The sequence below is a fragment of the Melospiza georgiana genome, chromosome 27, assembly GCF_028018845.1.
Source record: "Melospiza georgiana isolate bMelGeo1 chromosome 27, bMelGeo1.pri, whole genome shotgun sequence".
In the NCBI taxonomy this organism is placed as follows: domain Eukaryota; kingdom Metazoa; phylum Chordata; class Aves; order Passeriformes; family Passerellidae; genus Melospiza; species Melospiza georgiana.
In genome coordinates this window covers 5,953,026-6,067,262 of record NC_080456.1, presented here as the reverse complement: position 1 = coordinate 6,067,262, position 114,237 = coordinate 5,953,026, and the positions used below count along the sequence as shown (strand labels likewise).

The window sequence follows — 114,237 nt, the reverse complement described above, 5'->3', positions numbered from 1 at the left end:
TAAGCTCATTAAGGGGCTTGGCCTGTGCCTGCCCGGGGAGGCACAGCTCAGTGCTGCTGCTGGAGCTGCTGGAGTGCTGCTGGCAGAGCCCCCCAGCCCTGGCCATGCTGGGCACCCTGATGACAGCGCTGTTCTTCGTGGTGAGGGTGGTCAGGCAGGTGAGTCCTCCCAGAGGGAGCTGCAGTGCTGTGCTCACCTGCCTGGGGTGGGCAGAGGGGGCAGCAGCTGCTGCCTGCCCTGCTGGGAATGGCTGCTGTGCTCCTGAAGCACCAAGGCTGGCACTGCTGTGCTCTAAAGCACCAACGCTGGCACTGCTGTGCTCCTGAAGCACCAATGCCGGCACTGCTGTGCTCCTGAAGCACCAAGGCTGGCACTGCTGTGCTCCTGAAGCACCAATGCCGGCACTGCTGTGCTCCTGAAGCACCAATGCTGGCACTGCTGTGCTCCTGAAGCACCAAGGCTGGCACTGCTGTGCTCTAAAGCACCAATGCTGGCACCGCTGTGCTCCTAAAGCACCAAGGCTGGCACTGCTGTGCTCCTGAAGCACCAAGGCTGGCACTGCTGTGCTCCTGAAGCACCAATGCTGGCACTGCTGTGCTCCTAAAGCACCAAGGCTGGCACTGCTGTGCTCCTGAAGCACCAAGGCTGGCACTGCTGTGCTCCTGAAGCACCAAGGCTGGCACTGCTGTGCTCCTAAAGCACCAAGGCTGGCACTGCTGTGCTCCTGAAGCACCTGGGCAGGAGGGTGGGAGCGCTGTCTGTGGGGTCAGTGTGGGTGGGGAGGGCTCGGATCTCTGGCGCTGAGCAGCTCTTTCTGTTCCTCTCCTGTGCTCTTTTCCCTGCTGGAAAACCTTCCCCGCGTGCAGCTGGGGACCAACCTGTTCCGTGAGGAGCCCCTGCCCTACCTGGTGTACCAGCCCCTGCCCTGGCAGATCCAGTGCGTGTCCCAGAGCCGCCGCACCAGCCGGGACAGCGAGGTGAGGGAGGCTGGCACAGGGAGGGGAGGGAGGATGGCACTGCCAGGACAGCCAGGGGAGGCTGCTGGCACTGCCAGGACAGCCAGGTGAGGTAAGGGGTGCTGGCACTGCTGGGACAATGAGGTGAAGGATGCTGGCACTGCCACTACAGCTGGCTCGGGGTGGCAGTGCTGCTGCAGGGGCAGCTGTGAACTTGGCAGCCTGCAGGTTTAGGTAAGGGGGAAGTGTAATGCCAAGAGGGCAAGGTAAACTGGAAAATGTTGGAGAGGTATTTGCAGACAAATTCAAGCTTATTTTATAAATGGAAATATCCCCTGGATGACCTGGCAGCCCAGGAGCTGCAGGCTCATGTTGTAGGGGCTGTCTCCTTACTGGTTTGAAATGCAGATCCAGTGAGGACAGCCTGTGCCAACATCCATCTGTGGGCTGCAGCATCTCACAGCTCTGGGTTTGGATGCAGAGCTGTTTCCTGCCTCTCCTTGGAGGTCATTTCATAAATGCAGATGAATTAATCAGTGCTCTTTAAGGGAACAGCAGTGAGCATGTTGCACTTTCCTAAAGGGAATGGAGAGTGCAAGGGTTCCTGGCTGGCCTGAAAGGGACTGCCCTCACTGCCTCTGCCTGGGGTAGAGCTAACCTTGCTTTTATTTCTCTACCTTCCTAGAGAGGCAGGAACTCCCGGCACAACAGCATCTACTCGCTTTCTGGAGAGAAAGGTGAGTGTGGCACAGGTGGCAGGCCGGGAAGAACCCCAATAAACACAAGGAACAGGTGGAACTCGTGGCTGGGACTGTGGGTGCAGCAGAAGAGCAGGCATTGCTGTACCTGCATCCTTCTTGGCCTCTTTCTCCTTCCCCAGATCAGTCTGTGACACTGTTAAGGGGTATCTGATGATGAGATATTTGTTAGTGTGTGCAGCATCAGCCAGTGAAAGTGCCAGTGCTGCAGGGCTGAATTTAAAACCCCAATGTGTCTGTGCAGAGCCCAGCTCCCCTGGAAACCTGCCCCATGACTCACCTGGGGCCGTGCTGTCCCACAAAACAGCCCCTTTCTCCTGCTTCTGGGAAAACCACCTGGCATTCCCCCTCCTCTCTTTGGGCCTGTCTCGAGGCCCTGCAGTGCTCAGCAAAGAGGATTTGAGCCTTTCTATTCTCAGTGCTGAGCGGATCACGGGCCGGGGGTGCCACCCTCCCCACGGCCAGGAGCTCTGCCCAGCCTGGCCGGGCTGGGGCTCACTGCAAACAGGGGCAGCTCTGGGGGTACCAGGGCCGAGGGCACGTCTGGGGGTGCTAAGGGCAGGTGACCCCCTCGGGCAGGTGTGGGGGTGCCAGGGGCAGATGAGCCCCTCGGGCCGGTGAGCTCCTGGCACAGCTGCATGGCCAGGGCTCGCCCTGCCAGTCCTCAGCCTCTGCCCCTGGGCATGGCTCACAGCTGGCTCTCGTTGAGCAGGGCAGGGAGGAGCCACTCCCTCCTTTACCCATCCTTTTACTCTGCAGTTTCTCTGAGGCGGGGAAGGGAGCTGGGCTCAGGTGGCAGCGTGAGTTTATTCAGCAGCATCTGGCCCCGGGATTGCTGATGGCTGCTCGGGGGGTGCTCAGCAGTGACACAGTGGCTTAGAGGAGCACCGCTGAGTGCCTTTGATGCAGTTCCTGTTGAATTTCACAATACTTCCCTAATGCCACATTAGGCAGGAGTGGGGAGGGCTCCCATTTGTCAGCGTGAGAGCTTTATTGCTGCACGGGGCCGGGCTGGCTCCTAATCTTATTTGTGTGTGCGAAAGTAAGTGAGCATCCTACGTGCTGATTAAACGTGGGGAAGCTGCTGCCTTGGGGACCTGGGCTGGGTAAATAGAGGGCTTAGCCCTGCTAGGGAGGCTGGCCTTTGCTCTGCCTCCTGCTCCCTCCTCCTCCTGCCCTGGGATGTCCCTGTGAGCTGACAGAGCTGTGGTTTCGTGCTGCGAGCCCTGCAGCAAGGACAGCTGTCCTGTCTGGGGAATGGGGAGGCCGCTGACCCCGTGGGGGTGATGCCAGAGCCTGTGCAGGGCTGCTGGCACTGTCTGTGCTCACTGTGATGCTCTGTTTGCCCCCCAGGCGACGCGAGCCCCGATGGCAGCAAGGAGAGCAAGGTCACTGACCCATCTGAGAGGGCAGCCATCACCATCCAGACCCACTTCAGGAGGTACCAGCAGCAGAAGCAGGAGAAGAAGTAGCCACAGCAGCCCCCTGCGGCCTGCCCCGTCCCTCCTGTTTGTGCGTTCTGTGTCCCAGAGGCGTTTGGGGCCGTGGTGACTGTGAGCCTGCCCCCGTACGTAGCTCCTGGTGCAGGTGTAGGTTCCCTGCCCTTTGCTGGTGCTCACAGGGAGTTCTCGGTCCTGCTCAGTCCTTCCCCAGACGGCATCCCTTGGTGGGCCAGGGCGCCCAGGTGACAGCACACCCGGCAGCCTTGGCCAGCCCTCGGGTGCTGCTGTGAGCCCCAGCAGCTGTGGGGTGGGAGGGGGTCTGCTGTGCAGGCTGGCCCCTGCCCAGCTGGGGCTTGTTTCCCCCCAAGGACCCTCCCCCGTGCCTCCACCTCCTCCACTCTGCCTCTGGAGCTGGGTGGAATGGTTGCCTTTGTCCCCTGCTCTGTGGGGCCAGCGGAGGGGTCAGCAGGGTGTGTGGGGCCAGCCTGGGCTGGGGCATTGCCAGGGGAACGTGCTGCAGGCCAGGAGGGGAGCAGGAGGTGAGCTGGGAGCTGCTTTCACCTTTCCTTGGGGTGCCCTGGTTCCAGAGCAGGGACTCTGTGTCCTGAGGGTGACCCCCCTTTCCTTCCCCTGACAGCCCCCTGGCCATGCTGGGGTTGGGTTTGGAGCCCACCCAGCCCCTGGCCTGTCCCTCTGGGGCATTCCTGAGCTTGGCGCTTCTCTGCTGATGGAGGGCAGAGCTGAGGGGGCTGTTCTCCTTCCCATCCTGCTGTGGTGAAGGGCAGGGGGCTCCCTGGGAGCAGGGGGACTGCTGGAAACTCGTGCTATGTCAAACTGTGCAGGGCCAGGGCTTGTTCCTGCTGGGGAAGGGAAGGGGGGGATCCTTGCTGAGATGTAGGAGGAAATCTGTACCAGCCAATTCCAATAAAGTTCTCTTAATCTCTGTTAATCTGTTCCTCTTTTTATTTTGATAATCTGCTTACTCTCACGGCTGAACACGCTTGCCTTTTCTTGCCTCTTCTATTTTTAATTCTATTTTCCCCTTCTATTTCTATTCTAAGCCTGGGGTTGGTATTTTGGAGGTGCTGCCTGGCTGTGACCCCGGTTTAAGGGCTGGGCACTTGGTTTTCTTTAGAACCTGTGTTGTGTAATGGTTTATAGATGTTATGTGCTCTGATGCCTCCCCACCAGCCTGGCTGGGGAGGGTGGTGCCCCTCTCCACATGGGATCTTCCTTGACAGAGGTTGGCTCCGAGTGGTACCTGAATAATGGCCAAAAATTATAAACAGTGGGCGTAAGAAATTGTCTCAGCAGCTTGTTTCTCAAGCCCCAGAGGGGAACAGCTGCCAGGCTCTGGCCAAGGCACCTCCTGCTCTGCAGGATTCCAGGAGTTACCTTGGTTGGGAAGAGCCAGATGGCAAAGGAGGATTGCTGGCCAGCGTGCCAGCAGGCTGGGAAGGGCACTGCAGAGCTGCAGTAACATCACTGTATTTGCATGTCATTTTAATTTGGGTACTCCAATTAAAAAAGAAAAAAAAAATCAAGGAGAGAGAGAGGTTGAAAAAAATGACCTCTGCAGTGCTTGATTATAGCTGATGAATTAAACCCTGTCAAGAGCAAAAAAAAAAAAAAAAGAGAATTGTACAAATCTGTGTGTAGATACTCCAACTGCTTTGGGCTAAAATAGGAAATGGATCTGTTTGTAAGGAAAGAGCTGGACCCAGCTGGCAGCCTGCATGGATGGGAAAGTAATGGAAACTTGAGCTTATAAATTAGAGGAAAAAAGAAATGAAAGTGCAGTTAGTTAACTACACCTCAGACAGCACCAGAAGCTCCTCAGAAAGGGGAAGTTCTGCTTTGGGTAGCTGAGGAGTTAATAATGGCCTGAGCTGTTTTTTGCCTTTGGAGCAGGTGAGGAGGGCTGGCAGCCCTGGGGTTTCAAGTGCTCTTGTTTTCACAACCTTGTATGAAAGGGGGGAAGTAGCATCAGCATTTCTTTGGTCTGATTTTGGTGTGGCTGGTGGTGAAAACTAAAGGGAAAATAATAACAAATCACGGGGTGAGGCGGTGCTGGGTGGTTCTCTGTGCTGCCCTGTGTCCTGGGGCACCTGTGCTGACCTGAGCAGGAGGTTTTACCAGGATTCATGGAGGCAGAGACACCCGGGGCAGGGCTCTGTGCTGGATCCACCACGATGCGTTCCAGTGTGACCAAGGACAGCGAGGCTCCTTCTCCTGCTCCCAGCTGGGGCTGGGACACGTCCCAGGGAGCAAGAGCCTGCCTGGAGCAGCTGCTGTGCCTCGCTGGATGCTGGAGTCACCCTGCACTTACCAGGTGAGCTGCCAGAGCTGTGCTGTGGCTCCCGAGGGTCTGGGCAGCCGTTCACCCCTCTGGAGCTGGGCCAGGATTCCTGTTTGGCACTGCGCTTTGTCCTGGGCTGGAGCTGGACTTGGTGCTGCTCTCTCAGTGCTGTGGCACACTCCTTCTCCATGGAACTGTTCCCAGGACCCTGCTCCAGTTCCTGACCCTTCTGCTGCCCCACAGCTCTGCAGGTGGCTAATTGCCTTATTTTTCATTAATATTCAACCCCTTCTCTTAGTATTTCTGTACTTTGGCTGTCCTGAGCTGTCCCTCTCCATCCTCCTGCCCCAGCCCTGCTCTGCCTGATTCCCTGCTCACTTCACAAACGCCCCACATATAAACATAACCTTTATTGCACACAGCGCTGGGTTTTTTTTCATAGAAAAAGGTATTAACACATAAGCATTTGCAAATTGAAGCAACTCCTGCTGTTTTCAGAACAGTAAAATAGCATGCAATGTCTCGGAGACGTTCCTTTTTTAAAACCACCGACAAGATCAGGGAGAGAAAAAAAAAAAAAAGTCGCTGAGTCTTTCCTTGTGCCCCTTTCAAAATGATGTGAAATATATATATATGTTTACATATATATTATATTTTTAAATCTGTAACATCAAATTCTTTGTGCCCTGGTTTCTTTTTCTGTTCGGAGAAGAAGAAAATAGCTTCATTTATACAAAAGAGTCCGTTATGTACAAGTTTGTTAATTAAATATAAACGGCGCGGGGAAACGAGCAGCATCCGGCGTCGGCCCTACACCAGCGTGTAGGACTTGGAGTAGGCTCCGGCGCCCTGTTTTTGAGACCTGCCTACCCCCGACGTGCTCATCTCCAGCAGCGAGTCCCTGGAGCCCCCCACTTTGGAGTGCGTGGGCACCCGCGCCTCGGCGGCGGCACTGGCGGGCACGGGGGGCTCGGCGGGCACGGGGGGAGCCGGGGCCGTGCCAGCGGCGGGCGCGGGGCCGGCCGGGCCGGGCATGGGGAGAGTCCTCTGAGGTAAGGTGGTTGCGGCGGAGGCCGGGGGAGGCAGCCCCAGGGGCTTGGCGCCGGGCTCCAGCGTCATGTGCCGGGCCTGCGCGTGGTACGCCCGCGCCAGGTTGCGGATGGAGGCTTCCCGCGGCGGCACCACCGGGCACGGCTCGTGCGCGTCGGGCTTGCGGAAGAAGGCCTCCGACTTGACGTACAGCGGGAGGTTGCAGTAGTCACCTGCCGAGGGAAGAGCGGGCAGGTAAGGCTCTGGAGACACCCTATTGCCTCCCACCCTCTGGACGTGTTGGCATTGGGCTATGGAGAAGCTGTTCTGTGGAGAATGAGCTGGGCTACGGAGAACACATTGGGCTACGGAGAACATGTTGGGTTATGGAGAATGAGTTGGGCTATGGAGAAAGAGTTGAGCTATGGAGAAGCTGTTCTAGGGAGAACCTGTGCTACAGAGTATGTGTTGGGCTACAGAGAACACGTTGGGCTATGGAGAACCTGTTCTACGGAGAATGCGTTGGGCTACAAAGAATGTGTTCTATTGAAAACATGTTCTGCTGCAGAGAACCGGTTGGGCTATCGAGAACCTGTGCTATTGAAAATATGGAGAAGCTGTTCTATTGAAAATATGTTGTGCTACAGAGAACATGTTGGGCTATGGAGAACCTGTGCTACAGAGAAGGTGTTGTTCTATCGAGAATGTGTTATTCTATGGAGAACGTGCTGTGCTACACAGAACAGGTCCTGCTGTAGAGGGAGAACGTGTTGTGCCGCAGAGAACGCGCAGTGCTATAAAGAATGTGTCACGTAATCATCCCAAAATTGTCCCACTCCATGCACTGCAATGCCTGGGATGTGTCAAGCTCTAGTGCTCAATGCTGTACACAGTGTCCTGTAATGTATCATGATGTAATAGTGCTAATTATAATGCTGAATGTACAGTGATAGATGTTATCATGTGAGTGATGCTGAAAGTACAGTGTGACAGTATTATAATAATAACAACAACGTGATGCTGAAGTTCTGACACAGGACAGGCACAGATCCCATTCTGTAAAGGACAGAAATGCTCCTTACGCTCCGTGTCCCACCTGCACCAGCACCCAGCAGAGGGATGTGGTGTGTCCTACACCCAGCTTTACTCTGCCAAGGTGAGTGGCTGTGCTGCCACAAACCACAGCTGCTGCTGTGCTGTGTTATGGCATCATCTATAGTTAGTGCCCTAATTTAGGGGTTTTATGTCTATGTATGGATAACTTGTGTTGTTATATTGGCTGTTATCGGTGTTAGAGGGTTTTATTTCTGTTCTATTACTGCTCCCTTTGTATTCTACAGCATCACCTCCGGCTGTAGGGCCTTAATTTAAGGATTTATATGTCCATAGATGTAAAGGTCTGTTATTAGTTTGCCTTTTATATTTGCAATATATAACACCTCTAGGCATAGAGCATTACTCCTTTAATTGTATATATTGTGCAGTGTGTGCTGTAAGGGCACGTTCCTCTCTTCACAGGATGTGGAGAGAATGTATTGCAGGATCTGTGGTGTTAATATAGGATACAGCACATATAGATATGGGATTATATGTATTAGTACCTTAATTTTAGGAGTTATGGTTATATATATATACAAATTTTGGTCTATATATACAAATTTTATATTTAAAAGATAAACATTATTTATATAAAAATAAATATTATATATAATAAAATAAATATTATAAATGAAATATAAAGTTATATTATATATTATTTATATGAAAGCATACATAAATCTCTATATAAATACATATAAATTTCTATAATAAAATAGAAAAGCTTTACTATATAGATATGTACATTAATCTATATATAAATATATAAAAATTACATATAAGTATACATAAACCTATATATAAAAGTATAATTTTTTAAAATTTTATATAAATGTATGTATTTGGAAATAAATATATAAAAATATATAGTTAAATATATATAAATTATATATTTTTATATAAATTAAGCCCTGCATTATTATATTGTCTCTTGCAGGTGTTATATTGGTTTTACTATAGCACTATTGCCTTAAAACTTGTATGCTTTATTATAGGTTCTGTAAATTCCTTTTTTTTAAGGTTACAACAGTGTTACACCTAATATACTCTGTGCTACAAAACTATGCCATAAAAATATGTGGTCTAATTTGAGGAGAAAGATGATCCCATTATATTGTGTATTATATAATCAGTAAATAAATTAACTATCAATTCCTACCTATGTATTTTTTATATATCTTCCAGGTGTTGTTCTGTTTTGAGGTAATAAAACTCATGGGGGTGGGAGATTGTCAGGGTTCTAGCACTAAGGGTAGGGGAGAAATACTGAGGAATACAAAGGAATGCTGATGAACACTTAAACAAGGGGAAAAATACTGATACACACTGAAAAATACTTAAAACAAGGCAGGGAAATACTGAGAACACCAAAAAATGGGGAATGTACTGAGGGTCTGGGGCAGTGCTGAAAAATGAGAGGGGAATAACAAGGAATACTGAGGGATATTAGTAAATTGTAATGAATATTAAGGAAGGGGAAGGAAGAGTAAAGAATAGCCAGGGATACTGAAAAACGGGATGGAACACCAAAGAATGGAAAAGAACACTAAAAAAACAAAAAAATAATGAAAAATATCAATGAACGAGGACAGAACATTAGGGATGCCAACAAACAGGAAGGAATTCTCAAGAATGGGAAGGAATAGTAAAGAATAGCCAGGTATACTAAAAATGAGAAGGAATAATTAAAAAAAAAATATGGGGAAATATCGAGGGATGTGGAAAAAACAGTAAGGAATGCTATGAAATAGGAAGGAATACTGAAAAATGGGAAGGAACAGAAATACAGGGGAAAATGTACTAAGGCATGGGAAGGAATACTAAAGAATGGAGAGAAATATCAAGGAATTGGGCAAAAAAATACCAGAGAATGGGTGGAATACCAAGGAATGGATGGAATGCCAACAAAAGGGTGAAATACCAAGGAATGGGGACCAATATCAAGCAGCAGAGAAAGACCATTACAGCACAGGGAGAAACACCAAGAATGCAGAGGAGTACAGGACTGGGAAGGCTCCCCAAGGATTTTGGGAAGCTCTGGGGCGCTGAGGAAGGGCAGGAACCCCCAGAGATCCCACAGGAACCTACTCTTGCTGGCGCGGTGCGGGATGGGCACGGCCACGCCCTTGCCCCGCTCGCTGTCCTGGGGCTTGGGCGGGGAGGCGGTGAAGCGGCAGATGCCGGGCTCGGACGGCGTGCTCATGGAGGTCATGCTGTCGGCGTTGTCCGTGGTGCCCGTGGTCATCTGGTCCGAGGAGCTGTCGGAGATGAAGCACTCGGTGATCTCGAACTTGGCGTGCTGCAGCTGCTCCTCCAGCTTGGCGTGCTCGTAGGCGCGCGCCAGCTCCTCGTAGGTGGACGAGGCGCTCTCCGTGGACACCATGCTGTTCCGCCCCTTGTCTGTGGGGAGAGGATGTGTCACCCACCTGTGGCCTCTCCCTGGCACGGGAATGGCTTTGTCCAGGTCATGGGAATGCCCAGGCTGTCCCTGCTGGGGTACACCTGGCCACCTTCAAGGGCAGGTTGGACGGGATATAGAGCAACCCGGTCTAGTGGAAGGGTGGACCAAGATGAGCAATAATGTCCCTTCCAAGCCTTCCAAGCTTTCCAACTTTGGTTTTTAATGGTTCTATCCATTCCCATAGCTGGGCATCACGCTGTAGAACCAAGTCATGGCTCCACAACCCCACTGATAAGTTCTGCAGTCACCCTGAGCTCACAGTTTGGGCTCTCTGTGCGCCCCAAAGCAGCAGATTGCTGCCAGGGAGGCAGTGGCCCTGCATACCTGTGTCCTGCGAGAGGCTGGCGCTGTAGCTGTCACTCTCAGTGACTGTGATGCCATGCTGGGAGCCCACTGTCCTCCAGTCCGAGGTGAGGGTCCGTGCAGGGGTGGACGCCTGGCACTTGGTGAGTGTCCACTGGCTGGAGTAGCGGTTACGGGTGCTGTGCGCAGACTTCACACTCTTCCTCGACACGGGGTCTGTGGCACAAGGGTGACAGAGTCACGGTGAGTCCCTTACACCCAGCATGCTGTCCCCTCTCCCTGGAGCACAGCTTATCCCTTCTACCACCCCAGCAGCTGCCTTTGGGCACAGCCACTGCTGGGGGACATTACCCCACACCTGCCCCATGTGTACAGCCCCAGCACAGCCAGCCCGGCCCCACACACTCACTGGTGCCGGGGCGGATGTCGGACATGTCGATGAGGGGCCCCGTGTTCTGGATCAGGGCTGGGTGATGCAGAGAGACGCCCGTGCAGAAGCTCTGGGGGTTCACTGCCTGGCTGAACTCCGTGTCAGTCACCGGGATCGTGGCTTTGTCATCCCCTGTGTGAGGCAAATGGAGCTCAGATCTCCCTGGCCAGGCACTGTAGGCACCTGCTGGCCCGCAGTCCATCCACGGGAGCCCAGCACTCTGGGGAACAGGGGATGGCAGCTCTGCCTGTGCTTACCCAGCTGCTTGATGCCCTCCTTGTCCTCGATGAGGAGCTGCACGCGCGGGATGTCGATGTGCAGGCGGGGGCCCTGCGGGGGCCCCTTCACCGGCGTGTCAAAGCTGCGGTTATTCTTGCTGTGAGGTGAGAGGGGACGCAGGCCTGCCCATTACCGGACAGAGCCCCGGCGGCTCCGGCCTGCCACGGGCTGGGGATTGCCACCAGCCAGCCCACCCGGGGCTCAGCCCTGCCCTGGCAAGCTCCAGTGTGGGTGTGAGACCCTCGGGCAGGCAGGAGCAGCCAGCAGCACTGGGCTGCTGTGCCACAGAGTCACTGCCACAACCCTCACAGCTGTGAGCGTGAGAAGGTCTGAAACTGAGTGAGGGCTGTACCCGGGCTTAAAAGCAGCCACGACCAGCCCCAGCACCACCTATTCCCTGCCTGCCCACCCAGTCCCAGCCACAGGCAGGTATGAGACTCACCTGATCAGCATTTCTGCCAAACTCTTCGCATCTGTGCAGGAGACACAAAAATCAAGAAGTTTTATTGTAAGGGAGCAGTTTAGGGCACAATGAGGAACACAATCTGGGGTCCCGTGTGCTGTGCCTCTGAACCCCATCTCACCTCGAAGCCTCTTCAGCCGCTTCTCCTTCCTCTTCTTGCGGATGATGAAGAGCAGGGCCACTCCCAGCGTGGCCAGGATCACGGGGCAGGCGATGGTGAAGAGCTTCTTCACGTCATCCCCTTCCCCTTGGGCAGACTTGATCGGGGGGATGGTGCCTAGGGCACAGCAGGGGCGGGTGGGCACTCAGCATGCCAGGTGCCCTCTCTCTGGTGTCATCAATCCCCCAGCCCGTGTCCCCACTCACTGCCGTCGTAGTCCAGCGTGGCGAACTGCGCGGTCTCGTTGCCGCAGCCGGCGCTGTTGCAGGCCTTCATGCGCAGCTCGTACCAGGTGGCCTCGCGCAGCTCGGTGAGGAACACCTCGCTGGAGCTGTTGGTGCGAAGGCTCTGCCACACCCAGTTGCCCTTGGGCCGGTACTCCAGCACGATGGCAGTGATGGGGCAGCCCCCGCTGCTCCAGCCCTGCAGGTTCAGCCTGGCGTGCGTGGAGTTGATGTGCGTGAAGAGGTGCTGGTCCTTGCTGAAGGAGGGCTCTGTGGGAAGCCACAAAATCAGAGGGGTTTTGGGAAAGCTGCAAAAGGCAGGCCTCAGAGACAGCAGAACTGTGATTAGAGCTGAGCAGCAGCCATGAGATTGGTCAGCAGAAAAACTGTTCAAAAAGTAGAAAAGCGAGGGCAAATAGAACAATGGTCTGTGTATTAAGGCTTGTCTAGAATAACTCCCTAAGATACAGAAAAGTTTATCTAGTGAGATATTAGGGAGTTCTAAGCTTAATAATGGAGCTGTGTGCATGGTGTTTTAAGGCTCATAAGCAGGTATTGTATTTGAAATAAGCAAGCATTGTTTAACCAAAGGGGTTAACTTATAGGGGTTGGATAGAACTACTGTCAATGTGCTTTTGCTTTGTGTGATTGGTCAAAAAACTCATAAAGTGAGTTGTAACATTGAGTTCTTGGTCTGCTGCCTGAGATGTGAGCTGCTGGCATCTTCCCATTGCCATAACCATGTAATGAGACTGATGCTGAAAAATAAAACAGCTCAAGGCCTGTTCCACAGCAGCCCGTCCTGTTTGTGATTTGTAAATAGCCTCGAGCTGGCGATAGGCTCTGCGGGACAGGAGCTGTCAGGAGGGTGGGGAGGGGACCCAGGGACACCAGGGCAGGGACACCGGGGGCCAGGCTCACCTCTGCCGTGGGTCTTGGCCTCGATGATCTCGCTGATGCGGCCGGCGCCCACGCTGTTCTTGGCCGCCAGCTTCACCTTGTACCACGTGCCACACTTGAGGCTCTCCAGCTTGAAGGAGCGCTCCGAGGAGCTGATGAACACGTCCTTCCACTCCTCGCTGTTGTCCACCGAGTACTGGAGCACGAAGCCTGTGGGAGCAAGGAGGGGATCACCTGTGGGCACGTGGGTGAGGGGAAGGGGTTATGGCTGGCACAAAGCTCGTGCCCACATCCAGCACAGCTTTGCAGTGCCAGGGCACCCATCACACTCCAATTCCTGCACTACTCTGCGCTCATGAGCCGTGGTGGAACCTGTCTGCTGTGCCCATCACACAGAGCCAGGCAGGAGTGTGGGCACACCCAGAATCTCCCGAGAGCTCTGCCAGCGCCCCTGGTCACACCTCGCCTGCCCCCAGCACGCCCAGGATGGCCCCACTGCTCATTTCCACACGCTGTGATCGACTGGTGCCAGGCTATAAAGGGAAAGCCGGAATTGAGCATCTCCCTCGGGAGGCTGCAGGGAAGTTGCCTCTGTCATTGCAGACCGCCTCCTCTCCCGTGATGAGGAGTGTTAGGAAGCACACCGTGTCCTGGATGAGCAAACCTGCTCCACTGCCATCAACAAGGCACCTGGAGGTGGCTGGTCTGGGATTCCTGGGAGAGCAGGGGACACAGGGACAGCCCCAAGGGCATTGGGGCATCTTGGGACAGCACATCCCTGCTGCCCAGCTGTGCTGACCAAACTTTCCTGCTGCACTGATAGATTTGGCTATTTCTGCAGGATATTCGGCCAATTCTTAATTAAAAATAGCAGGGAAGAGCAGGCTTCCTGCCTTGCTGTGTGCATAATGAGCTGCACAAGGCAGGGCTGGCAGGATGACCCTGGCGCCAACACCACCCAGTTACCACCGTGGCAATGCCAGAGGGTTCAGGTGAAGGAGCTCTGTGAACACCCAGCTCCAGCTCGGGCAGAGCAGTGGGGACACTGCTCACACCTTCCCACCACCAAGGATTCCCTGTGGATGGTGACACCAGGAGCTTCCCAAAGCCATGGGCATGTGATTGCCAGCAGTGTCAACACCAGCCCTGGCACCCCCACACCACCCACCCTGGTGCCTGCCACTGCTTATTTATTTATTTTGTACATGCGGTGTGTTTTTAATATTTCTAATCCAATTATAACCAAATTTATCAACAGAGTCCGCTGGAGTGAAAGGCTGCTGGCTGGGGAGATTTGCTTGTAATTACTTTCATGCTTTTAATTAATTGTAAGCGAGGTCTCCTTCCTCGCTCCCCGCTCCCCCCTCCGCACGCAGCTGTTTCAACCTATAATTCATGAGATGAATCAGAGCAGAAAGGAGACTTGGGAAAGCTGGGATGCTCCTGGAGCCCTCCCAGAGCCCCCAGCCTGTCAGGGATGTGGGACAGCTCCTGCTCTGGTGGGTTCAGAGTGGCACCAATGCCAGGAGACACGGAGCAGCTCTGGGGCTGGCCCTGGCCACCACCACCTTAGCACCCAGTGATGTGGATTCTTCAGCTGCATCAGTCCCTGCAGCTAGTCCAAAACACCTGACAAACCCCTCATCAGGGCTGGCAGCCCCTGCTCAGAGCTCAGAGGGATCAGCCTTGCTGTGGAGCGTTTCTGAGGCATTTTGGAGAGGTGCAGATACAAAAACATGGCACAGTGTGCCTGCAAACATGTTCCACGAGAATGGAACCAGTCGTGGCTCTGGGATGAGCTGCTGGCAGCAGCCCCATCACCCACAGCAGCCCTACCTCGGATGGAGCTGCCCCCATTGTCCCCAGGGATCCAGGCCAGCGTGATGGACGATGCCGAGGTCTTGGAGACGGTCAGGCGGGGCTGGTCTGGGGGCACTAGGGAGGAGGGAAAGCCATGAGCACCTCCCACCTGCAGAGTGCCCCACACTGTGCCCCCAGAAATGCCAAGGAGACCTTGCACTCATGCCTGGGCCAGCAGGAGCCCCTGGCACAGGACAGAGCCCGGGCACAGGGCAGTGGGCATGGAGCGTGTCCGTGCGGGGCAGCACGGACGCGGAGCCCTCACCTTGCACCAGCAGGTTGATGATGATGGTGTCGAAGCCCCAGGTGTTGGTGGCAGTGCAGGTGTAGTATCCAGAGTCCTCGGCCTTCACCGAGCGCAGCACCAGCGTCCCGTTGGCCTGGATCAGGCGGTGCCCGTCCACCGTCACCGGGATGGCAGAGTCCTCGCTGCCAGGGGGACAGGGGGCACATCAGAGTGTGTGGCACGGCCAGGGCTGGCACCAGCCCCCAGCACGGCTGGCAGCTCCCTCCATACCTGTCCTTGGTCCACTTGATGGCGGGGACGGGCTCCCCGACGGAGTTGCAGGGCAGCCTCACATCCTTCATCCACGGCGTGGTGACGGTGCCTCCGAAGGAGATGATCTTGGCAGGGGCTTGGGGGCAAGCAGGAGGTCAGCCTGGGGGGCTGGCCCCCGAGGTGTACAGACCCCCTGAGGTGTACAGACCCCCCTAGGTTTACAGATCCTCCGAGGTGTAAAGAGACCCGGGACCCCATCGCTGCCCCTCCTCTGCCCTGGGGTCACCCAGCCATCCCCATGCAGACCCTAGGGCAGGGCACAGCAGCAGGGGTGCCCCCCAGGCTGGCAGCCCCCCAGGCTGTACCTTTGCCCGCAGGCTCGATGGTGACCTTCTCGCTGATGTTGCCGCGGCCGGCGGAGGTGACGGCGGCCACCCAGAGCAGGTACTGCTGGCCCCGGTTCAGGTGGGCGATGCGGTAGAAGAGCTGGTCCGGGCTGGTCTCGTACTCGCTGGGAGCCTGTGCAGGGGGGACACGGGAGCAGGGGAAGCTTCTGTGAGACCCTCAGCCCATGGCCTCGGCACAGACCCCGCAGCCCCTCGCGGGTTTATCAGGTTTATCCCAGACCCCGCAGCCCCTCGCGGGTTTGTCACAGACCCCGCAGCCCCTCGCGGGTTTATCCTGAGCAGCAGCAGCTCGGCTCCGCTCACACCCCTCAATGCCGGGGAGAGCCGGCTGGTGTCGTGATTCCTCCAGGGAGCCGGGCTGCAGCCCAGGAGCAGATGGCTGAGCATCCCTGCTCCCGGGAAAGGATTCTGCCCTGGCACCACCGAGCTGCAGCAGTGCCAGCCTGGAGCCAACCCCAACTGGGATGGCCCAAACCCATGAGAGGCAAAGGGGTCCCCAAAACCCATGTGGGGTCACTGCATCGCCTGCTCCAGCCCTGTGGTGGCCCTGCAGACGGGGCTGGCTGTGTGCAAGCACCGGGGACAGTCCCCATCATAGCAGGGACAAAGTCACCCTGCCCCAAGAATGCCACGAGGGCAAGGACTGCCACCCAGCTGTGCCACCATGCCAGCAGCAGGCAGGAATGGGCTCCACGACCCCTTGGCACAGGATGGGTCCATCAAAACGTGACCTGGCAGGTACCTGTGTGCTCACTGTCGGCACACGTGTGCCCTTGCAGGGACATGGATGTGATGTACCCCAAAGCAGACACACCTATATGAATATTGTATAGTATACATAATTTTTTTTTACCCAAATGACAGTTTTGACAAGATGCCAAGAAAACAATATCGGATCCCAGCGGTTTTACCAGTTGCTTTGATGAAAAGATTATGTTGCCCTGGAAACCAGAGGCTCAGATAGTGAAATGAGTTTGAGAAGGAGCTTTTGATAAGCACTAGTCTGCAGACCTCCCATCAACCTCTCCCTCACCAAGGAGGGATGGGGCCAGGTTGGATTTCTATTTCATTTTTGGTCAGCTGCTGGCATGTTTCCCCCTCTGGAGCTGGCACTGAGCGGGGCAGATGCCAGAGAATGGGAACAGAGAGACAATGGGACCAATCCCTGCTGCACAGTGCCCACGGATGCCCTTGGACAATTCCGCAGTGCACCCCAAGAGGTCTTTGCTGCGGCTGCTGCCTGGCATCGGCTCTCCCTGCCGCTCCTGCTTGGCCAGCCCAGCATTCCCTGGCACACTGTGGCCATTCCCAGCCCCGCTCCCATCCCGTACCGGCTGCCCCGAGCCAGGGCTGGAGCAGAAGATGGTGTACTTCCGAATGATGCCGTTGGGCTTGGCCGGCGGCAGCCACGACACCACCACGCTGCTGGCAGAGGACGGCACAGCCTTGATCCCAGCCGGGGGACCTGGAACTGAGGAGGGAGAGCGTGGCAGAGCCAGTGCCGGGAGGTCTCCAAGGTCTCTGCCCAGCTGGGAGACGTGGCAGCAGCCTGCTGTGGGGCTGGCATCCCTGCCACAGCCAGGGAAGCGGCTGCGATGGTGGTGTCACACACAGGCAGGGACAGGTCTGCCTGCACGACGCCTCCCCACGGGTGGCTCTGCTCCCCGTGTGAGCCAGAGGCAGGAGGGTTAATTGCAGCCCAAGCTCTGCTTTAGAAATCATGATTGGCTTTTAATGGCCATCTCCTTAATCTGTCAGCCGTACCCTGCCCAGCTGCGCCTCCCTCCCAGCATCTGGCACTTCCTAGGACACGGGCCCAGGGATGCTCTGCTAGAGAGCTAATGGCATTAAAGTAGGGCAGGCGGGGTGTAAATATTTAAATATCAGCACTTAAGGAAAAGGAAGGAAAGGGAAAGGGAAATGCCCTGCCCATGGCTGTACACCAGGGGTTTCCCCTGTACCCCAGCAGCCTCTCCAGCCCCTGGGCCCGAGCGGGCGGCAGAGGCACTTACTGTCCTCCTTGGTCTGGATGTAGAGCACGCTGCTGCGGACACCATCACCTGCCTGGGTGTAGGCCAGCACCTGCACGCTGTAGTTGGTGAATTTCTCCATGCCCCGCAGCTCCACTCGCTCCCGCGTGGTCGTGATGTTCTGCATCTCGCCCCACTCTGCAGGAGAAGGGTCTGTCAGCCCCTGAGCCCCCCAGGTCCCCTGTGCCACCCCCTCCCCAGGTGTGCTCACCTCCGTCCATGTAGAGGGACCAGAAGATGACCCGGTAGCCCTTGAGCACCCCGTTGAGGGTGCTGCGCGGGGGCTCCGACCAGGAGATCACCGCCACGTCCGACGTGATGGAGATGGCCCGCACGTTCTCGGGGGGCTGGCTGGGAACTGGGGACGGATGAGGAGGACAATCAGCAGGAGGATGGAGATGCCAGGCTGAAGGAGCTGGGTCCCACACAGCCACCCTGCCTGCACCCACACAGAACCTGCTGGGCTGCTGGAAGCCCTCAGCCAGTCCTGCCCAGCAGGGCTCTGCCTCCAACATCCAGTTTTTCCTTCTAGGCCAGTGAGGTGCGTGTGAACCCTGTGCTGGTGGTGACAGGGAGGATGCTTCCAGCGAGGGGAGAGTGGGAGAGCTGGCTGGATGCGAGGTAATTAGATCCCATTGCCCCGCAAGAGGTAACTCTAATTTTTATGAGCATTTAAATGATAATACATCACCGTAACGATCCTCTTTGAAAATGATTATTGTTTCATATTACTTAGGTGCAAAAATATAAGCACCATGTAATTAGGGACGGAGTATAATAAACTAATACAGATAGTCCGTTTGAACAAAATGAAGGTAATATAATTATGGAAAAGACACTATTGCTAAAACAGGGGCCCTTGAATACCCCGGGAGGAGTGCTAATGCAGCCAGGAAACGATCGCGGTTTGACAGGCTAACGAGAGCCTTAATTAAGTATGAAAAACTGCTGAGCAAACGCACTGCAAAACTTTTTCCTCATTGTTTTTAAAACGACCGAGGCCATCAGTGACTGTGTCCCAGATGGAAACCTGCCTGGCACTTCAGCAGCGCCAAAATCCACCTTGCACCCTTTAGCTGCGCCACAAACTTAGCGCCACGGTGTCCTGACAGTGCTGTGCTCCTGATCCCTTCCAGGGAGCTGTGAGGGCACACAGCCACCAGCCCAGACCTGCGTGATGGGATGGGCATCACTGAGGGTGCCCTGGGTGGGACATGGACCTGGTTTGGTCCCTGGGCCATCCTTACCATCCTCCAGCGTGGTGGCGTTGATCTCGCTGGACGAGGGCCCCGTGCCCGCGCGGTTGAACGCCTGCACCACCACCCCGTACTGCGCAAACTTCTTGAGGTTGTCCAGCGTGTAGACCTCGCTGTCGCCCGTGGCCTTCATCTCCACGATGCTGTACTGCCCGTTGCTGCCCGGGCTGTTCTCCCGGTAGCCGATCTGGTAGCCACGGATCACCCCGTTCTGCAGCTCCTTCTTCGGGGCCTGGGGGACGGTGAGGGCAGGATGGAGTGGTGTCACAGGGCTGGGAGGCTCACGGGGCTCCGTGCCCCAACCACCCCTCCCCAGGGGCTTTTCTCAAAGCTTTCAAGTTGTTTTTCCTCCCCATTTTTCACTGAGTGGCAAAATAGTGATAAAAAAGGTCCAGAGGGTCCTCAGAGCCACCAGAGAGGAAAGTGCTGCCTGGACAGCACCAGTCCCCAGCTGGAGCAGCAGAAATCCCAATTCTGGCAGCCTGAGAGGCCAGATTGAGATCAATCTTAACAATATTTCTCTGAAGCATTAACAAATCAATAGGGTTGATTGCGAATTTATGTTACAATGCCAGGGCGATCCATCTTGCTGAAATACTCCTAAAACGAAGTGACTTATCTTTCAAGTGAATCTTACTTTTCATTAATCTGTTTTTCAGTGCTTAAGGGGAGGTGGGGGGAGAAGTTGGAACCCTAAATTTATTGACTTAGCAGTTCATTCCCAAGTCCTAACTTTATAATCAATTTTATTTTTCATTAGGCAGCTTTGGAAAATAAATCTGATTCTAAGTTTTATTGATCTCTGCTCAAACACTTTGCAACCCGGCACCTGAGTTTTTACATATTTATCCTCTCTGCCCCATGGTCCCCCACGGACACCCTATGAGATAATGAGCTTGTTGTAAAACATGATTGATAAGAGCCCTGAGCAATAAAGTGAGCTGCTTGCCCAGCCTGCAAGTTTTCTTTTTTCTTGGAGAATTCTTCCTGATTCCTGTGACACTGGTGACATGCTGGGTCTCAGGACAAGCTGGGGCAGCATTTGGCCAAGCCCCCATAGCCAAAAAAAAGCCCAGACAGCATCCCAACCTCACTCACCTTCCAGGTGACCTGGATGCTCTGGGAGGTGATGGGCTGCAAGGTGACATCCATTGGAGGACCATCAGGAGCTGAGAGGGATGAACACAAACCAGCACATTGAGAAGGTTCAGGAGCTCCTCACCAGGAAATCCCCTGGCTGTACCTAAGCCAGCTTCCCCTCTTCCCCCTGCCCACCATCCCCAGCAGCCACGCCAGGAGCCCAGGGAGGCACCTGCTTCCTCGGTGCTGATGGTGAGCTCCTTGCTGGGCTCGCTGCGCCCGATCTTGTTGAAGGAGTACATGCGGATGCTGTACACCGAGGCGGGGTGCAGGTCCACGATGTTCGCCTGGTTGATGGTCGGGGAGATGTTGCGTGTAGACTGCTTAAAGTCCCAGGAATCTGGAAGAGTGAGGCAGAAGGGTCAGAGCCTGAATGCCATGCAGGGCCTGCAGTGCTGAGGGGGCCATGATCAAGCAGGTGAGGTCTCCAGGCACCTCCAGCTCTGGTACCCCTGGAGAGGTGCTGCTTCTCTCTCTCGCTGTTGTGCGCTGGGGTTCAACTTTTTGCAAATATTGTCTCTTTTAATATTCCCTTTCAAATGCTCCCATCCAACAGAAATTACCATATTTCATTAATGCCGCTCTCTCCTTTCTTCATCAAAGGAACCGGGATGCAGAATATTCCCTTGGAGGCACCACCGGGGCAGTCCCACACCTGCCTGTGCAGGCCAGCCCCCAGCCCCACTGTGCCACGGGGAGGGGACATCACTGTCACCTACCTGACTTGTTCTTGTACTCGATATCAAAGCCAGTGATGATGCTGTTGCCGTCGAACCGCTGCGTCCACCGCAAATTCATACTGCGGGCTTTCACCTCGCGGATCTCCAGCTCCGGCGGGTCAGGGGGCTCTTGGGGACACGCAGGCAGGTTAGGGACACAGGCAGAGGGGGCCCCCAGGAGCAGGGGGACCCTCTCAGCAAGGCTTTGCACCACAGGGCTCAGGCAGGGGGGATGGAGTACCTTGGACAGTGAGCTGGATCAGGCCTCTGTCCTCGCCGTAGGAGTTGATGGCGTGGCAGGAGAAGAAGACGGAGTCCCCACGGTCGGCTGGTTTCAGCTGCCAGCATTCCAGGGAGAGGAGCCAATTCAGACCGAGCCGCCCCAGCACCATGCCCTGCCATCCCTGCCTGCTCCCACCACAGTGCCACTCCCTGGAGCTGCACTCCTAACTCCCCTCTGGGCTCAGCTTTGCTACTCAGGGAGCTCAGTGCAGTGCCCAGCTCTGTGGCACTCCTGGGGACCACCACACCCTCCCTGCTCCTCCCCTTCTCCTCTCCCACACCCAGCGAGACCCCTGGGAGCCCAGGCAGGTGCAGGACGCCCGGCCCTCACCTTGAGGGTGGAGATGACCTCGTCGCCGTTGTCCTTGGTGGTGATGGCGTAGCGCATGTTGCGGTCGGGGTCGATGACGGTGTCCCCCTTCTCCCAGCGGATGATGATGGGCCGCTCGCCCCGCGCCGTGCAGTTCAGCTCCTTGGTCTGGCCCTTGATGGCAATGGTGGTGTTGGGGTGGGAGGTGATCATGGCCGGGACTGTGGGGAGGCAAAGCGTCACCCGCGTGCCCTGGGGACGGGCAGGTGCCACCTGTGGCTGCCGGGCCCCGCAGAGCCCACCGAGCCGCCGAGGATGGTGGCGCTCACCGAGCGGCCGCGCAGCCCCGAGCGGAACCGTCGCGCTGCATTATACAGCTCAGGATCATAAAATAATGAAGCAGATAAATTTTATAATGCATAGCATTACACCGGGGTAGACAATAAAACGTGAAAGACAAATAACCAAGTGCACACTATAATGAAGAGAAAGCCTCCAGTCTGAGACGTGCGGGTATGAATTATTGACTAAGGTTTTACACTCCCGAGGATGAGAGGAAGAATGTTTTCCATCACGGATTTGCATAATTCACTCGTATAAACCTGGGCAGAATACAGAGTGTGATTTCCCATCAGCAAGGCCGCCTTTGCATTGCAGATGCCAGAGATGAGGTTTTTTTCCATAGCCACCCCAATATACAAATGGGGCTGGTGGGGACACCCTGTGCTGTGGTCACCACCTGGCAGGGGTGCAGAACCCAGAGGTGCTTGAGCAGTGGGCGCAGCCCAGATGGGGATGGCTGATCTGGGCTGTGAGGGTGCTGTACTGATCCCTGGCCTGGCTCTTCCCTGCTCCAAGAGCTCTTTGTGCCACCCCAGTGCCAGGCAGTGGGCTGGCTGTGCAGGCAGCACACAGGAGGAACGGGCTGGGGGACCGAGGGCAGGCTGGGTAAGCAGAAAAAAATGTAATGCATAAACAAACAGCAGTGCTGAGTCCTGCAGTAATGTATGATAATGACAATCCGCAAAGGCAACACACACTGTTCTAATGGGACACAAGAGGCTCTAATGAGCTACGACTCCTCGGCTTTCTGTGGCAATGTAATTCAATTAACAGCAAAGGAAACCTTTCCTCCTGAGCTGCTGGAGTTTGTGGGGTGCAGGACAGTGCAGTGCCCAGCTTGGTGCCCGTGTGACAATCCTGTCCCAAGGGGAGCACGGCACTCTGAGCTGGCAGGGGATGGCAAAGAGCAGGGATGTTGTGGCAGAATAGCCTGGGCCACCAAGGGGCACAAGAAGCAGCCCAAGACTTCTCCAAACTGTGCCCTGTCCCATCCCCAGTGCTCTGACACCTCTGCCTGCCTCAGCCCCGGGTCAGGGACACAGCAGGGCAGAGGCAGGCCTGGGAAGGGTCAGGGTTAGGGTTAGAGTTAGGTTTAGGGTTAGGGTGAGGGTTAGGACTGTCCCAGCCCAGCCTCCCATGTCCCATGGGGTGAGGACAGAGCACAGGGACAACCAGGGGCTCTTGCACTTTCCCCAGGGCAGGGCTGACTGCCCAGCACAGCACAAGGGCACACACAGCTGCAGGAGGGGCTCAGCACCCTGTCCTGGCATGCCTTGCCAGGCTCCTGCCCACTGTCCCCTTCTCCTGCCATGGAAAGCCATCGAGGGGCCACCCTGCTATTTGTCACACAGGGACACAGCGATGTGGTCCCTGCACCCAGCCCTCCTCCAGCCCAGTGCTGCAGCAGAGGGTGGGAGGCTGTGGGGCCAAAGGGGCAGGAGAGCCCCTCAGGGCTGCAGCAGCCTTGGCTGCACCGGCCCCTTGCCAGCAGAGAGCAGAGGCCCCGGGAGAGGAGCTCTGTTTCAGGCTCTGCTTCGCTGAAATGCACTTATTGATGTTTGATTAAAAGCAGCTCCTTGGATGTAAACATATCAACTTCTCTCAATTGCCAGGGTCCCACGGGAGCTGCACGTAGTCCAGAGCAGGAAAAGATCACAACAAACCCCCAGAAAACCCCAAGCAGCTGTGAGGATAGCGCAGATTGGGCACTGGTGCCTAACACCTGCCCTGCAGCAGCTCTGCAGCTTGCAGAGGGACCACATTGCTTGGGACCGGCTGCAGGGACACCCGTGGGTGGCTGGGGGCTGCTCCTGACCAGTCTGTGATCCCTTCCTGGGTGCAGGGCATCAATAATGTGGCATCAGACACAGCTCACTCTGGGCAGACAGGCTTCCTTCGAGGAGAGCTCACCTCCAATGCCTCCTGTGCCCACCAGGGCACACCCTCCAATTCAGCCTCTCTTGGTGCCCATGGCCTTGTTAACAAGGCCACAACGAGAGCTGGTGCCCCTCTCTGGGCAGAGACAAGCCTGGGAACAAAGGGAGCCAACAGCCAGAGCACGCTGCCATCCCACACCCGGCTGGGGCACGAGCCGCTTGGCAGAGCGCTGGTGACAACTGAATGAGAACAGTGACAAGGGTGACAAGGGCTGTGCCTGCCTCCCTCGCCCCCCTCTTTCTTGTTTGGAGCTGGCTCTGTGATGTTAATTTGATTGCACCCGTCTCAGCTTCCTTTCTACACTGATTAGCTGAGTTTCACCTGAAGCATGAGATTAATTCAAATTGCATGGAAGCAATCAGTTATGCTCGCGCTGTGTGGCAGCGTACTTCCAAAGAGGGCTGTGCCACGACCATGGACAGAGGCCCCTCTATCTGCCCCCTGGCTGGACCCCTGGCACCGAGGTGCTGGCACGGAGCGGGCAGAGGAGCCCCCTCGCCAGTGCCCAGGGTGCTGCTGCCCTGGCACAGCAGGCAGGACCCCCAGGAGTGTGACTGTGCCCATCCCACACGCTGCTGACACCCGGGCAGGTGTGCAGCCATGTGCTAAATGGCATTTACCACACACTGCTGGGCTCCTCACCTGCGCCCAGCCCAGCCTGCTGTGCCCCCGGGCACACGCTCAGATACTCCAGCGCTCCTCACCTTCCACTCCTCACCTTCTGGGCGCTGGTGAGTTCCCTCCCGAAGCAGGGAAGGAAGGACAGGCTGTCACGCTGTGGGAGCACAGAGGCCCTGGCACCCAGGGACAGGAAAGCCTCAACCCCATGGGTGACATTCCCAAGCAAATCTGGTGGCTTTTCACAGCCACCACCCCCTGACAAAAGCATCACCCAGCTGCTGCTGGCTCTGCCCAGCCCAGCGAACTCAAGCACACTCAGGCACACACCCAGTGTGTCAGCTGGCTGTCCCAGCTCACCCTGGCCGTGGTGTCAGGGCAGGGGACGTGTGACACCAGCTGGCTGTGGCACTGCCCTCTCCCCTGCTGACCGCCAGCGCGCTTTGTTTGGGCTCTGATTAACTCTCATTTAACTCAGTCCGCAGTGGCCTGACTTTCAGGGAAAGCCAGTGCTGATCTCCCTTTAATTGGGCTGACATTTCGCTAAACAAACAAAAACCCCAAAATGAAACAAAACAAAGAGCCCATCTAACGCTTAATTGGCTGTGGTGCTTGGTGTACCTATTCATCCAAACCTTTTCAAAGGCAGCGAGGGCTCCGAGGGCTCCGGGAGATGCAAAAGCACTCGCATAATAAGGTTATGTGCTATTCAAGTCAGCAAGCAACCTGTCCTGGGATGCAATTACAGGAGCTAGCAGGGACACGGCACCAGCCCGGGCTCCCAGGCTTGGCATGCTCGCTCGGGATTAATCGCCTCGACTTTGTACCTGCACTCATTGAAGTGCCTTGTTTGAAGTGGCTGGGTTTGATTCATCAGTGGCAGGGATAAATTAAACAGCTGACAGCCAGGGGAGCGGGAACCTGGGAAGGCAGAGGCTGCGTGGGGAGGGGAGAAGCCCCTGAGAGAAACAGCTGCTGGTGTCAGGGAAGGAAGCAGCAGGCTGGGGAGGGAGGCCAGGGCTTGGTGGTGCCCAGAGAGGGCTGCACGTCCCCTCTGCCCACAGCACCCTGGATGGGCAAGCAGGGGATGGTGGCTCTTATGGCTTCACCAGCAGCCTCCATCCCCTCTGGCACAGCGTGCTCGCTGCCTCGTTCCCAGCATGGTCAAGGCAAAGTTTAGTCCTCCTGAGCCCAATCCTGACCCCAGGAGTGAGGGTGATTGCTCTAGACTCCCTGCTCTGGACTCCCTCCACCACCTCCTTTTGGAGGTTTGAATGCTCCCAGCAGCAACGAGCCCAATGACTAACAGGGAGCTGGCAATTACACATTCTGCTGATAGCAACGGGAGAGCAATCCAATAACACACACAGTTCAAACACGGTGTCTAACAACACTTCCCAGCCCATCCCTGTCAAAGCAGCCCAGCTATTTCCTTTCCTCCTGGATGATGTAGATTGATTGCCTGGTTTTATTAAAGACAAAGTGTGTTTAATAGCAAAAGGGAAGCGGGTCCCTGGAGGGGAGGGATCGATGCCCTCCCGTGCCCTGCATTGATCGTGGGGATGCGTGGGGCCGGGGCTGGAGCACGGTGGCTGTGGTTGGAGCCCTCAGAACAGAGAGGGAGGCAGTGCCAGACCAGGCTCTGCTGGTGGCCCCGTGTCCCACAGCCACCCTCACTGTGCCCATCTCTGTTCCCCAGGTCACTGCTGTGACCTGAGCAGGTCCCTGCGCCCTGAGGATGCCCCGTGGCACAGCCCTGGGTACCTACTCTTGACGGTGAGGAACATGGACTTGCTGATGTCGGTGCCCACGCCGTTGCTGGCCTGGCAGAGGTAGTAGCCGATGTCCTCCTCCAGCACGTGGCGGATGAGCAGGGAGCTGTTGGGCAGGATCTGGATGCGGCCCGTCAGGGGGATGGGGTGGTACTGCTGGGGGTTGCCGCTTCCTAGGAGGGGACGCAGAGGCACAGAGCTCAGCTGAGGCAGAGCAGCACTCACGGGGCTCGGAGCTGGGGTGGCCGTGCCCGAGGGACTCTCCCCAGCGTGCACTGACATCCCCACATGTTGCCATGACCCATCCCTACCTTTAGCGTGCTTCCACATGACTTTGGGAGGGGGGTACCCATCAACGGAGCAGTTCAGCACCCCAGCTTTCCCATAGATGCCATCTTGGTTGTTGGGCTGGACCACAAAGCGAGGAGGCACTGCGGAGTTTGGGAGGAAGGACGGTCACTGCAGGAAAATCCCCATCAGATCCCTACAGCTCCCCACTGCCTGTGAGCGTGGGGATGCCATCGATTCCCAGCTCAGCCTTGCTCCTCACCCTCCCAAACTCCCCCTGCTGCTGCTGTGCTGCCCTCCCTCTCCCAGCAGCACCAGGTGGGACGTGGGGATGTGGGGTGTGGGCTCACCCCGCACGATGAGCTGCCGCTCCCGGCTGACGGTGGCAGCGTCGTTGCTGGCGATGCAGGTGTAGTTCCCGTTGTGCTTGAGGGACACGCTGGAGATCTGCAGGGAGCTCATGAACTCCTTGCTCTCGATGGTGACCCCGGAGCCAGAGAGGATGACGTGCCCGTCCTTCCTCCAGGTGATGTGGATGGGCATGTCCCCCGAGGACACCACGCAGGGGATGTAGAGGAGCTGTCCGATGGAGGCTGGCGGGAACTCGAAGGGCTGGATCAGAGGAGGGACTGTCGAGGGGAGAGGAGGGGGATGCTGGAGAGCCCATCCCAGGAAAGCCTTCCTTGAGTGGGGATGGGCTGCAGAGGGGCTTGGGGAAGATGCTGTCCCGGGAGGAGAAGCAGCCCAGAAACCCAGACAGGCTTTGATTCCACCAGAACAAGGCCAGGGGACAGCAGGAGGTGCCATCCAGCAGAGAACAGCAGGGAGATTTCTCCCACCTGGCAGAGCCACCCTGCTGAGAGTGGGATGGAGAAATGCTGACCCTGCAGTGGGGAAAGCCCCGGCCACCCCCAGCACGTGGCCCCCGAAATTCCACCTCAGCATTTATCCACTCCCAGAAAAGCCTTCATTAGATGGATGCTTTTCTTAAAGGTGCTGGATTCAGAACCAGCCATTATCTTTCTGATAACTTAATTAGGCAACTGCAGCAGCATCTCTGGCAATGTGGGAGGGGGAAGAAAGAGGAGAGAGGGAGACAATTAGCTTAACAAGGCTCAGCACCTGGTAGATGAGATCCTCGTTCTGCAGTCTCCATAATTAAATTAGCAGCCTGCCAATTGTCCCTTCAGCAGCAGGGAGCAGGGAGCAGGGGCAGTTCCCTGGACCCCCACGCACTTCCCTGGGCTCCCACCTCCACCCTGAGCCCATCCTGTCACTCAGGCATCACTGCTGCCTGGTCCAGAGCACGGCAGGAGTGTCACTGTGCTGTCACTGTGCCCCAGGTGGGAGCCACTGCCACGGGCAGGCAGGTACAGGCAGGGCTGGCCTGTCCCTCTGCCTGTGACAGCAACGTGGCTCGAGCTGCCACAGTCATGGAGCCAGCGCTGCCTGTTTTCCATAATTAATGAATAATTAATTGGGAATGCACTGCAGTCTAGTGCAGAGTGGGGATGGGCTTGTGGACCACGCCTCCCCCCCTCCAGCCGCTCTCCCTTCTCCAGCTTTCCCCAAACAGAGCTCACAACTCCCCTTTCCTTCCCAGATCGCTTCCCACCGTGATTCTCCTTTCTCCAGAGCCTCCAGGCTCTCATCTGCCCGCAGCCTGGAGCACCCTGCTCACGGTGCCACCGCAGAGCCCATCCCAGCAGCTCCAATGCAGAGGTGACCCTGTGAGCAGAGGCTGCCTTCCCATGGGGTGAAGCATCACCCCACAGTGCCCTGGCACTGCGTCAGCCCCGTGCTCCCCAAAACTCTGCATCCGCCTGAGCAGGGCTGTGTGAGAGCCCCAGGACAGCACCAACACACAGGGGATTAATTAAAACCTTCAAAGATGTCTGCAGGAAGAAGGAGCTGTCAGGGCACCTTGGAGGAGGCTGGATTTTGGATTGTGCTGCTGGGGAAGTGCAGGGAAGAGGCCCCAGCAGCATCCCTGACCAGCAAAGCCCCGGGGAGCAGAGCAGGGAGGTTTGAAACTGGGAGCCTGGGATCCCTGGCCAAGCAGCAGCTACACCTGGGCAGGAGCTTCCCTCAGCACGGGATGGGGATGAGGCCTCATGAACAGGGCTGCACGTCCCCGTTCCTGGGGGGAACAGTGCCAGAGGGAACTGTAAAGCTTTTACTGTGAGATTGGAAGGAGCTGCATAGCTCACCGGTGCCATTTCACGTGCTGACCAGGCACTTGGGGCTGTTAAAGCTTTATGGTGCTCCACGCCAGCCCACGCTCCTTGTGCTACACAGTTATGTTTACTCACTCCCTGACTCCCTGCTAGGGCCTTTGCTATTCTTTTCCACAGGCCTTTTATCCAGGGGCAGAGGAAACGAGGAACTCGGCCAGTGGGAATGGGTGTAAATCTCCAGCAGGGGAATGAAGACATCTGGCCCGTGCTGCACCATCCTGCTCACCTTCCTCAGCCCGTCACCAGCCACTAATCAAGGCAGTAAATCCACTCTGGGAAGGGCTCAGCAGCATTCCTTCCCAGGATACACAAATCCTGAGCTGAACTTCAGCATCCTGCACCCTCTGAGGGCACCTCCTAGCGAATGCCATAATTTAAGGGCTCACAAACACCCCGAGATGATGTCCCCACATCAGCCCTGCCTGTCTCAAGACAAGACCAACATCTCTGGCCTCTTTCCAAGCTCTGGGGCTCCACATGGATGGGGATTTATTGGAGGTGAGAAAAGCAGGGCTGGCCAAGCCCTGCAGACCCCAGGGGCAAGAAGACCTCCCTGCACCCCCTCAGACAGGTTACCCACAGCCTCCTCTCCCCTTTGGGAGCCTGGGAGAAGAGCATTAGCTAATCAAGTGGTAGCATCTCTAATCAGCTTGATGCTCTCTCTCGCTAACCTGATTCCTAATAAGAAAATGGTGGCTGGGAGGGGAGGGGAGGGAGGGGGATCAGAGTAAATCCAGTGCACGAATCCCCCGCTGGGTGAGAGGCAGGATGACAATTGGCCGGCTCTGTCCCCAGCGCCGCCGTGTTTGTCTGAATGATTTACTGCCAACACCGAGCTGGCGACGGGCGGAGCCGACCCCACAACTCCCGAGGAGGGGAGATCCGGGAGCTCCCAGCGCAATCTCAGCCAGTCACTGGGAGGGAATGCATCCGGCTCAATTCATTAGGACTGATAGCTCCCTCAATGGGGCTGAATAATTGATGGCCTGGAGAAGCTTTTAAGATGTTCTGTGCGCTCGGAAAACCGAGTGTATTATTTTTTTAAAAGCTAGCACACACAGAAAAACATCGGTGAAGGTGATCCAAGCAAAGGTTAGATGTTTTAATACGTTATGTTTACACCATAAATCCTTGCTCCATCACTTGTAAGGGGAAATGGATACGGCGTGGCTCGGGGCAGCTGCTGGCAGCTGGCAGGACCAGGTAGCCAAGCCAGCTCCCGAGGACTGAGCTGCCACACCTGGTGACCACAGAGCACAGCCACCACCTGGCCATGCAGGTGCTCCTCTGCCTCCATCCCACTGCGGAGAACCCAAAAACAACCTGGATGAGCCGCTCAGGGGAAGCATCCCCAGCCTCTGTCTCACCTTTGACGGTGACGTGGACGCTCTGGCTGATGGAGAGCTGGGGCTGGATCAGCACGCTGCACAGGTACTCTCCCTCATCCATGCCTTTCTGCACATCCATCAGCTTCAGCGTGCCGTTCTCAAAGACCACTTGGCGGTGGTTATCGGGCAGCAGCAGAGAGTCCTTGTACCACTTGATGGAGTAATAGGGGTACCCGATGACCCTGCAGTTGATGAAAGTGTCCCTACCCGCGACCGCTGTTATGTTCTTCATGGCGCGGATGCTCGGGGGACCTACATATGGGGCAGGAAGGGAGAGGCAGGCTAGGTTAATTCCGAAGGGCCATTTGCTTGCATGCACATCTGCTGCTATTCCAGAGCCAGCTCCACAGGCACAGCAGGTGACCAGGGCACCCTGGTTTGGGTGAGGAGGCGGCATGGGCTCCTCTCAGCTCCTGTGGGGACAGCCACTTTCGCCTGCAGCCTCCGGGTACGGCTGCTCTCCCTCACCTGCCAACAGGGCTGTGCTCTGGGACACAGCCACACTTCAAACAGCAATCCTGCCCCAGTGCTGGGGGAGCTGAGCCCACACACACCACTGCTGCCCACTGGTGTCTGTTCTCTGCTCTGGGCACTGTGCCTGCCCAGGGTGCCTCCACCTGGCTCCTCTGAGCACCAGAGATATGGGAGGGATGGGGAGAGCTCCCCCACCATCATAGCCTCTCTCTGCCTCTCCCGGGAGGAAGCTGCCTGCATTGTGCCAAACATCCTTGGCAAGAGCTGCTATGGGAACCTGACTTCCACTGGCAAAAACGCTTCACCTCCTTGAACCCCACCTTTCTGTGCCCCCCACTGCCAACCTGCGTGTCACTGAAAAGCCAGACAGCCACCAGTCTCTGTCTGGCTTTGGAGCTGCCTGAGGACTGGAGAATGCTGCAGGTGAGCCTTTAAACGAGAGGTTTCATGCATCAATAATTACATTGTTCTCCCAGTCGCTGCATAAAACAGCGAAGTAATCTAAAGATTAACCCTGTCTTGACTCCTCATCCTGAGGGTGTAGCAAGATAACAGCTTAACAGGCACTCAGGATCAGCTGATGGACAGTGTTTTTCATTCTAGGACACATTAAGAGAAGGAGCAGAAAGAAAGGAATTAGCATCTGGCTCTGTAATTGTGTCTTGGGCCTGTTTGAGGGAGATGCTCTGTGCCACTGAAAAAGAAACCCGAATCTTATCTAGTGACAGCCCATCAAGAGCTGAGAAAGGGGAAAAAGAGAGACAAGGGAACATCCTCATTGAAAACGCTGCTCTGGCTTCTCCTGGCTGAGGGATGAACTTCCTCCAAATTCAGCAGTAAACGGCAGCAAAATTCCGACTCTCCTGGGATCCCAGCCAAAAAGCCACTAGATCCATTTCAAACCTGAGACACAGACAAACACAGCCCTTCAACCCTCATTCTCAGCAGACAAATAAACGCTCCCTTATCTTGTCTCGCTCCCACCTGTAAGCCTGGGAGCTTTAATTGGGGATTATTAATGGGCAGGGGCTTACAGCATACCCCGTGCCTGAGAGCGCTCCCCAGAACACACCGAGCGGCGCGCTGCAGCCATAATAACACGGTGATTAACGCGGCCATGGCTTTTAGCAGACAAAGAAAATACAGACATGACAAATCAAAGCTCATTTTCCACGATTTCACGTGCTGCCTCATCATCGTTTGTCATAGAGATCCTGGTGCCACCAGGCGTGGTGGCTGCCAAGGAATGGGGCTCGGGTAGGGAACGGGGGCAGCTGGCAGAGCACAGGGGACCTGGGACACTTCTGGGCCTGCCACCTTCTTCTCCATGGTGGGGCCCCTCAAGGGGTGCCTGCCCACCCTGTGCAGACCCCAGGGCAGGGCTTGGCAGAGTGAGAGTGGGCCCCAGTGTGGACAGTGCTGCCCTTTGACTCTGCAAAGCCAAGCTCCAGCTCTCCAAGCCTCTGGAATTGCTTTCCACTGGGTTAAACTCCCTGCTGGAAGCATCGGAGAAGCTCAACCCTGCAGGTGTGCGAGGAGCGTGGCAGGGCTCAGGGGGTGAGGCTATGGCAGCCAGGGGAAGAAGAGGGAGAGGCGAGGAGGAGCGATCAGCCGGGGAACAGAAGAACAAAAAACAAAAAAGCCCAGTAAAAGTCCTATTCTGATATTTAAAAGTAGACAGGCACCTCTTACGTTTATTCGCGCTTGGTATTCGGCGCTGCCCACCGAGTTCCGCGCGGTGCACCGGTACACGCCGCCGTCCTTGATCTGCGGGCTGCTGACGTTCATGTGGCTGACGGTGGTGCCATCGGACATGGTGTACTGGTTGGAGCGGTGCCCGCTGTCCCGCGGGATGGGCTCGTCGTCCAGCGCCCAGGTGACGGTGGGTGGCGGGGCCCCCTTGGCGGCACACATCAGGGAGAACTGCTCCCCGGGGTTGACCACCTTCTCGCTGAAGGAGGAGACGATGCGGGGGGTCCCATCTGGGGGGCACCCAGCGGGACGGGGGTCAGGGAGCGGCAGCCACAGGCAGCAGCAGTCACCCGCCAGCAGGATGGCACTGAGCTCCCACCCCAGGGTCAGCCGGGACAGGAGCCCCGCTGGGGACACACGCGTGGCTGTGCTGGGGTCCCCGTGGCAGGGACGTGCAGACGGGCGAGGGGACACTGATGCCGCCTCCCTCAGCAGAGCCCATCCCTTATCCAAACGCTCGGTGGGCTGGATCAGGGAGGCCGCCTGGTGAATGAGGTGTCATGGGGCTGAGGGTGGCAACTCAACCTTATTTTGGTCCTTCCCCAAGCTGTGCCCCTGCAGACAGCACACAGGGCCCAGCAACAGGCTGGCAGCAGCCTCAGGACCCCCACCCCAGTGGGACTCCCTGCCCCCCAGCCATGCACAAAGCATCCCCTCAGAGAGGGGCAGAGGAAGGAGCCCCCAGGCTGGGAAGGCAGCTCACCCTCCAGCGTGATGATGGAGAAGTCCTGTGCCGTCTGGGACTTGCGGGTGGCGAAGCACTGGTAGGCGCCTGAGTGGCTCTTCTGGGCGGCCGTGATGAGCAGGGTCTCGTTGCTGATGCCCCGGATGGAGATGTAGTCATCCACCGCCACCAGGTCCGTGTTGCGGTACCAGCGGATGACGTACTCGGGGGAGCCGCTGAGGGCACAAGAGAGGATGACGGTGCTGCCGATGCCCGTTTTGAGCTTCTTTGGTGTGAGGGTCACACGCAGAGGGTCTGTGAGAGAGGGGAGAGGCGTTGGCAGTGCTGTGGGAGGCTCTCATCCCCGCTGAGCGCTCTCTGCTCCTCCTGCCCCAGCAGCGCCAGCCCGGCTGTGCTGTAAATGTCACCGCACAATGAGGCGGGTGGCCCTGCCACTGTCCCTGCTGCTGGCAGCCCCTGCTTTCATCATCAGCCCCAGGCCCTCGGCAGGGGTACTCTGGGGAGGTGGCAGGATGGCTGGAAGAAGATGTGGCACAGTGCTGGGCTGGGGACACACCAGGCTGGCTCCCAGCAGGCTGGCAGTGCCCGGCTGGCACCGTGCTCCAGGTAAGGCAGGCGCAGTGCCTCTGGTACTGCCAGGATCCCGGTGACAGGAGGAACCCCCAGGAAAACAGCACGTGATAAATACTTGGCCTGCCCAGATGGTATTTACTGTTTGGCTAGAGCTTATTTTATGTAAATCGACATAAATTTTATGTAAATCAACAAAGCAAAGCACAGAAGCACCCAACACGTCGGACATGTGCAAGACAGTGGCTTCCAGCGAGCCAAACGCTGTGCCAAAACACAAGGCTGTTGTTTATACAGCTGTATAAACCTCTAAAGCTGAATACTGATAAAGGCTTTGCGTGCCAGAAGGCAGCGGCACCGAGCCCCCCCGCACCGCTCCTCCCGCCGGCTCTCACCTATGACCGTGAGGGTGCCCGTGACCTCTGCGGAGCCGAAGGTGTTGGTCACCTCGCAGATGTAGGTGCCGCTGTCCTCCACGCGCAGGTCGCTGATGGTCAGCCCCGTGATGCGCTTGCTCCAGCGGCTGTCGGCGGGGAGCGGCCGCCCGTCCTTGATCCACCGCACGGCCGGGTTGGGGTAGCCCGAGGCGATGCAGGGCAGCTCCACCAGCCGGCCCGCCTTCACCTCCCTGGACTGGAAGCTGTCTAGCATGGTGGGGATGGACTCCGCCGGGTCTGGGGTGCGAGAGGAACTGGGCTCAGCCGGGGAAGAGGAGGAAGGGACGTGTCTCAGAGATGCTGTGAACCCCCTGGCATGGTGACACCGTGCCCAGTCAGCACCATCCACGAGAGACTGGCTCTCCCCACTCCCCTGAGCTGCTGGCTCTGCCACAGAGGAGTGCAGGATGCACCTTGCTGAGCACGGGGTGCCCCGTCCCACCCGGCCCGCACAGCCCTTGGCAGGACAACGCACACAGGCAGGTGGAAAACCAATTCCTAAATAGCTGATGGGAGGAATAAACTCAGCATCGGAGGAATTACTCAAGGTGACACCTAATTGGTGCAAAATACACAAATTTTGTGGCACATTTCAAAATTTACAAGCAAAAGGGCCCATCAGGCAGCTGGGAAAGGAGAAAATTAATCACTAAGTCTCAGGCGTGAAATTAAATTCCAGGGGAAAGAAACCTCTTTCATTACTCCCAAGCAGAAGTAAAACGCCGTGACGTGTAAATAATGACAGCGACCGGGAGGGGACCGGGCCAGATCGGAGAGCTCGGATGGGGATGATCCACACGGGACACCCAGGCACCGCCGGGATGTGTGGCAAGGCGGGCACGGCTGGAACCCCAAGAAGCAAGACCCGGCAAGCCCCGCATCTCTTCGGTGCCCTCCGGGGGCTTAATTCGAGGAGCCGGTGCGGGAGCACCCGGGGAAGGGAACAGCATATGGCAGGGAGCGGGCGCGCCGCGCCGAGCGGCTGCGAGCGGGCGAACTCCCTCCCTCCTTCCCTCCCTCCTCCCTGCCGAGCGGAGTAATTTGGGCAGCGAGCGGAGCCGGGAGCGCCCCGAGACACCCGGCACTCCGGACTGCACTGCCTCCGCCGCAGTATCGCTTGCATGTTCGTCACATCGCGTCAGGCTGCTCACATCGCGGGCTGTCACATCGCATCGCCGCCCGCCCCGTCGCCTCCCGCTCGGGGTGACGCGCGGCACCGCCGCCGCCGTGCCCGGCCAACCGGGGGGCTGCGGGCTGGGGGGCACGGCCCGGGCACTGCCAGCCCCCCGCGGCACCGCCCGCCCCGCTCCGGGATGTCCCCTGGCTGCGGGGACCCGGGTGGCGGTGCCAGCGCTCCCTGTGCGGGGCGGCAAAGAGGGGAGCGGGCAGGGCAGGGCAGGGCAGGGCTGGGCACCCTCCCGGGCACAGAGTCCGCCCCCCGCCCACCCCGGCAGCCGCACGGGCTCACCTGAGACGGAGAGGCGGGCGCCGTTGCTCTGCCGCGTCTCGCCGCTGTACTTGTGCTTGGTGATACACCTGTAGGTGGACAAGGCATCTTCCTTCTGCACGTCCGATATGTACAAACCTCCATAAGAAGTAATAAAAAACCTATTTTCTGGAGACACAAAGGGAGGAGAAGAGTGAGCGAGCCTGCCCCGGCCCCAGGCTGAGCGCCCGGGTCAGGCAGAGCCCCTGCACTCCGAGCTGTGGCAGGGGAAGAGGGACCCTGCTCCACCTCCCTGCACCCCCAGCACATCGGGGCGCAGCTGTGGCTGAAGTTTCAGGCGGGGTGGTGAAGTTGGGTGAGCCACAGGAACCTCGTGTGTGCAACGGCAGCCCCGGCGTTTGTGGGCACCGCCTCCATCCATCCATCCATCACTCCCCCAGCCAAGTACACACACCTGCCCGGGGGTGAGCATACACACCTGCCTGGGTGTAAAGCACGCACACCTGTACAGGTGTAAGCACACACCCACCCACCCGGGTGTAAGCACACACCCCTGCCCGGGTGTGAGCACACACACACCTGCCCGGTGTAAGCACACACACACCTGCCCGGGTGTGAGCACACACACCTGCCCGGGTGTAAAGCACACACACCTGTACAGGTGTAAGCACACACCCCTGCCTGTGTGTAACCACACACCTGTACAGGTGTAAGCACACACCCCTGCCCGTGTGTAACCACACACACACCTGTACACACAGGTGTAAGCACACACCCCTGCTCAGGTGTAAAGGCGGCTCTGGGTGTCTCTACACACACCTGGACCCGCGGGGCTCGGTGCGGGCGGGCCGCGGCTGCAGAGGGGAGCGGGGCGGGTGGCACAGCTCCGGCACACGCTGCTCCTGCTCCTGCTCCGCCGCGCCACGCGCTCCATGGCAACGCCGCAATTAAAAGTGAATCCGTCCCGCTGAGTTAATAATTAGCTTAACTTACTTAGAATCATGTGAAAACAAATAAGGGCTTGAGCTGATGTTGGAGCCCCGGAGGAGGGTGGCGGGAGAGCAGCCCCCTCAGGCCAGCTGGTTTTGGAGGCTGGCACAGGGGGAAGGAGTCTTTGGCTGGCTCCTGACCCCTGTAATTCATCATGAATTATAACAGTAATTAACACCAATGGAAAGGCCTGTGTAGTGGCTGCATGGAGAGCAGGATAAGCTGGGGCTCTGGAGAGGCTCCCTGCCCACCTGGAAAGCACTCGGCCCTGCCCCTCCGTGCCAAGCAAGGCTTGCACCCCCAGCTCTGTGGGGCTCTGGGGTTTATTCCAGCGCCAGTCTCAGCTGGGATGGGATGCTCCATCTGCTCGGCTGCACCGTGCTGCCAGCCAAACCACCCCCGACCAAACCCCACGGCTGCAGAAGGTAATTTAGTGCAGCTGAATGCTCAGAGTGAAAACCTTTAAACCCAGCCTGTAAATCAGCAACATCTGCAAATGGCTCCCTCAAGCCCTGCACAACGCCTGCTAAGCCAGGATCTAGCTGATGAGGCCAAACAACTGTTTCTACTTCCAGCACCTTTAGGAAGCACCGGGATATTCTCAATTCAGGCAAGAAGAAAGCTCCATGGTCAAACTCAGGAGTGCAGAGTAAGCACGAGTGAGAGAGGACGAGAGGCAGATGCTCCCAGAGCACTCTGGCTCCCACAGCCTGGGCAGGACCCCAGGCCCAATTCCCTGCAAATTGTGCAGGCGACAGAGCAGCAGAAAGCAGAGATCCTCGCCCAGGGAACCAGGGAGGGTCCCTGGCACCAGCCAAGGCAATGGCAGTGCCAGGCTGTGCTGGCATCACCCATTCCAGCCGTGGCTCAGCCAGATGTGCGTGCTTGACTCCAACTGCTCCATACAGGGCGGTGGAGGACTCCAAACAGCAAATAAACAGCAAACAATTAATCATAACACCAGTCGGCTGTGGCTAACAGGGGCACAGGCACCGCCAGGCTGGCACCCTGTGCTGGTGCTCCCCGGGAGCAGCAGGAACACGAGCAGCAGCCCCAGGAGCTGCCATCCCCACACCTCCGGCAGCGCTCCTGTGACTCCATCGCTGCCGGGTTTAGGGTTTGGGGCTCCCCAGCCCAAACCTCAGCCCAAAGCTCCATGCCACCATGGCGTGCCGGCCCCAGCACGGCAGCACATGCCCCGCAGCTGGCACCGGCCCTGCGGGATTTGGGCATTCGGGCTCCACCGGCAGCGGGAGCCGCCCCGGGCTCTGCGCGACCCCCGCCGAAGGGCCGGGGGAGTGGTCCCACGGCACCGCAATAAGATGCAAATCAAACATTAATTTTTCATCTCCCATCAAACCAGTAAGCGGAGAACATCGGCTGCACTGGAGTTTGAGGCGGGGGGAGCCGGTTTCCATGGGAACGGGGCCGTATTTTGCCAGGCGCTGGCAGCCCCGGCCCACACCCTCACACGCGGCCGTGCCCGGGGATCCACAGCCCCGCGCCGGGAACAAAGCCTCGTGCCCGGGATCGGGCTCTGCGCGGGCTCCGGCCTCAACAGCCTCCCCGGGGACAGAACAGGCGGAAACCCCGCGGGTGTAGCATCCACATCTCCTCCGTGGAGTGACAGGAGGCATCTGCCTCTCGCACGGTGTGGTGACACTGTTCCATCACGTGTGAGATCCACCCAAGCTGACAGCACAGCTTCCTTTCCTTTTTTTTTTCCTTTTTCCTGGGAGGGGACAAGCGGCTCTGTCGAGGAACGCTCTGCTGGCTCAGGGGAGATGCTCGGGGGGCTGTAACTGACGTGACAGCTCCAACAGACCTCACCCAAGTGACTTACTGCTGAGTTTGCCAGGCAGATTAACGTCGCAGGGCTCCAAACAGAATCAGATCTCTCTGCCTGCCAGGAGGTGGAAAGGCTTTACAGGAAGCAGAGGATTAAGCACGTCCGTGGCCAGGCTGATGTGCCTCTAATAACTCTTCCAGCTAGACTTGAGCTGCTACCTTTGGAGGCTCTTGGATCAAACCAAGAGCCCAGCACGAGCTAAATTCCACCTGAATTCCCAGGACCTGGCCCCGCACCTGGGGAAAGCATTAGGGTGAGAGGGGGGCTCTCACTGAGTGCACACACACCTCTCCCACATCCAGCTGCCCTGAAACCCCAGCATCGCTCCCAAGGGGCTCCCAATTCCAAGAGAAAGATTACAGCCGGTGCAGGTTACCAGCTCCTGCTCTATCCAATATAGATTCATCAAAACAACGGGGTCAGGGCTGCAGGAGGGAGCACGTTTATAGTTCATAAGACTAATGAGATAACTTTCCCCTGGTACTGCTGCAGAATCAATAGGTGCCAGCGTTTATGAATTAGCCATACTCGGAGCGTGAGCATCCCAAGGCATCCCAAACAAATCCAATAAGTGTTTGCCGCTATTTGTGGCCGCGTTTAAAGTGACAAACGCCTCCCGGGGGGAAGGCACGGAGGGGGAAGCCCCAAAGAGCAAAGCCTGTAATTTTCCACCGCTGCCACAGCGGCACTTTTCTGCTGTGGCTGCTGCTCCAGGATGCCATTTGCCCGGCATGGAGCTCGCCTGGGGACAAGGAGCATCCGCAGAAAACCCAGCCAGGATGGGAACTCCTGCCTGCCCCATGATAACCATCTCCTCCTGGGGACAGCCTCAGCCTGGGGACAAGGAGCATCCACACAAAACCCAGCCAGGATGGGAAATCCTGCCCGACTATAATCATCACCTACCTCCGGGGACAGCCACAGTCCTGGGACACCGTGCCCAGCGGGGCAGGGGGCACAGGGCACAGGAGGGGGCTGGCATCGGTGCCCACGCTCCAGAGCTGCCTTTTATCTCAGCAGGCTGAGGCCAGCTGGTGCCACAGCAAACGCTGAGAGCAGAGGGGGCCTGGGCCGGGCACTGAGATTAAAGCTCCCTGCGTCCCTCCCTGGTGGAGATGTTAAAGAGGAGCCGCGAGCCGAGCCCGATGCAAATTTCATAGGACCTGCAGGAATCTGACAGATTTATTTACGTGTTTGCCTGCCGTGGGGATCCCAGGGGAGCTGCGGGGCCGTCGCTGCTCGCAGCCCTTCCAAAGGCAGCAGGGCTGTGAGCTCAGCCAAGGGTTCGCACCTGGAGGAGTCACGGGCATTTGTAACGCGAGCGGTGCCAGCTGTGCCCGCAGCTCGGGCTCCTCCTCATCCTCCCCAGGAGCACTGCCCCTTTTCCCTTTTCCTTTTCCCTTTTCCCTTTTCCCCTTTCCCTTTTCCCGGTGGTTTCTGCGGGAGTCCGGGCAGAGGGAACGGCAGAGGAGGGCTGGAAATCGGGCACTCGTGACGGGCTCTCCACCTCCGCTCCCTAATCTCCTTAATAAGCACGGCTCCATCTCCTCCCGCCACAGGATTAACACCCATCTCTCATTCTCCTCCCGCAACAAGATTTTATTTCTAATTACGCTGTAATAAAACTGGGCGCGCTCCCAGGGCTCCTTCCAAATGACTTGTCGGCACTCGGCGAGATTGAATCCTGCTCGGGCCGTTTCCGGCACCTCTGCCGGCTGTTCATTAGGCATGCATGAGGGACAGGGCTTAAGAACAGAATTACATTTAAATGGCTTTTCTGAGAGGGAGACGTGAAACAAGAGAGAGAAGAAAAAGCAGGAAAGGTTTACAAGGAGGGTGTCATTGTCACCTCAGTGTCACACTGCTGTCCAGCAGCTCTTTGTGCCAGGTTCCCTCTCCTGGGGCTCCGGGGTCTGACAAACCAAAAAATCCAAAAGGGAACACTGGAGGGGATTTCTGAGCATCACATTTTTGCAACAGGATGGAAACCAGAGGCATGTGTCACCGACCGCTGTCACCCTGCCCTGGGGGTGCCCAGGACACTGCACAGGGACTGCTGGGCTAGCGGAGAGGTTTTCCAGCAAAACCGGGGATTTTCTTCTCAGGGCTTAGGAAAACACGCACCAGAACAAATCATGGGCACAATCAGGAGCTGGCAGTGCCCATCCTGCATCCGGGGGTGAGCAGCCAGCACGTGGCTGCAGGGGAGCACCGGGAGCACCCTCCGTGTTTCCCTGATGTTTTCCGCACCGTGTTTCCCCGGTGTTTTCCATCCTCACTGCACTCACTGGCAGTGGGCAGCCTCTGCTGCCTCCCAGATCCAGTCTCGCGAGTCGGCAAAATTGGGCAAACAGATGTTATGGAAGATCTCTCTCTATTAGCTGCCTCGGAAGTGAGGTATCCTGCAGGGCTGGCAGGAGTTATTAAATCAAGAGTCATTATTTACCCAAGGGCCAGTCTTGCAAGTCATGTTCCTAGAAGTAAATCCGGAATTATGCTGCCCACGGGGATGGATTCGCACGGGTGTGAGGGAGAGCACAGTTTGCCTCTCCGGGTTTTAATCCACCTCTGAGTCACCGGAGCGCTTGGCAGCCGAACCCAGCAGTGTTTGGGGACACTTGGGTTTGTTCGCGTAAGCGACTTTGGGAGGGGCACGCTTTCACCGAACCAGAGCACGGAGGAGGAGGAGGAAGAGGAGGAGGAGGAGGAATCCCCTGGTGGGGGCCACGGGGCTTGCCCATGGAGCAGCCCCAGTCACCGGGCACGCTGGCAGTGCCAAAGGAGGAGGAATTAATCTCCCGAGGTGGTCCGGAGCCGCCTGATACCAGCAGAAAATTACAGAACAGGATGAAGAGCATTACAAAATGAATAGGAGGGGACTAGAGATTTCCATGGCTAATCCTGTTAACGAGACAATTTCTTATCAAACTCATTATGTGGTGGAAAGCGGCGGGGAGGGAGGGGCTGGGCAGGGAGCTGGGGAGGGGGAGGCGATGCCAGGCAAACGGCAAAAGGCATTCCCGGAGCATCCAAAAGGCATTCCCGGAGCATCCAAAAGGCATTCCCGGAGCATCGGGACGCCGGCAGGGGAGCAGGGCAGCTCCGAGCCCGGCTCACCACGCCGCACGCCAGCCGGGGTTGTATTTCTATTTCCGAGCGGAGCTGAGCATTACTAGAGCGACATTTAGCACAAAACAGTGCCGTCTGCTCCGGCTCCATCAGCAGCGCTGAGCTGCAGCGGGCTGGGATTACGGCAGGCATAAAAACGTATAAAATCCACCAAGAGAGCACTCATTTCAAAACGGGATTTTTGGAGCGCCGGGTTTTACTTTTTCCTTTTTTTTTTTTTTTTTCTTTTAACCTCCTGTTACGACGGGTCTCGTTTTCCTGGAGGAAGGCAAAGGAAACACCGCGGTCCACAGGCTGGAGCTGTGTGTGCCCAGCTCAGGGGGGTGCCCCGCCGCCCCTCCGTGCTCATCCCGCACCCCGCATCCCGCATCCCGCATCCCAAGCACAGCTGAGCAGCCTGGCGTGGAAAACCGCGGCTGTGGCTGAGTGATTCCCAAAAATCCTCGCCAGCCCCTCCACCCCCTGCCCCCGAAAATCACGGGGGGGCTTCGCCGCTACTTTGTGCACAGCGTTTAATTTTCTTTTTTTTTTATTTTCTTTTTTTTTTTTTTTTTTTCATTTGCTATTTAAAAAACCGCGGAACTAGTCAGATTTCATGCTAATGAGGAGAAAATCTGGATCGAGGACTGTGCAAAAATTTGCATCTCAAAGAGGAAAACAGGAAGTCGCTAAGAAAGGAAATTCCACGCAGAGGTAGCGGGTATGGCCATAATTAGGCTAATGCTGCCTGTGTTCTGTCAGCTCGTTTCCATCAGCCCCGGGCGGGCAGGGGACAGCCAGACCTCCGTGCCACCACGCCGTGCTCCCTGCCACGGCTGCCAGCCCGAGAGGGATGCTGAGGGATGCTGGGCACCGGGCTGGCACTGCGGGACAGAGGATGGCACAGGAGGGAGGATGGCACGGGATGGATGATGGCACAGGAGGGAGGAGGGAGGATGGCATGGGATGGATGGCATGGGATGGATGACACAGGATGGAGGATGATATGGGATAGAGGATGGCATGGGATGGAGGATGGCATGGGATGGAGGATGGCATGGGATGGAGGATGGCAGGGGATAGAGGAGAATGGTGTGGGATAGAGGATGGGATGGAGGATGGAGGATGGCACGGGATGGAGAATGGCACGGAATAGAGGATGGCATGGGATGGAGCATGGCATGGGATGGAGGATGGCACAGGAGGGAGGACGGCACGGGATGGAGGATGGAACAGGAAATGTGGTGGCCACACTGCCCTGGGCAGGATGGCTCACAAAGAATCTGGAGATTCTCCAACAGCACCCTCAACACCACGGCACTGCCCACAGCCAAAGGGAGAAACCTCCATGGCCCCAGCCCCAGGTGCCCAGCCCAAGGCAGGTGAACCCACCCTTCCCTGCCCATCCAATGCAGGGTGAACCCAGCCCCTCGTGCCCAGCCCAGGGCAGGTTAACCCAGCCCCTCGTGCCCAGCCCAAGGCAGGTGTGCCCAGTCCCAGGTGCCCAGCCCAAGGCAGGTGAACCCAGCCCCTCGTGCCCAGCCCAAGGCAGGTGTGCCCATCCCAAGGCAGGTGTGCCCAGCCCACGGCAGGTGAACCCAGCCCAATGCAGGGTGAACCCAAGGTAGGTTAACCCAGCCCCACCATCTGCCTCAGCACACAATGAGCCATCATTGTCCCCCATCTCGAGAGGGGCTGATTTGCAGTTTTGCATCAATTTTCCTCTGATTTTTTAATTGGGTTTTGCTGCCGCTGCAGACATTACTGTGCAAACAATTCCGAATGGCTCGAACCAAGATATTTGCTCATAAAAATCCATCACCGGCGCCGAGAATGACAGAAATGGAAAATGCCTAATGAAAACAAAGGGGAAAACAACAGGTACCCTGGTCCTTCGCCATCCATCACCAACCTCGGATTATTGATGGGAGGGGGAAAAAATTCTCCCATCTGCAATCAAATCTTGAGAAATCTTGAAAAGCCAAACACCACATAGGAGGAAATTCTTTGCCCCCACTTCAGTCTGCAGGAGTTTCGCCATAATTATAATAAGAGTGAGGCTGCTGGATAACACGAGAATTATTTTCCCCACTTACATTGTCAAATGATCATTTTGCCCTGCAGTGAAATCTCAATAATTATAATGCCGAACCGTGAAAGAACAAAGAAATAAAAAAAGCAGTGTTTTCTTCCAGGGAGCGGGGGGAGGGGGGAGCCGCCATTGCAGAACTCGGAGTGCATCCTTCCTCTAATTATCCTCTCCAGGGCTGTGCATCCCTCACCCTTTCCCCGCGGCCTGAGCCCCCCGTGACTCCCTCAGCTGCAGGGGGTGCTGTGGATGGGAGCAGCCCAGTGTGGCAGAGCTTTCCCCAGTGAGGAGTGAAGGGCGAGCGTGGTTTGGGCTCCCCCAGCCCCAATCCCAGCCCCTGGAGCTCCCCACAGTGCTGCCCGCGGGGTGTGCGGGGTGCCATGGCCGAGGCTCAGCATCCCTTCACACCCATCCCAACACCGACGGCCCCTGGGCAGGGGAGAAGCAAGGAGAGAGGAGAGAAAGGGGACAGCAAGCAGAGGGGGGCGTGGGGGGGTAAAGGAGGCGAACAAGGAAAACAAGACGACAGAACGCTTGCTCCACAGCCCTCGGCTAAATTACAAACCAGTTTACTGAGGTGGAAAGCTGCAGTGAGCTGAGGAGGAATATGTGGAAACCATCTGCAGATTTAAAAATAATCTATTTTACGATCACCCTCGAACATATTCTTTTGCAGAAACCAAATAGGATTTGTTGTTGTTGTTTTGTGCAAACTGTTAGGGAAAAATTACTAGAAACATGCAGGGGGTTTTGCCTTCTTGAGTACTGAGAGGCTAAATATGCCCTTCCTTATGTTTAGAATAGTAACAGTCATCTTAAAATTAACTTGGTCTGCATCAGAGCTTAAAACAGTTGCAATTCAGAGCCTGCAAAAGCAGGACAAACCTGCGCTGGGATATCTCGCGCTTGGAGCTGACAGATGTCTTCCTACATACAGTAAATATAGGTCGTCTTTTCCTACCCAGAGAACTGTAGATCTTAATTAACCAGGCCACTAGCAGCATATGTAATGATTTTTTCAGCTTGCTAAGTAAACCCTCCCGTGATGAGAGGGAAGGGAAATGAGAGGCACGTGAGAGGGACCCCCTCTCTGTGTGCCGCGGTCAGCGCAGCCCTGGCGCTGTTATTGCACGCTATCAAATCTGGCTAACGAGGTGGGAAGGGTGTGCAGTGCCACATCTCCCTCCCTGTGTGCATGCCAACCGTGCCCAGCCAGCCCTGAGCCTGAGCCTGAGCCTGAGCCTGAGCCTGATCCTGAGCCTGAGCCTGAGCCTGAGCCTGAGCCTGAGCCTGAGCCTGATCCTGAGCTTGAGCCTGAGCCTGAGCCTGAGCCTGAGCCTGAGCCTGAGTCTGATCCTGAGCCCTGAGCCTGATCCTGAGCCTGAGCCCTGATCCTGAGCCCTGAGCCTGAGCCTGAGCCCTGAGCCTGATCCTGATCCTGAGCCTGAGCCTGAGCCCTGAGCCTGAGCCTGATCCTGATCCTGAGCCTGAGCCCTGAGCCTGAGCCTGAGCCTGAGCCTGAGCCTGATCCTGATCCTGATCCTGAGCCTGAGCCTGAGCCTGAGCCTGATCCTGATCCTGAGCCTGAGCCTGAGCCTGAGCCTGAGCCTGAGCCTGATCCTGATCCTGATCCTGAGCCTGATCCTGATCCTGATCCTGAGCCTGAGCCCGATCCTGATCCTGAGCCTGAGCCCTGAGCCTGAGCCTGAGCCTGATCCTGAGCCTGATCCTGATCCTGATCCTGATCCTGATCCTGAGCCTGATCCTGAGCCTGGCCACATCCCAGCCCTGGCCCAGAGGAAGACAAGAGCTGGGTGAAGTTTTACCAGACCCTGCCTGAACAAGGGCACCCAGTGAGCCCCCTGCCCTACCAGCAGCTCTCACATGCAGGCTGCTCTGAAGTGGTTTTTAAAACCACTGGACTGGGAGGAAGGGAGAGCAGAGCCCACATCCTCACACACTGTGTGCTCCTACAGCCAGAATTGTCCCTGGCAGGGCAAGAACAGCACACAGAGCTCTGTAAAGGGCAGGACTGGTGCAGGATCCCCATAAAAAATCTATCCAGAGACTGCGGGAAGAAGTCAAGGTCAGAAACTCTGTGCAACGTGGATAACTGCAAGAGAGCTGCACATCTCTGCCCTGCACTGGCTCTGAAAGGATCCTGCTGAAGCAAGACCTTGTTTTGCTCTGATGAGAGAACCCAAAAGCCTCCCAAAAGCAGCTGTGGCACCTGGAACTCAGGGCTGAGGTGGGACGATGCCGTTCACTGCCGTGGCCCCACGTGTCCAGGCATGGTGCCTCCCATCCCATCCCACCCCATCCCATCCCATCCCATCCCATCCCATCCCATCCCATCCCATCCCATCCCATCCCATCCCATCCCATCCCATCCCATCCCATCCCATCCCATCCCATCCCATCCCACCCCCTCCTCCCCTCCCTGCCGCTCGCTGGGGAAAAAAATTCAGTGAGCGCGACTCGAACAAAGAGTGGAACTCCCTCCCTGCTCATTAGTGCCGCAAAAGCAACAGAAAAAGAATCCCCAGGACATAACCTCCTCTCCAGCTCTGAAGTCTGAGCGGCTTGGAGAGGGTGGTTGGGTTTGTTCTCTGCCTCTCACCTCGCTGGAGTCGGCCTGCACGCTTTGATTGTGGAGGCTCGGAGAGGAGCCCACGCCAAGGAGGGGACCCCAGACCCACTGACCCCCATTGCTGGCTCTGCACAGCCACAGACTGCCCCAGCTCAGCTGCCTTGGAGGCTGGAGGCAGCTTGGCACAGCTCACAGTGACCCTGCCCAGCCCGTGGGACACTCTGATCCTTCCTCCCCATCTGCCACCCTCCAAAGGGGGTGACTCCAGAGGAAAACCACTTCTGCTTGCGTTCCCTGCAGCCAGGAGCGCTCACGGGGCTGGTGGCAGGAGAGGAGGGAGGTGTGGGGTGAGACAGGGGCATCACTGCCCTCACTTCCCACCAGTGACCAGCAAACATGAACTGAAACGTGTGTGTGAGCCACAGCATCCCTTTGGAGAGGGCCAGAAGGGAGCCAGGTCTCTGCAGCCACACAAGCCACCAGCGTGCCACCACCAGCCCTTCTCCATTCCCTGCCATTATCCGGAGCTGGAAATGTTCAGGAGAGCTGGGGAGCTGCTCACATCCCCAGGGGGAAACGACGCCGGTGCTCCAGCAGAGCCAGGGCACAAATCCCCTGCAGAGCATCTGCCAGGGCGGGGGCTGCAGCCGGGAGCAGGGCAGCCCCCTCTGCACCACGCGTGATCCCCTGCAGCTTATCAATAATTATTAAGACGAGGCAAATGCATGCTGACCTAGTTAGATGCTCCAGAAGAAAAGCAGCCCCGGTGGCTTTGTTCAGCAACCTGGCAGTCCTGATGGAGGCAGGCCTGGCACAGACCCTTCCCATCAAAATAACTCTCTCCTGGCACTGGGGAGCCTCGTGTGAGCACTGGGCATTGTGAGGAACAGTTTAGGCTCCAAAGCCAGCAGGGAATCACTCTGAGAGTTCACAACGTGACCTCAAAATCATTCTGGGCCAGAAGAATCAGTCAGGGGCTGTGGGATGCAGTACAATCTCCTGGACCCGGCTCTGAGCAGCTCCTTGGACACCACAGGCACAGGGAGGAGAGATGCCATCCTCCTGACCCTGACGCACATCCCTGAGCTCGGCTGGGGCCGCTCCAGCCCTGCCATCAGGTGTGATTTCCTGGCAACGAGCAGCGAGGGGCTGGGGCAGCTCACCAGGACAGCAGCGGCCCCTGCGTGACTCCAAGCCTTGAATGAGGTGAGATCCTGTCACACCGTGCTGTCACCCGCCTCCAGGAGTGCGGGGGACACAGGGGCTGCCCTAGCTCTCAGCACTGCTCCTGGTCTGTTCAGGTTTGGTGGGGACGACACCGAGCAGAACACGAGGGCTTGGCACCCTTGGGTATTGTCACCAGGCTGGAGGGGGGATATCTCTTTGTCAGCATGGTGGCACACACAGCACACACCCCTTATGCTGTAGTTCTCTCAGTTTGGGGTGATCAGGGAGAGCAGGGACCCCACAACTGTCCTGTGACTCATAAGGGTGACCTGCATCTCACTCCTGTCTCAGTTAATGTGAGACTCGAGCTCGCTGTGTGCTGCTCCTGCCTCCTCTGCCTCCCTGCAGGGCCATTCAGGATGAATTCCCCTCATCTCGTGCAAGCTCTGAAGGCTCCGGGGGTGCCCCAGAGCTGCCAGGTCAGAGCATGGCTCAGGGCAAGGGACGTGGGGACAGTGGGGACAGAGGGGACACTGCCACCGCCAGCCTGGGGACACCTCCTCAGCGCCTGGCCTCCTGCCCAGGGCTCCCTCCTGCTCCGCACGCTCCAGTGGTGCCTTTCCAGCACTGGCTGTGCCAGGACAGCCTGAGGCATCACTGCCAGCTCCTGCAGGAACAGCTGGGCTCAGCGACGGGCAGCCCAGCCCAGGGAGCCACCACGGCTGGGTCCCCTCGGAGGGCAGGCGCAGCAGGGAGCAGGGGACACGGAGGTGCCAAGGGACAGGGTGGCACGGGCTGGGCACACAGCATCCAGGCTCACGTGTCAGCAGCAAAGGTGACAGAGCCCCTGGGCACAGCCCCAGCCTCACATGTCAGCTCCAAAGGTGACAGACCAGTTCCAAAGGTGACAGAGCCCCTGGGCACAGCCCCACATGTACATCTCCAAAGGTGACAGACCCCATGGGCACAGCCCCAGTCTCCCATGCCCAGTTCCAAAGGTGACAGAGCCCATGGGCACAGCCCCACATGTACATCTCCAAAGGTGACAGACCAGTTCCAAAGGTGACAGACCCCATGGGCACAGCCCCAGTCTCCCATGCCCAGTTCCAAAGGTGACAGAGCCCCTGGGCACAGCCCCACATGTCCATCTCCAAAGGTGACAGACCCACCCCATGGGCACAGCCCCAGTCTCCCATGCCCAGTTCCAAAGGTGACAGAGCCCCTGGGCACAGCCCCACATGTCCATCTCCAAAGGTGACAGACCCACCCCCCCACCGGCAGCCTGGGAACGCTCAGCGCTTCTCCCCAGCCCGGGTCCCTCTGCCGCTGCAGCCCTGCAGCCGGATCCCGCCTCCGAGCGCCTCTCCAGAGTGACGGGATGTATAAATTATTCCTCCCGTTCAGCTGCTGTTGGAGCCGGGCTGGCCCCGCTCCGCTCCGAGCAGCTGCTGCCGCCTCACACGGCGCGGGGCGATTTTGGGAGCCAGGAGGGGCCCCTGCAGCAGCGTCCAGCACGGGCACACAAAGGAACTCCTCAGCAGCAGCGTCAGCAAGGCAGCCCGGCCTGGAGCAGCTTTCCCTGCAAAAGCCGAGCTGTCCCAGGGAGGGTGACACGGGGACAGCGGCACAGGCCAGGGATGTCCTCGCTGACAGACACGGGTGGGTGCACAGGCTGGAGCAGCAGGGCCAGCACCCAGCCAGCTCACACATGTTTTATTCATGGAAACACCGCAAAGTTCACGCGCCTTCGCTAATTACTCAACCTGCTCCTCTGTCAGGTGAATAATGAGGGGAAAAATAATCAGCAATTTGTTCAAAACCACGTGGAGAAATTCCGAGTGCGCCGTGGCAGGGCTGTGCTCTGCGTGCTGAAACCGGGGCTGGTGTGATGCTGTAAAAAATCCTGGGGCACTCGCCAAAGGGACCCCAAGGTAGGCAGTGCATCCCCAATCCCATCCTGTCCCACACTGCCAGGGGCATCTCCAGGTGCTCCAGGGCTGCCACAGCTGCAGCTCAGAGGGAAAATGTCTTTAAAAAGCTCTGAACAGCTTCTGCCTTCTCAAAGTGCTTGGAAGCCCAGCCAGGCCTTGCTCTCTGCAGTGCTGCTAATTACCAGATTTCCAGAAGGCAGGAATAATTAAAGCACCTTCCCTTTCCCTGGAGAGCGAGAGCAGGAGCCTTGGTGCATGGCACAGGGAAGAGAAACCATCCCCAAACTGCTCTGGTTTCCCAGGAGCCGAGCCTGGCAGAGGCCAAGGCAGCCAGGGGCCTCCCGTGGGGATGCTCCCGTCAGCACCCCCAGAAATGGGGATGGAGCCAGGGCAAAGCAGCCAGCAGCAGGGCTGGATGGGGAATCTCAGCCTCTGAGCTGAAGGAGCACGGAGGAGCCAGCACATCTGCTCCCAAGGAGCCACTTCAGCCAGGGGACTCCTGCCTCGGCACAGCAATTATTTTAAAATAAAGCAATCCTCTGAAAAGGCGTGATTGAGCATTAGCCCTGGGAGTTCCCACTTGGCCACCCAGAAATGCCAGTGTGCTGTGCCGCCCTGCTGGTTTGGTGGGTGCAGAGACAGGGCCACCAAGAGGGAGCTCTGAGGCCACTGAGAGGGCTCCTTTGGCCAGCACTGCCTTCAGACACTGCTCTGCAACCGCAGCAAAGTTGCAGCCAGGCATCAGCATCTCCACAGCAGCAAGCAGGAGCCTAATCACAGAGAGGTGAGGGGAGGGAGGGGACAAAAAGCAGCAATAAATCACTTCCCCGCTGCTACCCGAGGAGATATAATTAAGTTTATGCTTAGAGTGGCATTGCTGACAGTAGTCCTGGAATGAGATAAACACATGGCATGAGGTTAAGCTGTGTGCTGAGTGGCAGGTGACACGTGTGCTCAGGAACGTCCTTGATGAGGGAGTCCCCAGACACGGGAGAGCAGCGGGAAATGCCTGCAGAGCTGCACCCGGCAAGGCTCAGGGCAGCAGCACACCCAGACCGGGCTCTGCAGCCCCTGCTCCAGCCTCACCCCCCTGCCCAGGGTGTGCCCCCTATCCTGGTGCCCACCGCCACCCAAGGGCGCCCAGCTCGCCAGCCTGAGTCCTGCTTGCGCTTAAGCACGGGCTTAACTTTAAGCACATGAAATGTCCACTTATCTGCAAAGGATTATTGCTGGGCTCAGCTGCACACACCAGGGGCTCAGCAGGCTGGGGTGCTCAGTGCCACCTCCTGGGACAAAGGGCAGAGACAAACCCTGCAGAGGGGCTGGGAAATGACAGGAGGTGCCCAGCCAGATCACAGGGACGGAGGTTGGACCCTGAGCTGGTGCAGAGCTCCTCACAAAGGCCAAGGACACTGTGGGCACTGCAGAGCATCTCCTCAAACACACCTGCACGCTTTCAAACACTCTCCTTGATTCTCTTAGGGGAAATTCCACAAGCCTGTATTAATTTCCACTTCCAGAAAAGAGCTTGGTGTGGGTTTTCTGGTAGCATGCAGTAATTGAAGACAATCCCCAAACAGGAGCAAGTTTTCCTAATCTAGCCTTACAATCTATTTCAAACCTTCTTCTTTTAAAGCACCATTTAAAGTAGAACCCTCATTCTGCCCATCCCAGAGGTTTGGTGAGCACATTTCTGCAGAGAATGATGCTGCTCCCTGGTTTCATTTCCTGATGTCCTCTAAATTGAGACAAAGCTCAGGCCTGGCCATGCACAAAGCCTGGCTTTAGCAGCTCTGTCCAAGGAGCAGGGAAGGACACCCCAAATGCAGCTGAGCATCGTTGGGGTGACATCCAAGCAAGAGGCTCTTGCTGCCCTCCAGACAGTGGCAGAACCATCAGCATCCCACCTCCAGCCCCTGATCCCAGCCTGGCCAGGAGGAGCCTCCCAAAGCCAGCGCACGGCCCCGCTCAGCTGAGAGCCTCCAGCTGCCATCTGGACGGATCACAGGATTTTTTTCCATGCAAATATGAAAGAGGGGGTGGGGGAAGGCTGAGGAGAAACGAGGCTGCAAAATGAATTCAGCATCAATTATTCTAAAATATGCGTGTTAATATGGGAAGGGCTCCATGGCTGCATCCATCTCCACTTCTGTTCGTTCTGAGCAGCAAAATGTGACCCGGGAAGATGACAGCATCTCGCCTCTCACTTACACAAACACGAGCCGGGCAAGGGGGGATATTAAAACGGGAGACAATGCTGCATATTAAAATGCCACAGATGGAGCTTTCTGCAGCCTTTGCAGTCTGCCTCGGAGATTATTGCTGGGCCATATTGTATTAAAAAATGGGGGGTGGGTGTGTTATTTATTTAATTTTTAAACAAATTCCATCTCCTACTCACGCCGGATGGATAAAGTGAGCTCTTGAGCTCCAGCCAGCTTTGCCAGCAAACCCACATGAAAAATGCATTTTCATTAATACAAACTGTTTGCAGTAGGTAAATTAATTCAGGAAATGGTTTTCATACATGGCAAATTATACGTTCAGTGAAAACACTGGATGACACTCCACAGCCCTAATAAAGGCCCCGTGTTTCCTGTAATGAGGCGGGATTGCCAGGTAAGGGCGGCGAGCTGGAACAATTAAACAAACAAATAAGTCAACAGGAGAGTGGAAGCTGATGGGGCTGGGAGGTTTCAGGCTGCTGCAGCCATCCCAGGATCCAGGTGGAGTTCCCCAGAGAGGAGGAGGAGGAGGAGGAGGAGAGGAAGGAGCAGACTTGGTGCCTTTCCATCACCCGTGTGAGGGCTGAGGGTGCCAACAGGGAAGGGGCTGTGGTTCTGAGGACACAGGGGTGGTGAGCACAGCAGAGCTGGCCAGGGAAGGCCCTTCCAATGCTCCACCACCTCCCAGCCAGGGAACAAGCCCAGAGATGAAGCTCTCCCCTCTCGAGCTCCTCCTCTGCTCTCAGCCCTTTAATGTCTCCTTTAGCAGTCCCGTTCTGGGCGCTGTTGGTGGTGAGGGAAATGATCTATAATGGATGGGGTGACGCTGTGCCACGGCCCAGCCCCAGCCAGGGGACATCTGTTCTGCACGTAGCCTGCTCAGGTGCTGTCATGCTGCATTTACTGCAGCGTGTCACAGCCCAGTGCTGTGCTAACGTGGGGCCAGGGTGCCAGGGCCCGTAGAGATCGCACTCGAGGTGTTCTCCATCCTGGTTTCAGGTGTGTTTCCACAAATTTCCTTCAGCAGCACCAGAGCTGCTGGGCACTTGTGACAACAGCACTGTGCCCAGCCTCACTGTGTCCTTCCTGCCTCTTGGACAAGTTCCTGCTCTGCCAGCTGCCTTTGCCTCCAAATTCTGACTCTCAAAAGCCTGGGCCAGGCAGGAGGCAGGCGCAGCACCTTGGAAGTGGAGGAGATCAGAGTGATTTGAAGAGCAGAACAAACCTCCATCCCTGCATCTGTCACGGGGAACCGAACGCCACGGAAGGAGGGGGCAGCATTTCATAACAGCCTGCCACGTTAGAAAACAAAGAGTGATAAAGAATTTTTTAGTCACCTCTTAATTACATATTCCGGGTGCATTAAGAAAGGAGAAATGTATCTCAGGTCACTGCCTGTCACTGCGACAAAGGCCCGTGATGAGTTCTGTATTCAAAATATTTGCACTAATTATCAGCAGAGCTCCCCTTTGAAAGCGCTGGGAGGGAAGGCTGGTGTTCCACCCGAGGGAATCAGCTCAGCCTGCGCTGCCTCGCTGCACTACACATAAATATACTCGTGCACGGGTATATTTTTACCAACGTGCCCGGCTATGTATCCATGGAGAAAAACCTATAAATGCCTAATGCTCGTCTTGTGGGGCTGGGGAGCGGCAGCAGCACGAGGGGGGCTCTGCTCCTCTCTCCTGCAGATGCTGCCTGAGCCACCGTGGGCTCTGCTGGGTTTCCAAAGGTGGGAGCAGAGACTTTCACCCCCAGGCTACGGTTCCAGCCACGGCTTGGTCAAATGGAAAACAGCTCTGCCAATGCAAATGCCCAGGGAAGGAGAGGAACGCGCTGAATGCAAATGGGACTGACCTTTAATTAGTGCATCAGGAGGCACAAGATGGGGAAAAGCCAGAACTTCCCTAGGCACCTTCCCTTTCTCGAGCACAGCAGGAATCACTGCGTCCCCGCAGCAGGGACTCTGATTTTCCAGGCAGGAGCTCCCACAGAACATCCTCCCCCTCTCTGCCTGCTCCAGTGTCCCAGCAGGGCCAAGAGGAGGGTGAGGGATGGACAAACAGAGGCCCAGGCTCCCACCAGGGGTGTCTGCAGGAACCTGGGGTTGCCTCTTCTCCCGGGCAGCTTCTGACAGGACGGGAGGACACAGCCTCAGACTGCACCGGGGAGGTTCAGGGTGGACATCAGGAAGAATGAAAGGGTTGTTAAACATTGGGAGAGGGTGCCCAGGGAGGTTTGAGTCTCCATCCCCAGAGGTGTCCAAGGAATGACAGGATGTGGCACTCAGTGCTCTGGGTGACAAGCTGGGGATTAGGTTGGACTCAATCTCAGAGGTCTTTTCCATACAAAATGATACTGTGATTCTGTGCTCCTGTTTAAGTGAGGCCAGAGAGGGGCCACAGGCCCCCAGCAGGTGCTGCTTGCCTCCACGTGGCCCCTGTCACCAGCAGGACACAGCACAGCTCCTGCCTGTGGATATTGTCCCCGTTTGACACAAACTGACCCACAGCAAATACCAAGTGGAGCAACCCTCGACAGCCCTGGAGCTGCCTGGGCCAGCAGCATCCTCACCCCACCTCTGGGTGACATCCTGGTGTCACTCTCACAGAATTCCACGTTATTTCCCTGTTTGTTGCCACCCAATAACCCAGGAGCCCTCCCTGAACCCTCTCTCTGACCCAGCCCTGTGCTGTGGAGCAGCTCCTTCTCCTCAGCCAGCATTTAATCTGAGTGGACAGCAGCAAAACCATGTAGATATAAATGGGGCAAGGAGAAAATAGCACGCTTCAGGTTCCTCGGGGAAGCATATGGGACCAGGAGACTTATTAATAAATTCTTCTTTGTTCTGTATTGTCTGTGATAAATAGCCGCACTCAGCATCAATAACCACAAACATCCTTGGCAGAGAGAGACATGCAGGAGCCCATCATGGAGCTGAGGGCAGAGAATGGATTCGATTTCAGAGCTGAAGGCAAATTTCACAGCCCTAAACAGAATTATCAGAGGGGGCTGCTGTGGCCACGCATGCAATAAATGTAAGGTTATGGCTACTGAAGCAGCAGAACGTTACCCAGGAGTTGTAATGCCTTAAGTGAGAGGGTAAGAAAGAATAGCCCCGTTCAGGAGGGTGCCTTTGGAAAAATAACATTTATGTTTCTGAATCAGAAGTGTTTTTATTAAGGGAACACAACACTTCTGGAATGTTATTGCCCTAGAGATTACTCAAACTCCCACCCCTTTGCTGGCATCCAAAAGTAAATTTCCACGAGATTTTAAACACTACTGAGACCTCAATAATTTGGGAGTAGGAGGGAAAAGAGAGCAGTAGCAAGAGACATTCCTAATGGTGAAGACATGAAAAACGCAGCTTTATTTTTTGATGATTGCATTAGATTTTTTTTTTTTTTTTTATCACAGAGATGAAAAATGAGCAGCTACCACCTCCTAATTCACTGCCTGGGGACTGGATTCCTCTCCGCTGCCATTTGAGGAGAGGCACTGGAAGCAGCACTGAACAGGAAATGAGTTATACTGGGGAAGAGCCTGTTCCATTGTGGAAAAATGGGGGGAAAATAGGGGAAAAATAGTAACCTGGTGTAAAGGGCTTGCACTGAGGGCAGCAGAGGGCCCAGCACTGAGCTTAGAATGTAGAATCATAGAGTTGCTAAGGTTGGAAAATCCATCTAAACCCACCTGGAATTACCCAGCACTGCCAAGCCCAGCCCAAACCACGTCCCCAAGTGCCACATCTTTTAAACACTCCCAGAGTGACCCCAACACTGCCCTGGGCAGCTGCACCAGTGCCTGACAACCTTCTTGGTGAGGAAATTTCTCCTAATACTCTATCTAAACCTCTTCTGGCACAACTTGAGGGCCGTTTCCTCTTGTTCCTGACCCTTCATGGCTGCACCCTCCCATCAGGGAGTTGTGGGGAGTGAGGGGGTTCCTCTTGGGGTGGTCAGCACCACAAACTGGTCAGCACTGCAGAGCGGTCAGCACCACAAACTGGTCAGCACCACGGGCAGGTCCGCACCCGGAGCGTTCAGCACCGCGGACAGCGCCCGGCCCTGCGCAGGGCTCCCCCTCTTCTCCACCCACATCCCTTAAAAGCCGAGTTTCCCCCTCATTATTTAATGAATTTGTGTTTATTTATTCCCAGGAGGGCGAGCAGCGGGCGCTCCATGCCCCACACTCTTGGCACCGAGCGTGCCGGCACAGCACAGCACAGCACAGGCAGGATTGGGCTCCTCATCCCCTCCTCCCGCAGAAACCTTTCAGCTGGCAGCGTGTGCTGCCACCCCCAGATCTGGTGACTTCCCCGGGAAGCTCCAGGAGTAGGCAGAGCCATCCAGGGTGGCCCGGGGAAGCGTACAACCGCCCGGAATGCGCACGTGGATGGGAGGGGACGCGATCCACAATTCCCATTTCCCCCAAACAGCTGCTCCCCCGAGGTGTCAGCAGGATAGACACAAAAGGACGAGGAGAAACGGTTTTAAAGCAGAACAGGGTCAATTGAGAGTAGATGTAAGGAGAAGATTTCTCTATGAGGTGGTGAAACGCTGGCACAGGTTGCCCGGGGAGAGGTGGCAGATACCCCATCCCTGGAAATGTTTAAGGTCAGATTGGACAGGGCTCCGAGCAGCCTGGCCCAGTTGAAGATGTCCCTGCTCACTGTGGAGGGCTGGACTGAATGGCCTTTAAATGTCTCTTCCAGATGAAGCAATTCCATGAGTCCAAAAGCCCAGCAATGGCCACGAGCCCCAGGCCAGCTCTGCGGGCACAGAGGACCTTCCCTCCTGTCACTGCAGAGTTTGTGCTGGCACCTGGGGTTGCCTGCCCACTGTGACCATATCAGCTCTTTTCCAACGACATTAAAAGCTCAGCACTGCTGCTAATGCTCCCTTTGGGCAACACAAGCAAGTTTCAGGCTGTTGTCACAAAAGTGAACATGTCTTGCTGAATCTGAACCCGACTGAAAGGCACAAGTGCTCAAGGAAGCAATTTGCACAGCAGCCTTGCATCAGGGCATCCCCCTTTTCTTTCTTGCTAATCCTCTGCTCTGTAACCACCTTTTTTTCCTCATGCTTTCACTTGGAGTACCACGAGTTTGAAAGGATAAAGTACATTAAGACTTTTAATGCTGAGGAAGATATCAGCCTGACATTTTAATAACACTAAAGCTCTGGAATTTGCAGCATTATCACGGTAGTGCACATCTCAACACCAGTCCCTCCACTGTGGTTCTTACAAGCTCTACACCACATTAAACACCACCGGTGGAGAAATCAGCCCCTTCCATGGAGCCTGGGACAATGATTTTCCAGCACACTTGCAGAGACATCCCAGAGATTACCACCTTCCTCCCATCAGGCTGTAGACAACTGCTCCTCACCCTCTGCCTCCCGAAGAGCTGAGCTGTGACAACTAAAGCAACGATGCAGAGAAATAAACACTGCTTCTAACAGGGTTTTTTGTCTCAGCACAAAACCAAGCCCTCTCAAACGCCAGCTTCCCAGTTTTCTGCATCTTGCGGAATCACCCCCGATGCTTTGCTTCTACACGCCACAGTTCACTTCAGCATCACCAGATTTCCTTGGTCCTTTGCCTGTGTCAAGGCTGAAATTCATCCTAAATTCATCCAGTGTGTGCAAACCACGAGGATAGGATGAAGTTTGGATGACGCAGCGAGGGACAGACGAATGGGAGGGACTCTCTTAAAAACAAAGAGGGCCATTTCTGTCCACAGAAACAGGGTGGAAAGAGACAGGCACCAATGAGCTCTGCTGTGAGGAATGGCTGCTCCAGCACCCACCACGGCTGCACAGGGCCCTGGGCGGCTGCAGGAAATTCTGGGAGCTCAGGGAATGCAGGAGCTGCCCCATCCCTGTGTGTCCTGAGTCCCTGAGTCAGCAGCACCCACAGCTTCACCTTCCCCCTGCTCTCACACCTTCTGTCCAGCAAGAGAAGCAGCTAAATCTGTGTAAATCCAGCAGCAGAGACACACAGAGAAGTGAAACACTCAGGTTCAGTTCTGAAACATCCCCCACCTGCATCTTCTGGTGTCTCTGCTCCAGACACCAGTAAAGCTCTGGCCATGAAACACCCGCTCAAGCCCTGGCTCTGCTTCCTCAGAGGAAACCAAATTCTGGCCCTTTCTGCCCTGCTTTTATGTCTGAGTACAAAAAACCCTAAACGGGCTACAAGCATCAATCACATCTGATGTGAAAATGTAGATGTCTTAAAAAGTTACAGCCCACAAGTCTGTAAAAAATATACAACTAAAATGCAGCCAAAGCCCAGGCATTTTGGGAAGTTCAGACCTAGTGATGGGAGGGCAGAAACTCCTTCCTCTGCTGGCTTTTTGAAACACACACACACTGTTCTGCAAAGCTAATGGCAACAGGCACCAGGGGACTTCTCTGGCTTCCAAAACCCCTCTCCTGTGCATGCAGCCCACACACTGGGACTGGGCTTAATGAGCAGGAGTTTGAAAGCCAACTTCGACAGCGGCTAAAAACGAGCTTAAGTTTCATGTGCAAAGTCAAATGCAAAAGTAAGTAAGTGACAGGAAGCCCGAAGAGTAAATGAGACTGTTACATCTTGTGTCTAATGAGTGACACCAGGTAACGCTGGCAAATTGCTCACCTAGAGACAGCATCAGTGAATTTCTGATGGATGAACAAGCCTTTTTTTTCCCCTCATCAGCGCACATCACAGTGAATGATGGAGCATGTTTTCCTGATGGTGCTGGGGATTGTCACAATCATTTGCTAAATCCGGTTCTGCCGGTAACACTGTGGCAGGAGAGCAAAGTGGCACTAAGTCAAATCCTCAGCTGGCATGAGCTGGAAAAGCTCCCCAAGGGTCAGCCAAAAGCAGCTGAGGGGTTCTCACCCTCGGCTTTTTACAGACAGCATCCTGAGGATAACCAAGGTGCACGAGACAGCCACAGCACAAATGGGCAGTGTGAGAACACTGAGGAGGTTCAGAGACAGAGACAGTTCTGCAAGGGAGAACAAGGAGATCGTGGCCAATCTGCAGCCAGAATGAGGTGAAAAACACAACCTTTTGTGGGTGTTTCGACCAAAAGAGGCCCTGGAAGCTCTGCCATGGCCAGCATTGGCACGGCCCTGGCCGGCATGGCAGGGCCAGGCAGGCAGCGCTGCCCGTCACGTGGGGCGTCCTCACGGCTGAGCTGCGATGCGTAAAAGGATTTACAGATGTAAAGCCACATCTCGATAACGCTTGGAACAAATCCCTGACATTCTTCACACAGCTCTGCACTAACAGGTTAGGCTCTAGCAGAGTGGAAACGGCAGCTCCCCGCTATTTCCACGTCTCCAGCCCCGTTAACTGTTTGAAGCCTTCTCCCCTCGAAGCAAGGTGGAGCTGCCGCGGTGGAGGCAGGACTCTGTGCTGACAATTATTCTCCATTCAGGACTAGCCATTTGCATGCAGTTCATTTGTGATGCAGAAAAGCTTGAACCTGTCATTATTGCTTGGCATCAGTACAGTGCTGTGAAAAGACACCGCGCGGAACATGCGCACAGCGCTGCACCCTATTTTCTTTAATCTAGGCTAAAATGACAATGAGGAAAAGCAGGAGGGAGGGAGGGAGGAAGATGGGAGTGTGGAAAGCATCGTTTCCACAAACAGGAGCGATTCTCCTCCAAGCCAGGCGCGGGTACTGCAAGCAGAGTTCCAGAGGTTTGTCCAGGGATGGTCCTGGCTGGGCTGGAAGCGAGGGGCTCCCCCAGTGCCAGGGCGTGCAGGTGACATTGGTGTGGTCCCCCCTGCACAGCTGCAATCTCCTCAGCAGGATTATCCCCCAGGAAGGCTCCAGGAGCCACCATTTTGCCGTACAACACCCTCTGGCCAAGCAGGAGGTGCCCAGGGGTCCCCCCTGACATGTGCCAAGCAGAGCCTCCCCCTGCTGTCCCCAGGCACAGAGAGAAGGAGGTGGCAGACAGGGCAGGGGAGCAGATGGAAAGCAAAAACCCCTTGAAAGCTCAGCTCCCCATGGCCATTTCCTGTCTCTTCCCAACACTCAAGGATCACAAATGCTCCCTCTCCAAGGCCACGCTGCTGCAGCCTGCCCTCCTTTGCCGAGGGAAGGGCTGCCAGGGAGTGGGGATGGAACGGCTGACACCCCGGAGAGCCCTGGGGGACAGTGGGGGACACTGCAAGGCAGCTCCAGCCCCAGCCCCTTCATCAGCAGGCGCTCCAGACCCCCCCACGTATGCTGATATTTGTGGCCATCTGTGTTCCGGACGGTGCCAGTGCCCAGCCTCTCAACACCTCCCTCCTCTCCCGAATCCAGCACCCGACACCAGGCACAAAAGCACAAAAACTCCCAGCCTTGGCAGACGTGGACCAGCCCGAATGGTCAAAGATCAGCTCAAGCCCTGCCTGTAGCCAAGGCTTTAACAGCTCTGTCAGAACGTCTGTCAGGAACTGTTCTCGCTCCGCAGCGTCTCCCTGTCATGTCAACATCCAATTGCTTTTGGCTAACAACTCGACCTCCGTGACTGCTTGTGGTGAGACACTCCAGATCCCCAGCACAAGGGCTGTGGAAAAGCATTTCCCGGTGCCAGGGCTGGCCTGGGACCGCCCCTGTCCCTGCTGCCCCATCAGGGGACACCTGTCCACCCCCAGCCCAGCCCACTCTGGGAGGAGGCAGCTCTGCCATGCGCAGGTGATTTAGGAGCCCAGATCCCATTACGATTCATTGCCAGCAGGGAATCCAACTCCCTTGTTACCTTTCAAATGAGCAGAGCTACGCATGAATATTAAACACCAGCACTTTCTAGTCCCAGGGAAAAAAAAGCCAGTCTTTGAGAATCCCTCATTAAGATGCACTGGACGCCTTGCACAGGGAGCCCGAGAGCCAATTAAGCAGGACTGTAACAACCCTAAAACGAAGCCGTGCCTCGTTGGGTTCCAAGGATTGGTGGAGCTGGCGTGGGCCCTCTCCCCACAGGGCCCTGGGTGCTCCCAGACCCACCCCAGTCCATCCCAGAACATGACACCACCACCAAGCCATGGCCAGGAGCCTCTTCCCACCTCCCTGCCGGGGATGAGGCTCTGTCCAAACCCACCCTCCTTCCTGCCAGCCCTCTGCCTCCTTGCTCTCTTTCCAGCACCTTCAGCAAAGTTTATTTGCTGGCTTTCAAACCCCTTTATTTCCACGCTGGATCGAGGTAACACGGTCAGACAAGCCTGACGTGTCTCCTGACTTTGGAGGGACTCTCTCCTCCTTCTGCTCCTCATCCTCATCCTCCCTGCCCCTGCCCAACCCCTTCTGCCAGTGCCAGGAGCCCCCGCTCGAAATCAATTTCTATATTTCTGATACAAAGGTTGTTTTACTTGAAAAATGGAGCTGCCCTTCACAGAGGTAATAGAGAGATCAATACTAGTTACATCGAGTTTCCTCCTGAAAACGAGGAACTGCTGGCATTTTTCTCCTCCTGATCCAGCCAGGTGGGCTGAGCCTGCATCCCAGACCCAGGTGGGAGCTCTGCCAGGGAGCCCTGGCCCCCACAGACCTTGGGAGTGGCTCCTCAAGGTCCCCTCTCCCTGCCAGCGACAGGAGGGGGTGGCGGGAAATGGAAGAGAAAATTGTGGATATAATTTATAATGCCTCATTAATTTGACAAATGCCGCTTCATGCGTGCTCCCCGTCAGCCCGTCACTGTCCCAGAAGCCACTCGATCAGCAGCTACTTCAGATGGAAAATGTACCTGCAGCCCCTGCTGTTGGGAGGATGGGTTCATCGCTGCTGGTGCTCAGCTGGGGCTGCCCTGGGCCCTGATGCTGCTCCTGCCCCAGGGCTGCCACCCCTGCCCGGGCACAGCGGCCCCACAAGGGATGAGAGCGGAGATGGGGAGGGCCAGGATCACAAACAGCTCTCAGAGAAAGCATTTGACCAGCTGTAATAGCTCCTCACCAAGGCTTTTGTATAGAAACAATCCCATAGGAAACGCCTCTTTGCCAAAATGAAGCTTTTGTGGAAACTTCTCATTTCAGTCACGCACTGAATTCAATTTTGTCTCCATCTGAGAGAAAGTTTCCTTTCTTCAAATCTCCCCTGCCCACAGACTGTTTATTTCTCTACTGGAAAGGCAGTGAGATGGAAAGGGAAAGAGACCCTGGGCTCAGGTGGATCCTGCCTAATGCACACCTGCAGCTTCCCCCTTCCCTGGAGGGTTCCCTCAGCTCCCACTGGAGCAATATTTTGGGCAGAGCCGATGGGAGGTGCAGGGGGCACCCAGGAATGGAGCTGGTCAATGCTCCCAAAGCCAGGCAGCTGCAGCTGAAATCCAGACTGAGCTGGTACCCACAGCAGGACTCCAATCCCACGAGGAAAGCAGGAGGAGGAGGCTGGAGAAGATGTATGTGCACAAGGCACCGTTAGCACAACTCCACTCACTCTGTGTTAAATAACTCTTCCAGGGCATGAGTTAAATGGCAGCACAGAGCAATCAGGGGACAATAAATCCCTGGTTATAAATTCTGGCACTAGACTGAGATGAAAATCACCATCCCTGGCCGGCCACAACTGGTCCTGGCTTGGGGAGCAGGCCAGGAGGGAGGAACGTCTGCTCCACTGAGATCCCCCAGCCCCACTGACCCTCCCAGGGGCTGCTGCTCCCTTTGGGCCCCCCTCAAACAGCCCCAAACCTCCCCAGGAGCTCCCTGGGGTGGTGTCAGCACGGTTCTGCTCAGCCCCATAGCAGAGACTGAATCCCCTTTCCATCCCCAGAGCTCTGGGGTGTCCCCTGGCCTTGTCCTCACATCCCTGCACAAACCCCAGCCAAGGAGACAACGATTCCCCAAGGGCTCACAGCAGAGGCAGGGATACGAGGTGTCACCCATTTACCTTGCTGCAGCTCGGCTCTGCCTGCTGCAGCAGTTATTTCCTGCAAATATATTGCGCTGTGGGATGCCTGCGATATTTTATAAAGTTAATAACTTTTTTTTAATTGGATGAGTTTATAGAATCGTGCGAGCAATTAACAATAATTACGTTTAAGACACTTAAATTCCAGGATGCACCACAAACACTGGAATATTAAGCTATAAAAACCCTCAATTGTACATTCAAATTACATTAAGGGTCTGTTGGAAGGAATACACTCTCAAGTTTCAAGAGCCCCACTCTGTTCTGTTTACACAATGAGCTTACATCAGATGTTGCAGCAGCAGGCCTGTCCCCATCCTCATTCAGAGCTGGGGCAGCACAGATCCCACACAGATAACCCTGCTCAGCAGCCCTGCTTCCCCTGGATGGTGAGGCCCAGGATCCAGGGGAAGCTCCCCTTGCTTTTCAGCACAGCCACGGACGCTGCTCTGGGAAGGGACTGGGGCCAGTGCTTAATTCATTTTAATCACCAGGTGCCAAAGTAAATTATTGATGTCGGTTCTCAGTGGCAGGTAAGGCATTTTATCACCGTGCCTTTAATAATGCAGGAGTCATGATCCTCTGTGCTCAAATGTCAGCCAGTTCTCAGCTTGCCCCAGCCATGGTGCTGATGTTTCCCCACCCTGCCCTCCCTCCAGGGGCTCAGCACCAGCCCCCATCTGCTCCTGGGCACGCTGCCCTCCCTGTGGCACCGGTGCCCACCTGAGCAGGGTGGTGGCACAGACAGCAGGAGGGTGGCCAGGGGAGAGAAGGGATGAGCAGAGCTTGGCACCTCCAAAACCAGCCCCAAACCCCCACTGAGGAGGACACCCATCCTCCCTGTGCCCCTCGCTGCAAACAGAGCCATTCCACACACCCTGGCCACCAAAAGGGACGGGCTCAGAGCCACCAGGGCTGCAGGCTGAGGAACAATAGCTGGCTCATGTCTCCATTTTGAGCTCTGCACACGCGGCTGGCGCCTGCCTCGGGAGGGAAAGGGCCTCTCCAGAGGAGCATGGGGAGGGATTCCGAGGGAGCAGGAGGTGCTCAGGGACGGAAAAACAGAGATGTGGGCATGGGCGGCACTGCAGGGAGAGGTGGGCACCATTGGCAGGTGGTGGGTATGGGGAGGGATCCCCTCCTGGCATGGGGAGGGATTCCAAGGGAGCAGGAGGTGCTCAGGGAGGGAAAAACAGAGATGTGGGCACGGGCAGCACTGCAGGGAGAGGTGGGCACCATTGGCAGGTGGTGGGCATGGGGAGGAATTCCCTCCTGCTCAGGGAGGGAACAGCAGAGATGTGGGCACGGGCAGCACTGCAGAGGGAGGTGGGCACCATTGGCAGGTGGTGGGCATAGGGAGGGATTCCCTCCTGGCATGGGGAGAGATTCCGTGGGAGCAGGAGGTGCTCAGGGAGGGAACAGCAGAGATGTGGGCACGGGCAGCACTGCAGAGGGAGGTGGGCACCATGGGCAGGGGCAGCTCAGGTGGGAGAGCCCAGCTGGGACGGGCTCTGATCCAGCTCAGGGGTGAGGCAGCAGCGCAGCAGCCGAGCCTGGGTGACACAAAGCAAGGGGGTGACAGAACCAGCACCAGGGGTGCAGGGACGCTGGCAGCAGGTCCCGTGCCAGGTGCAGGTGTCCCTGTGAGGGTGTGAGGGTCAGGGGCTGGGGGAGCAGAGCACCCAGCACCCTGCCCTGCCTCCAGACGCCGCTGCACCCAGCCCAGGTCTGATCCAGCCTTTGTGTTCCAACAGCTCAGCCTGACATTTACAGGGGGAAATTTTATCCCTGCTGTAAATAACCTCTAATAGTGTAGGTCATTACACTAATTACACAAGATAATTAATTTTCCGATTCTTGTTAGGCCGCTGCATATTCCAAGAAGAGTGCTGTTCATTATTTTGCCGTGCAATTATGACCTCCCTCTCCTTCCCCTGCCAGCCCCGCCTTCAGGATTTCAACACTTTGTCAAGTTGTTTATCATGCAGCCACGGAGCTGTTGTGAAGCTGAGGAGGCGCAGGGGCTCCTCTCTGCCTCCCACCCCACCACAGCGACCACGGGAGCTCTGGGGGTGCTGCAGAACCTCCTCTCTGCCTCAAACGGGCCCTCAGCAGCACTCCTTGGCCAGGACAGGAGCATCCCAGCGAGATCACACACCCTTCCTGCAGCTGCAGCCACGTGCTGGATGCAGGAGAGGCCACACAGCTCCCAGAGCCATTGGGACTCCCCAGCAGCCAAGGAGGGCACAGCCTCACTGACAGCAGGAAAACTCTGTTCAGTTGCTTGGAAAAGTCCCCTCCAAGAGCCCGAGCTGCTGGTGATGATTAATCTGCAGCAGATTGATGATGGCTCTCCCAGGGCAGCGCTCATTACCCACCTCAGCCTGGGAGCAGAACATCTGCAGGGCCTCAGCGCACCGCAGGGCTCGGTGTAGGGGCAGCCACCACCTCCCACACACACGGGGCACAATAAAAACAACCTGGCACCAGCAGCTCCATCATCCTCACCCTGCCCAGGACCGTAAAACACGGCAGTAAAACTCTGCAAGGTGCTGGAGCTGTGGGATCTGCTCCCCAGGGGTGGCGAGGGAAAAGCAGCTTCTCCCTGGCCAAACACCTGTGGAGAGGCAGCTCTGGCTGGAGGACAGTGCCAGACCCTGGCTGCTCAGCGCTGGAGCTGCCTGGCCCTCCAGCCACGCCGTAAATCTGGGTATCAGACGGGTTTTAGTGATAATCAATTGTAATAACTAACATGGATCCCTCGGCCAGATAAGTGGAATATTATCGGCGCAGCTGCAATTAGCAGGGGCAGATGGATGGGGGCTGAGGCAGCAGTCCGGGTGTTTTCCCATCCCACCAGCTGCTCAGTGCCCACAATGCGTTTCCATTTGCTCCCCCCATGAATTCACCATCAAAACCCCGTGGCTGCAGCAACCTGACACCCGGGGCCTGGCCAGGGGAGCCGCAGAGGGGGGAGGCTGCTGTCACCTGGCTCAGGTGACACGGGGAGCTCATGTCACAGGACACCGAGCAGGTCTGAGGGCACAGCCCGGCACCGGAGGGGCCTCGGCGGGGCAGCTGATAACACACACACCTGCTGTTAGAGCAGAGAGAATGAATTTTTAAAAGGCACATAAACCCCTGATGCTTCAAGGCATCAGCTGAGCGCTAAGGAGGATTAGCGGGAAATATCTCCCGTGGAAAGCTTATTCCACATGATTTCCACTGAAGGGATCCTTTCATCTCCCCCTGGAGCATCTCTTCCCCTGGCCTGATGCGCCTTGGCACTTGCTGAGCTCCTGGAAGACACTGGAGGGACGCCGCAAAGGTTGACAGCTGTCTGTGTTCTGATGCTGCCTCCTGAGTGACACCGATGTGACAGGCGGCGTGACATGGCCCGACAGGGCAGCTACACATCCCCTTAACAGGGCAGTAATCCACCCCTGATGGGACAGTTATCCACCCCTGACAGGGCAGTTATCCACTCCTGACAGGGCAGTAATCCACCCCTGACAGGGCAGTTATCCATTCCTGATGGGACAGTTATCCACCCCTGACAGGGCAGTTATCCATTCCTGATGGGACAGTTATCCACCCCTGACAGGGCAGTTATCCACCCCTGACAGGGCAGTTATCCATCCCCAGTGGGACAGAGCCGTTCCTGATGGGACAGCAGTCCCTGGGACACACAGACACGGCACCTGGTGGCATAGACCTGTTCCTGATGGGACAGAGCCATTCCTGATGGGACAGCAGTCCCTAGGACATGCAGATAGGGTGCCTGGTGAGACAGAACCATTCCTGATGGGCCAGCAGTCCCTGGGACACACAGACACCATTCCTGATGGGCCAGCAGTCCCTGGGACACACAGACACCGTGCCACCTCGGGGCAGGTGAGGTGGGAGCGTGTTTTGCTCCCCAGTAGAGTGGCACAATGAGGATTTGCAGCTCAGCGCAGAGCCAGCAGTGCAGCCCAGCGCTGGGGGCTCCATGGTGGGCTCCACTTCCCCACCATCTGCTCAGAAAGGGAATGAAGCCCTGCCCTGGGCATTCCGTGGCAGCTTTTCCTGCCCAGCACCTCTCAGTGCACTCACCCCGTGCCACGGTGCCTGCAAGGAAGCATCAGCTGCCCCTCAGAGCCAGAGGAAGAGAAAGGGTTAAAAGGAATGCCATCGCCCCTCTCCTTTGCCTTGGAAGGAGAGGCACTGAGTGCATTAAAATCTGGGTTAAAAATGGCTCTGCTCTACCTATCTTATCTTCTTTGTACTAAAAGCCCTGGAAGAGCGGCAGGTTTTCACGCGGAATTTTCCCGTCTAATCCCCTTTTGTTAGCTCTGATACTGGCATTGCAATACAAACCTCGTCCCGGCGATTTAGGAGGGATTACACGCCCTCAATCCTACGGCATGTGGGAGAAAAATGTTTCCTCAAATCAAATTTTACACAAACCGGTATTTGAAAATAATCAAAGCACAAATCCCCTCCGTGGGGATTTCTGCAGGGAGGTGAGCGGGGGGCGGGAGGTGGCAGGAGCAGCACCAGGACACTGTGCCAGGGCACCCACAGGTGCACACTGACAGGAACTCAGAACACACCAAAAAATAACCCTGGATAGGAGATGTGCAGAGACACGAGCAAAATGAGGGCTTGGGTGCTCCTCACCCCCTTCCCGTGCCAGGTGGGTGGCAAGAGGGCATAGAAATGCAGTGCCACTGCAGCCAGGTGACAGCTCTGCTTTCTGCATGGCCAAACGAGCTCTCCAGGGCTCGGCACACGCGTGCTTGGCTCGGCTTTCCCCATGAAATATTGCTGGTGCTGCTCCTGTAATATATATGTCACAGATGCAACCTCATTTTATTGATCTCGCCTAGCTGCCGGGATATCCATGGTGGAATTAATACGTCTGTATCACCACAACAAAAAAAAAAAAAGGAAAACAAAAAAAAAGGAAAAAAAAAAAAAGGTAAAGCCCATCTGACAGTTTCAATTAAGGAAGCGTGAAAAGCGATTTGCGTAAGAGGCCGGGGCTTGGCGGGGGAGAGCGGGGCAGCCCGCGGGCGGCGCGGCTGTACGCTCACATCTGCCTGAGTGAAGTGATGTCCTACGCGAACTGATGGAGGCCAGACCCGAGCGGGGCCGTGGCCGTCACTGCCTGACGAGCCCCCGAGCCCGCCCCGTGCCCGCCGTGCCACCCGAGGCGACAGTGATGCCAGCGCTCTGTGCCCGGGCAGGGCATGGTGCCACGGGGACGTGCCACAGCACCCCGAGCTCTTGGGACAGCCCGCGAGAAAGTTTCATCCAAACTAACAGAAAACAGAGCTCTGGGTTTTTCTACAGAGCTCCCTGTGGTCCTGCTTCCAAACTCCATCCTGCATCACGCCAGAGCCCTGAGCATCCTTCAGTGGGCACTGGGAAAAGCCTGGAAAGGGCACTGGGAAAAGCCTGGCACAGGCACTGGGAAAAGCCTGGCACAGGCACTGGGAAAAGCCCAGAAAGGGCACTGGGAAAAGCCTGAGCATCCCAGGGGATGCCCAGGGGACACAGCTCTCCCTCCCTGGGCATTTCAGGAAGGGCAGCAGGGACTGTGGCACTTGTCAATTAAAATGATCTCCCCACATCCATGGGCTCCCGCCGGGCCCTTGGGAGCTGTGGAATATTCACGGTTCTGCCAGCACAGGAGAAGGTGCCCTCAGAGCTTTCCCCCTTCTCAGCAGCATTTCAGGGCAGAATCAGGGGGTGAAGGAGGGAGGGAGCTCTGCCATCGCCGTGCCCTCTGCGTCCAGGTGCCACCAGCTCTCCCAGGTCCTTTCAGGCTTCTCAGCTCCACTCTAAGCAGAGTGGAAACCCCAGATGAGCAGGGGATTTGGGGCATTCCAGCCCCACAAACCCTGAGTGCAGACACTGCATCAGCTCATTTCTTTCCCCTTCCCCCTGATCTGGGGCAAAGCTCTTAACTCCGCCATAAAATTAAAAGTTGTGTGTGCAGATAAATCAATTAAGACCTTGTTTGCAACACCTACAGCTCAAGTCCCCCTGATCCAGGGTCTGGCCAGCTGTCGGAACATTTGGCTTCTTCTCAGCAGGACACACAACAACACAGAGTGCTTAAAAGCTCTCATCCACCAGAGGAGTAAAGCCCCTTCCTAATCCACTCTCCTGCTGAACGTGGGGCCGCAAAGCTGCTGGCCCTGGCAAGAGGAGGAGGAGGAGGAGAAGTGGGAGCTGCTGGGAGCCCCCCTCATCCAGCTGGGTTTCCTTTGAGACCTGTGGTCCCCCAGCTGCCCTGAGCATCCTCTGGCCCCAGCACTTTGCCCAGCAGCCCTTTGCTCTGTCTGGATGCTGCTCAGTGTCGCCCTGGTTTTATAAGATTTTCTAAGCTTTCTGAGGTTGACATTCTTGTAGGGAACTTTCTCACACGCTTTCTGTAAATAACTCATTGTTTTGCATTCCTTTATGGAGGAGGAGAAAGTTGGTGGTCTGTTGGTCTGTCCAGTGTCATTGGAGAGGTGGCACTGTCACCCTCCAGTCCATGTCACTCTTAGAAAACTATAAATGTTGGAGTCAGAAAATAGACTTCCCTTTCTTCTTCACCTTGAGAACAGCAGCGTGTGCTTGTGTTCTTTCGTGTCTTATAGCAACAGCTCAGAGGATCACAAAGAGCTGAGTGGGTCAGCCCAGGCACCAGGGGCACAGAACCTGCCCTGCTCAGCCCCTGGCACCACAGGCTGCCAGCGTGACCCCGCTGTGGCACCCAGGGCTGTTCATCACTGCTGCCAGCCCAGCAGAAACAGAGATGCAGGTGAATTATCATCAAACCTCAGGTGGAGCTTCTGGCTCTCCTCAGGCACAGCAAATGAACATCCCCTCCCCAGTTCCCCTGGGCTCCTGCAGACCAGCTGCTGCTCACAGCAGGGCTGAGCTCAGGGCACTGGGGCGCCTTTGGCTGCCACATCCCAAACAGGGCACACACGTCACCCCTGCAGGGCATGCTGTCCCTCATTCCTGCTCCCGAGCTGTGTCAAAGCAGAACAAAAAGGCCCAGAATGACACAGTGCCAGCCTGGAGGTGCCAGAGCCAGCCCTGCACCTGGGCATGGTGAGAGTGGGGACCTCAGCGTGCCAGGGTTTGGGGATCAGTCTGGAAGCTTGGATTTCTGGATTTCTACACAAGCCATGGGCTCACAAGCTCCAGACCTGCTGCCTCTGCTCCTTCCTTCAATCCACGATTAAAACACAGCTTTACAGCTTTTACACTTGCAGGGAGTAAAGCTGATATTCCCTGAATCCGTGGCCATTCCTGTGGCCAGGCACAGCTCCCCCAGGAGCCCAGCTGCCCCAGCCTTCACTGGCTGCTCCCAGCACCACCAGGGCTTTCACACTCTCACAATATTTCCCTCACTTTCCACTGCTTCATCCCCTCCTCTTCCCTCAAGCCCCCCCTGTGAATCTTCCAGTGTTGGACTCCGGGGATAAAATAAAAAATAAATAAAAAAACGGGGAGAGAAAAAGGTAAAACACAAGCAAGGAAAAATCCCACAACAAAACAAACCAAAAAAAACACCCTCACAACAAACTGCGTCCCTCCTGGCAAAACCCAGAGCGCCGCTTACACAACATCTTTACTCGCTCCATTATTTATAGGGCCACTGAAACATTTATTCCTACACAGAACTACCCAGCGTGCCGGGAAAGGTAAAGTGGAAATCCTCCTGGAATGGGTAATTCCATGGAAATCCTCCTGGAAGAGGTAACTCCATGGAAATCCTCCTGGAATGGGTAACTCCATGGAAATCCTCCTGGAAGAGCTAACCCCAGAGCCAATCAATAAGCAGGGCAGCAAATTGCTATTAATTATGCTTGCTGGGAACTCTGGCCCGCCCCAGCCCTGCCTCTTTCTTCAATCAAGGAGAAGGAACGTTGGCTGCATAAAATAAACCCCATCCTGAGCGCTGGCAAGAAATCAGCTTCAAAGTCAAAGGCATGGGGTTGCACAAGTTCGCATCCCAAAGCAGCCAGTCCTCAGCACTTGTAGGGCCACGGTGTGGGGTTGGTTCACAGGGACAGGAGGTCCCTCACGACCAAGATTTTTCCCATTCCCAAGACGTTGAGCCTGATCCACCCCACGTCAAAGATCAGAAAAGCTGCCAGTGGCTCTTGGCAAAGCCTGGTGGCACTGCCATGCTCGTGTCAGCGCAAACAGCTGCACCCCCTGACCCACAAACATCTTTTTGTGGCCACGGATTTCGGGGCAGGATGAGGTAATTACTGATGGGTTATGGGCAGGCTGGAGCTGGGCTGTCTCAGAGCAAGGCTGATCAATAGCAGGCCATCAATAGGGCAATCAGTCACCTCTGCTGGGAACTGTGCCCCAAGGAGGCCCAAATCCCATCACTCGTGTTGGCTGGGTCCCAGAGGTGGGGCAGGATTAGGGCACTGCAATCTGCTTTTTGGGGCACACAGCCCCCTGCCAGAGCTCACAGCTGGGCCTGCCCTGCCTGCGAGGAGCAGAGTTAAAACAAAATTAAATTAACACAGGCCAGGAGCCAGCTCGGGGAGGGTGCTGGGAATGAGGGATGTGGGGAGTGAGGCACCTGTGAGAGAGGACAGCTCTCTCCTGAAGGGCACAGGGCTGGGCTGTGGTGCCAGGCAGCACCAGAGCCGTGTGCCCTCGAGTGACAGTCCCCACTGCACCATCAGGACAAGGGCAGAGGTGTCCCTGTGCCCAGGAGCTGCACTGCCAGCATCCTCATCAGCCTCAGCATCCTCAGCATCCCCAGCATCCTCAGCATCCCCAGCATCCTCAGCATCCTCAGCATCCTCAGCATCTTAGCATCCTCAGCATCTCAGCATCCTCATCAGCCTCAGCATCCTCAGCATCCCCAGCATCCTCAGCATCTCAGCATCCTCAGCATCTCAGCATCCTCAGCATCTCAGCATCCTCAGCATCCCCAGCATCCTCATCAGCCTCAGCATCCTCATCAGCCTCAGCATCCTCAGCATCTCAGCATCCCCAGCATCCCCAGCATCCTCAGCATCCTCATCAGCCTCAGCATCCTCAGCATCTCAGCATCTCAGCATCCTCAGCATCCTCAACATCCCCAGCATCCCCAGAATCCTCAGCATCCCCAGCATCCCCAGCATCCTCAGCAGCCTCAGCATCTCAGCATCCTCAGCATCCCCAGCATCCTCAGAATCCTCAGCATCCCCAGCATCCCCAGCATCCTCAGCATCCTCATCAGCCTCAGCATCTCAGCATCCCCAGCATCCCCAGCATCCTCAGCATCCTCATCAGCCTCAGCATCTCAGCATCCCCAGCATCCCCAGCATCCCCAGCATCCTCAGCATCCTCAGCATCCTCATCAGCCTCAGCATCCTCAGCATCTCAGCATCCCCAGCATCCTCAGCATCTCAGCATCCTCAGCATCTCAGCATCCTCAGCATCCTCATCAGCCTCAGCATCTCAGCATCCCCAGCATCCTCAGCATCCCCAGCATCTCAGCATCCTCAGCATCTCAGCATCCCCAGCATCCTCAGCATCTCAGCATCCTCAGCATCCTCAGCATCTCAGCATCCCCAGCATCCCCAGCATCCTCAGCATCCTCAGCATCTCAGCATCCTCAGCATCTCAGCATCCTCAGCATCCTCAGCATCCCCAGCATCCTCAGCATCCCCAGCATCCCCAGCATCCCCAGCATCCCCAGCATCCCCAGCAGCCTCAGCATCCTCAGCAGCCTCTCCTTGCCAGGTGCCAGCCATGGCCGGCGTCCCAGGACCAGCAGGACACGCCGTGCTGGAGGCCTCCCCCGCTTTAATAGGATCTGTCGTCTGGCAATCTAATTTGATCGAGGAAAAACTAATGAAAACAGGCCCTGGTCTGCAGCACGGATTAGCCCAATCAGGCCAGAGTGGCTACTTTATTGTTCAGCTCCCTGGCACCAGCTGTGCCTGAGTGCAATCAGCCCTGAGAGCCGTCAGGCTGCATCCGCCCCAGCTGCCCCGCAGCCCCCGGAGCTGCAGTGCTGGGCTGCAGGGCTGCGACACCCACGTGTGCATCGGGCACAGGGACAGGCTCAGGACGCTGAGGAGGAAGCACCTCCACCAGCACAGGTTGTCATTGGCTTTAAGGGGTGTCCCTGGGTTAAACCAAATCCCATTACTGAAGAGAAAAGCGTGTCTGGTGATGGCTGCTGGCATTGTGAGTGCCCAGAGGTATTAATGGGGCAACGTGTCCCAAGACAACGCTCATCCGTCCCCTCAGACCCCAGTGTTGGGTCTCCAGGGCTCAGAGAGTGGAGCAGACCCACAGAGAGCATCACAGAGTCACCCCAGAATGATTTGGACCTTAAATACCATCCAGTTCCACTCCCTGCCATGGGCAGGAACACCTTCCACTATCCCAGGGTGCTCCAAGCCCTGTCCAACCTGGCCCGGAACAATTCCTGAGATGGGGCAGCCACAGCTGCTCTGGGAAACCTGTGCCAGGGTGTGGAGGAATGGGGTGAAGAGGACAGGAGAGGGAAGGATGGTGTGGGAAACACCCAGAGTGTGGCAGTCCTGAGACTCCTCGTCTGGGGACCTCCCTGGCAGCACGGGCACAGGTCCTGGCCGGGTCCCTGCTCAGGCTGGCACTCAGGGAGGCACAGAGGAGCTGCACAGGGTGGGAAAATACCTGTGCCAGCAGGGACTGTCTCCTGCTGCCTGCACACATTAGCTCAGCAGAGCAGACACGGCAGATGCTCAGACACTCAGCCCTACACGTTCATTCACACGCACTCCGGTGGTGCCAGGAGCCCTGGGGTGGCCAGAGGTTGTGGCACCTGTCTGTGGCCACACACGGGGTCAGGACCACGAGCCCCAGCCCCCTGTCACACCCAGGGGCACAGCAGGAGGGAGCGCTGCTGGCAATGACACCGGCACTGGGATAGGACCTTGAGGTGTCCCACCAGGTGTGACAGCACAGGGCACCTGGCACTGCCCCCTCTGGCAGCACCTGGGGCTGGGGTGAGTCTCAGGGCAAGGGCCAGATGTGCTGGCACCTCAGGGGGTTCTCAGCCTCTCTCCAGGCCCAGGTCAGTCCTGTCCCCACACACGGGATGCAAAGCCAGGATGCCGAAGCGGTGGGAGGGTTTTACCAACAGGGAGAAGCTCCAAGCTGGCAGAGAAGTGTGAAGCTTTAGGAATTACAGCCCTGAGCCACCTGGGACACGTGCGTATTGACTCAGACCCGAGCCTTTAATAAGGCAGCTAACAGCATTGCTTTTACATTCATCCCTCTTACAAGCTGAACATGCCCAGGACAAGTTCATGTTCCAGCTGCAGCGCTCGCCGGGCTCAACCGAGGGATTACCCAGCCTTGTAGCTACAGCTCACTGCTCTCCCCTTTCTTCCCTCCCTCTGTTCTGCTCGGTGTCAGGTCAAGCAGCTCTTCCCTGGCCGTGGCTGCTGTGTGCTCTGCCTGCAGATCACACCTGCCCCAGGTGAGACGCCCCTGCCCTCTCCTTGTGCAGCTGGGCGCACACCACGGCTCTTTTCAAGTCCTTTTGAAGGATTCACCCCAACATTTCTGTTACTGCTGCATCGGACAGAAAAGCTCCCCAAAAATTCTGCACCTGCTCTCCAGAGCCGCTCTCACTGCCGGAGCCAGCACGGCTCAGCAGATTAATGTCACCATCACACTGCACAAACGTCTGCTGATGGAAAAGTGATGGCAAAGGGCAGGAGGAGACTTTGCACGGACATTAACAGGGGCTGGAGTACATTAATATTATCGACGGGCTGTCAGCGAGGCTAAAGAGGCTGTGCCAGCCCCGAGCAGGGATGGAGGCACCGCAGCAGTGTGGGGAATACACACCATAGTGGGGTGGGGATGCAGGATAGTGGGGTGAGGACACAGGATAGTGGGGTGGGGACACATGGCAGTGACATGGGGACACACAGTGTGGTGGGGACACAGGATAGTGGGGTGGGAATACACAACAGTGCTGTGGGGACACAGGACAGTAGGGTGGGGACACAAAATAGTGGGGTGGGGACACAAGACAGTGACATGGGGACACAGAACAGTGGTGTGGGGACACACAACAGCAGTGTGGGGACACAAAATAGTGGGGTGAGGACACACGACAGTGGGATGGGCACACAAAATAGTGGGATGGGGACACACGACAGTGGGATGGGGACACATGACAGTGGGATGGGCACACAAAATAGTGGGATGGGGACACACGACAGTGGGATGGGGACACAGGACAGTGGGATGGGCACACAAAACAGTGGGGTGGGGACACATGACAGCATTGTGGGGACACAGCATAGTGGGGTCGAGATACATGACAGTGTGTTGGGGACACAAAATAATGGGGTGAGGACACACCATAGTGGGGTGAGGGCACACAACAGCTGTATGGGGACACAGGACAGTGGGATGGGGACACAGGACGTTGGTGTGAGGACACACAACGGCGAGTGCACTGCCCATGGCAGTGCTGGGCAGGAGGGCAGCGGTGGCAGCACACAGAGCCGGTGGGAGTGGCGCTGTGGGGGCACAGGGACCCGAGGAGAGGGGGGCAGCCTGCGAGAGCCCTGACCCGTGAAGGAGCAGCCCCGGGAAGGCCCCAGGGCCACCCACATGCTCGCTGTCAGCTCCGCGCAGGCCGCGGCCCTGATGCCTTCGCCTCCCCCTCGCCAGGCCGCCCGCCGGGCGTGCAGGGCGATGCTCGGGCACAGCGGCACACTCTGGGCAGCACCTCCCCGTGCCCACCGGCCTGGGGACACATGGGGGATGCCGCATCCCCATCCTGCTCTGTCCCCAGCTCCGGGCCAGGGCTCGGTGCCAGCGGCAGAGCGCGGTCCTACGGCAGCGCTGAAATACGGCGGTGGGAAGTCCCCTACTGCTCCCTGTGTAGCATTTTATCTTAATAACATTTTATCTTGGATGACAAGCCTGTATAATGTGGTTTAAAAGGCACGGCTACGCTGACACCAGAACAGGGGGAAGGAAAAAAGCTCTTTTCTCCCGTCTGATACATTTGCTGAGGTCACAACTCGCCAACCTCTCGCTGTATCTCGCTCGCCAAGCTGGGAGCTGCTTTGTAGAGCGGCTCAGAGGCAGCGGCGGGAGCTCAGCCCTGCTCCTCCCTCCCACTCAGGGTTCCGGCTGCAAAGGCTCTGGCTCTGGAAAGGCTCTGGCTTTCCTTTGCAGCTCTGGCTGGGGGAGGTCTGTTCTTCCTTCCCCTGCTCCCTGCACTGAGCGCTGGAGGCTTTGAAGGGGGAACTGCGAGGCTTTGATGGCAGCGGGCTGAGTCCCAGGGGTGAGCTGCCTGTTCCACCTGCTCAGGGGGCAGGCACAGCCTCCTGCCCCTTTCACGGCCCAGACTGCTTCCAGCACCACGCTGACCATCCCAGAGCCACCGTCTGGCAGCAGCCCTGCAGCACCCAGCCCTGCAGCACCCAAATTTCCCGGGCACGCTGTCCCTGCTGCAGCAGGCACCGCAGCCATGCCGCACAGCGCGGCATCGTTAGGGAGACAGCTACTCTGGTCTAATTGCCAGTGGTGCACTGCAAACATGGCAGCCTGCGCTCGCAGCAGAACGGGGAATGGCGCCAAAGACAAAGGATGCCCCAAAGAAAGAGTGGGAAGGGACATTGAACCGGAGAGGGGACAGCAGCGCGCAGCCAGGTTGGCTTGGGGAGGGAGAAGACACTGACCCAGCAATGAGGGTTAAGCTCCTCTTGTGAGAGCTAATTTAAGGTCAGGCAAATCCTGCTGACAGATTATTTTTCACCTAGAGCGTTCAGATCGGTGGCTCTGGCACCACAGCGCAGCAGGACCTGGGGAGCAGCTGGAGGAGCTGCTGGAAGTGCTGTGGGCCAGGCTGGGGAGGAGGACAGCCCTGTCCCTGTCCCTGTCCCTGTCCCTGTCCCCATCCCTGTCCCCATCCCTGTCCCTGTCCCTGCCCCTGTCCCTGTCCCCGTCCCTGTCCCTGTGCCTGCCCAGGACCCCCTCACACCAACACAGCCACAGCAGCCCAGCAGCCTTTGCCAAGACCCACGTCCCACCCTGTGCAGCCACTCTGGTGCTGCCCCAGGAGAGCAAGGAGTCCCCTCCCCACCCCGGGCTGTCACTCTGTCACCTCTGCTTCGCTGTGACAGACAGACAAGCCCCAGCTCGCAGGACCATCAATTATTCACACACACTATTTCTGAATATTGATGTTAAAAGCAAATTCCCAGCTTGCCCCTCGCCTGCACCTCCGGGGGGGTTTTCACGCCACAAGGACCCACATTCCTGAGGAGCCACCGAGGGGAGGGACACACGGAGGGACCGTCACTGCCACCACAGGTCTGCTGGCACTGGGCTCTGCACTTCAGGTGGGATAAGAAACCCCCAGAGCTGTTTGAGAGCCCACCCCACTGCTGAGGGATCCAGCCCAGCTGAAGGAGCAGGGAGGAAGCTCAGGGAATGAAAGGATGTGTCTGGCAGAGACAAAAGGAGCCTGCTCTCCCCCTCGCTCCTTCCCGAGAAAATATTTGTAAACAAATGCTTCCTGTTTGTGCTTATCCAACTTTGAGAGACTTCAAATGGAAGCCTGCTCCCCATACCGTATCATTACCCTTCATTATTGCAATTTCCCAGGCTTTAGGTGGCTGGAGAAGGAAAACACAGGATAATGCACCGCTCAGAAAGCTGCAGGAAGTTAAACTGGGAGAGAGGCAAGCCCAAACAACCCAGGGGCACCAGGTGGGCACTCACTGCCCATGCAGATCCAGCTCCTGCATCCAGGGCAGGAGAGCAGGAGCAATTCTGGCCCTTTGTGCCAAGAAAGAACACCAAAATGTCACAGCCATGGACACCTTGACTGGCCCAAAACACCAGGATGCTCCAGCTGGATGCTTCTCCAGACTGGAACACTTCACCCACGCCATGCCAGGCCATCCTCACTCCTCCCTCGGCCTGAAGGTGCCCTGGGGATGGACTCAGTGCCCGCTTGTCACCAACAGGGGCTGGAACAACCAAAGGACAGCTGACAAATGCTGGCAGGGAAGGAACGCTCTTCAAACAGGGAAGGGCTCCAAAAAGAAATCTCATTTGTAGATCATTGCCTTGATATCTCAGCATTTTTTTACTTCACAATTCTGTTTTATATAGCCCCGTTTATTGCACTGGTAGCTCATCCTGCAGATTCATCTCGGATCATTGCTAAGGTTGCAGAGATGCCTCTGCTTGTCGTAAAACTCCGCGCTGAAATTTCAGATTAATTAAAAGCTGTAAATTGCGAAGCCAGATGCGATAACTCACATCTTCACCCTTCCAAAAAAAAAAAAAACAAAAAAAAAACCAAACAAAAAACTAAACAAAAAACTAAACAAAAACCCAAACAAAAAACCAAACCAAATCTAACCAAAAACCAGGAAAATGAGTGAAGTGTGGAAGTCCCTTGGTTTGTAGCATGGCTGTTCCCTGAGATGGGTCCGGCCCAAACCCACATCCTTCCATCCCCGCTGTGACCCAGCCAGCGCTGCCCCCGAGGGTCCCCAGTGACACCTGGCAGGTGGCAGGGAGTGACCCGGTGCCACCAAGGTGCCACCCCAGCCGGGCTGGTGACCCTACCAGCACTCAGAGCACAGGGAGGGGGAGGATGGGCGATGCTGGGGAGGGTCCCCGGGCAGGAGCGGAGCCCCCAGCCCCCAAATCCCATCTCTGCTGTCCCGGAGCGGGTCCCGCCCCGCTGCCCACGCAGCTGCTGCGGAGCGGGGACAGAGCCATCCCCCCGGGCCGGGGACAATGCTGCCCGTGCCCAAGGACGCTCAGGCAGCCGTGACCACCATCTGCTCGCTGGCAGCCGAGCCAGCCCGGCCTCCATCGCCCGAGCACAGGCGCGGGGCAGCCCCCGCTCCTGCCAGCCCTGCTCACAACACCTCCACTCACACCCCAAATTCACCCCAACTCCTCCAATTCCCCCCGGTTCCGGCTGCCCCCAGCTCTCCTGCAAGCTGCCCTGGCTGTGCTGCCCCCGTCCCATCACTTCTGGATGCCCCAGGAGCAGCAGCATCCCTCCCTGCCGAGCTCCCGCTCGCTGCACATCTCTTAATGCATTTCTTGGCCAAGGGTGAGGAGATTAAACACTCTGTAGACGGCGAGCTGACACAAGCTGACAGACCTGAATCTTCTGCACATGCATAAGTGCCAGTCCTCATCACAAGGATGCTCATTTGCCAGCCTCATACCTATCACTTGGGCTGGGAGTCAATCTAAATAAAGCAAATCCACTTCTTCTGAGGGGGAGAGGGAGTCGCCGGGCTGTCACAAGGTTGAGCTCAGCTGGCATCGCTCTCGAGTGGAAGGTGCTGCAGGAGCAGGAAGCAGAGGGAGGGGAAGGCAGCTTCGCTTGGCTTGGGAGCTGCTGAGCCAGGAGAAACCTCCAGCCCCGGGCCCAGGCTGCGAGGAGCTGGGCTCTGGAGTCACAGTCACAGGGTCAGTGAGGCTGGGAAAGCCCTCTGAGATCACAGAGTCCAGAAAAGCCCTCTGAGATCACAGCCCAAGCCGTGCCCCATCCCCACCTTGTCACCCACCAGTGCCACATCCTTCCCTGGACGCCCCCAGGGATGGGGACCCCAAACCTCCCTGCTCAGCCCTGTCCACGTGCCAGGGGTGAGGGCAGAGCCGAGCCTGGCACGGGGCTGGTTCCCCCTGCTCACCTGAGCCAGCCTTGCCAGGACAGCACATTTCACATGTTCCACTCTGACACAGAGCCCAGGGACTCAGAGATGGGTTCAGATCAGATGAGACCTTAAAAATCCCCCAGTTCCACCCCCTTCCACTATCCCAGGGTGCCCCAAGCCCTGTCCAACCCCTCCAGGTAAAGAGGATGCACAACTTCTATCCCTCTCCTTCCCTCCTACCCTCCAGCGCTTGCTTGCAAGGATTAAGACTCATTTCCAATGAAGTTTTCATTATTTTCTGCTCTCCTTCTTTATTCCCCAACTCATTTGCATTACAAAAAAATTAAACAAAAGCTGCTTTTTTGAATCTCCACTCATTACTCCCATTACATTTGTTAACATCATTATCTTCAGCTGAAGATGGCAACTATTATCAAATGTTGCAGAGCTGCTGCAGACCTCTTGCTATATTACTCCGGAAAATTGCTTTAATGCTTATGCTTTTAGTGGTTTGAAAAAAACAGCTATAGCATTAGAAGCCATAAAGAAGATAAAAAAGTGCATCATTCAATAATAAGTGCGTTTTTCCCCCTTTACACTGAAATATAAATACACAGAGGTAATGCAAGATGCAAAAGCTCTTCCTCCTCCTCCTCGTCCTCAGTGATCCAGCAAGACCCGGTGATCTGACCCTCAGTGACACTCTCTCCAACACTTTTCTTCAGGAAAAGTTATTGTAATGAAAACTGGGATCAAAAGGAAAAAATTCCAAGGACAAAATAGTTCAATTTTTCGGGATTTTGGCAAAATATTTCTAAGAAAGGAGAAAGGCCCAGGGCCCTTGTGCTGAGTCCCTGGTCCAGCAGGGAGGGAAAGCCCCAGGGGCAGGCTGAGGGGGCCCTGGCATAGGAACAGTGCTGAGGAGGGGTCTAATGACAGGGACACATCTCAGGGTCCCAGTGCCTCCCAGCTCTAACTGGAAATCACCAGGGATGGCCCTTGGAGCACTGGTGACATCTCAGCTCAGCTGGGAGGGGCTTGAGCCAAGCAGAGAGGAGCAAAAAGAGCGAGCTGAGCACCAGCATGGGGAGCTGGAGAGGCAAAGCCTGGCAGGGCAGAACAGAACTGGGGCTCCCGAGGAGATGCTGTGTCCCCAGGGTCACCAGGAAAACAAAACAGAGGAAATCCTTCCCTGGGAGGGTGGGCAGGCCCTGGCACAGGGTGCCCAGAGCAGCTGTGGCTGCCCCTGGATCCCTGGCAGTGCCCAAGGCCAGGCTTGGAGCAGCCTGGGACAGTGGGAGGTGTCCCTGCTGGCCCTCACCCAGGCCATTCCAGCTGTGGGGATGGGACAGCACAGCTCAGGAGCTGGGACATGCACAAACCCCACCCCGGCATGGCCGGGGCTGATTTACGGCAGTGCAGGAGAGGTCAGAGCCCCACAGGCTGTCATCGATCAGGTAATTAAAGCCAGGCAAAGCAAACCTAACGAACGCCAAAATTTACAGCCCCTGCCACGGGTTCAGGTGCAGCTGGAGCTCAACCCACCCATCTTGTCTCCTAACAAGGCTGGGCTTTTGAGAGAAATCCAGAGCCCGCTCTGGAACAGGCAGGATGTGCTGCACTCCTACCTGCAGCTATAATAATAATAATAATACTAAATAAGAGCAAACTGCCCAAACTGAGGAGGCACAGAGGTGCTGAGCCCTGCCAGAGAGCAGCCCAGAGTGTGTGTGTCCCCTGGCACAGCCTTGGCACACTCAGAGGTGGCACGTGGAGCCTGGCTCCACAATGACCCGCGTTAACCACACACCGATGCAAAACTCACCCAGCCCCTGCTGCCAGGTCATGCTTGGTCACACAGCCCACGAGAGCCACACAAAGAGATTCAAATTATCACTTTGTTTTCCATCAGGCTTTTGGTGTTGATTTAAGCTGCCCAAACAAATAATTATGGGCTTATCTCCATCACGCAGCAGCATTAGCCACAATTCATCATTTTTAGCTCGTTTTGGGCATTGTGTATATATGGATAAATGAAGAAGGAACTCAGCCATTCCCATTTCGTGGAACCTGGCATTGCAAGATGGACATTTGGTTAAATCTGCAAGGATGTAATCTCCAAAGAACTCTGCAGGAAAGAGAAACACGTGTGTGTTTTTAGCAGCTTTGGGAAATGGGACCAGCGGATCTGCAGAGCTGAGGTGCAGCACTGATGCTCCGTGGGGGCACACAGGGGTCTGGTCTGTACCCCTCCCTTCCCCAGCCCTAGGCAGGAGATCCCCCAGCAGATTTCCAGCTGTGCTTGTGCAGCTGCAAACCAGAGCCCTGGAAGAGCCAAACCCGCCTGATCCCAGGGCCAGGCTGGAGCTGGCTGTGACTCACAGGCAATTCCCCGATGAGACACGACAGGTTATGCCAGAGCTCTGCCAAGAGAGATCACGGCGATGATGATGGAGTTCATTCTTGACACGGCTGGGCGTGTGTGGTACATTCAGTGTTTGCAATGGCCACAGCAGCCACAGCTCCTGCTCAGACCCCAGGATGTGCCAGGATGTGGGATCAGGATGTGGGATCAGGATGTGGGATCAGGATGTGGGATCAGGATGTGGGATCTGTGGGATGGATCACACAACAGCAGCACAGGGAGCAGGGCTGAGCACACGGGCCTGGTCCAAGGTGCAGACAGAGCTCACCTGGGCAAGGCAGCGATCCCTCCCGGGCAGGATCTGCCTGCCTTGAGCCTGGAAATCCCACCCAGGCAGAGCACCTGAGTGCCAAGAGGAGCTTCCCCAGCCCTGCTGCTGGCAGCGTGGCACAGCTCTGCTCCCGGCTGTGAAACAAGCTGCAGGAACAGCAGCGCCAGGAGCCGGCACCCCCAGCAGGCACCGCACGGGCTGGGAGGCACAGGGACACACATGGCACACCAGGGACATGAATGGCACACCAGGGACATGAATGGCATACCAGGGACACACACGGCACACCTGGGACACACACAGCACACCAGGGACACACATGGCACACCAGGGACACAAACGGCACACCAGGGACACCAATGGCACACCAGGGACATGAATGGCACACCAGGGACACACACGGCACACCAGGGACATGAATGGCATACGAGGGACATGAATGGCACACCAGGGACATGAATGGCACACCTGGGACACACACGGCACACCAGGGACATGAATGGCACACCAGGGACACACACGGCACACCAGGGACACACATGGCACACCTGGGACACACATGGCACACCAGGGACACACACGGCACACCAGGGACACACATGGCACACCAGGGACATGAATGGCACACCAGGGACACACATGGTGCACCAGGGACACACACGGCACACCTGGGACACCAATGGCACACCAGGGACACACATGGCACACCAGGGACACACACGGCACACCTGGGACACACATGGCACACCAAGGATACCCCCAGAGCTGGCCCCAGCTCCTGCTGCCTGCAGCACGCTGCTCCATCCTGGTTTGTGGGGAGGAGCAGCTCCACTCCACCAGCTGGGGGCTGGAGCAGGGGCTGGTGAGGGCAAAGCCATGATCAGCACGGGGTTTTCATCTCAGGCACCACCAAAACCTCTCAGGGACGGGGAAACACAAACCTGTCCTTTCCTTTATTCCCCAGGGATGGGGAAACACAGACCTGGCCTTTCTCTTATTCTCCAGGGACGGGGAAACACAGATCTTACAATTCCCCACACACCCCAGGGACGGAGAAACGCATTCCATCCTTCCCCTTGACCAGCACGGAGATGGGGAAACACAGACCTGTCCTTCCCCTTGACCAGCACAAGGATGATCTCCCTTCCTGCACCCCCATTTTTTTCCCCAGCCCCGTGGCAGCATTCCCAGCCCCTGGCAGTGCCAAGCTCCATCTCCAGGCTGGTTTGGGCGAGAACAAGCACTTCTCCTCGGGCCGAGCCTGCCTCTGGAGGGGACCCCTCACTAGGGATGCCTGGCACGGGGAGGACGGGGAGGGGCGGCGGCACTCAAGCAAAGAGGACCCAGCTGGTTGTGACACGCTCAGCCACGAAAAATTACAGTTTTAAAGCTGCTTTCGGTGGAAAGACCCAGAACAGGCTAAGGGAGGCTCGGGAAAGGAATATTAAACACTGCAGAAATAAAAGGTATTGCTCAAGAGAAAACATAACAAGGCTGAAACCCAGCGTGGTGCAGCCTTCAGATGAAATGGAGATGAGCTGAGAACGAATTGCTCCCTCTTAGGGGAATTTCTGGCTTTTTGAGGAGGGAGGGCACACCCGTCCTTCCCGAAGGGCGAGGGTGGGATGGGGGCCAGAGGGGCTCTCCAGGGTGTGTGTGGAGGCTCCCTGCCTCACCATGCCAGGGATGCAGCTCCCAGTGGGCCCTGCCGTGCTCTGCATCACCAGGAGAACCAGCTGGGTACCATCCACCCCAGGGATGCTCTGCATGCAAAACCAGAGTCAGGACCCTGCCATCCCCTCCATCACCTGAAGAACCAGCTGGGCACCACCCCAGGGATGCTCTGCCTGCAAAAACCAGAGTCAGGGCAGAGCCTGGAGCACAGCCAGGGCAGGATGGTCACAGCTCCCAATGGGCCCTGCCATCCCCTCCATCACCCGAAGAACCAGCTGGGCACCATCCCACCCTGGGGGGGTTCTGCATGCAAAAACCAGAGTCAGGGCAGAGCTTGGGCAGGATGGTCACAGCTCCCAATGGGCCCTGCCATCCCCTCCATCACCAGGAGAGCCAGCTGGGCACCATCCCATCCCAGGGAGGTTCTGCATGCAAAAAGCAGAGTCAGGGCAGAGCCTGGAGCACAGCCAGGGCAGGATGGTCACAGCCTCAAGGCTGCCAGAGCTCCAGGGGTGTTTGGACAACATTCCCAGGCACAGAGTTGGATTGTTGGGGTGCCTGTGCAGGAGCTTTGGTGGTCCTTGTGGGTCCCTTCCAAATGGGAATATTCCATAATTCTGCGATCCCCCGCAGATCCCCCAGCATTGCACAGGCCCTGCCGTGCCCCAGCCCCTGCACATGCCCCATTTCCTGTGCCATGTCACACGAGAATCTCAGTTTCCAGTTAAAAATAACACCAGTTTCTAACCCTCAAAGGTGCAGAAAAACGTGACCTCTAAAAATCCAGAAACTGAAAGGCAAAGCAAATGAGTCCCAAATTTGTCTACGCTATAAACGTCAATTTCTTTTTGAAAGAAATGAATGTTTTTGATGAATGTTTTCTTGAATGCCTGCTTTTGGCAGTGCTGCCATCTGTGAAAAATCTCTGCCACGCTCGCTATTAAGATTTCATTTCCAAGAAGAGCTCATAGCCGCTTTAATAAATGGTTAAAGGATTGTCAGGGGTCCAAAGGGCCAGCAGCTTGTTTACCACAAGTGGCTCCTGTCACCGAGCAAAGCACCTTTGACTGATAAGCTCAGAGCCCGCCAGCCCCAGCAGCCTCCCCCAGCCCCTGGAGCAGCGCCTGAGCAATGTCGGGCACTTGGAACCTAATCCCGATGGGCTGGAGTGAGATTTACGGTCCTGAACGGGCAGCTCGCCCTGGGGAGGTGCCTGGGGTGGGCACCGAGCTTTCGCTGCACGTCCCCAGCCCTGGACTGGCCCTGTGACAGCACCACCCATTGACAAAAGGCACAAACCATCGCAGGGTGAGCCCAGGGCTCTGAAACAGCGCCCAGATCCTTCAGGGGGGTGGGGGCACAGCCAGCAGCCCCAGCCTGGCACTGGGGCACATCCAGCAGCCCCAGCCTGGCACTGGGGCACATCCAGGAGTTACAGCCTGGCACTGGGGCACATCCAGGGGTCACAGCCTGGCACTGGGGCATATCCAGGAGTCACATTCTGGCACTGGGGGCACATCCAGGGGTCACAGCCTGGCACTGGGGAACATCCAGCAGCCCAGATTGGCACTGGGGCACATTCAGGGGTCACAGCCTGGCACTGGGGGCACATCCAGGAGTCACAGCCTGGCACTGGGGCACAACCAGGAGCCCAGATTGGCACTGGGGCACATCCAGGGGTCACAGCCTGGCACTGGGGCACATCCAGGAGCCCAGATTGGCACTGGGGGCACATCCAAGAGTCACAGCCTGGCACTGGGGCACATCCAGGAGCCCAGATTGGCACTGGGGCATATCCAGGAGCCCAAGCCTGGCACTGGGGGCACATCCAGCAGCCCCAAATTTGGCTCTGCCCACCGGCCTGGCACTGAGGACACATCCAGCAGCCCCAGCCTGGCACTGTGGGCACATCCAGCAGTCCCACATTGGGCTGCGCCCACCAGCCTGGCACCACCCAGAGCCCCCAGCCTGGGCTGTGTGGGGGTCCCAGAGCAGGGCAGGGCCCCAGGAGCCTCCCCTGTGGGGCTCCAAGGCTGCTGCCATGGGGGCCTGAAATGGCTGGTGTATTTGTAGATCCTCTGCGTGACTGAATCAAGAGGAACAATAAGATCTTTTTCCAGATTCGGCAAACATCAGTATAATAAAAAAAATTAATTATATGCTTGAACACATGCACCAGAGCAATGCCCTGTATTTTCTCCTAATTGTTCTCCAAGCCTTGCAGAGCCACATTTAAATAAAAATGAAGCAGTTATTTAAACCGCAATTAAAGATGGAGCAATTTATTTTTAAACTTGAACTATCGTCAGCAGAGCAGGAGGGGAGCAGGGGGGGCTGCTCTGGGACCCCTGGTGCCACTGCAGCCACCCTGCTCCGGGGAGGGCAGAGGGACAGAGCAGAGACTCCCAGTGACCCACAGAGGGCTGCTGGCTGCTCCCTCCCCATGCCACAGCTGCTCCTCGGTGGCACAGGGTGCCCTGAGCTCACTGCTGGCACACGGAGGGTGAGGATTTGGGCTGGGAAAGCTCAGTCTGGCTCCACGGCCTGGCTCAGCCCCTCACCACCCCGTGGGTGAGGTGTTTTGGGAGGCTTCTGTGCCCCTGGGCTCCTTGCCTTCCAGCCTGGGGCTTGGGTTTATTCCAACCACAGCCTGGGGTTCTGCACCCAAAACGCAGCCCTGGGCACTCAGCCCTGCCCATCCCACAGAGGTGACACCAGCCCTGCCCATCCCACAGAGGTGACACCATCCCTGCCCGTCCCACAGAGGTGACACCAGCCCTGCCCATCCCACAGAGGTGACACCAGCCCTGCCCGTGTCACAGAGGTGACACCAGCCCCTGTCCCCATGTCTGGAGCAGGGAGCACCCTCGACAGCAGGAGGTGGCTGGGAGGGAGGGAGGGAGGGAGGGAGGGATGGAGGAAGAGCAGCAACCACAACAAAAACCCACCCTCTCTTTTCATAAGGCAGCAGAATTTATCAGCCTGCAGCCCTTCACATCTGTCTCCTCATGCAAAATGAAAGAGGCTTTGAAAAGCAGAGGAGATGAAATAAAGCCGTCTGTGTGAGGAAGCTGGCATCCCTGCCACTGTCACTGTCACCATGGCAGGAATAATGACCGCGATTGTTTCTGCATCTGGGGATGTGTGTGAGCCCGTGGAGGGGGAGGGAGATGCACAGCACAGCTCCTGCCCTGCCATGAGCCCCCAGCCCTGTGGGATGAGCACACCATGGGCTGGGGTGGCTTTGCTGTGCTCAGCTCCTGTCCCTGGGCTGTGCTCAGCTCCTGTCCCTGGGCTGGGGTGGCTTTGCTGGGCTCAGCTCCTGTCCCTTGAGCTGGGGTGGCTTTGCTGGGCTCAGCTCCTGTCCCTGGGCTGTGCTCAGCTCCTGTCCCTGGGCTGGGGTGGCTTTGCTGGGCTCAGCTCCTGTCCCTGGGCTGGGGTGGCTTTGCTGGGCTCAGCTCCTGTCCCTGGGCTGTGCTGGCTCTGGCTGTGCATCTCAGCACATGTGGGCGATGGAGGAAAAGGCCAGGTTGGTGTCTGCTGTGCAGTGCATGGCTAACAGAAGACCTGTGACAATTTGAGTGATTAAGCAAACACCGAATAGAGACCCGAAGTTTCATCGTGTTGAGAGGTTTGGTGGTGCTGAGAGGTTGATTAAGGTGTCGTTGATGATTTTCAGGATTTGGTGGTTTTCACGAAGGTCAGGGCCATTGGTTGTTTCTGTATGTGGGTATGAGGATGATGAGGATGGATAAGGTGAATGATCCTAAGCAGGCTTTGATTAGGCCGCAGTGGAAGGTGCTGGCAGCTTTGGTTGCTGTTATTGCAGGTTGGCCAGTCCTTCTGGGCCCGGTATTTTGTGTCTCTCAGGCCCCAGGGAGGGCTCAGGCTCACACAAACACGTGCTGTGGGACAGCTCTGACCTGTGCAGCTCTCACATCACTGGGCTTTGCTGCAGCAATTACTGCTCTGCTCCCAGGGGAGGCCTGGGGCAGCAGGACAGGAGCCAGCAGCAGCTCCTCCCTGGTAAATGACATTTAAATAGAGGTGGAAAGGACAGAACGGGGCTGCCTGGACACCTGCACATGCCAGCAAGCCCCAAGCTCTGAGCTGGCTCTGCTGTTTCACTGGGATGCTGATCAGGGCTGTCCTGAGCTGGGTTTTGGTGGGTCCCCTCCAGCTCCCCATATTCTGTGTTTCAATCTCCTCTAGGATTTCCAAGCGGATTTTGGGGCATTCCAAGCTGGTATCAGCCTGCAGAGAGAGGGGTCACTCCAAGGACCCCCAAGGGGAGGTGGCCCATGGCTGATCATGGGCTGCACCCCCACACAGACCCCCCAGTCCCCAGCACCCCCATTGTCCTGCCCAGTGCATGCAGTGCTGACCACAGCCTCAGCCTGGGCTGCTCCAGTGCCTCACAGAAACTCCCACCCCAGAGGATTTCAGCTCTCCGCCTGCAGAAAAGTCTTTAAAACGCACAAAAGCATCAGGATTTAGCAAGTGCCCTGTGAACAGGGACACAAGAGCACGGTCCCTGTGGTTCAGCAGGGACCTGGATGCTCCAGGCTTGGTTCTGGGCCAGGCAGGAGGGTGCTGAGCTCAGCAAGGCACACCTGAGGCTCCAGGTTTCATCACAGAGCTCAGCTCCACTGCGAGCTGTGCCCTACAACCTTCTCTGGGGCTGGTGGAGAGCACAGAATCCTCTCAATTTATTTTTAAATTGAAAAGAAATTTAAGGGATGCGCAGTGCACACTCCAGGAGCGACTCCAGGGGAGCCCAGACACCTCTGAGGCTCACCCCCTCCTGCCCACATCACCCCCTTCTCCCCACGGCACCCCTGGGGTGCTCCAGGGGGCTTCCCTGGTGCCCCCACCTTCCCGGCCATTGCCTGAAAAGCCTGTGTGCTTCCAGTGCGATTGCAGCGCTGCATCCCAGCACAGAGGGTCACCCTGGCACCCAGGAGAGCAGCAGATCCTCCCTGCACACCTCCCCTGCAGCCGATCTCCCCCTGCTCCCGCTCTCTGCGCTCCTGCAGGGGATTTACAGCCCCCCTGCCTCCCGTGGGATCCCCAGACCCTCGGGCAGCCATCCCAGAGACCCTCAGGGACCCATCCCAGAGACCCTCGGGCACCCATCACAGAGACCCTGGGGCACCCATCCCAGAGACCCTCAGGGACCCATCCGTGAGACCCTGGGGCACCCATCACAGAGACCCTGGGGCACCCATCCCAGAGACCCTCAGGGACCCATCCCAGAGACCCTCAGGGACCCATCCCAGAGACCCTGGGGCACCCATCCCAGAGACCCTCAGGGACCTATCCGTGAGACCCTCGGGCACCCATCCCAGAGACCCTCAGGCACCCGTCCCAGAGACCCTCAGGCACCCATCCCAGAGACCTTCAGGGACCCATCCCAGAGACCCTCAGGGAACCATCCGTGAGACCCTCAGGGACCCATCCCAGAGACCCTCGGGCACCCATCTGTGAGACCCTGGGGCACCCATCCCAGAGACCCTCAGGGACCCATCCCAGAGACCCTGGGGCACCCATCCCAGAGACCCTGGGGCACCCATCCCAGAGACCCTCAGGGACCCATCCCAGAGACCCTCGGGCACCCATCCCAGAGACCCTGGGGCACCCATCCCAGAGACCCTCGGGCACCCATCCCAGAGACCCTCGGGCACCCATCCCAGAGACCCTGGGGCACCCATCCGTGAGACCCTCGGGCACCCATCCGTGAGACCCTGAGGGACCCATCCCAGCGACCCTCGGGCACCCATCCCAGAGACCCTGGGGCACCCATCCCAGAGACCCTCGGGCACCCATCCCAGAGACCCTCGGGCACCCATCCCAGATACCCTCGGGCACCCATCCCAGAGACCCTCGGGCACCCATCCCCAGACCCTCGGGCACCCATCCCAGAGACCCTCGGGGACCCGTCCCAGAGACCCTCGGGCACCCATCCCAGAGACCCTCGGCACCCATCCCAGCCTCTCTGTGCTCATTGTCCATCCCTTCCCTGCAGCTCAGGGCGGCTGGAGGTGCCCTAAGGGTGCCCAGAGCAGCTGGGGCTGCCCCATCCCAAGGCCAGGCTGGACACGGGGGCTCGGAGCCACCTGGGATGGTGGAAATGTCCCTGCCCGTGGCAGGGGTGGGACGAGGTGCTCTGGGGTCACTCCTGGCCCAAACCATCCCACGAGTGTGCGGCTCCTGTTGCTGCTCTCAGCCAAGCTCCCCTTTCCTGCAGATGCTGCCGCCAGCTCTGGTGTGGGACAGGAGCAGCTCAGGGTCCCCAAATCCCCTCCGGGGTCCTGCTGCAGGGCTGGCCAGGCTGGGGCTGTGGGACTGGGGCACGGGAGGGGACAGGGACCCCGGGAGGGGACAGGGACCCCTGGAGGGGACAGGGACCCCGGGAGGGGACAGGGACACCGGGAGGGGACAGGGACCCCGGGAGGGGACAGGGACACCCTGCTCTCGGGGCTGAGCCCTGGCTGCTGTTTACTTGTTGTGGTCCCTGCGTGCGCCGTGTGTGCATGCGTGCGGAGATTGTCTCCAACGTGACTCTGCATTATCGGGGCTGTAATGAGTCCTTGTTAAAGTGGATTTGATGGAATAATTATATTCCAAAAAAACCTGCGGGAGAGCGCTCTCCCCTCTTAAAGGGCAGGATCATCAAACGTTCTCGCCACATTATTTGCAGTCACACCTTCTGCTGCATCTGCTCCTTTTAAAATCTCTAACTCCAATCTGATCTGAATATATAAATCTGAATTATCACAGCAAAAGGAGATGTGCTCACACCTTTTTTTATCTGTTGCCATGGCGATTAGATAAAATTCACGCCAAGTCTCTGGGGAAGGATGAAATGATTTCAGACAGAATCTCACCCCACTTGGTGAGAATAACGCCTGGAGCTACTTCCCTCTGTAACAGGTCTGGGCACATGTCGCAGCCAGAGAGGGTGGCAAGGGTGGGGGAGAAGCCAGGGCACCTTCGGAGATCTGCAGGCCGGCAGGGGACAGGTCCTGGCAGGGGAAAGGTCCTGGCAGGGGAAAGGTCCTGGCAGGGGAAAGGTTCAGGCAGGAGAAAAGTTCTGACAACAGGGAAAAGGTTCTGACAGGGGAAAGGTTCCGATAGGGGAAAGGTTCTGAGAGGGGAAAGGTCCTGACAGGGAAAGGTTCTGACAGGGAAAGGTTCTGACACAGGAAAGGTCCTGACAGGGGAAAGGTTCTGGCAAGGGAGTGTTTATTCTGTCCCAGCTTCTCCCCAGGAGCAGGAGCCTGATGTGCCCCAGAATGAGCCCATTGACACGAGGACAATGCTGGATTATCCCCATGGCTCATCCCGCCGTGTCCCTGGGCACGCAGCACCCGCCCAGGGGGAATGCTGTGCCCAGAAACCTCAGAAATAAACCCCAGAAATAAACCCCAGAAATACATCCCAGAAATAAACCCCAGAAATAAACACCAGAAATCCCAGAAACCCCAGAAATCTCAGAAATTCTAGAAATCCAAGAAATTCCAGAAATCCAAGAAATCCAAGAAATCCCAGGAATAAATCCCAGAACCCCCAGCAATGCAGCCTCCTGCCTCATCCTGGATTCTCAGCAGCCCTGAGATGGATTGCACTGGGGTTTCTGTGCAGTTCCACCTCTGTCATCTCAGAGAAAAGCAGCGCAGCACTGGCCAGGTGCAGCAGAGCACAGAGAATTTTGGGGGGATTGACCCCATGGAACCGTGAGGAGCTGCTGCCCCTTCGCTGCCCAGCCACCAAGGGGCTGCTCAGGGGAGTTCCAGGAGCCCAGAAAGTGTCCCCAGGCAGCCCTGGGAACATCTGAGCCTGGGACAGCCAGGGCAGGCACAGCTCACAGCTGCAGCACCACGAACAGGTTCACTCAGGCAGAGATATTTTGGAAACTCCTGAAAGGCTCAGCCCACAGCACACACAAAAACATGTCTAAAACTTCACAGAACTCAAATTTTTTTTAATTTTTTTTTTTTTTAGCTCCTTCCTTCTGGCAAGCTTCACGTTTTGCTTTCCAGAGAAAAGGCTTTGTGGATAACCAGTGACTAAGTACATCCTCATCTGCACAGCCCTCAGAGGATTTGTGTTAGGCTGGTGACAGAGGCAGCAGCACCCTCAGAAACGCTGCTACCTTGACAAGTGCTCCATTTAGATTTTCCCCCTGCCGAGTACACAGCACTGAGGCAGCAAATAACAGCTCAGCTCGGGGTTTGCCAGGCTGGTAAAGCTCACTTCTCCAAACCCCACTGCCCTCAGCAGCCACAGAGCTGTGTGCACCACTGGCACAGACTGCAGAGGTGGCATTTGTGCCCAGCAAGGCAAGGCTGGGCACAGGGACATCCCTAAACAAGGCAAAGCTGGGCACAGGGACATCCCTAAACAAGGCAAAACTGGGCACAGGGACATCCCTAAACAAGGCAAAACTGGGCACAGGGACATCCCTAAACAAGGCAAAGCTGGGCACAGTGACATCCCTAAACAAGGCAAAGCTGGGCACAGGGACATCCCTGAGCCAGGCAAAGCTGGGCACAGGGACATCCCTAAACAAGGCAAGGCTGGGCACAGGGACATCCCTAAACAAGGCAAGGCTGGGCACAGGGACATCCCTAAACAAGGCAAGGCTGGGCACAGGGACATCCCTAAACAAGGCAAGGCTGGGCACAGGGACATCCCTAAACAAGGCAAGGCTGGGCACAGGGACATCCCTAAACAAGGCAAGGCTGGGCACAGGGACATCCCTAAACAAGGCAAGGCTGGGCACAGGGACATCCCTAAACAAGGCAAAGCTGGGCACAGGGACATCCCTAAACAAGGCAAGGCTGGGCACAGTGACATCCCTAAACAAGGCAAGGCTGGGCACAGGGACATCCCTGAGCCAGCTGGGGATGGTTTGGGTGCGAGTCCATGGGCATGTGTGTGCTCAGAGGGCTGTGAAAGCCAAGCAGTGCCCAAAGGAGCACCTTGAACAGCTGAGGAAGGGCTGAGATTGCCCAAACCCCACTTTGTGGGGTCACCAGGAGCTCCCCACGTTGTGTTTGCAAACTGCAGCTGGTCAGGCACCCCCACACACACCTGGGCTCCACACTGCCGCCGCTGCCACAGGAAATCCCAGTGAAATCACAACAGAAGAGCTGTTTGCAGCGCAGAGTCCTGACGCAGCTTGCAGCAGGATTTTCTCACTCCCGCCCCATGGCAGAGGGGTGAGGGGGGTGTGAAACTCCCTGCTCGGCTGCTGGCTCCATCCAGCCCCTCCAGCTCACACCAGGAGCAGCAGATCCGAGGTGTGACTGTCCCCCTGTCACCAGGGCTGCCCTCCCAGGCACGGCAGCAGAGCCCTGTGGCTGTGGCAAGGCTGGAGCACGAGGCAAGATTGATTCTGATGTGAGCACCGGCGAGGCAAATGGGTTTTTGAGCAGCCTGTAATTTCCCCGCAACCCTTGGCTTCTCTAAACACACAGCAGCAGAGTCAGGTGGGCGCTAAACAAAAATGAGCTGCGCTAATGATGATTTACGTGCGGGATAACCTGCCATAAAGAGTTTGTCTTTGATTTCAGGGTCTGTTACGGCGTTGCCAAGTTAACCAAACAGCAAAACTCATCACACACCCTAGGGAGGAGCGTAGCTCTGCAGCTGGGATCTCACCAGCAGGGCACCACCAAAAGGTTCTGCACCCACCAAAAGAGCAATGAGGTCTGGCTGAAAAAATGTCAGAGGTCGGGACCCCTGTGATCCCAGTTAAGGAAAATAAAAGATTATTCAGATATTGAATCAAAGAACAATTTGCGTCATAAGAGACTTTATAAGGTCCACCTTGTTCCTCCCCCTGCCATGGGCAGGGACACTTTCCACTGTCCCAGGCTGCTCCAAGCTGGCCTTGGACCCTGCCAGGGATCCAGGGGCAGCCACAGCTGCTCTGGGCACCCTGGGCCAGAGCAGAATTTCTCCCTAGAACCCGAGAAAGCTCACAAACATTTCCCCTCAGCCACATGTGGAGGCAGAGAGGAGCAGCCCTGGGGAAACACTCGTGCCCCTGTTTCTCAGCTGCAGGTGTCTTGGTTTGGTTGAAGAAAACACATTTCCTATTACAATAATCACTTAAAAAGAGCTTTGTGCCACCAAGAAGCGTGGATGGAGGTTTTCCCTGCTCTGCACATCAGCACTGTTCCTCCCGTGCTGGGAGGATGCCCAGCCTTCCACAAGGAGCACCAGAGCAAAGTTCTGGGGAAAGCAGCAGGTCTGGCCCGTTCCAGAGGCAGCTGTGAGCACACTCAGAGCTCGGGTGCAGCGCTGCTGCCCTTGCACACCCAGAGTCTCACCCAGAACCCACCTCTGAGAGCAGCAGGGCTCGGCAGCACATCCCAGCCCTCCTCACCTCCACCCCGTCCCCTCCCCTCATCCTCCTCACTCGGAATCAGGGCAGACGCAGAGGTTCAGCAGAGGTCAGGGAAAAACATATTTTTGGTAACAGCAAAGCCACTTTTAGCTCTAACACACCAGCAACAACAAAAAAAAAGCTTCAGGCAGATACTATATTTGTAATCCAACGGCAAAACATGTTTGCTTGTGTTGACTCTGCACTGTAACACAATTTATATGTTCTGTCTTTAGGGTAATTATTGCTTTAGAATGTTAAAATCGTTCCACCCTAATTAAATCATCATATTAAAAAATCCACTGCCACAGCAAACTGGGGAGCAAGCCTGGTTGGGATCACGCGAGTGCAGGGATGCTCAGTTGACAAATCCACCACTGAGGGTGCTGGCCACGTAGGCTCCATCCTTCAGAATCCCAGAGCAAAGGATCCCAAACCACGGAGCAAAGGATCCCAAACCATGGAGAAAAGGATCCCAAACCACGGAGCAAAGGATCCCAAACCACGGAGCAAAGGATCCCAAAGCACGGAGAAAAGGATCCCAAATCATAGAGCAAATGATCCCAAACCATGGAGCAAAGGATCCCAAACCATGGAGCAAATGATCCCAAACCATGGAGCAAAGGATCCCAAACCATGGAGCAAAGGATCCCAAACCACGGAGCAAAGGATCCCAAACCACGGAGCAAAGGATCCCAAATCACGGAGCAAAGGATCCCAAACCATGGAGAAAAGGATCCCAAACCACGGAGCAAAGGATCCCAAACCACGGAGCAAATTATCCCAAAGCACAGAGCAAACATCAGCCCAGGCTGTCCTGCTGATGGACCTGGAGTGCCACTCACCACAGGCAGTGCCCACAGAGGGCAGAACATCACCTGCACGGCCCAAAACACACCAAGAGCACCCCGAGGGATGAGCACACAGAAACCCACCTCGTGTTCCCACAGAGCAGCGCCTGCACTGCCCAAAATGCATCCAGGGGATGGGTACCACCAGCTCCTCCTCATTGCTACACTCCACACAGAAATCCACCTCGTGATCCCACACAACATCACCTGCACTGCCCAAAATGCGCCAAGAGCACTCCAGGGAATGGGCACTGCCAGCTCCTCATTGCCACCCACACACAGAAACCCACCTTGTGTTCCCACAGAGCATCCCCAGCAGTGCCCAAAATGCACCAGGGCACGGGCACCACCAGCTCCTCATTGCCACCCATACACAGAAACCCACCTCGTGTTCCCACAGAGCAGCGCCTGCACTGCCCAAAATGCATCCAGGGCACGGGCACCACCAGCTCCTCACTGCCACCCACACACAGAAACCCACCTTGTGTTCCCACAGAGCATCACCTGCAGTGCTCAAAATGCACCAGGGCACGGGCACCACCAGCTCCTCACTGCCACCCATACACAGAAACCCACCTCGTGTTCCCACATCCACAACAGGCTGGCAGGGGCACGGTGCCCATCTGTGCCCTGGGTGCCTGCCCGGGTACCACCAGCCCAGACACCTCCAGGCACTGGGCTGAGCTGGCTCAGCACCTTGGCTGCACTCAGGGGGCACAGCCACCAGCAGAGCCCCCAGGAGAACAGGTCATCCCCCTGCAGGTGAAGCACTTTGCTCCTTCAGCTGCTCCTGCAGCCCCAGCCCCGCTCCTGATGGCAGAACTGAGATGTGGAGCAGCACTGAGACTTTCTGACCTGTGAGCAAATATCAAGCGCAGAGCTCTCACTTTGGGCCAAATCCTTTAATTCCCTGCGGCTGCCCCGGGGGAAGCAGGTATTGATTGCTTCAGCAGCAGCTCCCACACGCTGCGTGTGCATCGACAGCGGCTCCGCGGAGGAGCCACGAGGTCACCCCGGGGCACGGGGACACGGAGCTGGCCTGAGCCTGCCGCAGCCAGGCAAAATCACAGGGAGACACCCAGGGAAAACCAGCTGGGCCTGCAGAGTCCCTTAGGTGGGGGATGCTGCCCCTTCCCCACGCAGGGCAGGCAGCTCGGGGTGGGACACGGCCCAGGCACAAGGCAGGGACATGGCACAGCCTGGCCAAGCGGGTTCCATCACAGGGAACAGGGAGGAGATGGCATTTTGACCGAGTTCCTTTCCCTGTGGTCGAATCAGTTGTGAAAAGGGACAAGAAAAGGTGGAATTTTGACTGGAGCATCATCGTGACAGGACAAACAGCAGCCCTGGCTGCAGCACTCAGACACAGGCAGCACGGGCAGGTGCTGTTATCCAGGTGCCAGTGCCAGGTACCCAACACACCCTGCAGAGACCAGGACAGGGCACGGGTGCTGCCAAAACCACACTGAGCATCCCTCACCCCAGGGACACACAGCCAGAGCACCCACAGAGCCCGGGCACCTCACTGTGCTCACACCAGCAGCACTTCCCAGCCTGGAGCTGCCAAATCACCCCTGAAAGCCTTTGCTGGGCAGCACAGGCACAGACAACGAGCCAAAAACCAGTCCCTCCAAAAACCGGACCCTCCAAAAACCAGTCCCTCCAAAAACCAGACCCTCCAAAAACCAGTCCCTCCAAAAACCAGACCCTCCAAAAACCACCAGACCCTCCAGAAACCAGTCCCTCCACGACAGCAAACGTCCCCACGGCAGAGCAGGTTGGATTCCCAGAGAACAGGCGCTCCTCTCTTACCTGGGACGATAGAAACGGTGTCTTTCTCCCAGGACACAACGCTAACGTATTCCTGCACTGAGGAGGGGATGAGGCACTTGAAAACAGCCACGTTTCCACGCATCGACCTTTGGTCCTCCACCCGAACGGTGTACGGCTCCCTGAAAACTGTGGGGGAGAGCAGATGGTTGGTAGCGTGACAGTGCTGCAGGAAAACACACTTCCTTTTGCTAGAATCCCACGTTTCCCAAACAAACCAACCCACCCAGCCGCACGCTGCCTCCTTCCCCAGCACCTTCCCGGCGATGGAAGGAGGGGATTCTCCTCTGCTGGCCGTGGGACAGAGGCACACCTGGCCGGGTCCTGCTGCTGGCACCTGCCACTGTCCCCAGTGTCACCTGAGCGTGCCAGACTCAGCGTGGGGACCGATGACATTTTGTGGTTGTGATGTGCATTTCACCCCCGGATGCTGAAAATGCATCCTGGGAGGGACAGCCTGTGGCACGGAGCCTGGGACCCCCCTAAAGGCACTGCAGGGACATTTGAGGCAAGCGAAGACAATTTTCCATGTTCCCAGCATGTGTCCTCTTTCTCAGGGAGGTGCACATCCCTTTGACAGCCCCGTGCTGCTCCCTGGACCAGCAGCAGTGCTCCAGGAGCCCCCGTGGGTGAGAGGGACCCTCCTCACCCTCTCCAGCAAGACAAAGAGATGCCACCAACCCCAGCAACACAGCCACCACAAACCCCTGAAATTGAGGCACAAAATGCAGTTGAAGGCAGCTCTCTTTTTACAGTGACAAACATTGTGCCCTGTAGGACATGGAGACGATTGGCACAATGACAAGTACGCATTCACTTTGTCATCTGACAGCTGGCCAGAGCAGCAGCAGCTCAGCAAGGCCCTCAGCGGCCCCAGCAGGAAGGAAAGCCCTCCTCCCCAGCAGGAAGGCGTTTTCCCTGGGTGGGATGTCCCTGTGGACACTGCATCCCACACCTCACAGAGCAGCGAGGGGGGGTGGCAGCATCCCCACCCTGGGTTCTGGGCTTTCAGGGTCCCTGCTCAGGGACGTGCCATGGAAAGGGGCTGCAGAGCCAAAGCAGATTAAGCAGCAAAAGCTTCCTTAATCACCTGGAGCTGAGGTTTATTCACAGGCTTTAAAGGCCAGCAGGGAGCACAGGAACGTTCTGAATGCTCCCTGCCACCACCAGCACCCAGCTGGGGACAGCCCCACCGCATCCCTGAGCTGTGCCAGCCCCAGGCTTCTCCTGCCTGCAGGAATAACCCCCAGGATGGGAACACACAGCCACAACCAGCCCACCTAAACCTCTCCCCTGGCTGGAGAAATTTGCTCCATGTGCTCGCCAACAGCTTGCCCAAGACTTCCAGAGATTTTTTTTCCCCTCATATTTTCAGTTCAGTTTCAGAAATATTTCCATATTTCAGTTTCCAGTGTGTTTTATTTTATTGCTTGCTTTCTCCAGCAGTAATTGGCTCCCTGCACTGCGCTGCCATTAGGAAGCACTGGAGAGTGACTGGGATGTGGGATGGCCAGGAGGCAGCAGCAGCAGCTGGGGAATGTTCCACAGCCATTTCCCCTGCCAGAACAGGCAGAGCAGCTCCGGGAGCTGGAGCCACCCTGGTGGCCCCACTGGACACCCACACCTGCTAAGGAGGGGGAGGCTGAGCTCCCAGCCCAGCAGCAGGGCTCATTCTGCCCTGGGTGGAGGGGGTGAGAGCCAGGATCCCTCTCTGTGATCCCAGCCAGGATCCCTCTCTGTTACCCCAGCCAGGATCCCTCTCTGTTACCCCAGCCAGAATTCCCTCTCTGTTACCCCAGGATCCCTCTCTGTGATCCCAGCCAGAATTCCCTCTCTGTGATTCCAGCCAGGATTCTCTCTGTTACCCCAGCCAGGATCCCTCTCTGTGATCCCAGCCAGAATTCCCTTTCTGTGACCCCAGCCAGGATCCCTCTCTGTGATCCCAGAGCAGCTCTGGGGATGGATCCCAGCCAGGATTCCCTCTCTGTGACCCCAGCCAGGATCCCTCTCTGTGATCCCAGCCAGGATCCCTCTCTGTGATCCCAGCCAGAATTCCCTCTCTGTGATCCCAGCAGAGCCAGCCCTGCCGTGCCCACACGAGGAGAGCAGCAGCTCCACATTCACTACTCCCCATCTGCTCCTCCACCACGCAGTGGTTTATCGGTAACCCGAGAGTGCTAGTAAATAATTCACTCTGCAGAAGGGGGTTAATACCAATTTACTCCACAGTACAAGGTATTAAAATAAAAAACCCTGTAGTCACTTCTGTCACGTTCCCTCTGCTAGCCCCACTTTTAATAGGTTACATAATGAAGCCATTCCTGGGCTATTAGCCCTCCTCAGCCTGGTCAATAATTTACTATAATGGCTTTTGGAATCAGCTCTTTGCCATATTCCTCCTTTTTTTTTATTTATTTAATTTTTTTTTTTTTGTTCCTAATAAGCCTTGGCAAGCTGAGGCTGAGTGGGAACCAGGCTGTGGGACACTGAGGGGGCCCCCAGCACGGACAGATGTGGCCCAGCCCCTCCCACAGCTGGGAAAAGCCTCGGTAAGGGGTTGGGCGAGACAATCCCGGTTCAGAGGGAGAGGAACTCTCCTGCCACCAGGCTGCAGCCACACCGCATTCCCCAGACACTCACTGGGCACCTCCAATGCACCTCCTCGTGTTCCACATCCACAGACAGGCTGGCAAGGGCACGGTGCCCATCTGTGCCCTGCCAAAGGGTGCCTGCCCGGGTACCACCAGCCCAGACACCTCCAGGCACTGGGCTGAGCTGGCTCAGCACCTTGGCTGCACTCAGGGGGCACAGCCACCAGCAGAGCCCCCAGGAGAACAGGTGATCCCCTGCAGGTGAAGCACTTTGCTCCTTCAGCTGCTCCTGCAGCCCCAGCCCTGACCCCAATGCACATCCCACCTGTGCTGCACATCCCACCTGAGCTGCACATCCCATCCTGCACATCCCACCTGAGCTGCACATCCCACCTGAGCTGCACATCCCATCCTGCACATCCCACCTGAGCTGCACATCCAACCTTGCACATCCTACCCTGCATATCCCACCCTGTACATCCCACCTGAGCTGCACATCCCCTCCTGCACATCCCACCTGAGCTGCACATCCCACCCTGCACATCCCATCCTGCACATCCCATCCTGCACATCCCACCCTGCACATCCCACCCCATGCTCTGCCCTTCTCCCTGCTCCATCCTTTTGCAGGAACCAAGGCAGCAGCCCTGGCTGTGCCCCCGATGGAGCAGAGCAGGGAGGAGCCACCCCTTTGTGCCCAGCCCGGTGCCCAGAGGCAGCTCCCACCTGCTTTAACACGGATGTTGGGGCTCCTGATTTTGCCAGCCGAGTTCTCCGCGGTGCAGAAGTAGTCGTTGTCGTGGATGAAGCTGTTGAAGGCTGATGGCGAGAAGGGGTACAGCTGCAAAGTCCCATTGGCATGGACGTGCCGGATGTGGGGCACATCGTAGATGTCGTCACCCGTGGCCAGGTACCAGCGGAGGACGGCGCTGGGTGACCCTGCTGCCGGGCAGGGGATCACCACCCCCACTGTGCTGGAGAAGGTCACCTGCTGCAGGGAGTCGTTCACAAAGTAGAGGCTGGTTCCGACATCTTCGGCGCGTGCTGCGGGCAGAGCAGAGGCCACAAGGGCACGGGTTACTGTGGGGATGGCCAGCGCTGGTGGCACAGAGACCCCTCTGGCACAGAGAACCCTCCTTAGCACACAGACCCCCTCCCCTGGCATAGAGACCCCCTGGCACAAAGAACCCACCAACACAGAGAGCTCCATGGTACAGAGAACCTCCCTGGCACAGAGAACCCCCTGGCACAAAGAACCCACCAACACAGAGAGCTCCATGGTACAGAGAACCTCCCTGGCACAGAGACCCCTCTGGCGTAGAGAACCCTCTGGTGTAGAGAACCCTCTAGTACAGAGAACCCCTGGCACAAAGACCCCCCCAGCACAGAGATCCCCTGGCACAGAGACCCCTCCCCTGGCATAGAGACCTCCCTGGCACAGAGACCCCCCTGGCACAAAGATCCCCCAGCACAGAGACCCCTCCCCAGCCCAGACACCCCCCGGGCCAGCCCCTGAGCACAGAGACCCCTCCCCAGCCCAGACACCCCCCGGCCCAGCCCCTGAGCACAGAGACCCCTCCCCAGCCCAGACACCCCCCGGCCCAGCCCCTGAGCCCTGCGTGCGGAGCAGGGCAGCGCAGAGCATCCATGCACGGCTGGAAGCACACAGGACCTTCACAGGCCAGCGCTCCTGCTGCCAGCACGGATCAGGGATCACAGGCAGGACAGCCAGGGGCTGTGCAGGCAGGGTGGGCACCCCGGGCAGCCCCCAGGCTTCCCCAGGGGTGCCCAGCTGGCTCTGAGCACCCAGGGCCCCGGGGACAGCACGCCAAGCACGGCCACCAACACTGCTCCTGCTGCCAGCCCTGACATTGCTGTGACCCCCCAGCACACCACAGCACAGCAATGCCATCACAGCCAGGGCACACCACTGCCAGGCAGGGCACAGACCTCCCCTGCCACCCCAGCACTGCCCCCAAACCAGAGAGGGCTGGAAAATGGGGATCAGAGCTGCTGCCCTCTCCCACAGCCACAGGCAGGGAAGCTCAGAGCCAGGCTGCTCAGCCTGAGCTTCTCCTGGGCACCCCTGCAGCACCCAAACGAGCGCTGAGTTGGGTTCAGGGGCACCGTCCGGGCAGAGCTCATGGCCACCTGCATGCCCAGCAGCAGCTCACACTGCTGTGGAACATCACTTCCCTTCGTGGGAGTAGGGAACGGACCTCTGCCCCCAACTCCTGCCACTCCCCAGGACCACGAGCTCCCCGTCCCAGCCCAAGGCAGCGAAATTGGCTATAAATAAGGAAGAGGAGGCCCCCAGTCACTGAGATCCGCTTTCCTTTTTTAGCTGCACTCTTTCCAAGTGGGCGGAAGGACAGGGATCTGGGAAGGGCCCTCGGCGGGTGTATTAATAGCGCGGCTGAGCGGTGCCGCAGAGCCAATAAGCAGATCAGCCCCGGTTCAGAACGAGCCACGGGGGACCCTCCCTGACCTCGATTCCTTAACTTGGGGAGGAGGGGAGCAGCACAGGGGAGAAGGAGAAGCCTCATCCGCACACCCAGGCTCTGCTTGCCTGAGGAGGGGCTGGCTGAGTGTCCACGCTGAAGGGCTGGCTGGGTGTCCGTGCTCGCTCCATCCCCGTGCCAGCCTTCTCCTGCCAGGCGCCCATCCTGCCTGGGAGCTGTGCCACCAGCCCAACCCCCAGCAGCCTCAGCAGCTCAGGATGGGGCACCCCGAGATACCTCAGCCTCAACAGCTCAGGATGGGGCACCCCGAGATGCCCCAGCCCTTCTCCATCCCTCTCCCAGCTGCATGTACAACCTCGTGCCTCTTGCAGCATCCCGCTCTGGCTCTCCGTGCACGCTGCACAGCACCATCGCCATAAACAGCCAGGGCTCCTCCTGTGCCCGCTCAGAGCCCTCTGTGCCACAGAAGGGATGTAGCTGGTAGCGAGGTCCAGCTGTGCCACTGCACAACAACCAATTTGGAGGTCACAGAACCATCTCCTCGTGCCCCCACGCGCGGATTCCCCGTGTCCACACGCGGGTGCAAGGAGACAAAGGCGTTTGTTTTTCCCTCCCTGGCTGGTGAGCGCCAAAGACGGACGGACAGAGGAGCAGAGCTCCAGTCGAGCCTTTGCAGAGCCACGGGGCCACCGCTGGGCCCTGCAGATGTCATTTTGTGACATCTCCAGGCTGGTTTGTCGTCATGAATCAGCATTTCCCCTCACGCCAGCAGCGCGGTGCTTCTCCCAAATACATGAAAGGGAAAGAGGCGCACATTTGCAGGCAGAGGAAGGGAAACAAAGGCTGCACGAGCGGCACTGAGCTATTTGTGGCTGAGCCTGAGCTGAGCAGAAGATGGCTGGAGCCAGGGCACAGCAGAAGCCACCTTCAGCCTGGCTTTGGACCAAGGACGGCCAGCTGTGCCCCGTGCTCCATCCAGGATCTCCCCCCAAATCCCACAGTACAGCCTGGGAAGGCTCCTGGAGCACCCAGAAGACGATTCCTGCCAGGAAAACATCTTCATCCTCAGCAGCACCAGGAGGGCTCAGAGCTGGATGGGTGAGGGGCTGGGGCGAAGAGTGGAAAAATACCTCATAAACAGAGAAATTCAGATTACCCATAAAGCTTTTTCGGGTCAAAGGGGGAAAGGGATTTTTAATAGAAAATGGAGGTTATGGGATTGGCAATAGTTATGTGACAGACGTATAGAGTTAAATCCTCATAATCTCCTTTACCATTTAGCATTGAGCACCATCCTAATTCCATGTTTCATAAAACTGTCTCCAAATCACTGGGAGAGATTAAAAATTTAGAAATAGCACAGCAATATTTTTAAACCAGAAATCACTGCTCACATCTGGTCAGATGTGCTGACCCTAACCTACATATCGAGGGCATTAATTCACATGAACCTGAACGGAGGAGGCTGGGAGAACTGAGCTGGAACAGATTCTGCTGGGAAGGCAGCCTGGAGCCCAGCCTGGCTCCAGCTGGGAGCTGCACCGAGCCCAGCACAGGGCTGGACACTCTGAAAGGCAGGTGCTTTAAGTTATCAGAGCTCAATCTTCCTAAATTGTGGTAAATTACAACCCAGAGCTATTGAAATATTAATATCTCCATTCGAGCTGGGAGAAGCAAGTCATTTTGCTATCATCCCTTCAGAATATTTACCAGTTTTGATGGCTGGACTTCCCGAGCTCCAGCACCTTCAGTGACACAGCAAAGCTCTGCAAGCACCTGCTTGCTCCAGAGAGGAGCCACAAACTGTCCCCAGGATGTGTCACCATCTCTGCAGGTGTGTGTCCTGCCTGGAAAGGTGCAGGTTAGGGTTAGGGTGAGGTTTTTTGTCCTGCACAAAACCTCCCAGAAGAGCCTGTCCTTGTCTAAGAAGCAGATTTAGGAGCAGCCTCAGACAAGGACGGGCTCTGTGCCAGCCAGGGCTCTTCCTCCCGAGATAAGAGGCTTTTCCTGCTCTCCGTGCACGTCCATCACCTGTGCTGGCAGCACCCAGCCAGCCTGAGCCCACCCAAACCCCTCAGAGCTGAGCACGGTGCTGTAGCTGGGTGCAAACCTAACAGAGCCGTCGAAATGCTGAAGAATTGATGGTTTTGGGGGGTTTGCGCTAAGCACGGTGCCGTAGCTGGGTGCAAACCTGACGGAGCCGGGGAAATGCTGGAGAATTGGTGTTTTGTGGGGTTTGTGCCATCCCCTGGGCAGGCACTGAGCTGGAGCTCTCATTACCCCACTGGCTGCAGTTTTCTGATCCTGGTGGTGACCCCAGCCCTGCTGCAAGGCTGGTGAGGACCTGCCGGGGCTCCCCCCCAGATAAACCCCACCCGTGGGGCTCCAAAGGGACAGCAGGGACCAAGCCGGGCTGCAGGGATGCTGAGGAGAGCAGCAGGCTGGTGGCCACCTCGCAGCTCATTCATTGTCCTCATTAAGGGTGGTTGACACCTGCCCTGCTCAAGGAGAGGGCGAACCCAAGCCTGGCACACACCGCGCTGGGAATTGCAGGTGGGTGGCGAGTCCTGGTGGTCCCTCCGTGCTGAGGAGAGGGCAGAGATTCCATCTGACCCTGCCTGCGAGTCCTGGTGGTCTCTCCATGCTGAGGAGAGGGCAGAGATTCCATCTGACCCTGCCTGTGAGTCCTGGTGGTCCCTCCGTGCTGAGGAGAGGGCAGAGATTCCATCTGACCCTGCCTGCCAGTCCTGATGGTCCCTCCGTGCTGAGGAGAGGGCAGAAGTTCCATCACACCCTCCCTGCATGCAGGGAACGCTGGAGGAGCCTCCCCGAAGGAGCTCCCTCCAAGCCCTCATCCCCAGGACACCTTCACAGCCTTTGTGCCAGCCAAGGGAGTGACCTCGGGGTTGATGGAGCGGGCAGTGGCACTGCCAAGCTCCTGGAAGGATGAGGAGGGAAGCACCGAGGCTGGTGCCTTCTAAAGAGAGCTCAGAGATGCCTGGGAGAGCAGCACATCCTCCCTGGATGTCACCTCCCCACTGTGTGCCAGCCCAGAGGGGTAAAGCTGTGACTCCTGAACTCAGGGACCGGCTCAGGTGGGTGGAAACGGTGTCAGGAAATGCCAAGCAGGGCCTGGGGCATTCAGCTGGTGCCCAGCACACAGCAGGTACCTGCCACAGCATCCTCCCTGCCCTGGCACTGCTATTTGGCCACCACAGAGTCCCACCGTGGTGGCACAGCCCCTCTGGATCGAGCACCACGGTCCTTCCCGAGGTGACAAAGCAGAGAGGGAGCAAAGGAGAGCCTGCCTCTGGTCCTCTGTGGGCAAGGGCACGGCTCAAACGTGCTCCAAGTGCCTGCTCCTTAATGCATCTGCATGGAAATTAGGGCCTGAACCACCTCCAGCGATTACGCCAGCACTCAGGCTGAGGCTGTAACCCTTGCCTGGGATAAAAAGCTCTCCCGGCCGGATTCCTGCTTCCAGAACCTCCCCTGGCTGCTCCTGAGAGGCACCAGCCCCACCACACCGTCCACACAGGGCTGGCCCAGAGCTGGACAGCCTCCAGGCCTGACCCACCTCCCGAGTCCCCAGCCTGGGTGTGAGGAATGAGCCAAGGGGACACCACAGGTGAGGAACGAGCCAAGGGGACACAGGTGAGGAACGAGCCAAGGGGACACCACAGGTGAGGAACGAGCCAAGGGGACACAGGTGAGCAATGAGCCATCCCTTTCCAGGGCCACCTCCATGCCTTGGCCATGCTGACACAACGCCTGAGGTGCCAAGGGGACATCTGGTGACATTGCCCAGCCAGAGGGACAGCCCCGTGTCCCCAGGGAGGTCAAAGGAGCGAGCATGAGGGGTGGGCAAGGGGACACAGCAGAGGCCACACACACCTGGCCTTGGCTCCCTCCACAATGGCCAGGCCGTGCTCCCACGGCCACAACCCACTCGGTGGCTTTGCAAGGTGGAGAGCAGCATTGCCACCAGGCAGCCAACAGAGAACACATCTGGGCAAGCCCTGCCATCTCCTCACCTCCTCCCCGTGCCCTCCAAGCCGTGCTGGCTCCCCTGTCAGGGCCAGGAGCCGCTGCTGCAGCCCTTCCCGGAGCAGCTGGGAGCAGCAGGAGCTGGAAATGGAATTCCTGAGCGTTGGGTAGGGCTCTGCTGGCGGATGATGGCGGCAGCCTGCACCCGCTGGGGGATATTTCTGCGGGATGCACGAGCAGGGAGAGGGTGACTCCCAAACCGTGGTTATGTAAAGACCAAGAGCTGGATATGGCCGAGATTCCAGAGGCAAGGAACGCCCTGCACCCCGCGCTGCCCCTGCACGTCCTCCCCGAACGGCAGCGTGGCAGCGGCTGCGGTGACCCAGCGCCTTCCTGCTTGGTGCCACCATGGAAGTGGCACCGTGCGGCTGCTGCCTGCTCGGCTCTGGGGTGCCTCCGTGCCACCCGAGGCGCGGCTCAGCCTTGCCTGCTGCCATGTCAGGATTCCACAAAGCCACAAAGACTCCCAGCTCCATCCTCGCCCTCGGCTCGCCAGCTGCTCCAGACAAGTACGGAGCGCTGCCCATCCATCCCCTGGCACACGGGCACACGGGCACAGACCCTGGCACCCCAACACTGAGATCCTGGAGCCACGACTGCCCCGAGGCGTGCCCCAAGCTCCCAGGCAGCCCCCAGCCCCACAAGGGCTGTTCCACAGCACACCCCTGGCACTCGCCCCTCGCACAAGGCACAGCCTCCTCCTGCAGAGGACGAACACCCAGGAGCGCCAGGGTGCCTTTACCCGCTGCCCGTGCCAGGGCAGGAGCTGCCCAAAGCCCACGCCAGGTGACGGCTCTGGGCGAGCTGCCACGGCGGCTCCTGGTGCTGGGAAATTTTGGCAGGATAAACAAGCGCCGGGCACGGCGAGGAGCTGAGCACTGCAGGCTTCTCCTCCGTGCATTTAATGAGGTTTCCATGTTTCATTTCAGAGACAAACGAGCGCTGTGCCACACTGGGGGGCCGAGATGGGAGAGATTAGAAGCCGCGAGCTGCGCCGTTCGCTGCGCCCAGCGCGGGAACATCATGTAAATATAATGCCAATATAAATCAGGCGGCAGAGCCATCCAGCAACATCACGCAGGGAGACGCTGCCCTGGCTCCCAGCCTCGCAGTTGTGGCCAGTCCGCTCCCCATCACACCGCTCGCCTCCCCTCTGCCTGCCAGAGCATCTCGCTGCTCAACTCTCCGCTCGCCGAGCACCCATTTCTGTTTATTCCATAAACAGGGGCAGAAATAAGCAGCTACAGCCCATCAAGGGATTTCTAAACTTCAGGGGTCCCTCGGATCAAATGTTTATCTGCTTTCGGTTTCTACTTGAGCTCTTGTTCTACAGCAGGAGCACGTTAAAAGGATGCGCTTCGATGCCCAGAAATATTAAGTATCTGAAAGGTTTATCATGCATTAAGCAATTCATTTTTTTTTATCCTATTATTCTAATGAAACTTCCATTGTATTGCTGTCCTCTCTCTGGAACCGCTTCACGTTAACACTTTGCATCACCAGGACTGTTCAATGCTGAAGATTTCTCCTTTTTTTAATTTATTTTTTTTTAAGAAATAAAATGTAAAATGAGGCCACGAGGAGTTGTGCTAATGGAGGCTTTTAATTTGCTCCTCTCCGAAGAGATAGCTCTGTGGGAAGAGATCCCTTTTCCAAGAAGCTGGGGCTAAAAAGATGCAAAAAGCAATAAACCAGTGCAGCTCTTTATTATTTTGACTACTGGGGGTCGAAAGGAATCATGGCATCCTCGACGGTTATTTGTTTCCAGGTTTGTTTTTTTCCTTTTAGCACGGTAAAAAATGCAAATGTAAGCAAAGCAGACGCTGGCACGTTCAGCTCAGCAGATCTGAAGCACAATAGCGATTTTGGGGAAAGCTCCCAAAAGCAGCTTCACCCCAGCTCGAATAAAGCAGCTATTCCATAATTAATAATTGATGGAATAATTGATCATCACCGCACAACTGGAGAGGGTGCCCTATTAAAGCTCAGTAAATATTTTTCATTGGATTAACATTCAGCTAACGGGGTAATGGGCAGCGAGAGAGGTCTCATGCAAGGAGGCAGCTCCGTCCCCTTTCTTTCACTTTCCTCATTTCCTAAAATTTCCCCCTCGCTGTTCTCAAATGTCAGAGACGATAATTAGGGCAAATGTCATTTTACATCCTCCGAGCAGACAATTTTCCAAGAGGTGGGCGCTTCCAGCACCCGCATCCGCAGGTCGGGTCGTGGGCAAAGAGGTAATTTATTACAGAAACATAATTAAAAATTCCCGCAGATCCGGAAATGGGCAATTCCTTTATGTAACACGGATCGATTGTTGTAACAAACGCAGTGGGATTTAAGTGCCCGTGCTCCACGCAGCTCCTGCCTCTCTTTAATTGCATCTAGAGCAGAGACTCGCTTAGAGTATCACCTCGCTGGATGTGGGCAGCATCCACTTAATGCCCAACTTCAAATTAATCCGTAATCTTCCAGCGTGTGTCTCCTTGACACGCTTATTCCACGGTTCTCCCCATCCCCATCCCCCCCACATTTATGATTTATCTGTAATCTGATTGATGTCAAACCGTTGGGTTACACTTCGCGCAGCATTCCTAGGGGGAAGGATGCGAATCTTAAGGCACGGCTGGGTTTCTCCTGCCGACGGGATCAGACTGAGGAGCGCTCGGGAGACGCGGAGCGCTCGGTCCCGCCGAGGCCCCGCCGGGGGATGCTGCGCCCGTCGGTGCGGGGTCCCGGCCGCGGCTGCCACCGCCTCCTTGGGGGCTGCGCCGCGGAGCCGCTCCGGGATGCTCCGGCACCGACGGGCCCCGTTCTGCGCTCCGAGCCCCGCCGGTACCGACCGGCATCGCTCCGCACCCCGAGCCCCGCACAGCGCCGGTACAGACCGGCTCCGTTCCGCGCTCCGAGCCCCGCACAGCGCCGGCACCGACCGGCCCCGCTCCCAGCCCCGCGCTCCGAGCCCCGGGCAGCTCCGGTACCGACCGGCCCCGCTCCGCACCCCGAGCCCCGCCGGTACCGACCGGCATCGCTCCGCACCCCGAGCCCCGCGCTCTGAGCCCCGGGCAGCTCCGGTACCGACCGGCCCCGCTCCGCGCTCCGAGCCCCGCCGGTACCGACCGGCATCGCTCCGCACCCCGAGCCCCGCTCCGCGCTCCGAGCCCCGCTCCCCACCGCGCCGTCCGGGCCGAGCGCTCCCGGAGAGCGCACCGACAATCCCGGGCACTCGGGGAGGGCGCAGCGAGAGCGCGGCACCGAGAGGCGCGGAACCCCGGGGAGGGCGCAGCAACAGCCCCGGGACCTCGCACCGAGCGCCCGGGGACCCCGGGGAGGGCGTACCGAGATCCCAACAGGGCTCACCGAGACCCTCGGGACCCCGGGGAGGGCGCACCGAGAGCCCAGGAAGGCGCACCGAGAGCCCCGGGACGCCGGGGAGGGCGCACCGAGAGATGCGGGACCGAGAATCGGAGCACCGAGAGCCCCGGGGAGGGAGCAGCCCGTGCCACCCGCCCGGTGCCGCTGCCGGGGACCCCCGCCGCGGTCCGCACGTACCTTTCGGCAAAGAGTACAGCAGGAGAAAAGTTACCAGCCACATGCCATACAGAGCAGCTCTGGCCCCGGGCTGCGGCGCAATTGCGGAGGTGCGGTGCCCCGGCGTGCCGCGCTCCTGCCGCCGCTGCCAGCCCGGCTGAGGTGCCCAGCGCCGCTCCCGCTCCGCCCCGCTCCGCTCCCGCCCGTGGGCCGGGCTCCCGCCCGCGCCCGCCCCCCCCGCGCCGCGCAGGGCTGGGGGCGGCCGCGGCCCCCGCCGGCCGAGCCCCTTCCTCCTCCTCCTCCTCCTCCTCGGCGTGCGCCAGGGCTGGCAGAGCCCCCGAGCTGTGCTCGCCCCAGTCCCCGGGCCGCCAGCCCCGGTCGGCGCTGCCCCATCTCCGCAAAGCGGCACAGGTGAGCCCTGTGCAATGCAGCCCTGCCCCAGGTGAGCCCTGTGCCCTGCAGACCTGCTCCAGGTGAGCCCTGTGCCCTCCAACCCTGCCCCAGGTGAGCCCTGTGCCCTCCAACCCTGCCCCAGGTGAGCCCTGTGCCCTGCAGACCTGCCCCAGGTGTGCCCTGTGCAATGCAGCCCTGCCCCAGGTGAGCCCTGTGCCCTGCAGCCCTGCCCCAGGTGAGCCCTGTGCCCTGCAGCCCTGCCCCAGGTGAGACCTGTGCCCTGCCCAGGTGTGCCCTGTCCTGGCCTGGGCTGCAGGTGAGCACCGCGGCCGGGACACTCGGGACACTCTTCCTGCTCCCCGAGCCTCCTGTATGCTCATCCAGCACCCAGAGGACAGACACAATACAGCGGTTTGGGTCGGAAGGGACCTTCAGACCACAAGGACACCTTTCAGGTTGCTCCAAGCCCTGTCCGGCGTGGCTTTGGACATTTCTGAGGGTGGGCGAGCAGGGCTCCAGCAGCCCGTGCTGCTCCCAGGAGAGGGGACACAAGCGAGACAGGGCCAGCAGATTCATTACACATTCATCCCTCCAGCCAGCAAATAACAAACAAATACCAGCTAATGCTTTACTTTGGGGTGTATTTATCCAAGGCTTAGCTCAAGCCGGAGCTTGTACTCCCCAAGACTTAGTCACACCAAAGCCAATTTGTCTGGACCGTTAGAGCATTCAGAGTGTCTTTTCTTGAAGTGATTATAGCAGGTTTTCTTTGCTTTCCAAAACAGCCTTTACAAGCCCAATTTGTTGGAAAATAAACAGAAAGAAAGATTAAAGCATTCAGATTTCAAACAAAACAACCAGCAGGAAAAACATTACGTTCAGATTTTTTAAAAAGCGCTGTTTAGATTTAATTGAAAACGCAACTATCGTCACGGAAATTGGGAAAACAACAGCTCCGTGGCCATTTCCAGCCCTCGTGGACTCACGGCAAGCATTCACACCTAGAATCCCCTGAAGAGCTCACCGAGGGGGTACCCACGGGTGGGAGTTCCCATTTCAGAGTGGAGATGTGGCCAAAGGACACAGGGTCCTCCGTGCCCAGCCCGTGTCCCCTGTCCCCTCCCTGCTGTCACCTTAGTGATGAGCACAGTGAGGCCGCTGCCACCTGGTCAGTGCCAGCAGCAGAAACAGGGGCAAACACCGTGCCCGTGCTGCCACACCACAGCCGTCCCTCCTCCTCCTCCTCCTCCTCCTCCTCCCCAAGGATGCGCTTCCCCTTCCTCCATGGTGCTGCCGAGCTCGGCAGCGCCGTCACCACCCCCTCCCCAGCCCGTTCCCAGGCCACCTCAGCGGCTCGTGGGTGTCACAGCCCTCCCACGCGGGCACGTGCCAGCCCCACGCCGGCGCCCCTGGGCAGCGAGGCAGCAGCTGATGCACACGCGGTGCCCACACGCCCGCCAGGAGCCGAGGTGCGCTTGCATCGCCACCTACGTGGCCGTGCAGATGTTCGCTGGTGCTTGGCAGGGAAATTGGTATGCAGGCCCATACCCAGGCAAGCGGCAGAGCCCGGGCTCTGGGGAGCCCCAGGCACATGCCAGGCATCTGCCCCCTTCCCTCGCCGGCAGCTGCTGCAGGATGGCAGCACAGCCCGGCCCAGCCTGCTCACAGGGAGCTGCCAGCCTGGAACCTTCACTGCGCTTTGCAAACCAGCACCCAGCGCCTCGGCCTCAGGTGGGATTGGTGCCCTCCTACACTCGGGAGTGAATGAACGGGGGAGCGTGGGCTGGCAGGGCACCTGCTGGCACAGCACCCACGGGGCCCCACATCTCTGTGTGAGCCATGTGAGCAGGGGGAGTAAACGCTGCTCATTTTTAGCTCCTGTGGCTGCTCGGCAGCTCTCGTGAGCTTCCTCACCATGCCCAGCTCAGAGGACCAACCCAGCACCCTGACCTGCCCCACCATGGGCTCCTTCCTCCAGGACAGCAGCTGGGAGCAGCACCAGAGCGCAAACCTGAGGCTGACAGGGCGAGCACTCAGCCTGGCTCACATTGGGGCAGCCCTGGTGAGTCCTTGGGCTGCCTGTGCTGTTCTCTCTGGCCCTGCTTGCTCCTCCATGGATGGCTCAGCCCAGGCCCCGTGCCAGCTCACTGAGCCGGGCACACGTGCAGGGCTGGCAGCGCTGGGCAGGCAGCCAGAGCTCTGGAGCAGGAGCTCCTGCCAGCCCACACCTGGGGCTCAGCTCCGGCCCAGCCACCCTTTGGGGACAGCAGCCTGCCCACAGCCCCACGTTTGGTGTGCGCAGGAGGCGTTTGTGCGTCGCCTTTGCCCACAAAGCTGGTGTCCTGCTAGCAGGCAGAGCCGCAGCGTGTGCTTCGTGTGGTGTGATGAGGAAAGGCAGGAAATCTCCAGGGTAATTATTTGGGCAGCGCAGGCGGCTCGCAGGCAGCCAGGCCAGCAGTGGCTGCGTCCCAGGCTCCCCGTGCCACTGCCCTGCTCCCAGGCAGCCTGCAGAGCCAGCAGCCAGCCCAGCTGCACGGTTCAAAGGTGAAGCTCCCACTGAGGAATTCATTCCCAAACTCTGCATGAGACACGGGAGAAATGATGGCAACGCGTGCCCACGCACAGCTCCGAGCCCAGCAGGCCCTGGGAGGAGGGACCCTTCCTTCAGCACGGCAGGAATTACACAGAGGGGTCCTGCTGCCTCTCCTGAGGTCACAGGGCATCCTGCAGCCCTCTGGAAACATCCCCCCTTCAGTCTCCCGCTTGGCAGGCATTTCTTGTGCCTCTGGGCAGAGTTACACCCAGCTCCAGGCTGCCCCAGAGCTCTGGGGTTACAGCAGTGTCCCTGTTAGCCAGTGAGGTATTTCCCCCTAAAGGCAATTCTTCCACTAATACTCGGAAACCCCACTCTCCGTGCGGGCACACAGAGGGGAACGGCCAAGAGGAAGGTGGGCACAGGCCCCGCATCCCGCATCCCTCGGGCCGGGCACATCCCATCTCCCACATCCTGCAGCCCTCCGACCTGGGCACACCTCACCCACATCCTCCCGGTCTGGGCACATCCCACCTGCCGCATCCCGCATCCCCCCGGCCCGGGCACACCGCACCTCCCGCCGGGCCCAGCCCCGCGCCCTCGGCCGCCCTCGCAGACAAATCCCCGCAGGAAGCGCTCATTAAAACAACAGGGCTACTTATCTGTCTGGAGCCGATCGGCACAAAGCGCTTCCCACGCGTCCCAACTTACCCTCGAGCCCCTCTCCGGGCAGGGCCAGCCCGCCGTGACCCCTCGCCGGACACCCCAACCCTCGGGGACAAAGAGCTGCGTCCTGCACAGCCCCCGTGCCAGCCCAGCCGCACCAGGAACAGGTGAGCAGGTGTGGGGTAATTGCAGGATGGGGTTCAGCTGATTATCGGGTACACCTGTGTGGAAGAGCGCTGGGCGTGCCTGGGTAGGATTCCTTCCAGCAGAACCTGTTCTGGAACACCGTGCCTCTCCTTCCCAACCCCAAGGCTGGCCCGGTGTGGATGCTGAGGGGGGAAGGACCCCACTGGGCTGTGGCTGCCCCCAGTGCCTCAGTTTCCCCGGTGGCAGAGGGGACAGGTGGATGCCACATGGAGTGCAGGGAGGACAAACGCCCTGAAGGTGATCAGGGGCTGTGCCTCAGTAAAACCCCTGCACAAACAGGTGCCAGCAGGTCCGTGTACCCAAAAATGACATCCTGCTTGAGCCCTTTGTGTGTGCACTGCAGAACAGCAGCGTTTCCATAAAGGAACCCTGGCACTCGAGGCTGCGAGCGGACAATGGCACCAAAACGGGGAGCAGTTCAAAACTCCTGCCCAAACCATCCCGCGGCTCTGCTTCCCCGCGTTCCCCGTGCCCGAATCCTCGCCGGGCAGCCGGGATGCTCCCGAGGCTTCCCCAGGAACAGCTCTTTCCCGGCGAGAAGCTGGGGTTTGGTTCCCTCTAGTGTCGCTGCTCTCCGCGGCGGAGCGGGACCGGGGCAGTGGGAACGGGGCCGGGGGCTCGAGGGGAGTGGGGAGCAGAGCGGGGTCCGGGTCCTCAGAGCCACCCTCAGGGGCTTTGCACGGTTTTACCAAGCTCCAGGGGCTAAACAGCCTGCCCAGGACAGCCGTGGAGGGATTTAAAGCAGGGATTTAGGAGACAGATGTGTACAGATGTGACCTCTGGGGACCACTAAACCTCCGCTTTAGTGCTGGCAGCGTTGGTTAATGGACTTGGATGGTCTTAGAGGGGTTTTCCAAGCTCTGCGATTGCAAGGCACGGTCCTGAGACACGGGCTGGGGTCATGGGGACCCTGCGGTGCTTCCAGGCACGTCCTGCTGTGCATCCCCCTCCAAATGCCACCGGGAGGAGCTGGCCTGCCCATCCGGGGCTGCCTTGAGGAGATACTCCCAATCACCTCCTCTTTGGGGGACTTGTGACATGGAAATGGGAGCTGGAATTGCATTTCCTGGGGCTGGAGTACCATTCCCTGGGCCAGTAATGCCATTTCCTGGGGCAGTAATGCCATTCCCTGGGGCTGAAATGCCATTTCCAGGGGCTGAAATTCCATTCCCTGGGGCTATAATGCCATTTCCAGGGGCTGAAATGCCATTTCCTGGGGCTGAAATGCCATTCCTTGGGGCTGTATTGCCATTCCCTGGGGCAGTAATGCCTTTTTCTGGGCCTATAATGCCATCCCCTGCGGCTGGAATGCCATTTCCTGGGGCAGTAATGCCATTCCCTGGGCCTGTAATGCCATTTTCTGGGGCTATAACGCCCTTTCCTGGGTCAGTATTGCCATTTCCCGGGCCTGGAGGGTAATTCCAGCGCTGCTGCCCTTGCAGAGGTGCTGCTGCTGGATGCGCTGCCTTTTCGGGAGCAGAGCAGAGCAGAGCGAGCCCAAGGCATGTGTCTGGCTGCCCGCCAGCCCAGCCCATCTCTCCTCTCTCCAGTGCTCCTCTCTGGCTCCCTGAGTCACCATTTGCCGCTCTCCTCT

The 114,237-nt window shown here is 57.3% G+C and overlaps 1 protein-coding gene across 1 annotated transcript; it reads right to left on the bottom strand.

The window, feature by feature from the left end:
• Nucleotides 1-5,850: 5,850 nt before the first annotated feature.
• DSCAML1 (DS cell adhesion molecule like 1) lies at nucleotides 5,851-108,990 on the bottom strand. Its single transcript, XM_058041284.1, has 33 exons — nucleotides 108,866-108,990; nucleotides 99,531-99,848; nucleotides 96,196-96,342; nucleotides 35,275-35,421; nucleotides 33,765-34,043; nucleotides 32,818-33,093; nucleotides 32,048-32,344; nucleotides 29,868-30,140; nucleotides 26,614-26,892; nucleotides 26,287-26,406; nucleotides 25,972-26,148; nucleotides 21,327-21,526; nucleotides 20,955-21,051; nucleotides 20,714-20,842; nucleotides 20,167-20,334; nucleotides 19,953-20,023; nucleotides 18,846-19,086; nucleotides 17,810-17,956; nucleotides 17,581-17,736; nucleotides 16,900-17,039; nucleotides 15,527-15,680; nucleotides 15,180-15,297; nucleotides 14,928-15,091; nucleotides 14,639-14,737; nucleotides 12,824-13,012; nucleotides 11,885-12,172; nucleotides 11,640-11,795; nucleotides 11,498-11,528; nucleotides 11,034-11,152; nucleotides 10,756-10,908; nucleotides 10,368-10,562; nucleotides 9,671-9,982; nucleotides 5,851-6,717 (listed from the first exon to the last, which is right to left on the bottom strand). Exons 1-33 carry the CDS (start codon nucleotides 108,906-108,908, stop codon nucleotides 6,266-6,268), a joined length of 6,135 nt encoding a protein of 2,044 aa, XP_057897267.1. The 5' UTR covers nucleotides 108,909-108,990; the 3' UTR covers nucleotides 5,851-6,265.
• Between the last annotated feature and the right edge of the window lie 5,247 nt (nucleotides 108,991-114,237).

What these genes read in the sequence shown, in the direction of transcription:
- DSCAML1 (XM_058041284.1), bottom strand. Translation starts at nt 108,908, where the DNA reads ATGTGGCTGGTAACTTTTCTCCTGCTGTACTCTTTGCCGAAAG. An exon ending in CTCCATCATCACGCTGGAGG is followed by an intron (nt 32,345 to 32,817) that starts GTGAGCTGCCTT and finishes GGTGCCCCCCAG; the next exon opens with ATGGGACCCCCCGCATCGTC. An exon ending in CGTCCACGTCACCGTCAAAG is followed by an intron (nt 26,893 to 29,867) that starts GTGAGACAGAGG and finishes TCCCCTCGACAG; the next exon opens with TCCCTCCTCTGATCCAGCCC.